This window comes from Melozone crissalis, unplaced genomic scaffold, assembly GCF_028551555.1.
Source record: "Melozone crissalis strain CALT ecotype California unplaced genomic scaffold, PUWL_Pcris_2 ptg000016l_1, whole genome shotgun sequence".
In the NCBI taxonomy this organism is placed as follows: domain Eukaryota; kingdom Metazoa; phylum Chordata; class Aves; order Passeriformes; family Passerellidae; genus Melozone; species Melozone crissalis.
This window is the reverse complement of record NW_026535794.1, coordinates 32,549,016-32,681,545: the sequence shown is the minus strand read 5'-3', so window position 1 is coordinate 32,681,545 and position 132,530 is coordinate 32,549,016. Positions and strand designations below refer to the sequence as shown.

The window sequence follows — 132,530 nt, the reverse complement described above, 5'->3', positions numbered from 1 at the left end:
CAAAGCAGGGTTTTAGGGTGAGTTTGCTGTTTGTGCATTCGTGTGATGTTCCGAATTTTAATTCCACAGATAACAAGGCGTTATAACAAGTCAGCTTAATGTCATGACTTGAAGGGAGAGAGATTCCTGGAAAAATAAGATGAGGCTCTTTTATTAATAAAAGGAATGAGCCACTTTGTTCGTGATATCATGTCCCATATGGTAAGATTTAAAAAAATAGACTTTGATATTCTGTGGTTCTGCCATCTAACAATTACTACTACATGGAAGCTGTAAGAATTTTAATGCATTTGACCTTTGCTTTGTTGAAATAAACAAAACTGACACAGCTATCACTTGACTTTCCAGATTTTATCATGTAACAGTAAAAAAAAAAAAAAAGAAAACTAAGAATGTACTTCTGGCCATTTTCAGATTTCACAGTTTACATATACTTTACATATACATATGTGAACTCTTTAAAAAGAGTTTACATATAGAGTTTTAATTTCATCTTGAAGGCAATCGTAAGATGTCTGCTTTATCCATGGGATGCACAGAAATAGCTGTGCTGGGAGGATAAATATCTGTGCACTGCCATGTTCAGGAAGGTCAGCTGGCCTGGTTAAGGAGTTCAGCTTGTTGCTCCCAAGGTCGGGCCCTTTGCTGACACGAGCTGCCGTGAGGAAAGATAAAATCAGAGGTCTGCCCCTCCTTTCCCTGGGGAAGAAGCACAGAATTTACTGCTGTTTCCTTTTCCACTGAGAAACAGCACTTGAGCCCTTCCAGGCCCTGCCAGCACTCGGTGTGGCAGCTCCCTTTGTACTGCTCTGTGCATCTTTGAGGGATGGCAGAAAATACAGGGACAGTAATCTCAGGGACAGAAATCTCTTACTCAAAATTTTGAGGTAAGGACTGGAAAGAAGAGCTAGCTTCTTGTGAATGCTGAGAAATTAAATTGAAATAATCCAAATGATTAGGAAGTTTGTAACAGATTTAATACAAATGTAAATGTTGTAATGTACCGTGTCTTTTCTAAGCACATTGGTATTCCCAATGTACCCTACAAACACTAATAGTTTAATGGTATTTTATCCCTCAATTCACAAACTGAAGTTAAAATCAAAACCAGAAAAGGATTATCCTCTAATGCTCATGATAGGAAAACCATTGGCCTGACACAAACAATAACATATCCATTGTGGTTTCAAAAACATATCAAATTACATTTAAAGCCATCAACTAATGCTGCTAAACAGACTGATGCAAGATAGATAGATATCCTGAAATGTTTAGTAAACATTGCTTGTTTAATCTAATAGTCTCTAATACATGCTTGTGGTGGAGATCTTTCCATCCAGAAGCTGAAGTAATAAACATATTGTACTGAAAGGGGAAGATTAGCAAGTCTTGACTTTGCAGTACAGATCCAGAATGACACAGGGTAACATGTTCAGCTCTTTATGCTAGCCTGGGAATGAAAGGATATTTACAGCATCCTTTTCTCTCAGGGGTGCTTGTGCTTCTTTGGGCAGGAGGAAGGCTACTCAGTTACTTTGGCATTAATAATCTGTTATATACTATTTATAAATAGTAACAGTTCACCTGTGCCTTGGTTTTTTCAGATTCACAAAGACAAGATGTAGAAGTTGTGAATGTGAGTATATGAGATATCTTATAATGTCACCAAAATAAGTTCTTTCACCCATTGTGCAAGAGGCCAGTCCATACAGAGAGACAATTTATTGACAGTTCTGTGCAGAAAGGGATGCTGGGTGGGAAATCCCCAAAGCCATCACTGGGACTAGAAAACTTTTAGCTATTTATACATTTTAGCAAATGAAGGAATTAGCATTCATGCTACAAGTTAACTCATTCTTTTATTAATTAGTTCCTTCTTTTATGGTTAAGAATTCCCTCACTTCTCATGCTAATTAGTCTGCATGCCCAGTTTTCCTTTTCTGTTGGTTTGTGGGTTTCTTGGGTCAGTGGTGGCAGATCTCCTCCTGCTGAAATGACCTTTTACCCAATCAGAGCTGGTTTCAGCACAGTTGCTGAGTTGGTTTTGTTAGTTTGTCCCTTATCTTGGGGATTCTGACAAATGTCCTAGTGGCCTGTAAATTCTGCATTCTTTGTGCCCATTATCAGTGGTACATCCTTCTCCCTCAGGCTTTGTTAACCTCCCCATAGGTCTGAGATCATTAAAGCATCTCAAGCTCTAGCATCCTTTAACAAGGAAATTCTACCCACAAGTAATTTATCTTTCTGACACCTGGACATCAATTATGTCACAGTGATACAGACTTTGTATGGAATCTGCAGGCACACTATGAATTCATCTGTCATTGTTGCAGTTTTGTGTCTTCTCCCTCGGGCCTGTGGCTAGTAACCCATCTCCACATGACTTTTCTTCATTCAGATGAAGCAGCACTGCTTGCAAGGCCTCTCCTTTCCTTTCCTTTCCTTTCCTTTCCTTTCCTTTCCTTTCCTTTCCTTTCCTTTCCTTTCCTTTCCTTTCCTTTCCTTTCCTTTCCTTTCCTTTCCTTTCCTTTCCTTTCCTTTCCTTTCCTTTCCTTTCCTTTCCTTTCCTTTCCTTTCCTTTCCTTTCCTTTCCTTTCCTTTCCTTTCCCATTGTCTGGCCTGTAGTGCCTCTGCCTTTTGTGGGCAAAGTGTATGTGTTTGAGAAGATGGGGAAGATGAGGAAATTTGTGGGTCCTAGTAGGAATGTGAGTGAGGATGGGAGGGTTGTGCTGCATAGAGAGAACATCTCATATCAACCTGCAGTGCCACTTTTGCCCTGGAAGGAAAGCTGCCAAGAGAACCCTGCACTCCTCTCACAGAGATCAGGAGAACTCCCTCTTTCCATGCCAAGTCACCTAGCTTCAGAAAGCACAGTGGTGCTTTCTGAGAGATCTCATTCTAGTGTGACACTTAGCAGTGCTGTGATCTTATTTGTGGCAGTAGTGACAGACTCAGATGGCTTTGGCCAGCTCTGGCGGCAGGTTGGGTGCCCTCTGCTCCCCTGGCATGGCTTGGTACTGACAGGTACAGGCAGTGCTGCTGTCACGGGCACAGCCAGCAGCCCCGGTGAAATCAAACTGAAACCTGGGACTTGGGATGGGAAACAGGCTTCATTCAGTGCATGAAGAGCAGCTGGCACATGTGGCATGAAAGAAAGATTGCCCAGATGAGGCCTGAATTATTCATTTAGCAGACACTGCTTTTAAAACCAGTTCTTTTCAGTTTGGCATAGATTTGTATTCAGTGGATTAGAGAAATACAAACTAACTTGTCACAGCAGAGAGCAAAAATATCAATGACAAATGCTCAGATGAGACTTTACTGGATTAGTAGAAATAGGACATCAAAGAAGAAAATAGACACTTGATAGAGACAGTATTAAATTAGGGATTGTCAGAAGGTTTAACTTTTTGAAGTGAACTGCATGAGGGTCTCAGGTATATTTCTAACACAGTGGCAAGGTACTTCCCAAATTGCAATGTTTCTTATTCTTTTAATCTTAGCCCATCCCAGATACTTATTTTTTTTCACAAAAGCAACCTCAGGGCTGTTCTCTTTTTATTCCAGAGCAGGTTTTTTTTTTGTTGTTTTTTTCCATCCAGCTACATAAAGGAATTTAAACTGTGTTATGCCAGAAGGAGTGCCAGGACAAGTCTTAGCTTTGATGCTTACAAGAGACATAAACTTCAAGAAGAAAATGAGCTTATCACCACATTAGCCAGGGTGCCTCTCTGTGTACATTAAGAAGATCAAAGGTTTATTTCCTTGTACTCCCATGAGCAATGGGAGACTTTCGACTGCCTGAAATCAATATTCCAGTTCTGACCAGCTCATTCTTAACTGCTGGTCCTCCCAGGAGCTTGGTCTTACTGGGTGCCAGTGGCCCCTATTGAGCAAGGATGTCTTGTCCCACCAAGCTGTGCCAGAGCATGAGGGGAATTTGGTCTGAACAGTTTCTTCATGTTTGAAGTATTTCCAGGATACTCTTTCATCTACAGTTTACAAGAGGTCATGATTTCTTTCCTTGGAGAGATGTTTTAATGTTTTGAATGGAGGCTTTCTCACTGCTTGTTTCTAGAACCCAAGTACCCTTTTCACATGGCTTTATTTCTCTTCTTTTTAAATAAAATTCTTCCCTTTTTTCTTTCTCTCAAGTTTTAAACTTGTGCCTTCAGTGCTAATGAACGGAAAACTCTTGTTTTCTTACCATGATGTGAACTGTGGCTTACAATAATGCCTGGCATCCCAAATTTCCTGTTCTGACAGATGCATCAGTTGCATTAAACTTTACAGGCAAAGACAAGAGAGACTAAAATGGATTTATAGTTTATTTGTTCATTCATGATGTAAGGTAAGTGTGGGGGGGTTTTTTTCCCTTTTTGCATTAAAGATTAAGGTCTTAAAATTAAGATTAATTTGAAAACTTGGACCATGAAATGATTTACAATTGAAGCCACAACTGGCACTTTTCACTCTGTGTAGCTGCTGTGTGTTCTGTGTAATTTTTGCTGCTTGTTCATCCAAGCAAGTAATGCTTATCTGAAAGCAGCACATTTGTGCCAGGGAGCAGGAAGAGCAGGGCTGCCCCAGGAGGCAGCCATCAGTGGAGGAGACCCCATCCTGACATCCCTCCCTGGGCAGGGTGCCTTTCCCCACATCCAACAGAGCCAGGGCTGCGACAGGAGCAGCCCATGATGCTGAGGCCATCAGAGGAGCTGTGGGTGCCAGTCTGCTCAGGGAGAGAGAAATGGCAATTGTTTCTCACTGTGGCTTGTGAGAATTAGAGGGAGTTGTAGGAATGTGATAACTTTTTAGTACAAACAATCTGCAGGTGGCATTTTCCCACCTTCTTTTCCTGTTCTTCTCAAGGACGTGTGTGAGAAAAATGTTTTTTATTAACTAGCTAATCAAGTGATCAAGTGGAATGTATTAATATAAACTGAAGAATCTTTTGTAACAAAGCCTTCTTTTCTCCTCTTGCATTTGAGTCTCTTGTCTGTTCTGGTGCCATTCTTGGCTCCAGGGTGACCAGGAGCTGAGGTGACAAAGACCTGCAGTCCCTGGGCAGCCAGCAGCAGTCCTGGGCCAGGGTGGTCAGGCCTCTGAGGCCTGCCTGGGTCCTCACAGCTCCAACAGCTTGGATGAGGGAAGTTCTTCCAGTGAGACCTGTTTGGTTTTGAAAGTGTGCCTCCTGGATTCTCCCAGCTGAACTGAATGCTGTTTAATTGCACAGTTGTTGTAATAGAGCTGCTCTGTGCTTCACAGGTCAGGCTGGGGACGTGCTGGGCTGCTTTGGCCTGGCAGCCAGGAGGGGACGTGCCTTCTGTCAGGCAGCTGTCCTTTTCCATGCCAGCATTTCCATTTTAGATTGTTGTGGGATGATTTATCGCCAGAGCCAGCCAAAGGCAGTAACTGTGACAAATGAAAACTCTGGAAACAATCTCCTTTCAGGAAGAGATAAAGTAAACAAGGCACAGAAAGCAGAGGATTCCCTGAATTGCTGTTTGTCTGACCCCAGCCAGTGGGTAATTCTGCCACAAGAGGTGTTGCACAAAGTCATTAACATCTCCTGGAAATAAATGTATTTCCTGGGCTTTGGTGTCACTTGGAACCAAATTCCAGACCTTTTCCTTCATTTAGATTTTCTGCTCTGAAGAACAATAAATACTTAGGCTGTTTGCAATGCTTCTAAGCTAGCCCACTTCTTTGTCTCTTTGTCAAGGGAAAAAACAATATTTGATGTGTCCTAAAGCCAGTTCAGTAACTACTGTAGCATGGGTTCTACCAACACAGCAGTAGAGCAGCTGAACATAGCAAGCCCTCTTGTGAAGTCTAAGGATTTGGGGTTGGTTTTTCTGTCTCTTTGTAGCACAGACTCCTGCCCTCTGTGATGCATGGGAGCTTGCCAGGGGCTGGGACTGCAGAGGCTGAACCTGCTGACACGTTTTTGGATGCTGCAAAATGGCCTAGACTCCTTGCCCATGAGAGGGAAAAGCAAGCAACCTTAGCAAGGGAGATTTTTGTAGCAAGGTCACAAAAAGCATAGGGAAAAAAAACCCCTAAATGTACAGGGGAATAAATTTTTAAGGAGTGACCTTCTCAATTTTATTGCTTTAAGTTCTTGGGCATCAATTTGATGAACACTGAAACATGCATTCTTTTTAGTGAGTTTAAAATACCAGAACCTCAAAAAGACAACATAAAATAGGATATTGCCTTGTCTTCTTCCAGCATGTTCTGCCCTTCAGCATGTTCCAACAACCCCAGTCTCTATCAAGAGTTGTGCTGTCCTTTTGAGAGCTAGTCTTTTCTTCGGAGAAACCGAGCAGGAAAGATTATTTACACCTAAATAGCTGCTCTTGGGGATGGCTCTCAGTGTTAATAATCCTCTTGCTAAGTAGGGGAATTCAGGCAGTATGTGCTTAAGTGTCTGAACTTGCCTGAGCTCTTAGTAGGTTAACCTCCATGCTGGAAACTGGATCAGACAGTGGTGGAACTGTTTGTGCAAAAGTCCAAAGCCATGGGTGAAACTGCTGTCTTGTGTCACAGAGAACACCAGTCGTCCACAACGAGGGTTCCATCAGTTCACAGATCTATTTTCAGCCAAATAATAAACATCATCTGACCTTCCAGTAAAAATCTGTAAATGAATTTTTTGAGTGTGTCTATTTGCAACATAAATTTATAACTTAGTATCTCTTTTTTTTTCTATAGGAACATACAGGGCAATGTAGGAAGAGTGACACCAGGACTGGTTTTACCTGAGATTGTCTCTGTGAGCTTTACTCACAGCTAAACTGAGGTACAGAAAAGGAGTGTAACACTAACAATTGAGCAAAGTTTACGCCATCTCACCTACCAAGGAATGGCTGCAAAACAGAAAAGCTGGTGTTGGCAGTCCTGATTCACAACTTTTTTCCACATTTCCCAGGGTGAACAAGGGGTATTCCTCAGGCCCTTCTACTTGAATAAGTCAATTAACTACTTCTTGTTCACAGACCAAAAAAAAAGGAGAAGAAAAGATTGGTCTCATTAAGGAAAGCTCTTAGCAGGGCACAAATGTAAATTTCTTAATAGCAACAAAAGAGGAAATGACAAAACTGCCTTCATAGTCATGTTGAATTCTACCGTTGTTTAAACGACCTCACAGCCTCTATGCCCCAACAATAGTTGTACATATTATAAACACAAATATAAATGATATAAATATATATTATATAAATGATAGTTGTGTATATATATTTTTAAACAAATCATATTTTTCCACTCCAAATGCTGTCTGGAAGAGGATGCCTTCAAGGAAACAATGTGTGAGTCATCCTCAGGAGACCTACAACTAAGGCACCTCCTTTGGAACAAGGCCATGTACATCCATCTAAAATATCCAATTATAAACAGTACTATGTTACTCACATAATTGCCCAACGGCCTTAGAAACAATCTGGTTTTTTTATGACAGTAAGAATTAATGTTGAGTTGTTGATGTTAAAAGCTAGAATAACATCACATGAAGATTAAAATGCCATTTCAGTGATAGTTTATTCTGGATTATGTTAAAAAGTGTTAGCCTGTGATCATTTAAGACTCATAAATTTTTTACTCTTTGTTAAAAACTTATTTGAATGTCTGGATGTAAAAAATACTTTCTGAGCGTTAATGTGGGAACCTTAGGGCAGATGAAGAACTCATCTGTGGACTTGGCAGGTAAGATAACACTCACGAAGTTGTGCAGATTGTTCTTTTTTTTTCTGTGTACATTTCTGTATTATGAAAATACTATTATAAAATAGATTTTCACAAATTCTCAGTGATACATGGGCTTAATGCTTGCTGTCTGTCTCAAACCCTTGGCTCTAGTTATGAATTTTCCCACTCTGAATGGTATGGGAGAAGTAAAGCAAGAGAAGAAAGCTTTGAGAAGAGGTAAGTATATGCTAGAGCCTGTTAGCTGCAGGTGAGGGATAGAGGGTCTTACAAAATAGAAACAAGGTACACCTTGCTCACAAGGAGAAAGACCCTTTTGTGTGACCTGATGTATCAGCTGAAGGAGTGTGGAACCCATCCAGCAGTCGGCAGGACCCTGTACAGTGGTAAAGCTTTGTTGCTATTCCTGTTGTTCCATCCTACTGCTGGAGTAGGTCCTGTTGGTCTCACATTCCTGGGCTAACAGGCCTGTGCCATATGGGGCTAGCACAAGAGTGAGCTGAACTTCATCCACTCTCCTGGGAATTGACAGTTCCCAGGGTGCATAAGGGCTCTAGAAGGAAACCAGAAAACACTGGTTAGTTAGCAAAGTGAAGGCACTACACAGGCAATGACAGTTCTGTCATTTCAGCATTTACCTGAAGAAAATGAAATACCTGGCCCCTCCAACTCTTCTCTCTCCAGTCACTCATCAGGCTGAGGTTTTTGGAGGTTTTCCATAGGACAGAGGTGAGGGACCTTGAGAGCCTGGGAATAGCCTGGATGCTGAATGACTGCTGGAGGAGTAGGGATCATTGGTGTTGATAATGCATGTGCTAGTGGGAGAAACTAGCTTTGAGAAATCATAACAACACTGATGTATTTGTCATGCTCATTTGACTGCACATTTGTTTTGTGGGTAGGAAGAAGCTGGTTTTGAAAGAAACAATTAATGGTGATTAAAAGAAGCTGCTCTGCAGTCAGTTGCTTTCTGGAGCAATCACGAGGGTGGCTAGATTGCCATGTTTCTCTGAGTCCTCCAGTGACAGTGGTACCTCTGTATTTCCCTGCCTGTAATATTTTATGCCTTTCCTTTTTAGTCTTCTTCTTGGATTTTCTTGGACTTCTTAATTACCCCTATTCAGCACCTCTACCTGTAACTTTCCTTTCCTTTTGCCTGAACTGTCTTACAGCTTTTGTTCACAACTCTCTCACAATTCTCTCAAAAGTACAAGCCAAGGTTATGCAGCTAGGACATGCTGGACCTGATCCTTGGCACAGATAGCTGGGGGCTGACAGGAGGTGACCAAGAGAGGGCTGAAATACTCACTAGACAGGAGGTTACAGGATGCAGTAATCTGTCTGTATCCAAGCCCAGATGGTGCTGAGTACGTGCTGCATGGATGATGGGAATGGTATGCCTGCTTTCAGCAGAGTGTTATCCCTTTATAAAATCATCTGAAATTCAAGGAAATTAATAAAAGTCTTTATGAGTATGTAAAAGTCAGTGCCTGATACACACTGACCTACACTATCTCCCTTATTCAGTTGTGGCAGTGTGTTAGTGTCTCCCCGGTGCTACTGGGATATAATAGAGGCTTTACTGGTTTCCAGCAGGCAGTGAGCAGGGCTGTGACACAATCACTGACCCAGTTTTATCTGAAACAAACAACCCTTCTCTCTCCTCCCTGAAAACAATAAGATTGTTAGATCCAAGGCCAAATTCATGTTGTTGTGAACAGCTGCAAATCCACTGACGTCAGCAGAGCTGTATCCACTTAGCAAAACAGAGTCCAGCTCACGGTGGGTCTTTGGATGAATTTCAATTTAATTTCTATCTATCAAAAATTCTCCTCAGTTTTTCTTTAGATGGATATATTTTTTCCTGTTCTGTGTAGTGCAGGAGTGTGCTGTCAAGCAGCTGCTCCTGTAAGTGATTCTTGCATTTCTCTACAAAGCAGATTGGAGTCTGGCTGGACGAACTGGCTACATCATGGACAAGCATGAGATTGTAAGAGAAGAAATAACACTTCTGATCTCAATAGCCTAATAAACATGATATCCCAGAGCAGGATCTATGGAGCATAACAGACAAGTGCAGGCACTGCATGGCCAGTAAGAAGCATGACTGTAATGTTCAAAGGGCTGCTCAAAATGGCCTAATTTTACAAGTGGCAGTCACTGTGGCTTGGTCTTGCCAAGTGTCTAAAACATTAGCCTCACTGACCCTGAGCTGCACTAATCTAGAGTGAAGCAGGGAACCAGCACTGCAGGAGTTGGAGCTTCAAAGCAGTCACTGCTCATTGCAAGGACTAATTTTTTCTGTTTTCTTCAGAAGAAGGGAAACTCCAAATGGGAATGGAGAAAGTGCTGGAAGGGCATAATGATCTCCACTGGTTTCTGCACCAGCTTCCAGAACAACACTGCTGTGTCTGAATCACAGTGGAGCAAGTGGTTTGACCTTTGGGACAAGAAATTACTTCCAATAGGCTGTGTCTACATTAGGTTAGATTGGATTGTGCTGATCCCATTCCATAATCAGGGCAGCTGCATGGGAGTTGCACTCCAGTTCTTCCCACTGAACTTTCATCTTTCTCAGGAATTTGTATTCTCAGTGTTGAAATGACAGATAAGTAAACAGAATTTTTCACGGGAAATGAAAACATGGCTGCTTATAATTTAGTCAAAATGAGTTTCTGTATGGACTTCTATACAAGTAAGGGACTCTGGCAATGCAAGAATGCTCACAGTTCTAACCTTCATTTAAGTGAAGTATTTCTAGATTACTCAGGAGGACTCTCTTCTGCTGACATGTGCATAATGCAACATCAGCAACGAGGGTCCATTGATGATACTCTTTGTGCAGAGTCACATTTAGGCTGACCTTTGATCCAAGCAGTGTGAATGACAGCAGTTTGGGATGCTTACAATGGGTTACTGAAAAAAATTGAGGGTATGTAATAAAATTATTAGCACTGACATGCAGTGATGTGGTGGAAGATCCAGATCTGAATCACCGAGGGAAAACACTGCATGTACAGGATGGATTCTGAGTGTCCCATCTTCATCTTACTTAGCCTGAGGCTGTGGGAAGAGCAAACAAAGAACATGTAATTGCTCCCACACAAGAACTGACAAGCCTACATTGAAAAGATAATGATAAAACTAGCAGGATTCAGGGACATGGCACGCAATCTCCAAGGAGAAACAAACTTCAGTCTGAGACCTTGAATATCAAAAGGAGTTGAAAGACTTATAAACCCTTTGAGAAGACACAGAAGGGGAAGATAACCTTTCAGAAATTCCCTGTGGAAGCAAACTGAAGGAGAGAGATTGCAAAGAGAATTTATATATCCAACTGTTGAGAGATGTTAGTTGTTTAGATTAAATAAGTAAGTTTTAAATAGAATGAGTCAATTAGAGCTACAATGTTGTATGATTTAGTGTGCTATTTGCTGAGTTTTACTTTCATAGCATGAGTAACTGGATTTGCTCAAGCCTTAGGCCACAAGCTGCGAACTTTCACTGACATCTATGCTTTTGGCTGGAATAAATTTGTTTTCCTACTAATTTTCCTAGTAGTTTGTACAGTGCTGTGTTTGGGACTCAGTATGAGAATAATATTGATATCACACTGCTGATTTCATTTTTGGTGAGCAGGCGCACAAGAGGCACAAACCAGAAGAGAAAGAGAATACAGTTGGCAGCAGAAGATGCAACTGCAGGAAGTAAGAACAGTTAATGGCCTGCCTGTGTGGAGATGAAGAAAGAATCCCATATGGTGTTAGAACACCCCAGCCCACAAATCACCATTGAACTGAAAAGTCCTGTGCAGGGCCCATGCGGCACGGGCGCATAAATCATAAGGGTGTGATTGCCCAGGGATGCCTTTGTTTGCAGAACCTCTCTGGAGACACCCAGATTGAGCTGACTCTGCTGCTGTATCACTCTAATAAATTTTTTATTCTTAAAAAGTCCAAAGCCAAAACTCTGCTGCAGGAAACCTAGGGTTGAGACTGAAGGAGAAGGAAACACAACCCCAGAATGAGTGTGTGTGCACAAGGAGTCAAAAGGGATCATCCATTGGCTCACTGGAGCTGCCCTCTGTAAAGGAGCTCCAGTCCTGTCAGTTGAAGTGTTGGGTCCTGTGTGTGCAGCTCCTTGAATGGTGTGAGAATGCTCAGGCATTGTCCCTCAACACAGCCTCCCTGGCCAGGAGAACAGCAAGCCTGCCTGTGGTATTTTCAGGGTCCCCCATGGCAGGAAGGAAATTATGAATCTGACTCCATGTTCTTAGAAGGCTAATTTATTATTTTATGATATTATATTAAGTTAAAGAATGCTATACTAAAACTATGCTAAAGAATAGAGAAAGGATATTACAGAGGAGGCTTAACAAGACACTAACGAAAAACCTGTGGCTCTCTCCAGAGTCCTGACACAGCTGGACCGTGATTGGTCATTGAGTAAAAACAATTCATATGTTGGATGAACAATCTCCAACCATATTCCAAAGCAGGAAAACACAGGAGATGCAAATGAGATTGTATTCTTTTCCTTTTTCTCTGAGTCTTCTCAGCTTCCCAGGAGAGAAATCCTGGCAAAGGGATTTTTCAGAAAATATGATGGTGACACCTGCCAGTTGTACATGTGGACAGTTTCACAGTTTTGGAGATATTTTTATCTTTCATATGTCAGTAATAGACCTGGATTTAAGTTGGGCATTCATTGCCTCTGTCATTGGCACTGGAGAAAACAGAAGCACAGTCATGTGTGAAGGACTAAGACAGTTGTAACTGATAGTCTGGAAGTGCAGACAGGACCCCAGCAGGAAGAAGAAGCATCATGATAATGCATCACACACATGAAAAAAGATGATAACTAAAGGCTTGGGATGTGGGAAGGAGCCTGCTCAGACTGGGGTCAGAGGTATTAATAGCAATGATAAGAAGAAGGAAGTGGTGGAAGGAAGGAAGGAAGGAAGGAAGGAAGGAAGGAAGGAAGGAAGGAAGGAAGGAAGGGAGGGAGGGAGGGAGGGAGGAAGGAAGGGAGGAAGGAAGGGAGGAAGGGAGGAAGGGAAAGAAAGAAAGAAAGAAAGAAAGAAAGAAAGAAAGAAAGAAAGAAAGAAAGAAAGAAAGAAAGAAAGAAAGAAAGAAAGAAAGAAAGAAAGAAAAAGAAAAAGATCTACATTCTTCCCTTTATGTCTTTTTCCTACTCCATATTTGTGATTTTACCTTTTGCCGTCTTCTCCTTTTTGATATGTATAATCCTCCTAAGGGTAGCATTTTATGAATGAGCCTGTTAGATAGTTGCATGTACTAGTAGTTCTTGTAACTATCCTCCAGCTGTGTGGGTGATATCCTTCAAAGAAAATGCACTAGTGTTTCCTAGAAGTGTGATTTAACATCATTGCCCGTTAAGTGGAGTAGTTTGAAAAAGCCTTTTGTAAAATCTTTAGAAGTATCTTATATTTTTGGTAGAGGTATAGTATTTACTGGGGTTTTTTTCAGCTTGTGACAGGTTCGTAAGCTGCCAGGCACTGACAGCACATTCCCAGCCTGCCAACCCTAATACCTTTGGCAGTACATGGCTGCTTTTAGCAGCAGTCGTCCGCTGCCAAATTACTTTGCCAATGTGTTTCTGATTTCCAGACAAGTTGAAGTGCAGGACAGGCGTGCTCAGGAAGTTCGATAGAGGGCACATCAGGATTCCTACCCATTTGTAGACCAAGCAACTGCTCAGCACATATCATACATGGTGCTGTCCCTTGCTGGCCTGCTGGTCACAGACTGCTTCAACCCAGTTTATCCTGCATTATCTCACACTGCTGTCACTACCAAGATCTAGTTTTGCCACTTGAAGCTTTCAGTGCCTCTTTAAGTATTGCCAAGCTTAAGAATCAGGGCCTTGCTGTCAAAGACTCTTGTGATACTCTCGTCTCATTTTTTCTCTTCTTGCTTCCAGAAAAACAATTCCTTTGTGTAATTCTTCTGTCCTCACCTCTGATTGCTTAATGTTATTCTTCTGTCCTCACTTCCCACCATTATTTCAGTGATTTTTCTTCATGTGGAAAAAATATTCTCATTTTGTATGTAGCGATTTTTCTAAAGAAAAATCATTCATTTCAGACTACCCCCTCATCTGCAGGCACCCATTACTGTTTCTCTTCCTGCACAAACAAAGCAATGGGAGCTCCAGGAGGCAAACTCTTTTGTTAATTAAAGATCTCTTTTACAGTGAATCTGTGTTGGTGCAGACTGATTTGCAAGTTTATTTAATCAGGAAGACCTGGGTTATTTATTTGCAAATTTATTTGATCAGGAATAGTTTTGTTTGCTTTGGTTTCACGGCAAAATCTGGCCCGTTGTGTGCACTCCTTTCCTGGGAAATTACTCCATAAACCTACTCAGAAGCAAGAGCCAGAATCCACACACAGCCTCTCCATTCCAGACAGGTTGAGCCTGCAGACACCACCTGCTCTCACACAGCATTTGCCCCACATCATTATTCTCTGCTCCTGTCCATGGAAAAGGAACAGAACAGAGTGAATAAAAGGACAACAGAATGACTTGGCACAGGCCACCCCTCTTGCAGGTGGTGGACCTCTGGAGGCTGGAAGGAGGCAGCCAAGGTGCAGCCATAGTCTGGCAGTGACATGGGCTTAAAGGAAAATAAGTGTGCTTCCCTGCAAAATTTTATTTTGAGAAAACATCTACAATGACTAGTGACTTCAGTTTCATTCAAACAAATTGCAGAAACTCATTTCCAACAAAAGAAGTTAGACATGATGCTTCAGAAAACATATTCATTCTCCTTTTCAGTTATTCTCCTGAGTAACTCCTTTTCAGTTATTGTGAAGATCTATTTGCATTTGCAAATATGAAGTGAAAATGTAGCAAGAATATACACTATTTTTTCTAGCCAACATCTGGTATTTTTATTGTGGAGAAAACAAAAAACCTCATATGCAAAGCATTGCATATCTTTTCTTTTTAATTTATACTGTTTTGCATAACTGCTTTTTAATATCTTCTTTGTTTTAACAAACCTGTGCTTTAGGTTAGCATATCTTTGGAGTGCACAATAATACATATTATTTTACAGTTAATGCATATTTGAATCTTTCAAGAGATATTTAAGAAATTTCTTTTCATATTTTAATTTAAAATTATTTGGATGGGCCAGTTTTATTTACTCGTATTAGATGAGGCTTGAATTGTTTCTTCTAATCCTTTTTCCTCATGTGTCTCTTGAGGGAGCTGCAATTTAAAATACCTGGAACACAAACATTGTCATGTTGCTCTTCACACGTTTCAATACTGTAGCAGTTCCCAGTGAGTGAAATTACACCAACCCTGCTGATGTTAGAAGCCTTCACACAGGGACAGCAAAATCCTTGTTCAGCCCTATCCCCTCCAGTAGATGTCATCGTGGCAATGGAGAATAATGCCGGGGATACTGGGAACGAGATCCGCTTTGCCAAGGCAGCAAGAAAGCTTTGCAGTAATAGACGTTGTTTCTGTCAAAACAAGGTAATTCTCTCAAAGCTTTGCATTTATGGAGAGCTTTTCCTTTCTATAAAGAAAACCATGTTCAGTAGTAAAACTCCAGGCCGTGGTCCATGACAGTGGTGTCTATATGCTCTGAAGATGGTTGTAGGTACAGATGTATATGGGAAGAAATGCACGTGCAATACTCAGTTTGTCGATTCTTTGATTTTTGTTTTTTTCCCCACTACTATACAGTTTTCTTGTGTGCATACAGTGACCTGTCCTGCTCAAAGCCATCATATCCTTTCTGTTCTACTTCCCCCCTCCCTGCCCTAATCCTCTGGAAATAATTTCTCCAAAGGAAAACCCAGACCCTCCTATTTAATTTTTACCCCGGTTGAATCTCTCCACACCCATCACCACCTGAGCTGCTGGGTGCCCAGCCAGCTGTAAGGTTTGTAGCTGCCTCAGTGGGTCGTTGAGCAGGGAGTAAATCCACAACCCTGTATTATTACCAGGTATAATTTTAATCTCTCCAACAGAGAACAAATCCCCAGAAAAGCCAAGAGACAATTCAGTCACTGGTGGTTTTACCTGCACAAGGGCTGCAAGGCTCCAACAAACACATCTATATAATTTGAAAAACATATTGAACACATATGGAATGATTGAAAATATGTTAACTATTGTTCAATAGCTGATCTGATTTTCTCACAAAGGTCATGAAGTTCAGGATTAGAAAAAAATATCAGACCCCTTTCTCCCCCTTGGAAGTCCCAACAGTTTTGTTTGAATGTGTGATATGTGTTTAATGATGTTGTCCCTTTCTAATTTTAGCCACTGCTACGTCTGTGTTATTCATGACAGACTGACAATATGTAAGATGTCATCAGATAAAATAGAGCGCAAGCTGAGCTGAGTGAAACAAGCTGCTGAGCTGAAATGTGACTTTCTAAAAATCAACAGGGTGCAGCTATATCAAATAATAAGTACATAACTTGAATGTTCTCTTTTGTCTAGATAATAGCCCTATGAATAATGAGGTTTTAGTTTGTAAAATGGCAGGCTTTGGGGAAGCAGAAAGCAAGAAAACAGAGCACTAAAGGCCTGATTAACTTAAGAGTCTGCTTCTCCTCCTTACTCCAATCTTTGAGACTGAAGCAAGTCTCTGTGACTAACATAAATTCAAGGGGAAATGGCCAGATAACTAAAACAAATTTGTGACCTCTCAACACTAAGAGGAAAGCAATTCTTATTGGCAAGATTTTTGTCATTGTTCACATTCTTAAAAAAAATGTTGGCTGGAATTTTGTCCTTGACCAAGTGGAAAGGCTCTCTGCTGGCAGGAGAACAATGTATTTAATAAAAACAAAGCAACTGATGCTTTTGACAGAACAAGAACAGACATCTGTCTGGCTGTTCTGAGTAAGCAAAAATAGCAGAAAAGCCTTATAAGGGTCTATTAAAATAAATGGGGTAATGAAAGGGTAGCAAAGATTGCACTTGTTTATAAGTTATCACCTCATCTGGGCACTGTCAAAGAACATGGGAAAAAAAAGTATCTCTTTTATCCTCAGGAAATGTAGGATGTTATATTATCAAAGTTAACAGTGAAAGCAAACTGTGAAAAACCCCTACAGTAACATTTTAAGAACTGTGAAGATATAGCTATTAACTATAAAAGCAGGAGACAAACTTAGCTATAATGTGTCAGAAAAGGCAACAAAAATAATGACCTAGCTCATGTTCACTTTGGATTTTGCTTCAAATATTTGAGATACTTTTTAGATATATTGTCCTATTTAAGAATATTTATGTTCCCATTAGCAGTGTTCTCATACATTTTCTAAAAGCATTTTATAGCGCTGTAATTTAATTTCACTTAAATCTTAAAATATTCAGTCTCTAACTCACTGCTTTGAGAGGAGAGAATAAGCATCACAGATAAAAACCCAGAAGCTCTGAAAGGTAATCATAAAGAGACATCACTCAATTCTCTGAATCTCTCTCTGAGCAGGGTCAAATATGCCCAAACTCTTCTTAAAAACCTGAGCTGATGGTAATTCCACATTTTCCTTCAGGGATCAGCAGCTGCAGTGCTATCAGTACAGTTAGAGCAGGAGTATAAGAAATATGGAGACAAACTTTTTACTAAGGGCTGTAGTGATAGGGCAAAGCATTATGGTTTACAGTAAAAGAGTGTGATTGAGACTAGATGTAAGGAAGAAATTTCTTACAGTGAGAGTGGTTAAGCGCTGGAACTGATTGCCCGGAGAGGTGGTGGACATCCCATCCCTGGAGACATTCAGGGTCAGGTTGGATGGAACTATGAGCACCCCGATCTAGCTGCAGATGTCCCTGCTGGCTGCAGGGCTGTTGGACAAGATGACCTTTAAAGGTCCCTTCCAATCCAAACTGTTCTATGATTCGATGATTTCCTAATTCCAGCCTTCTGTCTCCCTCGCAGCTTAGCCTGCAATTTGTCATCCTATCTGCTTTAAAATAAACATTAATCTCTCTCAGGATTATGAAACTTAGTAATGTAATTGAAGCCTTAACTTTTCTGGGGGGAATTGCTTGAAATGCAAGTCTCTAAGCCAGGGCTGGTTCTTGTACACTGGGAGAGCTACAGCTGACAGTAGGATGTGGCCATGGCCGTGGCCACGGGTCAGACCAAAAACATGCTTCTGTGCAGACACACTGATGCTGCTTTTCAGGGCTGCTTTCACAGTTCTGTGTGGAGCCAACCACAGTACATGGCCTGAGGACTTCCTAACACTGGCTGTGTGTCAGGGTGTCCAGGCTGCTCCTCTGGATTTGCAGAGGACCCATGAACTCTGCAGGCTTGGCTCTAGCACCCTAACTTTGGGGCTAACGGGCTTACAACAGAAAGGAGAGCTTCCTACATAAAAACGTGTGCGTGTATTTCCAACTCTTGAGATTCAAAGGCACAGCTGACAAGCGTGACCCAAGAGGAAGCAGTGAGATGTCAGCTGGTAGCTCGGAGCACAGCCGCAGCCCCTGCATGAGCTCAGCAGGGCAGGAGGAAGTGGCGAGCGCGGCCGGGCAGCCTCGCACAGCGCCGGCATGGCCCGGGGCACGGCCGGGCCCGCTCCCTGCCCACACCCCACGGCTGCAAGGCTCTCTCGAAGGAACATGCCGCTCCTGCCTGCCTGGCCAGGGTGTCTGACCGCCCTTGTGAACCGAGCTGCAAATTTTCTGTAGTCCAGCAGCAAGATAATAAATACACGCATTCAGAGTACTGCCAACGTGCCCAGGCACACGGGGCGGGAGAGGAATTTTCTGTAGGAGTAACAATTAGCAAGCATCTGAAGAACCATGAGAACTCAAACATCCCTGAGTTGCTCTGCAGCATTTTTGCTCATGTCTCTCACGGCATCCTCACCAGCCCTCCCTGTTCCTCCTTGTGTGTACAGCGAGGAGCAGAGCCCAGTCAGGCTCGACAAACAGTTGTGGTTTGGGAGAGGAAAGCCAGCTGAGCCGTGATAATTAGGATAACTGTGATACTTTAATTGAGCTGCTAATTCCAAGGCAGAGGTGTTGCATAGAAGACCTGTGGGTAGCAGCTTTTCTCTCAGTCCTTTGCTGAGCAGGAAGGACTGCGGTGCTGAGTGCGTGGGCAGTGTGCCACAGGACTCACCGGAGGTGCTCTGCTGCAGTGGATCCTTATCTCTCCCTTCTAGCTTCCCCCTCCCAAAGACAGCCTCTCCTGCTGTCAGTTCTCTCTGTGTTTGACTGTACTTCTCATAACAGCAATCTCCACACTGCTCCTCTCTTCCCTTCCCTTACCTTGAGGGCTCATTTCTAAAATTTTGGACCTCGCAGGCTTTGATGCAGTGCTTGTGCCTTTCCACTCAAACAATTAGTCTTGTGAACTGCTGTGCTTAAAAACCTACATACATGCTTTAAACCTCTGCTTTTTAAGTGTGAGGAAGAAAAAGTAATGGATATCCTAGCTCTGGTGTAGTGAGGATAGCCTATATATTATTTATGTTTATGTTGATTTGGTTGCTATGTTTTTAAATATTGCCTTATGTTACTGGTATAGTAAGAAAAAGCTTTTTCTGTTATCAAATCCTTTTAGTATTTTCTTCTCAAAATTTAATAAAAATCAGAATTTATCATGTTGCATTTTCAGGTATTGAAAGTATCATCTCAGTGCAAAATATTGATATGGAACATACTGTTTAGATAACTGACCTTCAACAGCAAATCAGATGCAGTTTTAAATTTGAGTTACGTGAATTTAAACTTTTGGAAAGCTTTTGCAAAGTACAATAAATTAACTCTTTTGGTTTTGATTCTACTGTAGTGGTTTTGTGATAAATATTTATTTGCAATATTAGCAAATCAAGCCATAGTAGTGATGTGCCTGTGTGTAAGCTTTGTCATGAAAACTGAAGTAAGGAGGACTCCAAGCTAGTAAGAAGTGTCAGATAAAAGCTATCTTTATTTAGAATGCATAAAACTTACCACAAATTATAGGTTCAGGATACCTCTTTATAGTTCTATGCTACTGTGTGATTTTTATTTTTAATTTGAAGTTCTAATAAAAGGACTTTATTCAAAAAATTGACCAACAAAATGGTTATATAATCCTTCCTTCTCAAACAGTTTCCTTTAAAATGCTTTGTGATAAAAGGAAAAATCTGCGACTGTGAGATATTCAGTGTTTCAGAGTCAAAGAAATGTTAGCTAGTGATTTTTCACTTTCTGGAAAGATCTGGTAAAGAGCTTTCTGCTAGAGCAATTTTCTGTCAAAACATGGATTTGATAAAATGTAACATTTTGTAGGAAGATATTGATTTCTTTTATGCTTTCAAGAGAAAGCTATAGAAATATTTTATTTATGGTTGAAACAAGAGTAAAAAGAAGAAAACCATAAGTCAAAACTGAACATCTGACTTTGTCAAAATATCATAGCCAGTGGTTTCAGAGGCCCTAAAATAAAAACTTCAGAATTTGTGGGGATTTTTTACAAAAAGTGCTGTCATCCTATTTCTATTAGAAGGGGAAATTCAGAGTATCTGTTTTTACTTCCTAGTTCAGCATGATTTTCTTACTTTTTTTCTCCCTGACTTTTTACATGCTTTGGTTACTGAAACTGTTTTCATGAAGAATGCCAGACCAGGAATCTCCAGAGCCTTCTGCATTTGATACAAAGCTCTTGGACCTCTGCTGATGTGAAGAATGACTCGATGCTTCCTCGTAGAACCCAATTAGGGGATTTAATCAAAGGCTCTGTAGGAGTGCAGTGTGAGTTCTGGGCATCCTTGAAAATCTTAGCTGAATTTCTAATCAGGAGCGCTGACTGCTCTGAATTCTGCAGCGAGTGTTGCTCCATCCTAACCACAACAGAAGGGTTGCTTCACATCCATGGAGCAGCCTGTGCTGTTACTGTGGTCACAGCCAGCCTGGCCTAGGCTGCCACTGGGACACAGGACCAAGCAATTGTCCCTTCTGGAATTCTGCCTCTCTCCCTAAACATGCCCTTCTTGGTGTCCCATAGGCTACAGATCTGATCTGAGATCAGATGAGTGGAAATCACTGATTTTTTATTCCCAGGGTCCAGATGCATTATGCTTTAAAAATGGTCTCTGTGTTGAATTGAGCTTTAAGAACATGGTCATATGACAGAGATTAAGGTTGTTAAGTATTTATTTATCAAGGATTTCTATTTTTAAAGAAGCTTACAACTCCATTATATATCTAAATATAAGAACTTGTAATGAATAGGCAGAGATTGAAAATTATGAAACAGGCAGAAGCTCTGGGTTCCAAATTATATTTCTGAGAAATGAGAATGTTTTATGAAATCTGAAGACATCTTCTTCCTGGAAATACTGTTTGTGAAAGAGCACAGAGCAGTCCTGACTTCTGTGAAAGTGGAACAAAACTTCTGATTCTACGTGGCCTTCCTCTGAGAGGGCAGTTTGAAATGGATTGCTAATGGCAAAAACTCTGCCCTAAACATCAGACTAAACTGCAATAAGTGATGTGTACATCTCTGCACAAAAATCTAAACACATTAAACCCAAAATTTATTGCATAATTTTTGTGCATCTAGAATATTTAAGGCTAATGTGCTAAGAATGACTGAAAGACTAAAATAATTTGGGAGTTAAAAAAATAAAATCTGTTGAAGCAATATAAGCTGAACTATTTTCTTTTGCTAATGTGACCTGACCTTGAAGGACAGTTATCTAGTTATCTGCTGCATGAAAATAATTTGCCTGCCTTTTGTTTGCAGATGATTCATTACTTTTGATAATCTTTAGTGGTATAACACATTAATAACAGTAAAATTAATAACTAATGATAGTGTGATCTCAGTTCTTCTGTTTGCAATTATCAGGGTCACTTAGTATGTCACAAGCCACATCAGTAGGCAGTCTCCCTCCTGATACTGGGTCTGGGCATGCAGGCTGATAAACTCCTCCTGCACTGCTGCATCTCTGCTTCTACTGCTTGTTCTTTGGTCCTCTCAGAACTGCAGGACCAGCAGTAACCCAGCTCAGGGGACAGAATTGTGTTTGAAAATACTTGGATTTTTCTACTTGGTTCTCTTCTCTTGGCCTTTTTTTGTAGCTATGGGTCCCAAAACCCAGAAGGGTTTCAGGAATAGCTGCAGGCAGCAGGTGGGAAAGGCACTGTGATGGAGGCTGTGTATGCCTGCAGTGCTGTTGGCAGAAAGAGTGATGGGAGTGCAGAGAAAGTCAGCCAGGTAAAGAGCCTTTAAAAACCAAAACCCCCAAACTGTTAAGTATTCTGACTGTGACACAGATGTGTATTATTTCAAAGGTAGAAGTTTATTACCTCCCTTTAAAAGTTCCATTTGGTTGTTCCTAAGATCATGGCATTTAACTGTCTCTCTTCATCTTAGCGAAATAATAAAGCTTTTATAAACCTTTGTTGGAATTAATATCTATCTTGTCAGGAAAGCAGACCTATTTTATCCAGTGTCATAGAAACTGATGACAGAATGAATTTAGACCATAACACAGTGGGAGTATTCTAAAGACAAATGCCTTAGTAAGACATTTATATTCTAAAAGCAATTTGTATGTATTATGTTTTATATTATTCAAGGTCCTTGAAAATAACACATATTTTATCGTCAACAAATTAGTGTAGTGTATACCTATGGAAATGAATGGTACAATAGCACAAGTCTAGAAACAGCTCAGACAGACTGGTACTGATGTATGTCCCTATGCAGGATGGCCAAGAAAGAAGAAGTGCATTGAACCTGGTATTTTCTCAGGTTCAAGGCTCCAGAGAAGTCAATAAACTTGTGAGAGAGCACATTATCTACCTCTACAGGGTAATTGACGAAATTAACATGTGCCAGACATAGAAGATCATGGCTTTTAAATGAGTAATCATATGGGACAGCACTTTGTGACAGTGTTGGTGGTGTTAATTCAGGCTCTGCCATTATATGATATTTGACACAGATCAAATCACAGCCTCCTTGCCTTGATTTCACCACACAGCAATTAGATTACTGATTAACTTTATCTTTATTAATCCAGAGGTTTACCAGAAGTGCGTGCTTCTGAGGAATAAAACTTACATCCTGAAAGTATACTTAAAAAGAAACTCTGGTGGTAACAAAAAATGTAAAAATAAAAATTAGCTATTTGTGAGACATGCAGTTTTATTTCAAGATTGTTCTTCAGAGCAGTCCAAGGATGTCAGTAGAAAAAAAAAGGGGGAAAAAAAAAGTACTTGTATTTGGAAAGGCCTTGGAGTGCTGTGGAATGAGAATTGCCCACAATTGCTTCACTTGGGGAGGGCTGGTAAGAATCCAGTATCTAAATAATGATTAAGACACGCCTGATGAAAATTAAGAGGCATTCAGCTCCGCGTCATTCCCATCGGGGTGCCTGTAAGCATCTCCGGCCGAGGTACCTTTGTTGGGCTGGGGCACTGCCAGACCTGCCTGCCTCCGGGTCCGTCTTTATTTCCAAGTGACAGGCCGGGGGACGTGTGACTCGGGACAGGGGCAGAGCACTCGCAGCTCCGGTGCTGCTCTCTCGAGCTCGTCCCAAGCGCTGCCGCCCGTCTTGTCCCGAGCCCCGTTGCCACCGGCGCTCGCGGGGCAGTTTCGGGAGCGGGCGCTGCCCCGAAGGGCGCATCTCCCCGCGGGGCACGACCCTGCCCGGCGATCCGGACTCCGTCTGAGCTTCCCCCAGGGCCAGGCTCCCGGCCCGGCCGCGGCACGGAGCCCGCGACTGGTCCGGTTTCCGTGCCCGCCCCGGGGCGCCCTCACAGCGCGCCCCCCGCTCCCGCCCGGCCTCGGAGCGGGCCGGCCCCGCCCCTCGGGGAGCGGGGCGCGCGCACGGCCCGCTCTGCCGCGCCATTGGCTGGCGTGACCGCGCTGCGCGCTCCGGTTGGCTGCGGCCGCCGCCAGGCAGCGGCGGGGCCGGGCGGGGTCCGCCCGCCGCTGCCGCTCCCGGCGGGAGGGTGAGTTTGAGTCGCGGCCGCGGCGGAGCCGCCGGGCGGGAGGGTGAGTTCGCTTCCCGGTCGCCCCCGCGGGGACAACTTTTTTTCCCGCGCGGGGCTGGCGCATCCCGACGGGGCGGCCGCGGCCGTCGGGCAACTCGCGGCCGCCCGAGCGGAGCCCCCCCAGGCTGCGGGTCCCGTGCCCCACCCTGGGGCAGCCGGCGGCGCGCGGCTGGGGCGGCCGTGTCTCGCCGGGGGGTGAAGGGCGCGGGGAGGAGGCCGGGAGGGGGCGGCGGAGTTGCCGGGGGCAGGGCCGGTGCCCGGGGGCGACGGACGGGCAGGGCGGCACCCTGCCCCCGGTGCGGGGCTGCGGGGCGGCGCTCCGGGCACCGGCTGCGGCTTCCTCCGGTCCCGCGGGTCCTACCGGCGCCCCGCCGGCATCCCGGCCGCGTCTGGCCGCCCGCTCGCCGCGCACCGCCCGCACCCGGTCCGGCCGCGGCGGGGCACGGCGGGCATCGCCTGGGCGTCTGGGGGCCGGCGGGGCAGCGGCGCCTGGTGCCGCCGGGAGAAGGCGGCGGGGGCTGCGGGAGAGACAAAGGAGCTGCTCCCGCCGCGTCCCCGGAGCGGGGCGGGCAGCGCGGTGCCTGGCAGCGGGCTCGGTGCCGCCGCGGACCCTCGGGGGGAGGCTGGGGCAGAGTTGGGCGGCGTGCTGAGGAACAGCTCCGTGCTGCGGACCCGTCCCGGGCTGCGTTCGGCGGTGCCGCCGCGGGGATGCGGGAGGCGGCAGCAACAGTTCGAGCCGCGGAGTTGGGAACCCGGGCGGGCAGCGCCGCGGCTGCAGGGCTGGTGCCTCCGCGGGCTTCGTGCTTCCATTGGAGCACGTCCGATTGAAGTGGCCTTCCGTGTGCTTGGTGTGTCAGAGGTAAGGATGGAAGCAGAGATAGTGCCCCTGGATTTGTCTTGTCCCATGTAATCCCGACAGCCATCACGTTTGTTTCCCGTCCAATTGAATTCTAGCTCCCTGCCGAAAAAGCTCCCCAGCCTTAGGTTCGCAAGGAGCGGATTTGTGTACTTGAAGATTATCAAGTCCTGCTGGGATGGACCTTTCAGGAGTTTTAACATGCACTGCCAGTGTGTGAGGAAATGACTGTAGATGAGCCAAATATTAAAACTTCTACTACAGGGTTGGTGTTAGGTCCTTAGCTGCAAATTCAGATTTAGTGGCATTTTTTTAAGGCAAGCTGAGCAAATTGCACTGCAGAGAGGCAAGAAGCAGTGTTATGGAGCAAAGCATAGAGTGACATTGGTGACTGCATTTTGTGGTATCTGAAAGGCCTCTCTGCAGTTTTCCCCTCCAGTGATGGACTTACATGCTACAGTGGTTTTTCAGAAGTTTGTGCTTTCCACAATATCATTGAAATGTTGGGGTTAGAAGGGACCTTAAAGATCATATAGTTTCATGCCTCTAATGGCGTCTTGCTTTTGTTCTCTCCACCTTTCAGCAAGTTCTTTTATGTTGCAAAAACTAAGTAATGTTGTATAATGTGGTCAAATTAATTTACAATCTGTTGTAGTTTCATCAGTGAAATAGTTTTGGTAAAAGTAGTATACTTTGAAGTTGAATTTTAGATCCTTCTGGCAGTGTTTTTGGATGTATTGTTTTCCTCCAGAGTTGGAAAAAAGTATAAACCCACTAATTCTGAAATACAAAACCTGTCTGCTTCTCTTCTGTGATAATCTCTTTGTGAGGCAAGGCACTTGTAATAGGGCTTTTATCAGAGGGATGATAATTTTGAGGAAGTTCAGTACTACTTGGGATGATTTATTAACTGTAACAATTCACTTCCTTGCAGCAGTGAGCTGTTTTAAAGGGACATGTCATGTTTAATCAGAAAGCTTCTTCCAAGGAAAAAGGCTGTCAGGGGCAGGATCACGTTGGAATTCTGCTGGGTGGGTTTGCTTTCACTTGAGAGAGGCCATGGGAGACGTGTTCCCAGGCATAGCTGGGTAGTTAAGTCACTTGGATTCTAATTTTGTGAGGACTTGTATCACAAGCATGTGTGTGAGATACTGTAGGGCTGGGCACTACAAGTGGTGTGTGTCATCTGTGTTTCACTTAGCACAGTGGGGCTGGCTCTAGGCTGGGAGACAAGCCTGTTTCCTGATGCATGTGACTGGGTCAAACCTAATAGTAAGTCACTGTGTTAAAGTCTCATTCATAGTACACATTCCTCTAAAACTCAATATCTTGAACCTTCCTCATGTTCATGTCAGGAAATTGATTTTTCATTAAAGCCTACCTTAAGGTACATATTAGGTTGGCGTCTTAACCTGTCACTGACTTTAATGCATGCAATGTTAAAATCACCTTGTTCATTCTGGAGGTTTAAATTATTAGTTATAAAGTGTTGGCTGATGTCTGGTTATTTTAATTAGAAAATAAATGGTCTGATGTGACACTGAGTCTTTTTCAGCTTGTATGGAGAATGCATGGTTTGCAGAATGATTTCTTAGAGAAAAGTCACAGTTCCCAGGTTTCCCTTTGGGACTAAGAGCTTGTGGAGTATCTGAGGCTTTAGGATGAAACTTTCATGAGGAATAAATGTTTATGTTGATGAGAATGTTAAAATGCAGTAGCTCTTGGGCTCTTAACAAAGATCACCTGTGCACTCAGCAAACATACAGAGCCTCCGTGGGGAAGAGCTTAGGCTTAAATCGGTTAGGTGAATTGCCAGGTCAGGTTTCATTGCCAGCCCTTCCCTTTGACAGATGTGCTCTCTGCATAACCCAGCACGCTTCCTCTCTCACAAATGGAAGGCTGGGTGCAAAGCTGACCTGTCCTTAGGTCTCCCATAGGGCTGTGTGGGCAGCTCTGTTAGCAGAAGTGGAAGTTACACCTGTGAATCACTGCACTCACGTGTGTTATGTCCAGTGTTAGCAAGCAGTCAGTCTTCCAAGAGCAAGGTGCATGAAATTCAGGCAGGAGATCTGATCTTGCTGTGTAGGAAATGAGCAGCCTGACAGTCTGACCTTCCCTGCATGCATACTCTGTTTTCTTTGAAGAGAACTAGAGACCAAATCTTGTACACTTCAGAAGAACTGAAGCCTGCCCATCTGTAATTATATTCTGAGGTTAAATAGTTTGACTGGAGTGACCCTGTCTAATCTCTGAGACTTCCATGGGATTATGGAACTACAGCATGCTTAAAACCTGCAGTTTATATGCAGTGTCTTTCACTGTGTTGGCTTGTACTTGGTAGGATGTAGTTGAGAGAGGTTGTTGATTTACTGGAATCTTCCCTGCTGAGGAGAATTATAGCTTTTGGTTTGTTAATGCTGTTCTGTTTAATTATGCAAGTATATATATGTAAAAAAGACCTCTTAAATTAGAATTTTAGGCCTGAGATCTTTTCTTTAAATCTGTGTTTTCTTTCTGTTCCAGGAAAAAAATCCCTTTTGGTATTTGCTGTACTCAGTTGCTAGAATTGAAATGGTGACGTATGAAATGCACATTTGGAAGTGGAGAATGTGTTGGAATTAAAGTATTTTTTATTAGCATCAGTTATTTAGAAACTTAAATTGGATTAGTTTACTTGAAATGCTTTGTGAGATAATCTTGGAAGGCAGCAACAAGGTGTCAGAATAAGGACAGAAATCTGTGTCAGTGTTGTTGAAGGCAAGGAGTACTAAAGTATGAAAATGTTTCTAATGTGTAGCAACTGCATATTACTGCTAGGCTGTGTTTAAAGCTGCTGCTCCAGCTCTGCATGCCATTAAAATGTTTATTCCTGCAATGGCCAGACTCTTTCCTCTATGATGTGTAAGTGTATGCCCACACCTTTTAGATGAAGTACTTCTGCATGAACTTGAGATTTTCTCTAAACTGACACTTGAATTACTTAAAGTTATTTGAAAACATTTAAAAAGTTTTGCACAAGGCTGACAGGTGAAATGCTTCTGCATTTGTTCTTTCTGGAAATCAGATTTCTATCAGAATTTGTGTTAGAACTTTTCTAGCATGAAAACTCAAGTACTCTTGTATTAGATAGAAAGAAAAAAATCCGAAACACCAAAACAAACATCTGAAAGATCTAATAAACTGTAATAGTTTTCAGCTGATAGCATTTCTAAATGGATATGAAGTATTTTCTTCTACTTGTGGTGAAACTGTTTTGAAGCCTTTGCCCTAATCAGGACCACGTTCAAGAGGAGCAGAATAAAAATAGCATCTTGGCCGAGTCTGTGAGGGCAGCTGTTATTTATGGCAATTTCTTTGGTCACATCCCCACATGAACTTGCATGCTTTGCTAACAACTGGAAAGACTGTGAGTGCAAGCAGTCCAACTTACAGCCAAGTGAGTCCTGAAATTGTCTGAATGTGACCCTGTTTTGTCTTGTAGTGCCAGAAAGGGGAGGATGTTGGTGTAGGTGTTCGTGTGATGAATTAAGGGTTCTAAGGCTTCAGTTTAACTTCTAAATGGTGTGCAAATGTAAAATAGATGGGTTCAATCAACTGCGGTTGTTGGTAGCATTATTTATTAGAACTGGAATCAATAAAGGACATGGAATTTGGACAGATATTTAATTATCATCACTCTTGTATATGGAGAATGCCATGGAAAGTGTGGATGTGCATGAAATGTTTCTTAATTTATAAATAACTGGCAATGCTGAAGAATCATCTGAGTGTTGAGATTAAGACTTAGAAATGGGTTATCTCTTCCAAACAGATGTATGTTTTTGTTTTTCCATCTCTGACCTCTGATGATATGAAATGCTGTGTAGCAACTGAAGCATAGCAAAGAAATGTAGGTGAAAGTAATACTAGTAAAACATGCTTATTGCTGATGCAAAAGTTGCTAAGTGTCTGTATTCCATCCTGATTGGCACAAGAGCTCTCATTCTAAACTTTGTGACAAAAAAAGGTATACTTGGGGCACTTTTGACAGCTAATAAAGACAGCTTTCTTAGGCTATCTTATCTCATACCTTTACATTTTGTTACTTTTGTCTATTTGGATTCTAACCTTTATTTAAAAATAGCATAGCATGCTCTGAAGTTGCACTGGGTACTAATTAATACACTTCAGTGCTTAAAGCCATGCTGTCTCCTAAGGTTTCCTGCTGTTTGCACTGGATAAATATTTATGCTTCCGCAAGGCATTAATTTCAACCTGACGAACAGTGCATACAACTTTAATATTTTGCTAATGCTAAACACCATGATTCACTCCTTTTGCTATATTTTATTGTGGTTCTTTTTTTTTTTTAGGAACGGAGGAAAAAAATCCCATTACACTTTAAATATGTGGTAGGGAATCATATCTAATACTCAACAATTAACCTGTCTAGTAGTCTGAGTATTGTACAATAGCTAGTGCTGGATAATATAAGGTCTCCATGAGCACCTGGTTAATGGACAAGACTGTACTATGTAGTGGTTTGTAAAAGTAATTGTTATCTATTAATTTTTTTTCAATCCTTTAATACTATTTACTGTATTAAAGGAGACGACTGGAAAATATGTAAAAGCATTAAGTTGACCTAGTAAATTTTTAAAAATTACATTTGACAAGTTTTTAACACCAGCTACCTTCTCTGTCAGGATACTGTGAATATTTTCAGTGTACTGTGTAAAACATGTCAGGTATGCTAAAGTCACATCTCTTCCTGTGGTAGCAGACTCAAGGATCTTCAGGTATAAAAATGATTCTTTATTTTCCCTTTTTTTTACTCCTTTGCAGTATTTGCTGGCTCAAGGAAATTGTGTTTCTTCCAGATTGGAAACAGGTAGACTGCAGCATCATGTATTTGGTGTTAGGCTCATGAAGGGGAGAACAGTGTGATCAAAGTAGGGGAAGGAGCAGGGTTGAGGAGTTCCTTAGCTATTGGTACTTGGTGCTAAAGCAACAATTTTATGTTCCTTACAGCTAATTTAGACTCATTTTGCCAGTGAAATGCTGAGTATTATCCTACAGTTTGTGGTTAATAGCACATCTGGTTAAACCAATTACTATACACTCAGTTAAAAGAATATATTTCTTATTGACTTCCTTTAGGCTGTGCCAAAACACCTGCCTGCTTCATGTCTGTCACATGCTGCAGCTGTGCTACTGTTTTTACTCAGTTACAGCTTTTAGGCTCAATGAGCTGCAGTCTTTCCACTCACATCTCTTACGTTCCTAATTGTATTGACTCCGTATGTCAGGTGTAGAAAGACTAATAGGCTCCTGCATTTTTTTCCCTGCTTTGAACTAAATTCCCAGTGCAGCAGCCAGAGGAGCAGCTGAGAGGCTTGTGACAGTAATTCTGCACATCTGCTTACACGTGCATCTGCAGCTTTGTGAGTGCTGGTATAATATTTACCAATTTCTGCCTGTCTTAAGAGAGTGTGATTTATATTTAATTGTAAAGCTGAGCAAAAAACTTTGAGTTTCTTTACCCCTCTCCCTGTTTTCTCAGCAGCATTATGTGTTGGCACTGTAAATAAGGGGCATTTTCACAACAGTCTTGTTGTGATGAGACATTTCAGACAATCAAATTTGTTCTGTTACTCAGTGAAACACAAAAAAGGAAACATCTGTTTTGCTTAGTCTGTAATGATACAGCTTGGAGTAACAGAATTCTGTTGCCTCAGCTGGAATTGGTTGAAGTTTTGTTGACTTTTCAGTGATGTGTACAAATATAGCAGAACTACTCTTCCAGCATTTCTGCATCATGCTGGGGATTGGCTGAGTAAATTTGCAGTCTCTGCCACTTTTAATTCTTTTGCTGCCTTGCTTTAGTTTGGTATATGTATTTTCAATATCATTCTTTTTGTTCTTAGACTGAAATTTAAGAATATCTGAAGCATATGCATTTGCATTGGTTACCAAGGGTTTTTACTGGAATGGAATGGTTATTTGTGCAGTGATATTTTCTCCCAGACTGTTACTAGCAAACTGTAGCTGCACAGGGAAGGATGATAATGATTTTCCACCTAAAACAACATAATCAGAGGAGATCTCTAAACTGTGCCATTCCCTTGTATACATAGTGCACACATTCATTCATTCATTCATTCCTTAAGGAAGTAATGGAAATCTTTGGTTCATTGCTATTTTAGTGGTATTCAGAAGTGGCTTAGGTTTTGTCCTGTTTTGGTAAAGAAGTGGATGCTAGTTCACCTGTGCTCACAAAGTGCTCCAGTCCTGTGAAACAGTGGCAGGAGTTGCCTTAACCATTTACAGTTGCTTCTTGGTGTGGTAGAATAAAAGTCCTGTATAAATTCAGTAGGTGGAGCAGGATGTGGACGCATTGGGTGTCAAGGGAAGAAGGAGCACCTAGATGAAGGTCCTGCTTGTACAGTAAATAGAGGAACTGACAAAAGTGGGATTAGAAAGTTAACTGAGTGATGAAACAGGAACCAAACTATGCCACACCCTTGAAGAAGTTCCTTAAATGTGTCTATAGATGTTAAATCAGAGGTGTATGATCTTTTTGTTTTGTGTGATTAACTCTCAAATGTCATATCATTTGAAAAGTGCTCATTCACTTTGATTATATTTGGGTTTTTTTAATCCAGTGTGATGGAGGTTGCTTTGCTCTCGGTTCATTGCAACACTTCTTTCACGTGCTTATGACAGTTTTTACAAGCAGAACATGTTGTGTCCAAGGGTTGTTAGGCTGTATTGATGTCCTTTGGCTCTGGTTCATCCAGTCCGCTACGCCCCAAGTATATGTGCAATCAATGACCAGTTTCCATGTATTGTCACAACTGTGCCTGCCATTCAAGTGACTTCTCAGACACTGCTTGTAAGCACAGTACTCTAAAACAAGTTCTCAAGTTCACAGACCTGAGATTATTATAGAAATAAATTTTGACCACTTTGTAGTTAAGCTACAGAAATATTTGCCTGGCTCTAAATCATCAAATCTGTGCTCTAAGCCAGTACTCTGAAATAATGACTGATTATAAAAGCACCACTCACTTCTTCTAGGACTACTAGATATGTAGGATATGTAATAATGCCCTTAGAAGTCAGGCCTGTCTTGAGCAGAAGACATTGTGTGATTTAATGAGAATGCAAGTAGTAGAAAGAGAAAAAGAAAATGAATATATGCTCTGTTATTTTAAGTCATAAACTGTTTTCTGCTACTAAAGTGGTAACAATAAATTCTGTAGAAGCTTTCTGTTGTTGTGACTTTGGAATAATGGCAGATTACTTGATAATACCAATTAACTTGGAAATCTGAACTCAAATAAAGAGTCCTTCCAGAACCTGTATAATTTGAGTTTTATTAGCTTTCTATTTCTTAGAGTAATTAATATTCTGACCTTTAGGTGCTTTCATGAAATGGGAACTTTTATTTTAAAAGCTTTTTCATCTAACTTGAATTCAATCTAAATTAATACATCTCTTAACATAAGAGAATTATTATCCTTTTCTGCTTTGACAGTGTTATGCTTTTGGGATTTGGCTTTAAAAAAAAATTACAATGCAGAGCAAGACATACAGGGTAGTGAATTCTCTTGAGACTTTGAGTTGCATATATTTTGTCTGTACTACAGCATTTATATGTGACAGTAGAGCATTTAATGTATTGGATGTATCTTCTGAATGAGACAGAAGCGTGGGTCCTGCCTCTAAAAATTTTAGTTGAGAAGTCATGTTCTTCTGTAGCTTGTAAAGTATGTAAAAACCCACAAAATTGTTCTTAGTTGCTCTGAAATGTTTTTCAGATGAATGTGTCTAGTCTTGTGAGTGTATGTGGATGGGCTGTTGTGGGGGTGGGAGAATGTGGAGGGATGAGGAAGAATGAGAGAACTGTCATGAAGAGATAAAGCATGTTTCTCCTGAAACTGTTTAACACAGCTATATACATGCATTGCATGCATATATTGATAATTTTAATTCTGTAATTTAACAGGGAGCAGTTATCAACCACTAAAACTAAGTCCTAAGGTTATCTGCAGTATTGATGTACCCCTCTTCTGGAAAATGTACCTTTGTATAGTTTTTTTGGGTTTTTCCCTCTGTGAAAATGAGCTACTAAAGCACCTGTCAGTAGACTATAATAAACCTCTTTTTGCTATAAAATCTGGGGTGTATTCCTGATAGCAAGGTTCCTGCTTTTCTTTCATGATCTTTAGGATATGGTAGAATGGTGCACTGGAGATAATATTTTGCAGATGGAAAGCCATCAGGAATGCTGATGCTGCTGCATTGGTAGGCTTAGGGTGATGGGATGTATCATAGCACTTATTTCAAATAAAGGTTCTGGAGTCAAAATGAAACCTTTCCATTGCAGCTGTACTTGATCATGTCTGATATTATGCTATGTTATAGATCTGCCCTGGGTAGCCCAGTGTGGTGACACAGCTGATGTGGAGAAGTCAGTGGGAGCCCCGGGGAGAATTTCCTTTTCTTTGTGAAGGGCTGGGTGCCCTGGAATGGGTTTGGCCTGAAAGAGAGACCTGTACTTTACCAGATAAGGCTGTCCTGGCACAGGAATAGTGTTCCCCAATTTAATGTTCCCACTGAAACCTTCCAAACCACAACTACTCACTCAGTCTCCTTTTCCCCCCTCCCCTGCAGTAGGGATGGAGAAGAAAATTAGAGGCACAAAAAGTAAAGATTATAGATTGAGATAAGAACAATTCACTGGAAACAGAAATTGAATAAGAAAGTGAAAAGTAACAGCTACACTATCAATAACAAACTGTACAAAATAGGCAAATAATTCACACATGATTGCTCACCATGCAGAACTGGCTACCCAGAGTGCTTCCCCTGGCAATGATGAGAAACTAGCATCTGGATTCTCACTATGCCCTTCCTTGCTGCTGCAAAACTTAACCCTGTCCTGGCCTGATCCTGTCATAAGTCACTTCTGAAGCACCTGGGACTTTTGCTGCCCAATTCTCAGTTCGTGGAGCTCCTTACATTTTATGGAGGCAGAAAGACAATTGAGTTGAAATGAAGTCCCAAGAGCTGCTACAAAATTTCTTCCTCATGTGGCTTGTGAAGTATCTTCTAAAGTTAGTGTCTGGCTTGCAGGTTGTCATGGTTTTAGAGGTAGACATCTCTGTTTTCCAAATTGAATGAGGTGCAGATACCTAGAGTAGGGTTGGAAATAGACAGTCTCCTAAAATCTCATTCTTAGCCAGCAGAATTGGGAAGTTTTGGTCAAAAGTCTTGCATTCTAAATGTTGCTGCTAAAAAGTAGGTGAAGAGTCTCTCAAACCTCTGTCCTGCTTTGTGAACTGCATCTTTTTCCTTCTGGTAGGTCACTGCTAAACTACTTGCCAGATGAATGCTTCTGGATTTGTACTACCTGAAACTATGTGCTGTAATGGTAGAAGGTGTTAAAATTGTGTCTTTTACAGTCAATGCTCAGAGATGAAGTTCAGGCCCTGCTCAGTTCTCCACATGCTTTTTAGTCATACTCAAGCTATTGTGCAGCATCTGCCTGTGCATGCTTTACACTGAGAGCCTTTCAGCAGCTGGATTACCCAACACCTTTCTTTTCATATGGCTGAATGTACTGAACAAACTCTAACATGAAATGACTTGCAATTTTCACTTAGAAAACAAAACTTGGTTTTTAAAATTAGCTTGCAGCAAGTTGACTTCACAAATAGATTAAGTGTATAACTGCCTGTAAAGATAATACTGTGGTAGTATTGAAGGTTGAGGAGGCAAGGAACTGCATGTCACGGCACTGCTACCAAAATAATGCTTGTGAGAAGACCACTGGTAAGCTCAAGGCTTAAATGCAATACTAACATTAAAGTTGCAACACAATTATTCTCTCTATAGTTTATTATATTTCACTGTTTTAAATTTGCCTTTGAGTGGCTTCATAGGGATGTAGTGTACTTTGGGCTTAGGGAACTAAGGTGTAAAAGAACAGCATGATTGGGGTTCTGTATAGAGTGTTTCTTGTATGGGGGGAACTTGTGCAGCACTGCTTTCTCTTGCAGAAGTGATAAGAGCACTGTGTCATGTACTGTGGAATTAATTGCCAGTTCACTGATGTTCTCAACACGAGTTATGTAAGTCTTGATACACAGAAAACAGACAAGATTTCTAAAGCTTTCTAATTCATTTATTTGGTTAAGCTTATGCTTGTACTCATTTTAATGTGACTTAATTTGAATTCTATTTCTGTATGATACATATAGTTATTATCTTGATTTTTCTTTGTATGTGTTGGAACAGTTGACTATATTAATCCAGAAAACATAAGGACAGTTAGGACAAGATTTTTCAATTATGCGTGTTTTATTCTGTCTAAGATTATGCTGTTTATATATCTGTTCTTTCTTAGAGTCAGCAAGATGTAAACAGTAATGTTTGCATGAAATAAAAGTGGAAGCAAGTATATTTTAGCTGCTAAAAAATGCTTTGAAAGTAATTAATCTTACTTTATTTCCCTATAATGAAACTATTGATGAATTCCAGATGATAGCAAAGCTAATGTTTGAGGATATACTCCAGATGAAATAGCTTGAAAGAGTAGGGATTCTGCATGCCAGAGAATGGGGTGTAACTGGAGTAAGTTGACTTTAAGGTGGTCAGTTTTGGCTGACTGTGGTTTTCAGCATGGCAGATGTACTTAGAGTGTGCATTTGTGCAGTAGGCTACAGGGAAGAAATAGTAAAGCAGGATTTAAAAAGGTAGCTAGGAAGAAGTAGTAGAGGACAATGAGAAAATAAAATTCAAGCTGTGGAAGTTATTTCCTCTTACTTCATTTTGGCGCTGTACTGTTAGGGCTGCTTTTGTCCTGCTCAGACAATATAGATCTGATTTACTATGGCTTGTATAAATTCAAGTGAATATATCAGTGCTTGTAGTCTCTTATCTCTGTCCTAGTGACTTGTTTGACTGGCATGAGTAATTTGGTTGTTCTGGAAGACAATTCCCCTTGGTAGTAAAGGGTGAATACAAGGTTAGTTGAGTACAAATGTGGTTTGTAATTGATTGCTAATCTGAAATTGAGCAAATAAATTTGCCAGGAGTCAAAGATAGGGATTAAAATCTTCCAAAGCCTGTGCTATTAGGAGTCTTACCTTCTGCTTGAGGCCTTTTAGAAATCTTTAATCATGAATGTTTTGGGTCATGTGTGCCTATGCGACTGTTTACCAGCAATGTAAATGGCCTTGTGGTTTCATGACCTCAACCACAGGTTTGTTGGTTTTTGTTTGGTTTTTTTCCCCTCTTGACAGAATTGAAAGGTTGTAAAAGACTGAGGTACAGTTTGATACATCAAGTATTTGATGCTTTACAGCCCAGAAACCTCCAAACAGTGTTCTGTGGTACTGGATACTTTGCACAAGAAACAACTGCATTTAAGATAGTTACTTATCGTTTCTGTATGGTCTAGCTGATGTAGACTATGGTCTAGTTGCTTTCTGTAGACTGTTTTTCTCCTTAATTGCTGGCACCAAAACTGAATTGAGGTCTGTCATCTGTGGCTGAATGTAAATTTTTAAAAATTGTAATGGGTATCGTTCAGGAGGGCTTTTCCATTTGGTGGGCAAATATCTATCACTTTGTCATATTCCAAGTGTTAAGTTGTTAGAGAAGCATATGTGCTCAGGATCTGGAAGTCTTTTTCAGATCTGTATCATGGAAGAGTCCACTGACTCCTGACTGTTTAAGGCTGATGTTCCACATTGTGATACAAAGTGTAAGCTCTGGATAAGAGTGTCTACCTATGGTTGCTTCTATCGCTGACAGAGGGGAGGGGAAAACTGAATAATGCCTTTGGCAAGATAAAATTAAAATTGCCTGCAGTTTCACTTCCTAAGGTTCAGTAATCTTTACAAACCACTGGAAACAAATGTTCAGAACAGTTGTTTTTGTGTGTTCGCTACTTTATTGTGCAGAAGACTACAGAGTGATCATAGTGAACCAGATGAGAATTTCTGAAACCTTATTGTCTAGCAGTGGCTGTTAATAGAGGCCAAGAAAGGAACTGAGAGAAAACTAGGAGAGTGTGCTGGGGGAGCAACCTTTGACTCCAGCTTTCTGAACTAGAAGTGTTTATATATTTAGTGGCTCTGGGTAGATTTTTCCATGCATATGTCCCAGTGGGGTTTTTTTCTATGCATTTATGTAAAGTTCATGTACCTGGACCTTAATGCATTCTTCCTTCCTACATTGTTTTTGGTAATTCTTGTTTGTTTTGAGCCTTCCACGTCTAGTGTCACCTACAACTTGCTATTTCTCTTGTTAGAAGATGCTGAATAACCATCTGTCATTTTAGGAATTTGTCTGAGCCTAAGTCAGTGATGCTTGGTGCACCATAGCTGTCCTGTTTTAAGCTGAAGATGGCAATTATCAGAGAATATTTGATACAGAGCCTTTGAACACTGTTTGCAGTTGTATATTTGAATAGAACATGTGACTATTTCAGGCTTAGCACAATGGGGTGTTTGTTTCTTTGTGAAAGTTTGAAAAAATCAAGAAGTCAGACCTGACCTTTGTGGTTTCTGAAACCTGTTAGAGTGGCTTTTGGAGTCCACAGTGGCATCTGTTTCTTTTCTCAGGAGACTTCAAGTGTTTTGATGCCCATTATTGCTCTTACAAGTGTCTGAACAGAACAGCTTGGCCATATTCAAAATTGTATAGAAGATGAACAGATCACTGTGTCACTAAAATGGGTTGTGCATTAGCATCAGGAAAATACATTCTGTTCTTTGGCAATTGAATCAAGAATACACTTGCCTGAGTGTTCTTTACTGTTCTGTGGCTTACCAAGGATTGTGTCTTTGTCTCTGAAGTGAGGGAGAAGAAAGGGTTCAGCAATGTGAATTTTACATGTAGACTGTAGTCTTTTAAATGAGCTTGATGAATCGAGTAAGACCTGACTAAGAGGTTTTTAATATTTCTTGTATCACTTCAAAAGGGAAGAAAAGTTGAGTCCTAATTGGCCCATCCCTACTTGTGTGTGCAAACTACTATAGAACAGAAGATGAACATTTACTAGGGGCTTGATTTCTTATGGGCCTGATGCATCCTAATGGAATGCTCACAAGTTTACTTTGTTCCTATTCTGGGGTGAGTTGACAGATTTGGCTGATGGTTCATAAACAGCTTAACTTTCTGCTCCATGTTTCCCTTTTAAGCTTTTTTAAATTTTATTTTATTTTTTAGCAAATAATACAGACTTCCAAGCAGATACTTTACAGATTAGGTAAAGATGAAGTATATGCTTATTCTCCTCTTCCAGCAATTCCCAGAGGATGAGGCTTGAGCAGTTTTTGGCCCCTGTTTTTGTTTTTTCCATCTCTGACTTTCCCTAGCAAATATCTAATACTGTGGTTTCAGAAGGTCAGTTCTGCAGAACTCAAGCATTCGTTCTTTATCCAAGTCCAGCCTCCTTGTACTTAATCCAAATTGCATTTACACACGTGCATTCTGTGGATGAATTCCACCAATGCTGGGTAGCTGTAAAGAGCAAGAAAGCCATCTATTGGGAGAATTTCTTTTTAAGGAAAACCTCTGCACGTGTTGTCTGTGATTTCATTCAAAAACATAATTTGATATTATTATATTAAAGTCTTGTGTGACAAGTATGGAAATCCAAAGCCATTTAAGTACATGGATGCATTAGTAAGTTTGCCAGAGAATATGTCTTAATTTGTCTTGGCTGGCCCTCCACCAACTCGGTGCATGTAACTTTTTCTCCCTCCTCTATTAAAAACAGGAAATTCAGTAAGTTCCTCATGTGTTTGTGCTGTAAAGGGTGAGGAAGGGAAAATTACCTATTTAGGAACTTTGTAGAAGTCTATTCTAAATGAGACTTGCTTTTGTCCGATAAACTTCTTTGATATCTTATTCAAGTTACACTACTCACCTGAAACAAAAGAAAAATTGGTATCTCCAAAGGAAGGAGACTTACATTATTGCATTAGAATAGAGCAAGACCAATTAACAGCTGTCAGAGGCTGCTTAGGACTTGGGAACTTGTTAATTATTATTTATTATAAATCCTGTCTTTGGCTGCTAATCCAAATTGAGGGTCTTGTGGAAAATACTCCAAAGTGCTTTTAACTCCCAAGGCATGAGAATTCAGGCTATATTAGCCATATCAATATAGACAATTAGCCATGTCTTAGCTAGTCTGCATAACCTATGCCTGCTTTCATGTGGCAAATGTGAAGATTAGACCTGCAATGCAAGAGTATTACCTAAAGTGGCTTTACTTCATGTGTCAGATAAACAAAGATTACATATATTGTCTGATAAAAATTCAGCAGTCCTGAGCCACCTGGCTGTTACTGAGCTCCATCACAAGTAGCTTTGTGGTATTTAATTAATTGAGACTTCCCTTTCCTATAAAAATCTTCATCAGGACATCCAGATGAACAAGGACCATGGGGACATTTGAAGCTGCTTTTCACATTTAATCAAAGTATTGTTTGGTTTGTGGTGACAAAAGTTGTTTTTAAAGAAATTCTCAAACTCCACTCATTTGAAGTCTTTGCAGGGAGTTAGTAGGAAGAGACCAAGAAAAATAATAATTTAAAGAGAATTACATGCTGATGTACCTTAAGACTTTTTTGGGAAAAATGCTTTGTAGTGTTTGTTGTATTATTTGAACTTCCATTACAGTTTTGATATTTATAAAGTACATTCTTAATGCAATTTTGCACTTTTTTTCCCCTCTTTTTTTTTTTTAATTCTCAGAGTAGCAGGTATTTACTGCTACTCCTCATGCTGGGACTTCTCATGCTTCCAGTGCCCTATATCTTGCAGTTGTATCCTCTGAAACAAAGCTGTAATTAAGGCATGCTTTTTTAATCCTCTGGGTCTTTTTTTTTTTTCTGTAGAAGTTTAACAGATGGTATAAATTAAGCCTTATTTTGGTGCACTTAGTGTTAAAAATCCCATTTTAGAGTTACCTTTTAAAAACTTTTTGTGGGCTTCAGGAAAAAATTGTGTTGTTAACTGAAACTTGTTAATCCTTCTTTCAGAACAGTCTTGGGTTTTCCAACTCTGTCCAAATATTGTGCCAGTCCAACTTGATCAGTTATGTAACTGGAACAAAATGAGGCAATCCTCAGTAAAGCAGTAGGTTGTCTGCCTGTTTAAATAGATCCCACACAGCTGATATATGGAATTAAAGCTTTTTTTTCCTCCTGGGGGACATCAATTGAACGCATAATCCATGTCTTCAAGGAAAATAATTGTAAAGTTAAGAGTTCTTATTTGTGATACTCAAATGTGTATTGTTGTGGTTTAAGCAGATATATATGAATTTTTTAAAGTATAAGGTAAAATAAGGACATTCTATTCCCTGTATGTTTCTACTGCCTTAACTCTGAGTGGAATGTCTCTGCTACTTTAAAAATAAATATAATAGATCTGATCAGCAAAAACTTTGTCCTATTTCTTTTCTACAAATGTCATTTCAAAAGTTCATGCTGTTGCAAAAAAAAAAAAAAGAGTCATCTTTAAATACTGAGTCATAAAATTAGTCATAAAAACTTAAAGTATTTTTCCAATGGCTAATGCCAGCCAAGGATGCTCTTACTTTTTTTTACTGGTCAAATGAAACCTCTGTTCTTTGGGAACTTTTAATCTGAAAATAATGCTTGATGGATCACTAGAGAAGGGTGAGAAAAAATTTAATCTTTTGGAAATGTGTGTCAGCTATGGTGTATGCAGGACTCCTTGGCTCTCTTAAATAATGAACTTTTGCTCTGAGCAATATTAGGACAGGTATTTGTGCTATTAGTGGGGCTCAGTAGGGGATAGTTACTATTGTCAGCAGTGCTGAAGCATTGGACTCTGCAAAAGCCTTTATCCACCTTCATAGGAATGCAAGTAGGGCTGGGAGGTTGTGGGATTCTGTAGGAACTGGCAGGGTGGTTGCTTCAGTAATTGTAGTGGAACTAGTCTTGGTGTTTGTTAGCACATGGTGTTACCCTTCAAAGCCTCACTTCACAGCAGGGTCTCACACACAACCTATGCTGAGCAGTCAGGGGCTGCTCCTCTGTGTTTTCATTGTTACACCTTCAGGGACTGTCAGTGCTCATCAGAATGATTTGGTATTTAGCTATAAATTAATATACATGGCAGTCCTTCCCATTTCTTTGTTGATACAGGATGAAAGAATGGATGAGGTTTAAATGGATCTTTGGTGATCATGAAGTCCAGCCTCCTTTGCTCAAAGTAGTGAAAATTGGAACAGGTAGTCTGTCTGGCTGCTCAAGATCTTATCAGACTGTGTTTTCACTGTCTCTGATTGGAGACTCCTCAGCCACTCTGGCACTTGAGGCAATTTTCTGTGCTCTGACATCCAGGGTTCCTGGGGGATGCTCTTGCTGGTAACAGCAGAAGTGAAGGTGACAGTGAGTACCTTGGCCTTTCCTGTATCTTCTGTCAGCAGATCCCCTGCTGATTCAGTCATGGATCCCTAGCTTTCCTGTTGCTATTTTTGCAAAAGCCCATGAACCATTCTAGACCATTCTTGATCCTCCTTCTTGCTTTGATCCTTCTTACTGGGATCCTGTGATCTACTTTGTCACAGTCACTGCAGCTGTGTCTGCCCTGACCTTGACACCACTAGCCACTTTTTCCATGTTTGTAGTTTCCCATGTTTAGCAGAGGGCTTGCCTTTGGCTCCCCAGTCTCCTGTTTCAGGAGGTAATAATCAATGCACTTGCTCCCTCTTCTGTTTCCCCTCCAAGAGATAAGAGGGTTGTTCATGTTCCAAGTGAGGACCAGATGCCTGTAATGTGAGGCTTCTTCTGCTGTGTATAAAGAGGAATTCCTGTGTTTTGTCTTGCTCAGGTGATGAGTAGCGAACACCTACAGTAGTGGTCACCCATGTTGTTCTGCCCTCTCATATGTGACCCATAAGCTCCCAGCTGTCCCATTGTCCGCAGCAGGGCCAAGCTCCATGTGTCCCTGCTGCTCTCCCAACAAAGGGCAGCTTTCCTCCCCCACAGGCCTTGAGGAGCCCATATCCAGCCATGGCAGTGGAATGGTCTCCAAAAATTAAATGCTTACACTTCCTTGGCCCTTCCCTGTTGTCCTTTCATCCTCCAAAGGCAGTGTTTTCTAAGCTTTGTGCAGACTTGTGTGCCTTTGTAGGGTTGGGAGAGGACATTGCCGCAGCTGCTGCCCTGGGATTTCACCTGTCCCAGTCCATTATTCGATGATCATGCAAGTGAGGAGAAGGGGCACAGAAGTCTCTCGTTGCCTTATGTTATTATTGTGTATTACAATGAAATGAAATGAAAATGAAATTGCTGGACAGCCTGTTCTATTTTATTCCTTTTACCATTCATGTCTGAATAGTAATTTCCTCACAACCCTATCTGTATCCTGGTCACTACTCAAAGCCTTATTTAACTTTGAGATTTCTCCATTCCCCCTGCTTTGGAGGGTTATAGTAAGCTCTTGCTATTATCATGTCTGGTTCTTCTCCCTTGAGGCTTCTTAAAATATACTGTATATAGTCTGTATATGCTCTAGTACAGTCTGGATTTCAGAATAAAATACCTGTATTTGTGTTATAAAAGGAAATTTTTACCTCCATCTTTTCCTTCCTTGTCTTTCCCGGACAAGCCCATACTTGGATATCAATACTTCAAAATTAATTTTAAACTGGCAAAGTAAAACTTGGTGGCATATCTCCCATGACTGAACATTTCAGTAATTTTTTCCTCAGATGAGTATTTAATTTTGTCACTGGTTGAAATCCATGGGCACAATTTGGATAAGCTAACAGCATGCTCTTTTAACTTCTAGTACTTTTGTATCTTAATGATATATTGGTCTTTTGTGTCAGAATAAGCTGCTCCAAGGGACAGTTGTTTTTAAGTGGTTTCTCAAAATTGAGGAGAAATCAGGAATTTATTTAGTAGCCATTCTGCATCTCTTGTGTTCAAGTCCTGTTGCTGATGATCTCTCTCTGTCTGGGACTGGGCAGGATGTTGGGCTGGGGAGTCTGCCTGAGGCTCCATGCAGAGGCAGCAGGCTCATTGTCCTGCAGTTGCCATGGTGGGGAAGGACTGAAAGGTTTTCCATCCACCTTTATTTCAGTGACCTTTTCCAAGCTGGGAATTGCAGTTGACTTGGAAAAACCTAAACAGTCATTTCTCTTCAGTGAATCCATACAGTTTCCTCTTGAGTCTTGTAAGCTGAAAAATAAATTGAAATTGAGGAGGGTAATATTTTCTGTTTTCAGAATGCCATTTCTGAAAATCTTAGACTTGTTTCCCACGCAATACATGGTTGGAATTTATTAAACTGCTGTATGTGAAGACTCCTGTGCTTAATGCTTCCAGCAGCATGCATAAGTGAGGTACAATAAAAGTTCAAAGTAATGTCAGCATGTAAAAATGTTAACAAGTAAAAGCATGATTAGATTCTTTAAATATTCACAGAGACCTAATTTTCATCATCTACTTAATGTAGTGACGAGTATTCACAAACTGTGTTTGCTTATTCTTTCAGGCTGAAGGTTTTGAAGCAGATGTTGGAAGATGTTAGCTGTGGATACTGGGGTTGTGGAGGAGTGGTTATCAGAGTTCAAGGTAATACATTCTCCAATATGTAGCCAGAAGTGTTGAATCACTGCTGGTGAAGTGTGCAGGAGTGCTTGCATCCTCTAGAAAAAGAAAGATAATAACCTTGGGTTTTGCTGAGATCATGTGATAAATACAAATGTCTCCATGAAAGGGTTTTTTTCCTTGCCTCTTTGGGGCTACATACTTCCTGACAGAGAGCAGTGAAAATGTATATCATAGATGAATGATTGTATTGGTTTGAGTACCAGACATGACTGTAGGTTTTGCTCCTGCTCTGCTTAGATACACTGGAAATATGTTTTCCTGTCTGTGGAGTGGAGTCCTTTCAAGGGCTGGAGATAAGAATTACTGTAAGACTTGCACACATTTAAACATACATCTTCTAGAAGAGTTGTTAAAAACATTAGATTTTTACCTTCTTAAGTATTGGCAGAAAATATGTTTAGTGTTAGAGAAGAGTTGGAATTTGCATTAACTGGAATTTGTGCTGTTCCACAGTAATTCTGTATCTCGTAATAATGTTCACTACCTGTGTAGAGTTGGTCTTGAAAACTCCTTGAAGTATGGATCTGAAAACTGTAAAAGTTTCACAGGACTGACATCTCACGGTGAAATTTCAGTGGCTGTTTCATTTTTGTAACTTTTTAAAAATCAATGTCCTGTCTGCTGTTGTTACATTCCGTATGAAATTGCAAAGTGACAGAGTGCAGTGTATCTTCTGGCAACACTCTGAAAATGTGAGGATTTCTTTGTGAAACAAAGTTTAGTTTGTAGTAAACTCTGATAAACAGTTTACTATAAACTCTGATAAACAGTGACTTGTAATGGAAAATTGTTGAAATAGCTGTTATATTTAATGATAGAAATTGCTTATAATATTTTTTATTTCAGACACTGCCAGAAGCATCCATATCCAGCTATGCTACCAGCTTGAAAGACAAGACTGCTTTGATTTCATCTCTTTACAAAGTAATTCAGGAGCCACAGAGTGAAGTGAGTATTTTGGATCTCTCACCCAAAATGTCTGACATAACACTGGCAGAATGAAACCAAGACCTTGCATGCTAGGTAATTGATGAAAAGTCTCCTTCAAAAAGTTGTTCTTAGCCATGACATACTATCATGGAAAAAAAATTGTAAGTTTTGTAACCTACTGATCATAGGTTAAGCTTGTAGGTCACATTCATGGGCTTCAGGACTTGGATGTAGAATTGAGAAATGCATTAAGGAATTGAAAAGATGTTTATGTCTGACAGAATTCTTTCTGTAATTAAAACTTGAATGTGAATCTCTTGGTGTCACAAGCTTGTCTATATAATGCAAGAGAACAAGTTAGGTTAGCCATCTTTTTTAAATTGTTGCTTAGGTTTTTTAAGGTTTTTTTTGTTGTTTGAAGTGCATATGATATAAAGACATGGATTTATACAGTGAATGTACCCATACAGAAATGAGGGGAAAATGTGAAAAAAATTGTGGGAAAGGAGGGGCAGGTTTTCTCAGTACCTGTACTAAGAAGGTTCTGTATCCCATGACTGCCCTTGTTTCAAAATGTCCAGGTATGTTCAGAACATCCTGATCTGGGTTTAATTGTGTGTTGTTAACTGCCTTGTACCATCTGGAAATCGTTTTGTGCATTATTTTAATACTGCACCAAATCCTTAATTCTTCTGAAAAGACCCAGAAATAAGGCAGCTTCCCAAAGTTTGAGATTATGGCAGTACTAAAGGTCAGAAGATAAAAAGCTTTTATATATATGCTTTTAGAGAGAATGCTGGTGGTGAAACTCCTAGGTTGTCCAGCAAAGAACAAACGTACTTTTAATTTGCTGCTCAGAAAGGCATTGTGAGTCATTCCAACTACTGAGTCAAGCCTGTCTGGTCTTCAGAATTCGTATCAAAATGTAAATTAATCTGATGAGTCTCCCTGTTGATAGCCTAATTAATACTTTCATAAGTTCTTTGATTTCTTACTACTTCTGACTATCACAAGGTTTCTCAGGGGCCTTAGTAGCAGGGTGCTGCTGCAACTTCTGCTTGAAAAGGTTGTTGGGATAATTCCAGGGGCAAGGTATTGAAGATTTCCCTGTTAGTGAGACTTTGAATTGAAATGAAAAGCTAATGCTGACACTGAGTGTTGTGCTGCCTTGAGAAAAAGTCCTAAAACCTTTTTTGGACTGTTCTCCAAGTAGCCATTGCTTTGTGGGAGAGGCCACTTGGAGCTTTCAACATTGTGAAAATAGTTACAAGCCAGCAGTTAGAAAGAAAAGTAATATCTGCAAACTGCTGTTTGAGATCTGTTGGCTGCATTGTGTAATACCAGCTTGCTGAGGGTGGAGGGTATGTGCTGTCCTCTCTTATCTCAAGGGTGTCATGCAAAGGGGAAGCATTAATGCATGAACACTACAAATACTGCACAGTTTAAAATGGACAAACAACCCCATCTGTACACCTTTGAATGTATGCACTTATAATAATTATGAGTACCATAAAATTGTGATTAATCTTATTTTGCAGGATGGATGAGGGGTTTTTTTTAAGCATTTGAAAAGTAATCATGGGTATGGGCGTCTGTAACTGCATTTTCCTGCTGGTTCATGTTTGCTTTTTATATGGGTTGTTTTGGTTTAGTTTTCCAAAAAATTAATTAGCCATTTGTAAGATAAATGGACTGCTTGTTTAACATCCACTTCATACTGGCTGTGTTAGTAAAGACTTTGTTAGTTTTGAGGTTCCTGGGCCACTTGCTAGGTAAAAAATGTAGTTCAGTGAAAGGGAAGTCCAGAAGATGTGTAGATTTAAAGGACTTAAAATTCACTAAAGACTTTCAGTGGTCAAAAATAATTAAATGAATATGTGATGGGGTTTTTTTTAAAGATGGAAGTTCTATTGCTTTTTACTTAACACACTCTTGCTGTCTTTTTAGATAGGAGCCAAACAGGCTTTTGCTTTAGGAAATAGCAAGTGTTTGGAGTGTCTAACACACTTGGGTGCAGCTTAAAAGGAGCAGGGATGAAATTGCTTGAACATTGTTCTGTTCCAGCATTAAGAAACATCTCAGTCTAGTTCTTTTAGAACTGCTTAGTTCAAAATGATATCTTGAAACAGCAACAGTCATTAGTGCGTTTTGATATTAGGTTGTAGCATCTGGTGGCATTTTGAGGAAGAAAATCTGTTTTGTACTGATTATGCATCTCAATGTGCTGATACAAAGCTGTCTGAAGTGAGATAACGATGTAAACATGGATACCTGTCACAGCTATTTATGGGCCTTTTAAAGTTCAAACACATCATTCAGAACTGGTACTTCATTATGGGAAGGATGTGAATTGTCTAAAAAAATATAAGCTGAATATGGAGCACAGTTCTGCTGGTAAGGTTTTCTAGAAGGATCTTTGCTGTACTGCTCTTAAAACTGATGACTAGTTTAGCTTGGCATGGCTTTTTTGCTTTTACTGTAGAATTTTCAGGGATGATATTTCCAGAGTGAAGCTATATCTCTCAGAAGCTAAAAGTTCCTCTTTTTTAGAATGGATCAGATTGTCCCAGATTACTTCTTAAAAAAGAACTCAAATCTGCTAAGATCTTTCAGTTTCAGAAGTAGCTTTGGGAGGTAAGAAATGTTGACTTGACTTTTTCCATGTTCAGGAGGAAAAACTTAGGAAAGCAAGCAGGTATTTTTCTAGCGTGGTCTCCCTGGTGATTTTGCCTCCTTTGCTTCAATGAAGGGAAGAATATAGAATTGCCTTTCTTATTTTTCTGAAAATTTACTCTACTAAAACTAAAGTTGTGATCTAGACAAATAGCAGGACTGAATTTAGTAGTTCAGCTTGCTTTGAAAGTGCCTGCTGTTTTTGACAATATTTTGTAATTGGAGAAAATTAGGAAATCTCCCTAATTTCCATACATTGACAGGTGGTGCTTAACAGTGTTTCATCTTTATATCAGAGGTAGGTGGTAGCAAAAGAAGGAACATTAAATCCAGGAACACAGGCAGGCTGATAACTTCATTGTTTTAAGGTCTTTTTTTAACTTGATCTAGCTCAGTGTATTACTTCCAGTTCAGTGTTTTACATCCATTTGTATCAACTTAACAAATTTGGTTCTAAAATTACTCCTGAGGCTTCCAATTTCTGTCTTAAGTGTATAAATACATTGAAGCTTCTAGAAGCTTATAATGAGAGTGAGGAAATAAACTTATTCTATTGTGTACTAAGTTTTTGTAATACTTGGAATATAAGTGTCATACAGCTCTTCTCACTAGGTGGGTAAAGCCTCTAGCTTCATTTTGTGTATGCTTTTGGAGTTGTAGGATAACAAGACCTTTTGTTTAGGTAGTTTGCCTGTATATTAGAGATACTGAGAAGTATGAGGGATGTGATAACTATCCTCTATTTTTTGCCTTTGAGGCTGGAGGAAGTGAGCCAAAACCAAGGCAAAGCAGCCATTGGAATTTTTTATTAATGTAGGATGAATGACTCTACTTTCATCATACAAAAGTATGTTATAGGCATGAAAGGTGACTTGAGCAGTTACTGTATCAGTCATGCCCTGATAACTAAAATGCCATTTTTATCAGTTTACAGTTTTGGCTAAAGGGTTGTTCCTGACAAAGTTGCAGATTTTTGTAATGTTTTATTCATTGATGATTGTGCCTTGTATTTCAGCTTCTGGAGCCAGTTTGCCACCAGCTCTTTGAGTTCTACCGCAGCGGTGAGGAGCAATTGCTGCGCTTTACGCTGCAGTTCCTGCCAGAATTGATGTGGTGCTATCTTGCTGTCTCAGCCAGCAGGGATTTGCAGAGCAGTGGATGCATAGAGGCTCTTCTCCTAGGAGTTTATAACTTGGTTTGTATTTCAGCATTTTGTTTTGGAATTAAAATGAAGTGATTATTTCAGTCCCAACTCTTCAAATCGGTGTCTGTCAGAAATTACAACATGAACTTTCATTCTTTGGTCAATATTTTCTCTGCTCTTTCTGTGGTTCTTGAATTTTTTGTTACTTATTTCTTGTGATTGAACTCACATTCTGCTTGAGGACTTTTCGAGGCACTGCTTTTTGTTGCCTGTATTTTGACTATCTGGACTAAAACCACAAAAAAAAAATTACTTTCAACTATTACTTGACTGTTGCTCTATTTGTGCTTTGAAGAACAGAATTAATAAGGAACCCTTAAAAGCACCGTATTTTAATCTTTTTATGGCTATTTTGAAATACTTAGTGGTTTTTTATATCGGTTGGGATTCTTGTCTGTGTAGTTTGTTCTGGTTGTTTTAGGAAGGCTTTTTGTAAAGCAGAATAGTGATGTCAAGTCTCTTCATCTGAAAATCTGGAGAAGGCAGCTGGTATCCATCTCCTAGAAATAATCATAGGTGTCTTCACCAAGCAAATGGAAATATCTTTTTCACCCAAGAGTCTAATTTAAGAGACCTGAGCCCTTATGTTCCACTCCTCCTGAGGCAGAGTACAAGCTTCCTGCCTTTTCTAAATGCTTAGCTGTATCTGACAAGAAGAACATTCCTGAAAAGCATTTGCTCTTATCTTCTGCCTTAAGGCAATTCACTCCTTTCTCTCCATGATGAAGTAATTTAGGGTGGTTCATGGATGTGGCTGTAATCACTTGTTTTTCTCCCAGAAGAGATTACATTTAAGTTAAGCTTGAAACCAGTCTGGTAACATCCTCTCTTAGCTGTGAAGAGTTTCTTTCTCAATTAGTAACTTGGCTTTCCATCTCCAGCTGCCTGGGGTCATAAGAATTTCACAGCAAGCTTCTCTAGGGAGCTGTAGATCAACATGACTTGTGGGAACTTTTTTCCCTGTTTTGCTTCAAGACATAAGGAATGCTTATGGTAAAGCAGTGCCTTGTACTCATGCTGACTTCTTCCCTGCTGCTGCATAAAATTTATAACTGGAACAATCAAGATGGTATTGTTCTTTAGTGTACAGGTTAAAAAGGTAGTAGGTGACCTGCTTAGATACTTACTTTCTCTTTAACCAACGACTTTGTGTATTTAAAACCAAGAGGAAATATGAAGCCTAATATAAAAGTAATTCCAATGTAAATATGTAGAGTGGACTCTTGGAAACTTAACATGTTCAGTAGGAGTCCTGCAGTTTCTTACTGAAGGAAAATGAAAAATGAAAAATTTTGCTCAGAATAATTTTAAATTGGCTACATTGTGAGGGGTGTGTAATTACTGTGGCTGAACCTTGAGATCATGAACTGGATTGTTCTACATTCAGCTTAGGGATGTACAGTGGTAGTGCATGCAGTTGAAATTTTTTGCTTTCCTAACTATAGTTATCAGAGTGTTTTTGTAATACTTCATATATTTTAATACACATCATACACTACAAATACATCTTGAAATGTACTCCTGAAACTTAATTTAAAATCTGATTATAATGAAGAATACAAGTATTAATATTTTTAGAATTTAGAAGTTTGGATGTAGCCATTTTCTTTGCCTTTCTCCTAAATATTGAGGAACATGTTTTCCACATTTATCCAGGAGCAATATTAAAAATTAAAGTATCAGTGGTTTATTGGAGAGTGGAGAAGCTGTGCAGCTTTTCAGAAGGAGCAGCTCTGTGTGCCCTTTTGATCCTTTTCAGTCTTCCTTTACTGCTTTGTTTATTATTTTAAGACAAGAGTTTTAATAATTACTATGTGAAGTTAGACCTTCAGCCTTCCAACACATGGGTGTTAGGAGACACTGAAACTTGTCTCTAATTATTACTTCTGGGTATATGAAATCGGCTGCTGAAATTTTGAAAAGAGGGAAGTAAAATCTAGTGTGTGGTGTTTGTTTTGGTCAAGTCTGCTTTGGATTTTTAACATTTTTTATTTGAAGTACTCCAGTGCTCTTCTGTGGTACGAAACCACATCTTGTTTTGCCTTACCCATTAGTCTTCTGTTAGCTTACAGGAGCAAGAAGTCTGCCAGCTACTGCTGTGGTGGTATCTTTTGGGAAAGTAGCTTCTCTAAAGCTTTGCATCCATCTTCTTTTAATTCCATATAGTGAATTATCAGACTTGGGCTTTTGCAAGTGCTGTGGTCTGCTGCTGTCAAACCTTATGAGGCTGCAGTCATTCCAGAGCTGTAATGTTTCCAAAACAAATTACTTGTTGAGTGCTTACTTGATGGTTAATAGTTTTCAGAACAGAATTATTGATTGTTAACCTTCACAATTAGCAAACAGTGTATAATTAAAAAAAGATAATGTTGTTTTAAACATGATGTTTCCTCTTAGTGTTTTTAATGTGGGTTATGTATGCAAATGGATGTGCCCTTGGCTAAGTTATTTAAAGAGTTTTCATAAACAAACAAAATGTGCTGTGATAGAAAGCAAATAGAGAGATAATTTCTAGCTTGCAGCTTGGATTGTTATAGTATCCCTTTGAGTCCCTATAATAAATAGTATTTAACACTTTAGGATGTCTATTTTCTGTAGTACAATGTAACCAGTGATATCTTCTGTCTTTTTCAGGAGATAGTTGACAAAGAGGGACATAACAAAGTGCTGAGTTTCACAATTCCTTCTTTGTCCAAACCTTCTGTCTATCATGAAGTAAGTGACAGCTACAAAGTGAAATTCTTGATCGAAAAGGGCAGTGTTACCATGATTGTCAGGGGTCTTGGCCAATCCAGTATTTCCCAAGGCTGCAGGCATCTCAGTGGCCAGAACCTGGAGGGGCATGGAGTTCAAACCAAAGAGAGCACGCAGACTGGGACTTTCAAATGCCCAGATGCTTTGGGGGCCTGTTTGTTAAGAACAAAAGTGAAAAGCAGTTTTAACATGTTGTATGATGACGTAGGAACATACTTCTGAGATTTCAGAGTACTCTGAGGCCTTTTGAAGTTGGAATAGTCATGATTGCATAATACCCATGCAGCAACTATGTATTTTTTTTTTCTTTTCTGAAGCTATATGCTTTATTTTGTGCAAAATGAACAGATAACATCTAAACAGTCAAATAACATTAAGCCTGTTGAAAATTCTTATATAAATATGGTGATGTTTATTGTTGTCTATTTCCACTTGCATTGTAGCAAGATTTGAGGTGGACATGCTCTGAATGACCCTTTTTTCCTTCAGCCTTCTAGCATTGGCTCCATGGCTCTCACTGAAGGAGCTTTGTCACAGCATGGTTTGTCCAGGGTTGTGTACAGTGGACCTCATCCTCAGAGGGAGATGCTGACAGCCCAGAACAGGTGAAATTGTATCATGGGATTTTGCTTGAGAGTCCCTAATAGATCTGAGCTTCTAGTTTTTAGTATAGTTGCAGACTGAAGGAGGATAGGTATATGTTGTGTTTTGTCATGTGGTTTTTTTGTTTTTGAACATGTGTAAATGTAGATGCAGAAAGATCAGCAGGGCATATTACTACCTGGAGGGGAAAAGCTTGCTCAGCTGTTGATTAAATTGAAATACAATGCCAAATCTGTTCAAATAACTCTTAAAAATTTCCCTGTAAATTTGTTTTCTTTTAAAAAACAAAGTTGGTAATGGAATTGCAATGTTTCTTTCAAATCCTAGGTTTGAAGTGCTGACTTTCCTTCTGCTCTGTTACAATGCTGCCTTAAGCTACATGCCTGCAATGTCTCTCCAGTCATTGTGTCAAATTTCTTCAAGGTAATTTCTGTAGCTGTTTACTCTTGAAATGCCATTACTAAATTGAAGTGCAGTCAGTTTGGACTTTTTTCACAAAAACAAGCTTTGGGTTCCCAAAGGTTGCTTTTAAACTTGACTTCTTCTCGTAGCTGTTTACAGCTGCAATATTTGCTTTTAATTTATCTTTTATATAACTTTGGGTTGAGATCTCAAAATGGGAAACAATAACCTGGCTTATATGCAGGTTAAGCTTCTCTTTTAAGAGGAGAAGTCGAAGGGAACTGTTTGTTTTTAATAACAGTACCTGTAGTTGTGTTAACTAAAGAAAAACCAGAAGTGTCTTTTAGAAGTGTGGTGTATTTTGCATTGCAGGTTTACTAAATAAATTCAGGGCCTGTGCAGGTTTAAACTTGTAATTATAGTAGGTTGAAACTAGGCATACATTCATTTTTATGGATACATTGAGCATTTCCAAAACCAGCTGTTGCTTCAAAAAACCAAAATAACAATGCCAACATGCCCCTCCTGACCTCAAAACAAAACAAAGCCTACCTCAGCTTTAATTATAGTGTTTATTTTTTTATCAATATCTTTTTTTGAAAGAAGAGAAATGGATAGTAAACGTTTGTCTCTGGATTTTCAAAAGTGGGCTGTATGTTTAGGGAAAAATTAGAATGCTCTCCTTAACCCAGGAAACCCAAGAGACCAAGAAGTCACCCTCAGCAGCTTTTGTCTAGCCTAGTTCCTAAGCTTCTCTCACAACTAAAGCATGATAATGGATGCTGTAAGATTTCCTTCTCTTCAAAGGAGGCAGGAGACTTTGGAGTTTGAAGCACTTGGCAATATTTACCAGAGTAATTACAAGATCTGTGTTAGATAAACTGCTTTAATATATGAGGTAAAAATACTTAGAAGCTCAGGATTGTGGAAAGGAGACTGATGTTGCTTATTCTGCTTGATTAGGTTCTGATTGTATGTGGAATAAATAATTTTTAAAGCATCCAAAAAAACCCCAAGCAAGTTACCAGTGGGTACAAACACGTCTTTCTACTCTAAAATGTTCAGTGTCTGGATCCTGAATTATTTAATGCTATACAATTTAACTTCTTCATTTTTCTTCATTCCTGACTGGTTTTGTCATTCATCTGCTTACTGAAAATCTTACCCTGACAGCAACTTAGAATAGACAGCATGTTAGAGTACTGGGAGTATTTGTCAGAAGCCCTGAATATCTTTCAGTGTCCTGTTTGGATGTGGTGGAATCTATATTCTGCTATTTGGAGATATAGAATAACTCCTTTAATTGGTTTGAGCAATGGGGAATTTAGGGAGTTTTCTTTAGGATCTACAATAAATGTGTTTTCTTCTAGTAAGTCTAATTCAATTTTTATCACTTTCTTAAATTACAAATATGGATTGTAAATATGAAAATTACAGCTCAAAATATTTTGTGTTGATCTCAAGTTGTAAATCCAGATTTTTTGCATCTGGGCAGTTACTAAGTCTCTCTTCATAAGAATGTTACCTTACTCAGATGTCATTCTTGCATTTTTAGAAGAAATAACTCAAGGCTTCTAAAAACTGATCAGTACTGGTGAAGTATTGCAAGTCTATAACCTACAAGGGTGGTTCCCCATTATTTACCAATGACAAATGTATGATTTCTTCAGAATTTGTGTCTGTGGATATCCTCGCCAACAAGTGAGAAAGTACAAGGGAGTCAACAGTAGGATTCCAGTTTCATCTGAATTCATGGTCCAAATGCTAACAGGGATCTATTATGCCTTGTAAGTTGTTTTTTTTCTAATATGCAAACAAAATGCCAGCCTAATTTGTGTACTTGTTCAGACACACTACCTTGGAGGGATTTCATTTTCTATGAGCACATGTTATGTGAAGCAATAAGGGCTCCTTGGGAAGAGGCAGTTATCCAAGTAGTTGGATGAAGTTACCTGTGCCATAGTAGGGAAAGATGAGTGGAGCAGGACTTGGTAGGTGTAACTGCTGATGGGAAGAAAATACTGTAAAAACTCTTTTCCAGCCATTGTCTGCTGTTCACATTTTTGCATGGTTAGTTTGACCTCAGTCTAGTTAAGAAAAAGAGGTTATATTTTTTGTCTGAAATGCTGGTGTCATCTACCATTGGAAAGTCATGTTAATGTGTGAAGCTTAGTAACTGAAATAATTGGAGACTGGTAATACGGGAATACTCAAAAGATGGAGTAATATTAAAAAATCTTGATTGTGTTTCGGAATGTTTTGTGACTAGTTGATCAACAGCTAATGATACAATTTTTAAACTGCTTGGGGTGGCCAATGAAAATAAAACTTTGTCTCCATAGATGCTACTTCAAAGTTCTCTAATTAGCAGGCTTACTGCTAACAAACAAAAGTAGTTCCAATTTTCTAAACTGAACTCTCAAGAAACACCAGAGCTGTGAAGGTTAGGTGACCAAGAAGGTTCATCTTTTGACATGATGCTTATTATTCCATATACTTTTACCTTTGCAGTTATAATGGAGAATGGGATCTGGCTCGAAAAGCAATGGATGATGTTTTGTATAGAGCACAGCTTGAGCTGTATCCAGAACCTCTGCTGGTAGGTATTTTATTTTCTGCTCAATACTTTGTTGAGTAGGATTTTTAGCCTGGGAAATCCTTGCTGTGAGCATGCATGATACCAGATGATAGCAGAACCTGAAGCTGAGTGTGTGCTTGTGCAAACAGCTCAGTCTGTAGGTGCACACACTACACAGGGCTTTCACTGCCCTTAGTCGTGGTGTCACGTTTCCTTGTGACCAAGCTGTTTTCAGCAGAACACTTCTGAGTCTTCAGAACTAAGCTAATGGTGCAGCAGAAGGAATAGCCTCATCTTGAAACTGGAAACTTTAAGAAAGTGGCAAGTAGAAGTTCTGAGAGCTAATTGCAGCCAGCATTCTTTATAGGCCATGCAGAAAGGTGGTGTGCTTTTTGACCAGAAATTGGAATTGTACACAGTATTCTTCTTGAAATAGGAAGAATCCCTGACAGAATTCTTCTAAAATTTATATCTTTGTGATAAGAACTTAAGTGCATCTCTTCTGTTCTAGGTTGCTAATGCAATAAAAGCTTCATTGCCTCAGGGTGCCATGAAATCTAGTAAAGAAGGTACAAGATGCATTCAGGTTGAGATAACACCTACTTCATCCAGAATATCAAGGAATGCTGTGACTAGCATGTCTATAAGAGGGCATAGATGGAAAAGGCGTGGTAAGAAACACATTTTGCAATGAATTCTTAGCTTTTTCCATGTTTTAAAAATAATATTGAGAATTTTATTATTTCACATATTTATTGCTTATAGGCAAGCAGCAATTTGGAGGTTATTATTTTCTTGAGTGGTGAATGAGAATCTCAACACAGTTCAGATGAAGTATATTATTTATTTCCTTAACCATGTTTTTAAAAAAACGCACCACACACAAACCCTTTTTTTTAAAGGGAGGTGTACACAGTTAGTGCTTCCTCTGAAAATTATGTTCCTGCTTTCTTCTGAAAACTAATTTCTAGTACCTGAAGCAAAAGAAATATTTAAGGACTTTACCACAGAACCTCATCTGTCCTAAAGTACTTAAATAAAAATTGGATTTAAGGATAGAGGGGTAAACTGCTATGTTTTGGTGTTCTGGTTTAAGCCCACACAACAAGTAAGCCCCATACAGCTGCTTACACACTCCCTACAGTGGGATGGAGGAGAGAACTGGAAGAGTAAAAGTGAGAAATCTTGTTGAAATAAAGCCAGTTAATGAGATACAGCCAAAGCTGTGCCTGCAAGCAAAGCAGGGAATTCATTCAGCACTTCCCATGGGCAGGCAGGAGTTCAGCCATGCCCAGGAAAGCAGAGCTCCGTCATATCTAACAGTTATTTGGGAGGGCAGACAGCAAATAACTCCCCCTGTTCCTCCTCCTTCTCCCAGCTGTGTGTACTGAGTGTGATGTTACATGGTCTGGGATAGCCTCTGTCCCAGCTGTGTCCCCTCCCAGCTGTTTGTGCACCCCCAGCCTGCTCGCTGGTGGGGTGGGCTGAGGAGCAGAAAAGGCCTTGGCTCTGTGCAAGCAGTGCTCAGCAGTAACAAAAATACCCCTGTATCTACAAAATACCGACATCATTTCCACCCCAAATCCAAAACATAGCCCCATGCCAGCTGTTGTGAAGAAAATTGTCTCTGTTCCAGCCAAAGCCTGTAGATTTGGGCAGACTAGTTTAAGGGTTTCCACAAAGCAGAACACAAGTCTGGGATGAAAAGTAGGAGAAATTGATGCCAAGTGTACTGCAGAAGTAGCAGTACCAGCAAGGGATTCTGTGAGTCTAAATGTTATATTCCTTCACCTTTGCCATGTTCAGATGAGGGAAGAGCCACTGGACCAGCAATCAGAATTGGCAATTTTTCTGTTGGGATTGTAATCCTGGCTGTAAACAGGCTAAGAGCAGGAGTGTAGGGTAGAGTGCTTTTCTGATAGGTTCACTGAAGATTTTGTAGTACCATTAAAATTTCTGTAGGATGTTACTAAGTGAGTTTTTGTAGTACATGGACAGTTAGAAAAATTTTGCTAAGTTACTTGTCATAAATTGGCCAAGAGGTAATTCAGGTAAGTGTTGAGAAACACTTGGTGGTAGAACACATTTGTGGTTCTAGTACCAATAGTGAGCTGCCAGAGAGGGTGAAGGACAGAGAAGAAAGGTGAAACAACCAAATTTCATTTCAGTTGATTAAAAACTACTTAAAACCATCAGACAAACCCGAGGAGCAAAACATTAGTGTCTTTAGTGAAATGGAGTAGCAAGTCATTACTGACATCTCAAGGCTGCTTTCTTTCTTCAGCCTTAAAGTTATTAAGCATGGATTATTGACCAGATGCAAGAAAACTGTATTATATCTTAGCTTTTAAATGGACAAAAACCCTCTGAAGCCTGGCAGTTTTGTTAGCTATTATTTTTGAGTGGTTTTGATGCTTGTTCAAATGGAGAGTGGAGAGTAATATAGATCAAGGATACTTAGTGCTAGGTCATCTAGAGAAATTGATAGTGTATTAAAATAAACATTCCCTTTGTGTTTACAGGACACTACAAGCGTCCAAAATGAGTATTGGATATATCCTTATAAGAATGCAAAGTTTTCAGCAAATACAGAAATAGAGAAGTTTCTACAGTTATTGCCTCCTTGCAGGGAGTCTGGCTTGGTGAAGTTCAAGGAAAAAAGTGTGTGACAGGTGTGCCCTGCAGCAGATAACAGTAAGGTGAAAGGGAAATGAAAATACCAGTTGAACTCAGAAGTGGAGTGGAATGCTATGTTTTATGAGAGTCTTATAAAGTAGGACAAATTGAGAGAAACAGCAATAATCTAGTGAGTGCAATCCAAGCAAGGAGTGAGTAGTCAGTATTCAGAGATAAAGACTGAAAAATTAAGGACTTTTTCAAAACAGCTCATGCCAACATTTTGTTTGGGTTTCTGTGAAAATGTTGGATTTGTCTCAACAGTACAGGATTTAATGAAGAGGAAGAAAATCACACAGTGTAAGGTGGGTTGGAGTGAAATACATGGCAGGTTGTGGGAGTAATTGTAAATTTGAAGGCTATGCAAAGACTAGGCTGATTAAGAGTCCAAAGCTGAACCTGTGGTATCTAGCTAAGTGACTGCCAATTGTGTTATTTTAAATGGTAAATATTCCATACATAAATCACTTTGGCTAATCTCCTCAAAATTCTCATTATAAAACCCTAACGAACCTTTTGTATGTGACTTGGACAGCCTTTTTAAAGCGGGAGTGGGTGGTCTCCCATTTTCAAAATTCTTACTAAACTAATTCAGTGCCACACAGTTCCTGAGGACAGAAAGATATGAAATACCTCTTCACAATTGGCATGCAGAAAGAATAACAAGTTTTGTGCTTAGACATGCTTGTTCAAATTAAAATGAATATTGGAATTGGTAGAAATTAGATGATAAACCTCGTACTTCTTGACCATTATTCTCTCTCTCTCTCTCTCTCTCTCTCTCTCACATAGTGTAAGAGGAAAAATAGTATTTTGGGGGTTATTTTTATTTTCATTATAATAAAAATTAGTGTAAATGGATATGGAAGTCAGAGGAGACAGCTGAGAGGTATTTGATGTTATACATTACATAGACTGATGAAGCAAATTATCTCTTGGGGAAGCAAAGGCAGCAACTTTCAATCACTACTTATGTGTGTAAAATAGAAGAACCCCAGTGAATCACATATCCAGCTGAGAAGCATGGGCTTTATTTTCTTTATGTTTTAAACAATTCATTTTACTATAGAAGTTTTCAGACATTAGATCTTGCTAGCCTTTGCTCGAACTCTAGATTGAAGTCAGTTTTGAATAAAGGTTGACTAAACATTGAATCTTCTTGTAATTTGTTCATTAGGAGCAGTTACTTAGAAGGACTTTTAAAATTCAATTAGTAATTCAGTTAGTGAATTCAATTAGTAATCTGTGAATTTGGACTTCACAGATAGGTATTTTAGAGGTTCTAAATATGAGGTTGGTTTGCAAAACAGATCCATCTAATCACAAATTGGTATTGTTTATTGAGTGAGCTGATACTAGTTACTACTTAGCAATTAATTATTTAGTGCTGTTGGATTAGATTGCCTGCATATTATCACACCTGGAGGGGAGCATTAGCTCGTGTGTGTAGAGGTGTGTGTAATCAAAAATACTCTGATGTAACAGACTGAGAAGAGCTGACCAGATGTTGGTGAGACACGTAACACAAGAAAAAAGACATCAACTAGCAAGGAGGGACAGAAAGTGACTTTTTTCTTTGCTGCAAAAATTGCCTTTTATGTAGTACACAAGGTTTAGAAGTACTAGTCTTTGAATTTTCTTACTTTTTTAACAGTATTAATTCCTGAAATAATTGTAACTTACAAGAATCTGAAGTTAATGCTAATCTTAGGGTATAAGCCTGGTCCTTTTATGACTAATTAAATATGCTAACACAGTTGTGCAGGACATGCAGCTTGAGCTTGTGGGGGTTAAAATTGAATTGCATTTGGAATGGTCAGTTTGCCTGTGCGGTCTGAGGTAAATTGTCTAGGCAACTGTAATAAGGTAGACTATAATTTTGAATTAAGTTTTAGCAATTAGTAAACATGAAATGCATTTGTCAGAGTTGGTTGTACTACTCAAAGCATTCAGAAATGTGACACCAAATACATTTTCCTTCAACTGCTGTGGGTATATCTATGTTAACAATCAAACTGATGTAATTATTCATTTTCATCAGTTCTACACTGCTCAGCAGTGTCCTTGGTTTTCTCTTTTGTTGCATTACCTGGTGCACTGGGCATTAATAGCTCTCTCTCAAAGGCTAGACCCCCAGAGCTGTCCAGCTTGAAAGCAGTATTATCTTCACCATCAAGCACCATGAAGCTGAAGGTTTGGGTGTCCTTAAAAGCTGTAAAATAAGGAGGGTGTGCTGCTATGGAGGGTGTGGATTATGTACTCTTATCCCTGCCCCAAGCCTGTAGCTGCTATGGTCGGCCGTGCTAATGGGAGTTGAGAGAGCCCATATCACATTTTTTCCATTAGTTTCCCACTGTAGTCAGTTAAATTCAGAGAAAGGTATATTTCCTTTAGACATAATTATAATGAGTAAAGCTCTTAAATTTTTGGGGTTTTTTTTCCTCAGTTCATTGTAGTAATGGTTACTCAGCTGTGGGAATACAGCAGTATTGGGTGAAATGCTGATATCACAGCTGGGTGTTACATTTAGAAGTGCTCACCACCAAATAACCATAATTGGGTAATGCTTTTGTACAGAATCTTTTACCCCAAAAAAAGAAATCTTCCCATTTTTCTGATTTCTGCTCTGTACTTTGAGTCTTCTTTCTTTGGAGTTGGATAATTAGTGCTTTCTGACAGTTAAGCTCTGTTCTGTCCTTTTCTCTCTCTGGGGCAGCAGGAGGGAGTTTCAGATTGCCATTGGAGAGGCACAAGTTCCTCACTCCAGTGAAATTAGAGCACTGAGGCCAGTCAGAGCATTGGTCTTCTTTCTGTTTCTGTGTTTTTAGGAAAAAAAAGGGCTATATTTGGTGGTGCTTTCATTATCACAATTGTTTATTTATTGATATTACTTTTCCAGCTCATGGAGCTTTTTGCCACCTTTGCTACTGGAAATAGAAGACTTTTGCAGAAAGTGCTGTTATAAGTCAATGGTTCTGAGTTTTGTCCAAATATCAGGAATTCAGTGAGGAATAGCACCAGTTATTAATGCCATTTCCTTTGGGTGGTGCAACCTGTTAAATAGATACTTTGGTCATTGATTAGTTAGAAAGACTTACAATTATTAGAATTTTCCGGTAAAATAAGGGATAGCTGATATACTAGGGGACACTGATGTCCCTCCCTGCCAGAATAACCTTCTGGCTCAGCTGTGATCAGTGCAGACAGCACAAATGGTAGAGAAAAGATCAGTGCTGGAGCCACCTGACCTAGAAGTACACAGTGCCTGCATGAGAGTCTTCAGGGAGGGGACAGAAGGAAGAGGGGATCCCCTTGAATTAAAGAGCATTAGAGCTGCCACTGTGAGAAGTCATCTCATTGTAAATTCCTCTGGTTTTGGACTTCATACTGTCAGTTCAGAGTGCTGCCAGCTCTGTCATGTGCAGCAGCAGACTGGCAGTATGGTCTGAGTGGTCCTTACTTAATCCTCTGTGTTTGTAATGGAATTTGTAATGGAAAAGCTGCATTACAAATAAAATAGGGACTCACTTGAGATTTATTCTGAGCTGTGCTTTTAGTGCATTTTTGGTCTTGTCAAGTTTCTGTGCCACAGTGCTCTTCTCCACTAGTTTTTCTGGGGTATCCAGAAATACCTTTCCAGTCGAAAATAGTTTTTTGAAATGAAGGAAGGGAATGGATATCCAAGTGTGCTTGAGTTGACTTTGTTGTTTCACTCTTAGCTTTCAGGCTGACCAAGGTGCAGCATCGTGACATTGTATGTGAAGATTTTCTAGTCTTGAATGATAATATATGAAGTTGATATGCCATTTCCTTGTAAAAGTAACTTTCACTGTAGCATGGTGATACAGAGAATACAGTCGTAAAAGGGAATTATGAACTGTTCTTTTGTTTCTGATAATGTGTTTCATGATCCTCAGAAATTTCAGTCTTGAAAGATCAAGCATGGGCCTTTCCAGTATGTGACTCAGGCCAATAACTGGAAGATTGAAGACTGCCATTTTAGAAATAAAGCAAAATTCCATACCTGCTAATGTTGCTAATTAACAAGAGGTTAATATGTGTACATCTGCTTTAATTTATAATGCTTAAGTCATCTGTATCTATTGGCTTTTGTTTCATGTTTTGTTTCAGACATTTTTTGTTTGTTTTTTTTTTTCTTATCCATCTTTAATTCTAGAACAACCAGAGAATGGTAGTGATGCTACTGAATTGGGCAACTTTATCATACCTGAGATTAGTGTCACAAGTGTGGCTGGAGAGAGGACCGGGAATGGGGAAAAGAGCAGAGCTCTAGCAGAGAATGATGTTCAGCATTTACAGGGTGTACAGGAAACAGCTACAGAACCTAAAACTGACAGCAAAGGCCTGCCAGAAATCAGGAGGCAAAAATCTGTAAGAAAAATGATGGAGGATGGAATAAACTCATCTGGCAGAGTGCAGTTTTAGCAGAGCACTTGTAGCTGCACTGTAAGGTACCGCTGTTGATTGAAAGGGTCACTGCTGCATGTTTCAAGAATTAAAGTATGCAGTTAATATATTTGCATGTGTAATAACACAGTTGCATGTATTGCACACAGCTTTGTCTGTGCCCACATACAATGATGACATACTTAAAAGTAGATCTGGAGATCTACTAGTTAATCTGGAGAAAATACACCGAGACTCAACATACCTTTGAGTTCATTAAGCATATTTATGAGAGTTTACAAAATCCAGTGATCAATGGTATGAAAAATCCATCAAAATGGATGTTAAAAGTATCTTGCTCTGGAACTCATACTTCCCAAATTCTGCCTTTCACGGTATATCGCATATCTCATGTTGTGCTTGAGTTTCCAACTCTTACCACCAGACCTGTGATGCAGAAAGTGACCTTTCAGTCCTAAAGCATTCCTGGGTTGCTAAACATGCAGGTGCCATAGGGTGTCCTGGGGCATTGATCACATACCTCTGTAATTGACAAGCTTTGCCAAATCCTGTAGTGGATCAATTGCTCAAAATAAGATTTACACTTCTGTTTTGTTCTGTATGGTACTTTCTAATCTCTAAGTTTCTAATTTCTTGCATGAATTAACAAGACTGCATTTTTTTTCCTTCAAAATCACAACAAAATGAGATTGGGGGCATGCCTTTTGATGTAATGTGACATTACTTGCTGTAACTCTATGTCCTAATGAACCTTAATTCCAAAATGTCATGGAATAGGTAAGCATTGTCTTCTCTGTTCTACGGCTTTATGGCTTCATGCTTATAAATATCAAAATTAAACAATATATAGAATCAATGAATGTGAGACAGTCAGTTGCTAATTTTTTATTTCTGTTTCTATCATGCAGATAATTCTGACTTAGCAATTGAAGAAGAACTGATAGAAGTATCTGAAACCGATGAAGGGTTTTACTCTAGGGCTACTTCTGGAACAAGTCAGTCTGCCCTGTCTAACAGCAGCACCATGAGCAGCAAGAGCCTCTTAGGGAAGAGCCTACGAAGGTCTGGAGGAAGCAAATCTGGAGGAAAAGAAAAAGAAGGGGAAACCTGCAGAGAGCATTTGTCACGGAAACAAACTCAGAGAGCCATGAGTGAGAATCTAGAGCTTGTCTCTCTGAAGAGACTGACACTGACAACCAGTCAGTCCCTGCCTAAGCCTGGCAGCCACAGCCTGGCCAGAACGACCACCACTGTGTTTAGTAAATCCTTTGAACAGGTCAGTGGTGTCCCAGTTCCAAATAATCGTGGTGGTGTCTCTGGTACAGAGGCAAACAGGTATTCAGCTTGCAGTCTTCAGGAGGAAAAATTGATATATGGAACAGAAAGGACAGATCTTCCTATTTTAAGCAAACAACCTAATCAGCAGCGACCTCCCAGTATTAGCATAACTTTGTCAACAGATTGACATTAAATTGGCCAGTATAAAAGAGAAATTACTGAGACTTTATCCTGATATTGGTACATTAAGGTCTTAACATGCCTTACGTTACTTCCTTAAGTCTCAAATCCAAGTAAATTCTTACTTGGCTCATGTTTGACAGTAATAGTGAATAGAAAACAGTTATAATTATTTTGAGTCAGCTTCTGATATCTTTACAACTTCATGGAAAGTTTATACCTTCACCAGCTGAACAAGTGTTAATTGGTTGGGTGTCACTTGCCAAGGTGTGTGGATTCTTACAGATGTACAATGTGGGAACAAATAGAGTGTCTCTCCCAGATTCTGCTTTTTGTCTTCCACTTGGCATAGGCAAAACTACAAGTACTTAGGGATTTTTTAGAAGGAGTCTTGCAGTATTGTCATGCAATTTTGGAAGAGCATTGTAAGAACAGACATTTTCTTACATGTGAGCTGTGCTTACATGTAAATATAAACTAGAAGCATCACTTCATTGTTTGGTGTTCTGGTGGCTTTTGCATTGGTAGTTAGTACATGTAGCAATGTTCATACTTCTTTATGCCTGTATAAGTCCAATTTTAGATGCATTTTGGTTTATCTGTATGTCTTGAAACTGGGCCTAAAGTAATACAGTAGCAGAGCTTGTGGCTGGGAATTATTATCAATTGCTGTAGTAGTCACTCCTAAAAATTATGTGACAGATGCTTTCTTTAGGATTCTTAAATATCAGTTCCAAAACTACTCACTGAAAAGCCAGTCATCAGTATTTTTATTGTCTGTGGGGAAGAGATGTGCTTGTGTACCAATGTTATGTAGAAAGATGAGCCCTTTGCACTGCTGCAAGCAAATCAGGAGTGTGAATGTGCTTAACAGGAATCTCGTGCTTGAGAATAAGAGAATACTACCAAAGGATGTGTACTTTCAGTAACTTGCAAGCACAAATGGGAACTATAATGTAAATATTAGTAGCACTGTAATTCCTAAGGTTTTTTATAGCTATTATTTTTCTAGTTTGACATTCTAAACCAGCAACCTATTCAAGGTTTTACCTAACCTTTAGCCTTCAGTGAGTTTGACAACAACTTTTATAATGTTAAGATTTTAATTAAAAATGGATATTAAAACTTCTTATGCAGAAATCTGAAGAAGCAGCTGCTGACAAAGCCACTCCAGTAGCAGTTATTAGCTGATGAACAGACAATTTATTATAATGAGTGGAGAAGTAGGATGAAGATCTAAGGCATAGTTGCTCCCAACTGTCCAGATTTCTGCAGCTCTTAATCCATTATTGTCAAGACCATTGTAAAAAAACAAACACTAAAATTCTGGTAGACTTACCCATTTGCTTGGAGAGAAGTATAGATACTTTTGACTTAAACTGAAGCACAAGTAACTTTTAAACAGCTAATGTTATTCAGGTTTATAGCAATTAATAAGTTTATTAATTAATGAAAAGAGTAAGTTTTATAATTGTACTAATAAGACAACAGACTGGATTTGTACATTCCTGAGAATGCACCAAAGTATGCAGAATAGCCCCATCAGTCTGTAGGTGTTCATATTTACCCAAGAGCCTGAATTTAAAGGAGTATGCCACAATTTCTCATTCTTCATTTTGTTTTGTGACACCATTCTATTCTAGTAATGCAGTACTTCACCTTTTTACAGTGAAGTGTTTTCCTAATTTTACATAAAAACTTATATTCCTAATGGATCATCTACAAATTTGCCCTGTTTATTTTTTAATACTGACTAGTGAGAAAAACTGGTTCTTTGAGATTGTTTTTGTAAATACTTTCTACAGCAGAAAATTTAGCCTCTTTTTTATAGGCTTTTCTGCAATACATATTAGGACATTTGTTACACATTGACTAATGCATGTGGCTGCTGGACATGCATAACCACCAGCAGCAGCAGGGTGTTAGCAGCTGATAGTTGGCATTGGTTGTGTTTACACACAGTGAATGTAGAGCTCTTCCTTCCCTTGAAATTTGATCTACATGTTGCAGAGAAATAACCTGCAAAACTTACAGCAGTTTCCTAATCCACTTTTGCAGTGTAGGATCTAAAGAACGCAGTAGTGCAGTAATTTAAATTGACATAAAACTAGAATAGATAAAATTGTAGTAGACAAATATTTGTTGTTATGGTATTAGTTGCGAGGTAGTGTTGAGGGGCTAGAATTTTTGAGAGTTCTGCTGGTTTTGCTTTGTTTCATTTAATTAATAATTGTTTGTTACCTCCGTGGTAGACACTCTTTCAAGCTGGGTGTTGGTATAAAAAATATTGGGAAGATTTAGCTCTAAATAATTAGGACTTCAAATTAGGATCTAAAATGACATAAGTTGTAGATATGTAACCAAATGTTTCCAGTACTCTTGGCTACAAGCCAAATGGTGGTGAAATGAGGTTTGTTTATCCTTTTATTTTATCCAGCTGGTCTGGCTTGAACCCAAGACCTAGGCTCTTATTGGTACAACTGAAATAACATAAATCTTCATACTTTTTTGAGACAATGATAAAAGGAAAGGTTCTGGTACTAAAGACTGTTCTGTCCATAGATATGTAGTGTCTTATAAACACATTTGTATTGGTCTCTGGAGTCACCCACCCAGTGAGGAGTGTGTTTTTGTGAGCTGACATCTCACCTTCATACTGATTGAGTCTAAAGAATTTCTTTCCTGAGTACCAAAACTTTGAGTTGTGCTTCTTTAGTTTCTTAAAAATTGAAAGGTTAAAAAAAAAAAAAGCACAAGGGAGAGTGAGGCAGAATTATTTGTTGACCAAATATCCATGGTGCAGGATTAGGAGAGGGGTGGGAAGAGCGATGACGGAGGTAGGGCAGGAAGCAAATATTTCTATAATTGTCAAACTCTGGGGGTTTGAGCATTATCCAATCACTTCAGACTGTCAGATGGAAAATCTTTGTTAAAGTAGATGTCTTCTAACGGTGTAAAGGAAACCCATTAAGACACCACATATTACAGTCTGCCCAGGAGTGGGTAGTTCTGATGAATACCTTCCAAACATGCACAGCTGCACCATTCTGCAGGGAAAATGTTATGTAGGAGTGAATCATCTCACATTGTAAAAGAGAAGTTGTTTCACTGCTGACGTTTATAACTGACCTTACTGTTCCAAATCAGAGGCCACTGTTTCCAAGGATGGCTTTGAACAGCAACACTTGCAGAACTCATTGAAGCCGAGAAGAATTATTTTTGTTGTGAGAATATGTACCATTTGTGCAAGAAGTGTATGGCCTCTAACCACTTGCTGTAGCACTGCAGTGACTTTTTTGAATGGATTTAAATGTCTTGAATTGCCTTGATTACCTAAAAAATAGAGCTATTTTAGCCACACTTCTCTCTAAGGAGGTTTCCTATGAGAAATTCTAGAAATTTCTAATGTAATTGTCCAGTACCTTTTGTTGGTCTTTGAGACTTACTGTGCTGTATATAGATGTATAATATATTGCCTTTTGTATTTGTACAATTCTACTTCTAAGACTAGATGTGCACATTTGATATTCCCTGAAGTCTGTGGAACATCTGCATCAGTCTATGGATGTATGTCTTTCACATGAGAACCTGAATTTAAGCAACTGCCACACTTCCATTCACTTTCTTCAGCTCATTATGTGACACTGTTTTAGAAACACAGTTTTTCACCTTTTTTGCAGTGAAGTGTTCTGTTGATTGTACATGAAAACTTACATTCCTAATGTATAGGCTACAAAATTGTCTTTTTAGTGTTTAATAATTTTGGCAGTAAAATAAATTTGTTTTTTTTGAAGTTGTATGCTTTTGTAAATACTTTGTACAGCAGAAGATTTTGCCTCTTTACAGACTTTGTTGAAATACACATTACATAGCTACATATTTGATCAGTTTTCATTCTACACATCCAGAAGTCATAGTAAGGTTGACTGATTACTTTAAATATGCTGAATATCTATTTTATACAACACAGGGTCTGCAAATGCAGCCCTGTCAGGAGGGACACCATGGCTGAGAAACGCTGATGGGTGAAGGGCGAATCCAAGCAGAGGAGTTGCAAATTGGCAGAAGCAGATGGTGATCCTGTCAGTGAAGCAGCATTACTTTGGCAGATTGGTGCTTTTGGTGGTGTGAATATTAACAGTGCTTTGATACACAGCATTATCTGCACTGTGCCCAGGGTAGCTCTGGGGGCTGTTCTTGCTGGTAACAGCAGAAGCAAAGGTGGCAGTCAGTACCTTGGCATTTTTTGTCAGCAGCTCCTCTGCCCCTCTCAGCTGCAGTGCCTTTTTTCCCCCTAGTCCTTCTGTTGCTGATGATCTCTCTGCTAAATCTTTTTTTCCCTTGCCTTCCACCTTCCATATTCCACTTCATTTGGGCTTTGTCTTTCCTGACCCCACCTGTGCATGCTTGGATGGTGCATCTCCCCAGGTTGCCTGCTCTTGCTTCCACCTCTTGTATGCTGCTTTTTCATGTCCAGTCAGGAGCTCCTGCTTCATGCTTCCATGCCTTCTGCCACCTCTGCTTGCTTTTCTGTGTGTAGCCATAGACCATTCATTAACCTGGAAGAGATGGTTCTTGAACATCCTCCAGCTCTCCTGGGCCTCTCTCTCTAGGATGGTCTCCCATGGCCATCTGCAGAGAAATTCCTGTGCAAGGCAAGTTCTGTTCTGTAGCTCCAGGGTTGTGATCCTACATTTAATTCAGGGGTTTTTTCCTTTGCCCTTACAAATGTAGTCTCTGGTGCAATGCTGCAGAGAAACCTGGATGAAGGAAAGAGCTACAGCTGGAGGGCAGCAGTGGGAGATCTCACTGCATGGTTTCCTATTTTTCAGATGTCAGTGTTTAACCGTGTCTTTTGAAAGGACAAAACTCCATTTCCCATCCTTTAAATGGGTGAGAAGGGAAATCTGATTCCAAGCATTGGAGTAGGTGAAAGTTTTCCTTTGCAAAAGATACAAATTCGACTTGGTGCTGTGATCGTCCTGTAAGTGTGTAGGATTTGCAATTTCAGTTACAGTGAGTGAAAAGCAGTGCTTAAAATGGGCTCTTATGTCGTTTCAGGGTCGAATAGCTATTGATTAGTGAAAAACAACAAGAAATTCAACACCTTTTCTTTTCCCAAAATGTGGTACTCCAAAATACTGCCTGAATTTGCATGATGAGAACATAGCTGAGAGCCTGCTGGACAATTCACAGGGAAAGGGGTTTATGAAGGTATTACAGGCAATTAGTAACAAGTTACAGAAATTATATTTGTTCCTACAGATTTCACAGCTGGTTGCCTGCCCTGAGCTTGTAATAGTTGTTTTTCATGTTTTATGTTAATCAGGCTCTGTATGAAAGATGACTTCAGTATGGGGGTTTTCTCCCAGCCCACAGCTGCCAGGTAATAAATACACCTGCTAATTCCAGGTAGTGGGAAGAATGTCACTGTGAAACTCCAGCAGCCTTTGTGAAACAAGCCCTCACATCACAGAGTGCTTGCTTGTTTAGCTTGATTCCCAAAATAAGGTGGTGTTGAGTCATCTGTTACTCTGCATGTGCAGGGACAATGCAGAAATGTAACGGTGCGGAAGGACTCTGGAAGTCGCTCTGAGTCACGCAGCACTTCTGACAAGCTGCCTGCTTGTTGTTCTCATCACTAGTGCTGACTAATCCTGGCAGTCCCCCACACACACTTGCTTGGTCTGGAGTCTGAGGGTAGGCTTTGTGCTGTGAGAGGGCACGTTTCAGAGGGGGTAAGAAATGTCAGCTTCTGCCTCCACAGCACACAACAAAGCAAATGGAGGTGTGTCACGTATTGGTGGAAGAAGTCCTTGGTGTGGATGGCACTTCTGCACTACAAATTGTCAACCAGAATAATGAATGTTCAGTGCTTTCTCTGCAAAGACACTTTATTCGTGCATGAAATAATGGAATCACAAATTGGTTTGGGTTGGAAAGAACCTTAAAGATCATCTGGTTTCTGTTCCCTTGCCATGGCCAGGGATGCCACTCATGAGACCAGGTTGCTCAGAGCTCCATCTAACCTGGCCTTGAACACTTCCAGGGATGAGGCATCTGCAGCTTATTGGGGTAACCTGTTCCAGTTCCTCACCACTCTCACAGTAAAGAATTTTTTCCTAATGTAAACTTACTCTCAGTTTGAATCCATTACCCCTTGTCATGTCACTACAATCTCTTGCACATCATCTTTGATTCCAGTGAATCACTAATTTAAAAATCACATATAAAACATATGTGTGTGTGTGTGTGTGTGTTTTACACGTTGTTTTCCTCTTCAGCTATCAAGGTGTGGAGATTGTAGTACTGCCATGGAGACTGCTGGAGGTGGCAAAACCTTGGACCAGCACTGATGTCAGTGATGTAGGATACCACCTAAAGCAGATGTAGCTAGGCAGTGAAAGGTTGTATTGTCACTCAAGTATTTTCCTTGTGGTTTTATCTGCCAGTGGTAAATTGATTTGAGTATAAATTGTAAAGGCTCTTGAAGTTACTCCTAAAAGATGCTTTCTTTTTTAAGAATCACAATACTCCTATTTTTTCCTTTTGCTTTTTTAGTTGATAAAATGCATTGTGTTTTCATTATTGTTAACAACCTGCATTTCAGACTTCATTAATAACTGGGAGGGAATCAGGATAGTATTATATATGATAACATTTTGTGAACCAACTGTCATACCAAATGTCATCTTTCAGCAGACTGTCTTGCCCCTCTAATGCTGGTGTGTAAGAAATGTGTTACAATAAATCAGTAGAACTGCTTTCACAAGGTAACATTGATATTTAGTTTACTCATTTACTTGTCAGTTCATTGGGATTTATATTCCTCGTTTCAGCCATTAGAAATTACCAATCCAACTGCTCTTTAGCAAAACTACTGATTTCATCTCTCCCTATATTGACTTGAGAAAGATACAGGCACTGTCAAACCGATTCAGGACATCCTGAGCTAGGAAAATCCTTTCTGACACCCACAAGGTGTTTATCCCATGTCTTCCTCCCTTTTCACCCTGAACAACTGGCTTAGCATTGCTGCTTTCCTTCTGATTCTGACTGAATTGAATCCCTACATTCCCTTTCTTGCTGAATTAAGCCCAAAGAAGCTTTAGCACAGGATCAGTGTCTTCAGCAGAGCTCTGAATGTCAGCAGCTGTCCCTTTTGCTAAAGGCCTTACAAGCAGGCAGATGTCTAGGAAGAATAGATCTGCTTTGGTGGTTCTCTGGCCACACTGTGAAGATCAGCTTGAAATAATGTGGACAGGTGCTGGGATTTAAGATTCAAACTGCATCTGTTCAGATTATATGACTAATCACGAAGCAGTTGCATTTTCTACCATTTTCAAAAGTCTAAAGTAGCGAAGGAGGAAAGAAATAGAACACAAATCTCTGTCATTCTCATTTCTTTATTTCATTCTCATTTCTCATAAAGCTATTGCTTTATGATCTCACTTAGAACTATGCAATACCTTTACCAGCTTTTGAATTTTAAGGTGGAATAGCAGCAAGGCTGTTAAAGCTTCCTTGTAAGTGGATGATACATGTTCAGCTCTAGCTGAGTCCTCTGACAAATCTTCATTCTAACCTCTTTCAGTTGGGAAAGAGTTCCTTGACTGTCTTGCATAGTGTATCAAATTCATATCTTTAAGCTTCCTTGGTTATCTGTGAGTATTTGATTTTTCCTGCTGCCAGCATAGGAAACCATGCTACAAAAACACTGAACAATTCCTGCTAGTTCCCTGCTTTGGCATCATTGCACAAAATAAAAAGTGCTTATGGACGAATAAGGAATTGCTGAGCAATGGATTTCTCCAAAATCCAGGCTGTATGAGCTGCCTTTTTCATAAAGCCTGGCACGTGTGATACAGACTGCAGCACAACATGTGTGCCCCATTCCCCATGAGTGACAGGGTGTTACTGTACCTGAGGAGTCATACTGGATGAGAAATGGTGATGTTGGGGAGCACAAAGGGTTTTGATGCATTCTGGTAATGGTGAGATGAGTAACTTCTTAAATACACCAACAAAATTAGTTACTAGGTAGATCTACTTATAAGGTACTCGATGGTGTAATTCAATTTCAGGCAGAAAAGAAGCCCCTTGGAAGAATCTTGATTTGCTCCTGAGATACTGAACAGTTTTAATATGCCTTGACATTCAGTACCACGTTCATAATCCCTGTACTTATTCCTTCCTACTCCAACAAGAGTAGGCAGTGTACAGCACAGGGGCTGAGGGACAGTTCTGTTTCATGCTTGAAAGGAGGAACGTGTCATACAAAGCACACTTTGTACTGAGCTGTGGGAAAAGAGGTGAATGGGAGGAAAAACCAGAAGCTTTAAGAGCAGCTCAAAATGTCACTTCCTCTCTGTCTGTTTCTGGGGGCACTTTTGTATGAATGAAGAAGCTGCACAAAATGAGACACACATAAAGCTGAGAGCTCTTGGAAGAAACCTCTTCTCCCCTGACTCCCAGCTGACTGCAAGGGCAGGCATCTTCCCATGAGGCAGAGCTTGTGCCATGGCATTCTGCCCCTTCCCTGCCTCTGCTTCCTTCTTGGAGAGGGAGCAAAGTGCTGGAACTACCACAGCAACAAATACAGGGAACTTACTCCTGAAACAACCTACCACGGGACTAGAAAATGTGTGGGCAGCAGTGGTGGCTGCACTCTTCTACATAAGTTTAAGTGCTGCTGATTTTCTTGCCATGCTTTGCTGTCAAGAAATGCTGGTACCTTTTGAAAAGCACAAAATGAAATGTGCTTTCAAATCAAAAAAGATTTGGTCAAAGATAGAGTCTCTGGCATTTGCCACCTTAAGAATGAGAGGGTAATTGTGTGGAAAGTTGGCATTTAACATAAAATTAACTTAAGGAATACACTTGAGCCTTCTTCATTCATCTGCAAGGATGAAGAAGGAGCAGAAGAGAATGTCTAGCCTAGTGGGATCACAAAGTCTTTGTGGTGAACTATTGCTAGAAGAAAAAGCAGAATTCAGCTTCTGCAAGGAAATGAAAATTTAGGTACAGCTTCCTTCACTATAAAAAGAGAACAAGGGAAAAAACAAAGGGGGAGGAGCAGGAAGCAAGTGCAAGAAAGTATTTTCTAGAAGATTGACATTGCCACCCCATGGCCAGTCAGTACAAGGACAGAGTGACGCACATCTAAAGGCAAAGGTGTTCTGTGGTTGGTGTCACTCACGCTGCTCCTCCTGCTGGAAATGCCAGCGGGAGTTTGGGCACCCAGGGCAGCGCCCAGCCTGAGCTGGGCACCATTCCCTGCACAGGCACAGCCTGAGCTGGGCATCATTCTCTGGTCAGACCATTGGGCACCCTGTGCAGGCACAGCCTGAGCTGGGCATCGTTCCCTGGTCAGACCATTGGGCACCTTGTGCAGGCACAGCCTGAGCTGGGCATCGTTCCCTGGTCAGACCATTGGGCACCCTGTGCAGGCACAGCCTGAGCTGGCCATCATTGCCTGGTGACCCCACAGCTGCCCTTGTGTGGCACCCTTTGAACAGAGGGGACTTGCCAGCAGGAACAACCCGGTGACTCACAAGGTCAGTGCCTGATCTGCTGTCAGTTATCACAGCAGATCACATTTCCTTGAGGACTGTGGGACTGTGCTATACAAAGTACTGGCATTAACCTTTTTCTTTGTGCCTTTCCTTGCCTGAATGGATGACATGAAGCTCAGCAGGGTTGCCGTCCTGAAGGCAACTTTGTGGGTCCTTTTGTCAGAAGTGTGATCTGGCTTGACAACTTTTGCTCGAATTTCTCAATATCTGCTCAGTGGGCAGGTTATTAGCCAGCATAAACTCCTCTCAGTCTTGCCAGTCATTTCTTCTAACCACTACCCCATTCTGACAGGCAAATCAAAATGTCAAGTCAAATAAAACATCAAGACCCTATTAGGGAATATGAGCAGGCCACCATATGGAAAACAGAAGAAAGTAAAAAAGGAGGTTCGGGGTGCCTTGGCAGCTTTTCCCTATGGACTAATATACAGTCCAAAAGAAAGGAAACAGCATGAAAGAAAATACCAACTCATTTAACAGCAAATGTGAGACACCTGGATCATTTTTCACACAGGTACACAGATGTACCTCTTTGTAGATGTGCATGTGACTGTCATCAACTGATGACAACTCCAATCATATCTCTTGGGAAAATTTTCTGTAGAGTTATCTAGAAGTTGACTGAATTATCTGAAAAACTACATGGAATTCTATGAGAGTTTGTGTTAGAAGAGAAATACTGGTTAGTTAATTAATAAAACAGATAAAACCTAACTTTTTCTAAGCTACTGCATTGTATAGATGAAATGAGAGTTTTGCTGTCATACGTGATCAGTGCTAATTACTGCAATTATAATACTTGCAGAGAAGAAAATTTGCAAAAAGTATATTAAATGTTCAGCACTCAGCTGCTTGTCAGCTGAAAGGAAGTCAAGTTAATTGAATGTAACAGTCAATCCTCTTTCTGTTGTTAATCAGTGGTTAATTATAATGTGCAGCTACATGGTCATATGTCACTTGCTGTGGCATGAGTAACGTGTCTCTGCTATTGATCACTGCACTGGAGGAGCTGGTGCTGCTCTACCCCTGTGCTAAATGCCTTACAGAGAGATGACTGCTTTCAGTGTTGCATAAAATTAATCTTCATTCAAAGTGTAGGAATTAAAATTAGGCTATATATCCAACCAGAATCTAACACATGTATGGTACATCATATTAATCTGATTTTTGAATGGAGAATAGATGTAAAAAAAATCAAAAAATCATTGAGGTCAGAAAGAATCTTTCAGATCATTGAATCCAAACCCTAACCTAACACTGCCAAGCCCACCACCAAACCACATTCCCAGGTGCCACATCTATATATCTTTTAAGTAATTCCAGGGATGGTGACTCCACCACTTCCCTGTGCAGCCTGTTCCAATGCTTGACAGCCCTTTCAGGGAAGAATTTTTTTTCTAACACCCTATCCACACCTCCCCTGACACAGCCTGAGGCCATTTCCTCTTGTCCTCTCACTTGTCACCTGGGAGAAGGGACTGGCCCCCACCTTCACTCTGGAGGGCAATAAGGTCCCCTCTGAGCTTCATTTTCTCCAGGGTAAAAACCCCCATCTCCCTCAGCTCCTCCTTGTGAGATTTGTGTCCTAGACCTCTTACCAGCTTCACTGCCCTTCTTTGGACCGAAAACCAAAATAAAATAGGTGAAGCGGCAGAAGGATCTCCTAGGACCAGGCACAGAATTACTGAGAAGGGTGCTATTGCCAAGAGCAATTTTTCTGTAGACTCCTTGAAACTAAGCAAAGCTGCCCAAAACTGATTTAAGGTTCCTGGGTATCTGGAAATTTACTACTTTTAATCTATAACAGCTTTGGTTGTCCACTAAAAAACAGAGAGTTGTCTAAAAGACTGTTTTTCTCAAAAGTTTATTGTCCATTTGATAGTTTACTTGTGCCTGCTCTAAAACACTGCTTAGAAACCAAGCATGGTTTTCAAATTAGTGTCCCATAGAAATTGATCCTCTCTCTCTCCTGTCCTGATGGATTTTCAGGCTTGAGGATTGGCCTGTGTAGACACAGATACTAAAAATGACTGTGGGAATGAAGACAAAGCCTTAAACCTCAGAGGCTGAGTGTTGGGTACAGTAGAGCCCAAACCTGTAACCTGCAGCCCCTGGAACTGGAGATGATGATACAATTATCACAATTTTAAAAAGGTAATAAGCAATATGCACTACAATGCATTGCCAAATATTCCTCAAAGTTTCCCCTGAGTAAGCACTCTTCATCTGTGAGGATCAGGCAGGATCTGACAATGTGTGTGAGGTAAGAAGGGCAATTCAGCATGGTAGAAAAGGTGGCTTAATGAAGCTGGTCTGGCCAACAGTGAAAGGGAGGCACTTTCCAACACAGATCAATTATCTCTTCCATTCTGCTTCAGGAAAAAATGGGATGGAAAAATATCATCTTCTCTGATGGCAGGAAAACTATTATTAGTCCAGTTTATTAGACTGTGCATTAGCCAGTGTGTTTAATCATTTTTCTTCCCTAATAACATTAAAAAAAAAAAGTGAGAAACGTGTTGAAAAAGGGAGCTGAGTCTTTACAACATTTAGCTGTTTGAAGGTGAGAAAGTATCCAGTACCCTCACCTATGGGAGAAAGCATGCTACTTAAACCTTCATTTATTCACCTGTGTCTGGAAAACAGGGAATTGGGTATCTGCCTGAATATCTGCATGCGCTTACACTGGGGACTCCAAAGCATGGATAAAGAGTTAAAGGAAGATTAGAGGGTAATGAATGCTTTGCCCACTTAGACTAGAGCCTTTGATGTCACCTCCTCCTCGTGACAGCTGAAGCCAGAAAGGTTTGCTCCAAAAGAAGAGCACAGCATTGATCTGATTTCAGTAGATCAGCTACAGTACTGCTTTCTTCTGTCACTATTCACAGCACCTCATGGGAGGCTCCAGCATCCTTTCAAAATATTTCCACTTGCCTGGAATGAGGGTGGATGTTCTGTATTCTAGCAGCAAACGTCTTGACTTTTGAATTCAGTAAGAGTGGCAGTGTTGATGCCTGTGGGAGAGGAATGCCCTCCTTCATCTTAGACTGTGCTTTTATTGCACCTACCTTAAACCTTCTTTTTCAGGTCCACAGTTTCCTAGAAGAACCCAGAACCCATCACTTGCATGCAGATTGCTACTTGAAAGTCAATGGCTTTCAAATTTGTTTTTCCAGGCCAACACTGAGATACCTCAGGGAACCAGAGCTTTCAACACACAAGCTCTGAGCTTCTGTGGTGGCTTGCTCTGTTTGGTCTCAGGTCTTTAGTGCTGAGGTGGTGGTTTTGGAGCATCTCTGGAGGTCATCTTTCAGTCATACATGTGGTGTCTGCTCAAAAGGTGTATCAGCCATGTGTGCATCTGTGGCATAAGAGCCCTCTCTAATTTGAGCAAACCTTGGGTTTCTCCCTCTCACCTTGGCCCTCTTATGAGCAGAGAAGCAAGTGGGTGTCATTCTGGGTCTCTCTGCTCCAAAGGGCCAAGATGAATGGCATTTCTGAGAGGCACTTTTACTTCTCAAAGTGCAGAAATGTATTCAAGAGCTGGTGTCTACTCAAACACCAGACTGTTTGGGGCAGCATGCCCAGAAATGTTGGCATTTGAGTTGAAAATGTAAGTGTTTATACATCCCACTTCCTGCAGTTGTCTGTGTAGTTATGGTATGGATCTGCTTTTTCAGGCAGAAACAAAAATACCATTCCATCTTCTCCCTTTTACTCAAAGGGTGTTTTGCAGTGTAAGAAACAAGGAGTCCTTCTGCATAAGGAACAGCTACCATTTCTGATTCCTGTGAAGGAGGAAAATGGAATATCTCCATCAAAAAGTCAAAAAAGACCCGACAGCACTGATACCACTGGCAGCCTAGACAGACAGCAAAGTGTTACATCCTGAGGTAAATGGAATTTGTCCTCCTTGCAGGATGGACTGCATGTTTTCAGATAAGATGGTCTTCTAACACTGTTTATCAGACTTTTCACCTTTCCTCTGTGTTAACAGAAACTCAGCTACCCTGAGGTGAGTGAGAACAAACCAGAGTTTCTGACAGTAGTGCAAACCCGCCTCTAGAGGAAGGGAACCTATCCCACTGTTTAAAGGTATCCTATAGTTTAGGTGTCAAGGCATTTATTCCATAATTTCAGTGTCTTCTCACTGCACTGGTCAGGGCAGACAGAGTTGCTTGTTGAACAGCAGTGTGGTTTTTCTAATGTTTTGTATTTCATTTGCTAGACCTAATAATGACTTTGCAATCAGAGAAACATTTGCCATCTACACAAGGCTGGGAGGAAACATGAGATTTTCTTACATAGAAATGCCAGCATTTTAGAATGCTCTGTTCTTAAATGGGGCTTCTACAAGGAAAGCATGTCAGAAGCACTAGTATGTGTCTTTTTCATTGTTTGTCTATGTGTTGCATATAAAATACATAGTATTTTAGGAAATAATTAGGAAATAATCTCAGTGAGGGTGGATGGGACTTTGAGGAGCCTGGTCTAGTGGAAGGCATCCCTGCCTATAGCAGAGAAGTTGGAACTAGGAAATCTATAAGGTTCCTTCCAAACCAAACTGTTCTATGATTATATGATCCTATTCCATCTCCTGCCCACTCCTGATGGCCTCCAAAGACTGTGCATGCAGCTGAATTCTGCCCTCATGGTCAAAGAGCTGCCCATGACAGTTTTTGTATCACTGTCACATAAACTCTAGAAGACAACTGTCAGAGGTGCCAGCCTTTCAGTCAGCTCCCCTCAGATTTCTCTCTTGCAGTTAATTAAAACCATAGCAGCATTTACCATGTACCGACCAGCAGATGAGAGAGCACCCTGTCCCTCTGTAGCCAGAGCAACACACCAAACCTCTTCCTCAGCACGTGCCTCATCTTCTTGGAGATTGGATGGTCTGAGCTTCATTTGCAAGAGGTGCCTTGGCCAGCCTCTTTACATTGTGCTTCTATGAGGCAGGTTCAGGAGGCTTTTTTTCTTTTTAGGGTTTTCCAATGAACTTCTTTATATTTTAATGAAAATGCTTATGTAATGCCCTCAAAACAGCTGTTATCAGCTGAATGAGAGCTCATTGTATTTTGGCAGTGGCTCATGTACCTCTTTTTTCAATCTCCTGGTTATTGCCTTGCTGCCTACTATGGAGCTGCAGCAGAACTGGGACTGAGTGCTTGTGGCATGGCTGAATTACTGTCAGTACCAGTGCCTGGCTGCTTTCACAGAATAATTAAATTTCAGCAGTGTAATTTCGAAGCTCTGTAATTTAATAATGCCCAAATTAAGCCTCTTTATCCTTGAAGATGATCTAGCAAGTGGATTACTCATTGTGCTGGGCTCTGGTGACCTGTCTTGCCTGACAAGTCAGAAGTTGATGTTAGCTATGAGCATGGAAGTCCTGGGTACCCCCAGTGAGGCAGCTTTCGTTGTCACCACAGGCTAGGATGGACATCTTCCAGTCAGGTCATCTCCTTCCTCCAGCAGGTCATGGTAGTCAACTGAGACTATCCCTCAGGTCACCTACCCTGGTCCAGCTGTGTGAGGGAGCAAATTGAGTTTAAACTTATTTTTGTACATCCCTTTTTTCACCCGTGAAATACATAGTTTATTGTGTGGCAGACACAGTTCTTAGCAACCAGGCTTTCTCTCTCCCCAGAGCTAATTTTTTTATTTGAGTGCCAAATATGGATGAAGGCAGAAGCTTGGCAAGCTTCTAGGATGGATTTTAAGAGAAGAAATACAGAGAGAATTTCTGCTCTTGGGCTCTATAGATCTAGAGGCACTCCAGACAGGACAATTATGAGACTGCTGGATTTAAGACCTTTTACTTGGGTAGAAAATCCTGTTTGTGATGTCAATAATGATAAAACATTTGAATGTTTGGACACAAACTTAGTGTCTCAAAGATTTCACACTTACAGGTTAGCATTGCCAGGCATTGATCTCTAAGTAGCATCAATTCCTTACAGCACCTGCCCTCTTTCCCTCCAGCTCCTGTGAGGGAGCAGCTCTTTCATGCAGCCCTGAGCATGTCACCAGTCCTTGCTAAATTAGCAGCTGGAACATTCTCAATACATTTAGAAGGACCAGCTCAAGGTTACAGCAGGCCTGCCTGGTGAGCTACCAGTACACTTTCTACTCTCTGCAAAAGAAATTTGCAACAATAAATATATAATTGAGTCAGAACAAACATGATACATGTCTAAGATCAAAACCAGCCAGTTCCCAGGTAACATCTGATTAGTTCTCTGGGAAAAGGCTTTTGCAGTACTTAACACAAGGAATTTGAGCCTCACTGACAACTGGCTGACAAGGTAAATGGACACACATATTGTAGCTTATTTTAGTGTTACTATGGTGAGGGAGAAGGCCAAAGATATTTATTTCTCCATGAGGTTTTTACTGGGAGCTGCAAAGGGTCATGCAGTCTGCTGCCCTAATCTCATTGTTTACAGAAGTTGATATGTGAACCCTATCAAAGCTTGTGAAAGAAAACAAATCCTAATCTCCCTTTCTGCATGCTACAGCCCAGCCTTGTTGTAACTGAGCCCTTCTAGCAGTCTCCTTTTCTGGCACTACAGATCCAGAGTAGTGTGGGGTGTTGGAAGGCATTATTCACATGTCCTACCAGCTTTGAGTAATACTGTGACTCTGGCTAAGTCCATATTGTCCTTGTATCAAGCCAACACATTATTTCCTCATTTTTATTGTTTCAGGTCTTACAGCACACTTTTTCAGCCTTCCTCCTTCACTTTCTTTCCAACCCTGTGTTTTTCATGTGGCTTTCCATGGAGTAATTTGTTTTTTATCAATAACTACTCAGCTATGATTCAATGATTATTTTACTCCAGTAGTGCATGGGTTTCCACAAAGAAGCTTAAATTCCATGTCATTAAAATGCTGTACAAAATCCATCTGTGTTGGACAAACCAACCTTCTGGAAAAGCTCTAAGAGGAAATGATCATCTATGTACTTGTAGATAAATTGCCACAGAATTTGTTACTATGCCACATCTAGGAAGGAATGCAAGAATTAGAGCAACTCATGAGCAACTCTGTCCCTCTGTCTGTAGGGGAATTGTGATATGGTCCTCAGCAAGCATGACTTTATTTGTGTAGCAGTGGGAAATTGCTGTAACACAGGAATCACAGTGAGAAAGTTCAGTGTGAGATCTTATGAAAGGTATTTATTTGCAAATCTTTAGGCAAGTTGATTTTAGACACTCACACTCATTCTGCTGTAGAGTTAATTCTCTGACACTCTGATACTCATATATTCTTGATCCCCCACTCAGAGAGTCCCAGTGGCCTGGCCAGGATCCCTTGAGCTTGACACAAAGGAATGGGGGTGCTGCTGCCATGCCCTCACTACAAGGCCTTGACTAGGGACAACAAAGTGATTTCTGGACAGATCTGTCATTTCCCTTAGGAGGCATCCGCTGATATCTTTTACCTCAGAATCCTGTTTACTTTGTTCTGCACAAATGATAGGCCAGGATGCTGCCCATTGCCTGTTTTTCTCTGTTTTCAACACGTGTGTGTTCCAGGCAGGATAACAGGAAAGGCAAGGGGTGTCTGACACTGCAGCCTTGGTACCATCCTCCTGGGATCAGGATCCTGGGTTTTTTGCTGACAGGTCATCTGTGTTGTGGCTGTTTTCAAATGCAGGTCCTTGGCCTTGACATAAACAGAGCAATTCCTTAACTTTTCTGCTGGGCATGGTTTTCTGTGTCATCAAGTGTCCATCCTTTTAACCCTCTGTTCTGCTGCTGCTTTCACACCTTTTCATTCATTCTTAACTCCCATCTTCCTTTGCTTTGCTGTTACAGATCACTCCAACTGCTGTAGACAGTCCTGATGCCCTTTTATTAGAATTCATATTCTCTCTAAAATATCTAATTTAATGCCCCCCCTAGCCTTTGACAGCACACAGATGAATGCTCTGTTGAAGTGTAAATGAAGCTTGTAAATGTAATCTATCATACTTGGTGAAAGAACTTCTAAATTTTGGGACACACACACTCTATCCCCTATATCTGCTGAAGCACAGACTTCTTGAAATGCCAAAATATGTGTGAAATAATGAAAACACTGAGGTGGCCAATATCAACAGCTTTAAAAATAACAAAATTACGCCTGCCAAAATAGGAATGGAAAATTGATAGTCTATATTTCCCATGACGTGGTGGAAGATTTGAACAGACTGCTCCCACTGATGTCATGAAGTTACTGCTCTAAATTTACTGTTAGTAGGTGAAACCCAAACCATTCCTGGTTTAATATCTTTTTGATTGTTCCCAGCAATAGAAGTTATAGATTATTGCTGACAGGAGGCAAAATGCTGACTCTACCTTAACCTTGAAGCTGAGGTTTGCTAGTGCTGACCAGTGCTGACCAGTGCTGGGTATGAAGTCGAGTTAGCAGTCTGTGTTAAGTGTGCAGCTACATGACAGCAATTAGACACTGAAATGTAGAATAGCACACTGAAGTCACTAATTAGTCTTTTGTAGGTAGCTATTAAAAGCTGATCAACTGAAAACTGACCAGTAGGAGCTTGCATGCTCCTGGCTTTAGGATTTTTTAGCTACTCACTATTATTTGAAAGTGGAATTCTTAAAACCTGTTCTTTTAGTAACCTTATTCTTCTTTCTGCAACTCAATTAATTTGTGACACTGAGGCTAAAATGTGTTTCTGATGTCAGTGACTTGTGACACATATGCAGTTAAATGGGATAGTCTGAAACTCCAGCTGCATTAAGGGGAGAACAAAATTGCAAATGCATGATGCAGTACCTTAGAGAGAACAGAACTTTACTGATCCAGCAGTTTACCCTGTGAGTTCTAATGCAGAGGAATGTTTTCTAGGGACAAGTATTTGGACCCGAGAGGACAGGAAGTTGCAAGGCTGGATTTATTAGAGCTGGAAATAAATTTTGCACAAGGTAGAACTTGCATTTTTTTCCCCCTAACATTGAGATCTAATAAAAATGGAAGTTAAATGGGGTCAAGATGCCACAGAAGACTACAGTGAGAGATGCCACACACTGTCCTATGTACATCTTAATGCAGAATCCTTGATCATGATCTAGCATGCAAACATAGAGCTGTGGTCTGTGACTATTTTTGTAACCATACCCTTTTTGTCTTTTCAGAGCTTGGACTGGACTCTGGTACAGCATTCACCACAACTGTACAGAAATGCATGAAAACATTAAAAAAAAAATTGGTGGAAATTTGAGTCAGAAAAATCAGGACCACCTGTTCCTGCCTGTACCACAGAACTCCTATGTATCAACCTAATTACTCCAATCAAAGTGCTCCTAATTTTCTAATGTCAAATATTTGCATAGGTACTTCTAGGTAGCTGAAACACTGAGGACTTCAAAGCTGCAGTTGAAGTTTGCTATACATGTCTATACATATATCCTCAGAAATGGTGCTGGTATTGATATCCAAGCTGGCTCATTTTCAATTAATTCTGATAAACCTGCAGTTCCGTGTACATTTATATACATATAATGCAGAAGTTTCTATACACAGGTACATAGAATCATAGAATTGCCTGGGTAGGAAGGGACCTTAAAGACCATCTTGTTCCAAGCCCCCTGCCATGGGCAGACACTTTTCACTAGACCAGGTTGCTCAGAACCCCACCCAACCTGGTCTTAAACACTTCCAGGGAGGGGGCATCCACAACTTATCTGGGCAAACTGTTCCAGTGCCTCACCATCCTCACAGCAAAGAATTTTTTCCTAATATCTAATGTAAGCCTCCTCTGTCAGTTTGAATCCATTGCCCCTTGTCCTGTCACTACAGACTCCCTTCAGGAGCTGAAAGGCCACAATTAGGCCACCCTGAAGCCTTCTCTTCTCTAGGCTGAACAATCCCAATTCTCTCAATCTTTCCTTGTAGGAGATGTGTTCTATCCCTCTAATTATCTTAGTGGCCAATCCAACAGATTCATGTCCTTCCTGCACTGAGGACCCCAGAGCTGGATGCTGTACATGTATGTGTATGAGCTGCAGGTTTTTGAGAATGAAGACAAGCTAGTTTGGGTACCAGTAGCATTCCTGTGGTAAACACAATCTTCCCTGTCAGTTATAAACCAATTTCTTCATGACAGGGACGCTGGAACTCGCGAGGTATCTGGTGAGAAATGTTGGTGCCTTAGTGTTTTCTTCAGCCTTCGGAAGTGCTGGTTAATCTGCAAGTCTTGAAGGCTTTCTCTGTCAACTGAGAATGCCCTACTGAGAGAGAAGAACACAGCCTTATCAGAAAATTGATTAAATGTACTTGCTTGAGACTTCCATGTTACAGTAAGGTGCCCATGAAATGACCATGGAGAAATAGTTTTATTCAGTGCACTTAAAGTGAAACAAAGAGTACCTCAGAAAAGGCATTGTAACCACTTGTGCATTACACAGTGAACATGGCAAGTACTGAATTTACTATAAAAGTATCCACCAACCAGACAAGCAGAAAGAAAAAAATATTACTCCTCCCTTCCCCCCCACCCCAGTGTGAACAAGGTTAAGAAGCATTTGTGCAAATGGATATATTTCTGGCTTGGAGCCAGCTGGGGAGAGAAAGCAATTGCTATAGATAGAACCCCAGAAGGTCTAACAGAAGTTGTAGCAGGCTGTTGGAGGCTGAAGTATGTCAAGAATGAGGTTAGCAATTAGTAGTTCCAGAGACTTTATTTAAGTGGAGTCTGCTCACAGGTAGCAGACTCCACAGAATTCTAAACATGGAAGCAGTTGCTAGTGTTCTTTCTACTACTTGAGACAGCAAGTATAAACATTTCTGATTTACTAAGAGTAGGAGACTTCAACACACATTTAAGGGTCCTGGCCACTTGACAGCAGCAGGCTTAAACTTCCACAGATGTAAAAGTATTTTTTCCCTGTCATTAAAACCCTCACCTCTGAAGGAACATTACCAGAACTGATCTTGATCAAATATGTATTTTATACATGGCATATTACAATTTTTTTAAATCCAAAACTAAGTTTATTTTTCCAATAAAATACTATTGTATTAATTTTGGCACAGGCACACAACATCATCATGCTCTCTATTCAGACAGTACATACATGTATCCTTTATTTTCCATGTAAAGAAATTCAGGGACAAGCCTTTGGCCAACCTGCTCTAATACAGTTATTTTGCCTTATTTGTAACTCAGCTGGGCCTGCTCAGCACAACAAACACAACTGTATGTAACAATGATGTGTTTCTGAGGCAGTAATATCTTAACTGCTCTTAAATCACTAATGTTTTGAACATTTCACACATATTTACAAATAAAAGGAAAGCTGGGTACAAAAAAAATGCACACCAACTAGGATTAGTGAAAGAAAAGATTGTTATGGAGGTGGATGTGTAAACCTGTGAAGCTTACAACAGGCAAAACCAGCCATATCCCCAAACCTCAGACTTATCTGCCCCTAATAATGGTTAACAGTTTTCAGCAATGTATAATTAGGGATAAATAAAATAACTTTGAGACTGGAAACTACATTTCTCAAAGCAGCAGTTTTCATTAATTGAATTGTTATCTTTCTTGCTGCTTCTTGAGCTGAGGCATCCAGTGGTTTACTATAAAATGAGCCTGTGTACAAATGCATTCAATGAGTGGTTATTTCAAGGAGAGTTTATGTTCTGCAGAAGAGTAAATGAATCTTTTCCCTTTTGAGATAATTGCATTTTCAGGCCTCTGTGAGTTATGGAAAGTGATGACAATTTGGAGGTGACAACTCTTTGTGAGGTACAATTGCACAAGGTACAAGGAGAAATGACCAAGAAGCTCCAAGTGGCCTCTTTTATAATATATTCTTACAGACCTTCACACAGCACTTAAAAATGTTTGAAGCCACAACACATTATACATAACAAGAGCCAGACACAGGCTATCATAAAGGTTTTTGGAAAGACTACAACCTAACCTAATGAATAACAAATATGCCTTAAAATGCAAAGTACTTGTTTTAAAAACAAAATACTACTTTAAAGTGGATCTTTAGGACTTTGATCTGACTGCCACCCATCTTCTTGAGAAGAATATTCTTCTTAAGATCTACAACCTGGCTGTCAGGCTGCCTGCTATTTCAACAGTTTAAGCTCCTCAGTCTCCACAATTTGGGCTTCTAGCAATAATTTCCATAATGTTTTCAAGAGTTAAAATACTTTATGTTGCAAAGCACTGGATTAGATCTCAAAAACTGGACTTTATTCTTGTTTCTGTAGGTCACCCAGATGGGTAATCTGTAAGGTTACCACTCTATTCTTCAGTTTCTTCACCTGTAAAATGGGGATAATTATATTCACTAGCTTTTAACAAACATTTCAAGATATACATGGTTAAGGATTAAGCAGTGTGGATAATCCCTGATGAGTAACACACAGCTGCTAACACACTGATTTATTCACTTTCATATTAGCATCTTTATTTAAACATTCACAAAACATTCATTTTGTCAAACAGGAACTGCAAAGAGGCTTTTATCCAGCACAGGTGTAATTAGAATAGTAGAGAAGTGATGAGACTTTGAGCTCAAGACATGATATATCTGGTATTTTAACTTCAAGTAACTGCAGTAGCAAAAAGAGTTTCCAATTCAAGTCTGCCCTCTGCTGGCTCTAGCAGAACACTGCTAATAAATTTTGGATCAATAGTATCTTTCTGTAATGAGGAGAAGGAAATAAATTAATAGACGCTGATATATTTATTAATTTACACCTTTATTCAGCATTTATAAAAATTTTGTAATAATAGCTAAATTATTTGTAGTATTTTTTAAAGTCCCATCTAGGCTCCCTGTCACATTTATGTTTTTCAGGATTTCAAAAGCCCATCAAGGTATCATCCATATTAAAGTCGCTGGAACTAAAGTATAACATGGGAGGTATCATTCTGCATGTGGCTTTAAAGAAATTTAATAGAAAAACTACAGCAAAATATTTTGCTTGATACAATTAATGACTCTAATAGATAGTGCTGTATGTATTAGTCAAGTACTAAAACAGACCAGGATAAATTTAGTCTAGTACTCTGACACTAGAAGCGGGCTGTCACCTTAAAATATGAGAGGAAAAAAGAAGACCATTTATTACTGTGTTTATTTTAGAAAGAATTTTCCATCACAAATACCACACACAAATAACTCATCCCTAAACTCAGGACGACTCATTTTCCTTTCTATTTTTAAAGTAAGAAAGTAACTGGGGTGTGGGGAACTATCTTATTTATACTTACACCAATTCATCTAGAATGATTTCAACCCCAAGGTGACATTGGTGTCTGAAATACAAAATCTGTATAATTATGTGCTGGATGATGTGATCAAGCTGAAAAGCCTCTGGTTCATATATCTTGTCATCTTCATGCTTCGTTACACATAGCAGCATTTAATCTCTTGTGACTGCTACCTACATCTAAAATAAAGGAGTACAATATTGTTTATTCAGATGTGTACTTTATATACACTTGAAAAAAAGGGAAAATCTAAAAGTATTACAGAAATGGCATTTTATTTGGCCTGTTTAAATGCTTGGAAATCAGTGTCAGATTCACAGCTTGTGCCAAATGTGCCTAATAGACTTTATAAAGCAGAACAAAAGGAATTTTCACAAGTTCCTTGAATGGCCTCTGCATCTGCTAAAATTCTTGCTGAAATGGTTCTCATTCAAAACTGAAACCTTTAGGAGTCCATTAACATTTTACAAGAAGCAGTGAAAAGCACACAACTAATCTGCCGTTATGGGTTTGGGGTTGGATTTTTTTGTTTGTTTGTAGATTTGTTTTGTTTTTTGGCTCTAGGCAGGAAGCTATGGAAAAGCTACTGAAATCTCATTAATCACTGTAGTGACTACTGCTACACATCACCCTCTTAAACTGGACTCCAGCATCTAAAACGACTAAAATGCAGCTGTTCTGCACTTCTAGGAGAATGAAGTTTGAGATTTTTAATAATCCTGACTGAAAAACAGCAGCAGTGATTGAAACACTGATAGGGATTTCCCTGAAAGTTCATTTGTTTTCTGTGCAACAGTGGAAAGAGTCTTAGATGAACTTACAGGCATGTGAATCAGGCTGACAGTATATAGAGAAAACAACCTACTGTGTCTACTTGACAATGTTTTGAAATTAGTAAACTCTAAAAAAGTTTGTCTGGGCTAAATATGGCATATGACTCCACTAAAATAGACAAAGTATGGACAGAAATTGTGTATGAAAGGCAAAAGGGAAGTATTTTAAGAGACTAAATTTTATTTTAGTAGAAGAGTAAAAACTTCATTAACCATGAGTCGCGCTTCATTTAATCTTGATAGCACCAGATGAGACTTGGAAAGAAAGAAAAGAGCTTTCCTTGATTGCCTTCTGGTATCTAGGAAAGGCCTTAATTACTCTTCATTATGATACTAAATTACTGATTCTAATCTTCCATGTGCTGAAGATCTCAAAGAATTTGTAGTGAAATCTGAACTACTGAAATGCAAAAACTAAAGACAGACATAAACCTTGATACTTTCATCTGCACTGCTGAATTTCCAAATTCTGAAAGGCAGCTCTTGCTGAGGCTCAGCTTCAGCAGGAAGCTCAGGCAGCACACACTGATGGAGACTCTGCCAGGGGATGTGACTGCTCCTCACCTTGCTGGTCATGGTTAAGCCCTGTTGAATTAGGAATATGACAATAGGTTTGTCCTTAAATTTCTGAAGTCAATTCACCCAAAGTGAACAATGAAGATAAATTAATACCTATGTTCAGTTTAAATAATTAGTCCAACTTTTAGATTTATTACAAATTATTCCATTTATTCATGTACATGACACATTTCCTTTGTTGACTGGGCAGTCTTATTCAAGATCTGAAAACACACATATTTTTACCTTTCCTTTTATGATCTGGATTCTGTAATTTGCATTACAAGTTGTTAAAACTATAATAATGACAGCACTAAAACCTAGATTGTGCTATGCTTTTAATTCTATTGAAATTAAAGCTGCACTGAATTAAACTTTAATTTATACTTTATACTAGTTTCAACAAATTTATAGTTTATACTAGTTTCAACAAACACCCTTCTTGTTTTGGAAGTTACAACAAAAAATTATACTTAAGGATATATACAGTAACTGAAATTATATGTCATTTGTTTTACTGGGACTTAAGACAAAACCCACAACAAACTGGCAAAAAAACCACACCAACCTGTTTCAGGTCTACCTGGCATATTTCAACTCAGAGTTCTCCTTTTTGCTTTACTACATGTTTTCCCTTAGCTTATAACCAGAGTTAATTAGTAGCTTGTTGTATACCTTTAGCCTGCAAAATCTGAGCATGCATATGAAAGCTCTATTGTAAATCAGTGAGGCGAGTTCTGTGCATCAATCAGTTACATTTCCAAATATTTCACTGTCAGAAAAAGTTGTTTTAGCAGCACTTTTTTGTAGTTGGATGCTAAGAAAGACTATTAACGCTCATTGAAGAGAGAAAGCAGAACATGACTTATAGTTAGAATTATTATTTTTCAAATGCTGTAATTCTATGTCCTGTATCAGAGACAAATATTTCATTTTTCTCTGCAAAGACTTATGTTATCAGTTTCATGGTTGTTCCACCACTTTACAATTTACTAAGGTTGGAATTGGTATAAAGGCAAGTATACAAGTAAAGACTTTGGAAAATCAGAATATATTATTTGTTTTCCTCACCTTGTTTAAATCATAGTAAAAATTTGCCTAAAATTAGCATATTTTAAGTCCTTTAAAATCTTTATATATATGTGCTGTTAAAACAACATATTCTTCAGCAACAAAAATCTATTTGAGATCTGTCTACAAAGAAAATGTTTACATTAATAAAATATCTTTAGAGGAAAATCCTCCTAGAGTTACCAAAACCTTTGCTGCTCAGCTGCTTAAAAAAGAGCTTAATTAAAAAACAATTAAAAAAAATATGGGTATTAGTTTTGGCCTCAGAAAATCCTTTTATCCATCAGATTTTTGCGTATCACCAAATGTATATAAGGAATCAGATTACTGTTTTCATCCTTGGCCAAATATTGCAATTATAAAAACATGCATTGAAGAACTGTTGCACTTTTAGAAAAACGATCTACGGTAAAAGGTAGCAGCATGTCTAAGTGTAACATTTAATTTTCAGTATTAAGCAAAGATGTGCAGAATGGGAAAGTCATGCTTCAAAGAACGCTACAGTTGTGAAGCAGGTAATATTCAATTTTGAAGCACATCAACAGTTCTTCTCAGAGGTCTCTAAAAGCTTTTGAGGAGGTTCTTTCAATGCTGTCTCACCTCAGACTGCTGTTTCTCCTTCCCTGGCCTCAGGAGCTGTAATGAAAAACAATGAGATTGTAACTCCATGTCACCACTCAGTTTTTGTTTGTTTTTCAGTAAATAAATTGTACAATTACTGTATTAAATATAAAAAATTACTACAATTTGCTGTTTGTTCCTGCCACTCTGATCATTCTACTAATTGTCAGCAATTTTCAGCCAGCAGCAAAGCCCCACACAGCCACCTGCTCACTATGCCTCACAAACACTGGGACCAGAGAGAAAATCAGAAAGGTGAAAGCCAGAAAGCTCATGTGTTGAGATAAAGACAGTTTAACAGGGAAAGCAAAAGCTGTGCCCACAAGCAAAGCAAAACAAGGAATTAATTCATTGCTGCCCATGGGCAGGCAGGAGTTCAGCCATCCCCAGGAGAGCAGGGCCCCATCACATCTAATAGTTACTTGAGAAGACAAACACCATCACCCCAAATGTCTCCCCCTCCTCCTTCTTCCCCCCACTTTATATACAGAGCAGGACGTTCCATGGTCTGGAATATCCCTTGGGTCTGTTGGGGTCACCGGTCCTGGCTGTGTCTCCCCTCAGCCTCTCATGAATTCCCAGCCTTACCAGCACAGCAGTACAAAAGGCAGAAAAGCCTTGGCTCTGTGTAAGCCCTGCTCAGCAGTACCAAAACTTCTCTATATTATCAACCCTGTGTTCAACACAAGTATAAAATACAGCCCTTACCAGCCACCATGAAGAAAATTAACTTCACCCCAGCTGAAACCCACACAGTGACTGGCAATATCACTTTTCTTGGAAATATTTCATATCAGGCAGTGACCACAGTATATCCAACAAGTATCATACAGAAATAAGTATGAAGATTTTAATTTGGACAGAAATTTTTTATATGCATTACAGCTCTGCATTTCAACTATGCCAAATGTAAGAACTCAAATACACTCACCCCAAACTAATCTAGGTCTCAATAACATTCAGAAGACAGTTTAGAATTCTAGTTACTTTGCACATGACCTAATTAGACAGCCTAAGTCTTTGCTCGTTTGACCATAGTACTTTCCATTTCCCTTTGTCTCTGTCCTTTCTTGTCTTTGTGAAATGAAAAGGAACATTTCTCAGATCAGTGGTACTGCAGAGAAGCAGGGATTTATTAGACTAAATGAATAGGAATACTAAAATGGAATAGAAGGAACATCATTATTAGGGCACAATAAAAATAGGAAGTTTAGTTGTAACAATGAAGTGAAATAGAATGTCTAGTCATAATATTCTACTATTTTTACTGACATCATAAAGATTCAGCCTGCAGTGGAAATCTGTTGAAGAGCTCTTCCTTATGTTCTCGTGCTATTTATACTGATTTATGGTATAATCCTGAAGCAAGAAACATCCATCATTGCGTTTTTGAAATCTAAGTTCCTCCTAAATAGGGTCAAACTCAAACTTTCCCAAGTAGATGAATTTAATGCAGCTTTTTGTCAGTAAATTGGGGAAATCTCAAAAGTGAGATTGCTAAGTGCACAATGGAGGCCTGCAGGGATTTCCTACAAAGTTTACAGTGATTTTTCACAGACTTCAATGTGTCACTGAACTTTGTCTCCTTCACCAGCATCTGAGTTACATGTACTGTTGCATGGCTTTACTTTGTGGTTTGCTGAGATAAATGTTTTAGAGGTCTGGAATTCTTTAACCCGAAAGGTACACTTTGCACTCAAAAAGATGAGTGATCAAGTGATATTATTTCATGAATCTGACACTTCAGCAATTCAGTCATGTCTATAAGAATCTCAATTCTCTCATTTACCAATAAAAATGGAAATATTTGGCCATTTTACCATGAGTACTAGTGATATTTGCTGTGAAAACACTTGTGGAATTACTGCTAATTGAGTCAATAAAACGATAGGTATTCATATTCTTGTTGTCCAGTTGAAACCTCTGCAATTTTGTTTCTGATTTTATTGTTATTGCTGACCACATGAAGCTACAAGGCACAAGAAATTCAAAGACATTTATTTTTTTTGCAACTAAAGGCTTTCCACATCTATGGTATCACTAATTTTCCTTTGTCACTCCAGCAGCTGGGGGCTCTTATTCTCCTTAGTTAATGGATACAGCATTCCAAGCAGTTTTGTCTTCATTATCAGCCATAAGAAAAAAAAAATCAAAATCCTTCATAGGAGTGTTACCACAATAACTTACAAACATGAATACTCACAGCACACCCAAAAAATCCTGTTTCCATCTTCTCCAGGCAGAGTCATCTCCACCCATTTTTTTGGGTATTAGGTTTTCTCCCTACAAAACAGCTCATTGTTTCATGCCCCATCACAGGCACATTTGCTTTTAGAGGCTAATTGCCTACATTTATGTGACTAGTGCTGTCCCATGAACTTGCAGGGAGGATGACTGCTGCTCTCCTTCCCCCTTTGTCTGAGTCAGCAGATCACCAAAGGACTGCTGAGCTCTTAGACCCTGTAACATCCTAGGTGGCACAGGAGCCAAACAAAGGCATGGAAAACCTCTGGAGTCAGCACAACCATTTATTGGTTTTTGCTGTTCTTGTGGAGGTTGTGTGGGTTTGTTGGTTGGTTGGCTGGCTAGATGAGGTCTTTTAGGGCAAATATGATATGTTGGACAGTTGGAGACTATGAATATGTGTTATGATGAAATAAGTGCTCTTCTCCAGTCACAATTCTTAGTTTACAGACATCCTTTCACAGCTCCAGTATGCAAGATTATGTAGATCTCGAGCAGTAACTATACAGAATCAACACTGGTTTATCTGCATACCAACACACACCCTTGTGCTCTTCTAGCACTGATTTTGTTTGTGAGAAAACTGGCAAAGTAATACTAACTTTCTTGCTATTAATTTCCTGGCTTCTGTAGTTAAATTAATGAAATAACCTGCAAGCTTTTAGTCAAACATTCAAATTAACAGACATGAGAAATGAAGGCTAACATGTTTCTGTGCTCTGAAAATTACTCCTTGACTCAATGTGTGAAGGGAAGAAAAGAAGATCTGGTACATGTGTCACCTTTGGTGAGTACCCTTTCTCAAGAACACCCACAATAACATTATATGCACTGTGTCACATGTGATACTGTTAAACCAATTCTCAAAGGAGACAGAGCAACTGTTCAACCCTTCCTATCAGGTGATCTGTACTTTCGACCTTCTGAATCCCACTTGCACTAAATTTACAGGAAGGAAAAATACCTTTTGGATTTCATTCCACCACAGTGGGTCATATTTTATTGCCATATTTTGTAAGAGATTATTAACAAGCTGTGTGCTGTAATGAACAGTTGGTTTTGTATGTTTAGAAAGAACAAGCTGTAACAGTAACCACAGTGTGAAAACAGATCTTACTTGGCCTCATCTACAAAGGAAAACCAATTTAGTACAAACTGCTGAAAAACAGGTTCCTGTAAGTCAAAAAAGAGATTCAATGGTTTGAGTTCTCTTTTGAGTGTGATAATCCATTACTGATTAATGAATGTGCCTCTTGCACTACACTGGCTCACAAGAAGAGTAAATTTGTAATTTTGAATGTTGGTACAATTCTACTTATGCGTTCTAATTTGAAACATTTGACAAGTGATATACCAAAAGAACTGAAATCCAACACAAACCTATGGATAGAAAGACTTGTTCTCTCAATTTTCAGATAGAATTCCCAGTATTTCACCCCCAAAGGCATATTCTTTTGGGAAAGGTGTAGACTAATAGTCATGTTAACTTCATACTGATGTTCATGAATAAATACATAGAGAGCACTGGTGCCTAACCTTTCCATAGGGATAAGCTACTCAGTTTATAAAGGAGACAAACTCTATGCCTCTACTTTATTTGTCAGGTATCATTAAATGTGTGTCAGTGCTATGACTAGAAATGCTGGTGTATCCCATGTTTAATGTGTATGAAAGCACAGGGCACTGGGACTGGTGTAGAGCAGGAAAGGCATGTGCATCCTGTAACATGACTGCACATCTGTGCCATGACCTCACCAAAATATTCTTTCATAATTCACACACCATGGCAAAAGCAAGCCATGAACTGCCAGAACCTCTTATGTTGCCTGCAGTTTGCTACCTGCCTGTACCTGGAGAGCAAGTAGCGAGCTAAAAGCTTCTGTTTTTATCATCTTGAAATGGCAGAGCAGGGATTCATACACTGGACAGGCATTCATATACTGGAGGAGTAAATGGTATATCTGAATAAGTAAGATTTATTATAACCCTGGATTCTTTCTTGTCTCTAAAAAGCACTGACTTGCTGTTTTTCTTAATGTGACAAGATGGCTACAGAAGTTCAAGTAACTGCTGTAGGCAAACCAATATATAACATGCAGAGCTTTGCTATCCGTAGCAGACATGATACAGCCTGATGGTGTTAACTGCTGCAGCTGCATCAGTAATAGCAGAACCTGAAGACTTGCATCTGGCTTCTATCTGGCATTACAGCAAAAGGCAGGAGGCTACCTGAGAAAGAATGAAAACATGGTAAAAACACGATATAAATGATTGATTCAAAGGCATAGACACTACACAGCAAGATGTCATGTAAGTTGTGTCAAATAAAGAGCAGCTTGGTGGTTAGGGCACTGCAAGGACAAAGGCCACTCATTTATTAGTTAAAAACCAAAATGCCTCAGTGCTTATCCGGGCTCTGAGGTTTTTAAGGACAACAAAATCCAAGTGCTGTACTACCAGTTTCACTCCATCAACTCCTTGTTTCCGTAGACTGGATACATCACACAGCCTCGTATTATGAGCTGGAAAGGACCCACAAGGGTCATCTCCTGGCCCTGCACAGCACATGCCAAGAGTCACACCATGTGCCTGAGAGCATTGTCCAAACACTTCTTGAGCTCTGTCAGGTTGGTGCTGTGACCACCTCCCTGGGGAACCTGTTCCAGCGCCCAACCACCCCCTGGGTGAATAGTTTTTTCATATTATTTTCCATTTAATATCAAGCCTAAACCTCCCTTGACACAGCGTCATGGAGCCGCATTTCCAGTTTCCTCCAGGAACACTTTTCCTTATCACTCCATCTCTACCCTTCACTTACCAAAGGCACTTCCTACCCTGCAGAGGCGGCGTGTGAGCAACACCTCGAGAGCTCCGGGGAAGAACAAGCACAGGAGTGCGGCAGTTCAGGAGCCAAGGTGGGCAGGGAAACCCACAGCGCTCGCAGCCCCCGCACCCCCTCACAGCCGCCAGCCCCGCTGGGCCCATCCCGATCCCGGGGCCGATCCCTCAGCCTGCGGTGCTGGAGGGCGGCCGGGACAAGCCCGCCGGGATTGTAGCAGGCAGAGAACACTCAGGGGGCAGAGAACACCTGGCGGGCAGAGGCCACCCGAGGGACGGAGCACACCTGGCGGACGGAAGGCACCCCGGCGCCGCCATTTCCTCGGCCGCCCGAGGTCCGGCCCCGCTCCCCGCCCCGCAGCCAGGCGATGGGTCCCGCCCAGCGCACGGCGCTGTTACGAGAGCGGCTGCGCTCCTCCTCCTTCTCCTCCTCTTCCTCCTCCTTCTCTCTGCCCCGCCGCCGGGATGCCGAAGCTTAGCAAGGAGGCCAAGCAGCGGCTACAGCAGCTCTTCAAGGGCGGCCAGTTCGCCATCCGCTGGGGCTTCATCCCCGTAGTGCTCTATCTCGGTCAGTGCCGGGCGGGGGACGCGCGGGGGCCCTCGGCGGCCATTGCCGAGGCCGGGTCTGGGGCGGCCGGCTCCGATGGCCGCTCTCCGCCCCCCGACCCCTCCGGACGCTGCCGGGGAGCGGCGGGGCCGAGGGAAGGGCCCGAGGGGGGGGCCCAGGGCCGCCCCGCCGCGCTGCCCCCGCCGCCCGCGGCCATGGCCGCGCATGTGCGATGGGGAGGGCGGGGTTGCCCTTGGCAGAACTGAGACGGGGAGGCTTTCTGTTATAGTTGGGTCTTTTTGTTTGTATGTTTGTATGGTTTTTGTTTGTTTCCCCCCCTTTTTTTGTAAAGAAGAAGTATGTGATCTTCCCACTCTACTCGGCCCTAGCGAGGCCACATGTGGAGTGCTGTATCGAGTTCTGGGGTCCTCAGTACGGGAAGGACGAGGAGCTGCTGGAGACGGTCCAGCACAAGGCCGCGAAGATGATTAAAGGGACTGAAGCATCTCTCTTATGAGCAGAGATTAGGCTAGTGCTGGGCCAGTTAAGTCCAGAGAAGAGAAGACTGGGAGGAGATCTCCTTAAAGTATACAAATGTCTTAAAGGCAAGGTCTAAGATATTGGACCCAGACTCTTTAGTAGTGCCCGGGTACAGGATGGGGAGTAACGGCCATAAACTAGAACACAAGAAGTTTCACCTCAACATGAGGAAGAAATTCTTGTCGTTGAGGGTGGCAAAGCCCTGGAACAGGCTGCGCAGGGAGGTCATGGAGTCTCCCTCTGTGAAGACATTCAAAACCCAGCTGGACACATTCCTGTGTCACTTGCTCTAGGTGACCCTGCCTTGTCAGGGAATGGACTAGGGGATGTCTAGAGGTCCCTTCCAAGCCTGACAATCCTGTGGTTCTGTAATAAAGAGGTTTTTGCCCCTTTTTCTCCCTGGAGGCTAATCCTGTGTGAGGGCCCCTCTGGGGAGTGGGCAGAGCACTGAAGCTGCCGAACAGCAAATGGGGCTGAGATTTAACCCTGTGTCAGTGACTGCCTGCTATAATAGTCAGGGCTGTGCTTTGTGCTCCTGGGAGTCTGGTGAGCAGAACGCTGGGAGCCCTGCTTCATGGCACTGGGGACATTGCCAGCCTCTGGCTGAGATTAAATTTCCAGCAACAGGCATACAGGTTACAGTCTCTCTCCCACCAAACATGGTGTGGTTCCTGTTTCCAAGCTGCAGTGGAATGTTAAGGGCATGCCTTGCTATAGTCTATAGTGCCTGGTGCCCTGGATATATTTTGCTTGCTCCTGTCATCAGGCTAGCCAGGCATAACTACCACACAATATTTCTCCTGCTGAGTTACAGCTGTATGCCATCAGCTGCCCTTGTTTAAGAGAAGCTGGACACTTTTATTCACTTCTTTTATAACAGAGAGGCCCCAGGAAGGCTGATCCCTGCAATTCATTTGGCTTACTTTCTGTGCAAAATGTTGGGTTTTTTGGGAAAAGCACCTAAGTCAGACAGGCATCTTTGCATTGAATGCAAACATGAAGGAGGGCTGGGAGCTTGATGTGTTTCCAGTCAAATCTGAGAGGTTGTTTTGATTAATTGAAGGGAGTGCGCTGCCTGGTTTGAAGGGCTTTGATTGTTTATAGATAACAACCAGGAAAACCTTGTTCTTGTCAGCTGTTACAGAAGTGCTTTAACAACTGCAAGCAAAAGAAATCACTTCAAAAACTATGGAAAAAATAATTACCGTTATTAGGTCTGCTTTTCCATTGCATTTCCATTTTTACTTTATAAATTCTTTTAAATGAATAAGTTTTGGGTGGGAATTTCAACAGTGATTTGTAACCTAATTTGTTGTTGAAGTTTTGTTTAGATTTTGCTTCCCTGACAGTGTCTATGGATGTCAGAAAGATGGTCTTTCTTCTTAGTGACATCAGAGTGTCACATTAGTGACAGTAATAAGTTACATTGGTGACATTAAATAGGTTACTTCAAATTGTATAAAGCCACCTTACTGTATTTACAGTTGCACTAGCATCGGGGTGTGTAGTATATTTTTTGTTATGTAGCAGTGAGAAATTTAAGTTGTAGTAGTTTAGGTTCATATCTCCAGAAAATAAGTGTGTTGTACCACATCTACATTGCCTTCTTATAAGTTTATCTGCAGTAATGAAAGTATAAGCAGATGAGAAGGGGAAGAGCAGATGCCGCCTTGATTGCCATAGACATTTGGAGGTGGCATGTACCCAAAGTCTGCAGGATTGGAAGAACCTCTTCTCTACTAGGATTACTTTTGACTCTGGGACGGAAGGTGTGACCCCATAGGTATCAAATACATGCTGAACTAAAAATAGGCAAGGAAATGATCAGCAAATCTGAGCCTGTAGCTTTCTCTGTAAGGCTTTCTATCTCAGGGCATGTATGAGGAGCCTAGTATGAGAATGTGCAGTTACAGGTCATTGGTGGGGTTTTGTTGTATTATTTTAAACTTTCTTTAAAGTGGCTGCCCTGGTTTTAAGTCAGTAAATTAGACCAATGCAGTTTTGTTAAACCTGATTTGCTTATTTAAAAATCTGGGGGTGAGGGAAGGAGGCAGAAACATCCACACACACAGTGTGGCTGCAATTCATGAATTTTTAAGCTGTGTTGCTGAACAGTATGGCAGCCAAAAACTTGGGTCAGGATATCTGATAGTCTCAAATCATCCAACATTAACTTCAAAGAGCTTTTCCAGTGCCTGTGAAGTTAATGGAAGTTTTTCCATTAACCTTTGTGGCCTGTGTTTCAGGCAACATGACATTAATTATTTATTTTCTGTAAACGAGGGAAATAATATAATTTTCATGAAACCTTCACTTCTAGATAGCCAGTGAAGTATTGAACAGTGCCTGAATTTTTCTGCATGATTCTGTTTCAAGACTTTTATATTACAGTCCAGAGAACAAAGATACTTCATATTCCAAACCTTCAGCTGCTTCCCTAGTATACATATACTTTAATCAGTTGGTGTATTTGAATTTTTGGGGGCTGGGGATGAACTCTTTGTAGTTAACTGTCATTTCATTTTCCTGGGTATTAGAGAACAGCTTGTTGGTTTGCAAGCTTTAGTAGTGTGTAACTTTCTGCAAAAAATGCCAATCAGAATAGAAGATTTGAGGGTAAATTGATTTAACATTTAGCATTCTGTCATGCTAAATTGAGTGAACTGTTACTGAAATACTGCTTTTAAGGTGTGTGTCAGATGTCATTGGAGAATTGCCTGTTAGGCTTCAAGGTGCTTACTCTACACCAGTTTTAGGTGTCTTTGTTGGTAGAGCGCTGCTAGGTTGCTTTCTGGACAACATTTAACATCTGTGGGTTTGTGTGTGTAAAAGTATGAATGTCTTGATCTCTGGCATAGATGTCTTCCTTCATCTCACACAGTTAGTTGATCCTGAATTTTAGGTCAGGTAAAGATGCAGGTAAGACTTTTTAAAAAAAGAAAAGTTTACATTGGTATTTATTTTCTTTCTTTCTAACCCTTGTAAGAATGTGCAGTTTTTATTCAGGTTAGTGCACAGCTTCATGAATCACAATTCTGTGTTCAGTAGTTTTCATTTTTATTGCTATTTAACGGGCTGGAATAACTTCACAGAGATTTAACTGTGTAGCAATCTCTACATACTTGTTTATTTTTATATATGTATGTAATGTATGTTTCACTTCAGGTTTTAAAAGAGGTGCAGATCCTGGAATGCCCGAGCCAACTATCTGGAGGTATGTATTGGTTCCATTTGTATGTACAAACCCAGTGCAGATAGTTACTGGTTATTTCTGGCCAGCAACAGTTGTGAATGATGCTTCCATCCCTTGTTTTTAATTGTTGTGGTTCTTGTTTCTTTGGAAATTCACATGACAAGTCAGTAAAGTTCTAGTTCTTGGGAAGACCTTTCTCTTAATCTTGCATAGTTTTTAAGATATGGAACTTCCTGTGTATTTTCCATGACAGCTGCCCTTCTAATCTGTTGTAGAGCTAGTTTGTGCAAGTTTCTGCACTGAACAATAACTTCTCAGATTTCTAGCACAAATTGAAACCAAAATCCAGTCTCCTTCTGCCTTGGCAAATGTGGGAGTAACACTGCATAATAAAAGGTGCATGAAATAAAGGGCTGTCTCCTTCAGTATTAGTCACTGTCATGAAGCAAAGTGGATTTGGCTCATGTTGCCTCTTTCTTGTGGGACTCTTTATTATGCTGCAATGTTATGGCATTAGTAATGCTTACATTCTAGTGACATTTAAGTTTTATTGAAGGGCTTCCTTAGGGCTAACTAATTAAAGTTTTGGAGAAAGGATGGTTCTCCTGTTTTTCAGGAAATGCCTTTGATTACTGTGCAGGAGCAGGTATTCCTAAAACAAATAATTGATGGACTGTATTGTTTGCAAAGTCATAGATTAACTCTTCTTGATTTACAGAGTTGCAGTGTATAGACATCCAATTTTTAGGATTCAGTGATTCAGTAGAAACGGTAGAAAATATGGGAAAATAGTAGTAAGATCATATTACAATTTCAGTGGAATTTAGTGTTGTCTTAATAACCAAGTTGCTGCAGTTGTTTGCTTACTGACAGTGTTTCTATGTTTAGCTTCACTGGTGGTTTGAGACTTCTTTTTTGGGTGTGCATCTGTACAGTGTAAAAGATGTGTTTTGTACCAGAATATATATACATAGATACAATGAACAGATGTTTTGTCTAATCTGAGGCTTACAGATGCTCATTTTTGTGAGCACATGTTGGTGCTCTCTAGCCTTAAGTTTTACTTTAAAGGTGGCATTATTTCAGTATTTTGGGGGCTAGTGGTTATTCTGTACATTTGTAGGGCTACTTCTCCAGACTTGTGTTTTACAAATATAGATTTTAAAGACAAGTACCTGCTGCAAATCTGACTTTGATTTCCTCCCCCCTCCCCTTTCAGTCTACTTTGGGGCTGAAGGCTGTGGTGGTCCTGTTGTAGAGGCAGCCGATGGACAGAGTGTCAGAAGATGCGTACATTCCAGAGGATGAGGCCGACACTTAGACCAGCTGGCTCAATCAGCTTGCTAATGCCATAGGTTGTACATACAACAAAATGGAATTTATATGGACCTAACTTATTTGCATTACGGTGTAATTAAATAAATACTGTTTGAATGGATGCACATTGTTTTTAAGTCTTTACATAATATAATGTAGTGGTTTATTTGTTACAGAAAGCCGTGGTGGGGGTTTTGTTGTGGTTTTTCCCAAAATATGGTGATATTTAACTCCCGTACTTATCCCTGTCAACGATTGCCTTTTGGGTCAGGATTTGTCTTTATCTTCACAGTAACCAAAAAGTTGAGCTAATGTTTTAAATACTTCAGTATTCCTCTAAAGTTCCTCACCCAAATGTTGGTAAGCCTATGTGGATTGTTACTCTGCTGATCCACTTCAGGTTTTTTATCTTCTACTAGATTATTTTATCTGTGGATACTGTAAGGATTGAGGGATATGTATGTTTGTATTTTCTAGCACAGTCAGATAACTAAAAAAAGTATACTTTCCTGCTAAACTTACCTTTAAATGATCTCTATGTTTTCTGGGATTCAGGATGGGGTGGGAGGACACAACAGTTGAGTGCTCTGTGTGTATGTGTATAAATTGCTCTTACTGTAAGAGAAAGTTACTAATGTATAACTGAAGGAAGAAAACAAGTACACTAAACAAGGTATGTGCTTCATTTTTATGCTAAAGTCTTAGTCTTTGGACCATGGTTGTTTTGGTTTCAATTAGTTTTCTCCTTTTTAACACTGAAGTTCAAGCACTTAAATGGTGACTATTTGGTTTTTGTTAAATAGAAGCTGTTTTGGGTAGATTGCTCTCCCTGCCAGAACTGTGTAGGGTAGTTTGTATCTCTGCAGTGATTTTTTAAAAATAATGTTTATTTTCTCCAAATTATCATTGCAACAAAGGTATTCTAGATTTTGGCATGGCTTTTTTTTTTTAATCCCATGGATTTTTCAGGCTTTTTTTACATTAATTAAATGTTTAAGAATAGGAGATTCCTCAGTTTTTAATCTACCGTTACAATTCACAGTAAAATGTTACTGTGTTTAAGGGCTCTGATTGAAGAAACAGAGAAATGAGCCAAGTGAAAAAACTTAAAATGAAGGACAAGAATTGGAAAGAAAAAAGTGAAAATGTTTATGAGAACTAGAGCAAACCAGCATGTTCTTTAAAATTCCATTAATCATGATAACTCAGTCAAATGCCATGAAATACTGGCATGGCTAATGGGGATAGACTGCTGACAGTGGAACAGTGCAAGGGCTGAATGCAGAACAGTGTCTTGTGACCGTGTATCCTTCTGCTAGTGCAGCCTTCCTAGTGCCTTTTCTCTTACAGTAACTTGAGATCAATCTAACTGCTCACAGTCTCAAATTATTAAAGAAATTAAATTTTTGATTATTTTTCTTGACTAATCCTAATGGTAATAGTAGTGAAATAATCTGTTGGTACTTGGTAGTGGCTTTAATCACAATTACGAACATTTTTCTTCTGTTGAATTTTGTGCAGTAACCTGAGATGTTCAATACTAAGAGGTACGGTGTTTGGTGTGAAGTAATTCCTGTTTCTCAATCAGATTTTACATTTCACAGGGGTGTACAATACCCAAAATGCAGCAGTGGGTGGATGGACCCAAACACCTGCAGAAGTGTATTTCATGTGCCTTGTGTGTCTGACATTTGGGGATGTGGTTTGTGGGTGGTAACCGCCACATGGTTGCTCTGGCTGCTTTCCAAAAATTTTAGTATTTGGCAAGAGGTAGAGAAATAGGGAAGTGTTTCCTCTTTCATTAAAAGTTTTACAAAGGCATGCATATGTCAAGCACAGGCCAGATTCTGTGATGTGTCCATGCTGAAAGTTTGTCTTAAAAATAGTTTCGTTTCAGATTTTTTGCAACTTGGAATTCCTGGATAAATATTGCTTATGAAATTCTTACTTTGAGCACATTAGATAGGAAATTTTTGGTAATTCACTGCTTCTGAAGTATGTTTCAGGAAAGTTATTAGCATAGAATTCTTGGGTTTTCAGATTGAGGAGGGGAAAATGTCTTTTATAGTACCTTCAATTCAGGTTACATTGAATGCCAGTATGTAGTATAATGTTTTTTGTTTATGTGTCCAGACTTTCATTCCAAATAGTGTTCTTACTGTAATTAAAAGGTGAGTGAAACTTCTCCTTAAGTGAACATTTATATCCTTCCCTGGTGGAAAAAAAAAAGAAAAGAACAAGTATTAATCATTAAATCTTGGTAATTAATTGTATGGTAGCAAAAAAAAAAGGAGGTACTTTTCTTCAAGTTTGAAAATGAAGAAATCTTTGGTATGGATGTTGTGAAGTTACTTTGCAGTTTTTGTCATTTTCACAAAATTTTGATGTGTTTGTCAGAGCAGATTATTGGTTTGGGAAGTTTTACATTAAAGAGATTCCTGTGAAGAATCTTAATTCCCTTAAGAAAGGTCAGAAATATGCTTGTTTCAGCAAGACTGGGGTTTTTTGGTGGTGCTAGGGAGAAGAGAGCCAGCTCTATGGAGTGAGGTGGAAGAACTCTCACGTTGGTCAAGGCTGGGGACTTTAATTAGGTGTTACTAATTTCAAGTGTTCTAAGCTGATTTTTTCCTTTCTGTTTTTCTTCCAATAGAACTTGAGAAAATTTTATTTTGCTGTCACATAGGAGACACCTAGAATAGAACAAGTTTTCCTGCTTGACTGTATTGATCTCTGTCACTGAATCAGTGCCTTCTGCAGCCAGGTGTAGATTATTTTCTGTGATGGGGTTTGTGGTGGAGTCCTGTGAACTCTTAGTGTTGGAATAAGGCCGGTGAGCCAAGTTTACTGAAAAATGGGCTCTGGCTGCCACAGCTGAGCTCAGGGCTGCAGTGTAGATATGTGAAATAAAAATCATTGATGCCTTCCTGAGTTTGGTGGAGATTGTACTGACTTTGAGGTATCATGTTGATCATAGCCTGGAGATAGGGATTGTTTGGGTTTTTACTTTGTGCCTTCTAAGTGAGGGATGTGCAGTGTGCTTGTGGGAAATGCCACCTGTCACTGGAGCCTGTTGTACCTGGTGACAAGCAATTGTGCAAGGGACAGAGAGGGATTCTTGTGAGTTTGATGGTTTTCTTGGTCTTGGTACATGGACTGTGGACATCCTGCTTAGGAGAGTAGAAAAAGGATGGTCAGTTTAGTGTCATCAGTAAAGGGGGGAAAAAAAAATCTGGCTTTCAGTATAATTTTATTCTTAATAATTTAATCTTCAAAGGAACTTGTGTACTCCATAAACTTTTCAAGGCCTGGCCAGTTGTGAGGCAAAATCAAGGTGATGGGGAATTTGTAACAGGTTTTTAATTTTGCTACAAATTCCTGGTGTAGACACAACTGGTACAAAGTAACTGTGCTGTATCTCACATATGAAATATAGAGCCTGTGTGGTTTTTTTCCTTGATTGAATTCACCAGCAAAGCTCCTGTTAGCTGAACTATAACACTTAAACACATGAAGTGTGCAGACTGAATCAATGTTCAGAATTTTGTCACAACAGGCCCATTTTGGTGACATATAAAACTTGTCTTTTGCTACTTTGTACGGCTGTCGTCCAAAATGGGTATAGATGACAAAGAACTGCTGAAGATCTCATCTTCTGGCATTGTGTGGTAAATGAAACACACATCTAACATAATGGTTTTTATCAGGAGAATTGCTAAATCAAACTGTATATACCCTGGATGCTTTTGGAAATATTTTCTTACAGTCTTGGAATTTAAGCTATGATGGTACTGATGATATGTGGAAATTAAAGCTCATTACATCTGTTTTCACCACAGGAGGAGAGACCACATCCTGTTAAATGTCATATGACTTATTTATTTTTTATAAATAGTGACTTAATTGCAATTTCTAAGTACTTTTCCATGATGGTGTGTGATGTAATAGCCATTTCTTGGTTAAGCTTGTGGGTTACATACATTGTTTCTTGGTCATAATTATGTTAATTCAGGATTAGAGGATGGGTTAGATGGAGGGAATGTTTATCTGCTGTGTGGAAAAGAATATGGCAGGGCAAATCAAATCTCACTGTTTTGATTCTGATAGTGAATGTTTGTTTGTTTTTTTAAACATTTTCTCAGGAATTACTTTCTCAGGAAAGGCAGTCTTAGATTCTGGTCACTAAATAGAAATCCAGATTGCAAAATTTCTGTAGAGTATTTTCTGCTGACTGCCAAAATCAGTCTTGAAAATATAGGAGGATTTGGTTTAATCTGATTAGTTACAGAAATTGGTTGATTTTGCTAGTAATTCATGGAGGTATTACTTCAAGGATGAAGCCTACAGAGGTTGCGTTTTTTTTGAGAGTAAGGGAGTAGGTGGGTTTTGGTTTTCCCCTTATCAAGAAGAGGAAAGAAATTCATTGAGAGAGATCAGAAATTGTTATCTAAACATTTGACTTGAAAAGCAAGGGCTTAATCACAAGGTTTCTAGTTTTATGTGTGTGTATATATATATATATATATATGGGTTGGGTTTTTTTTGCTAATACCTTCACCATGAGGACTTTGATGTATACTACTGCATACTTACCTTTCCATCATTTAATCTTTGAAATGGAAATTGGAAAATACTATTAGTTACAAATAACAATGGCAAACATAGGGGGAAGTTTGTCATCAAGCTAAGCCGACCTATTGACTCATTACTGCTGAAAAGGGATGCTGCTGCTAAGCTTAACTGATGGTGTAACTCTTCCATCTCTTGTAGCTTCAGCCTGGTTTAGCTAATCTCACCATCAGCTGTTGATAAAATCTGTGGAGGCACTAGAGATGCATGCAGTCTCATTCAAGTAGTTGTTCTCTCTGCCAAAATGTAGTATTTACACCAATAGCAGGTATTGCTATTGGTGTAAACAATAGCAAGGGAATGGTAGTGCAGCCTGGGAGGCTGGTCAGGCTGAAATGTTTTCTTCCTTTTTTTTTTCCTTAGAAGTTTCTTATACAGTAAAGTATGGTTAAAAAATTGAAAAATGGTACTTCAGAGACTATCTCTTACCCCCACCCCCCCAGTTTTCTATTGCAGATGACTTTAATTTTAGGTTGCATTCTGTCATTTTGGTTTTTTGGGGGCTGTTTTGGTTTTTTTCTCTCTTGTCCAGCATTCTGGTGTTACAGCAGCTCCTCTTAGGGATATTTTGTTTCTCATCTTAAACAGTGTTTCTGAATACTGTGGGTTTTTCTTGCATACTGTATAATGTATGCATGCTTTTCAACACAGCTTTACCTTCTTCCTTCTTTGGGAATTTAAAATCAGGATGAAGGGAACTGGTCATCTGTGAAGCATTCCAGAATCTCAGTGTGAGGTTAACGACTAAGGATGAATGGAAATGTGGGGAAAGGCTAGCTGGGATGTGCAGGGCGAGGCTGGTCCTGTACAGCAGCAGCCAAAATGCTGCTTTGGTGGGTAATTTCCTATTTTTCTAGGTCATTATTAGCAGGTCTTTTTTTATTTGGGTTGTGTTAGTGGGAGGGTTTTTTGTTGTTTTTCTTTGCTCAATGAGTTGGCTGTCAGGATGAGTTCTCTTCAATAGAAGTGTTGAGGCATTGTTGCCAAGTGTAGTTAGGATTGCTCACTTTTTACTATTGTTCTAGGTTTTTTATGTGTTTGTGCTGGTCTGCCAACTAAAATAAATGCCTTTGTGTGTTTTACTGATGTAAAATAATATCTACACAGCAAACTGGAAAAAGAATGATAAGTTGGTTCATTTGAGAGGCGCTGTAGCATGCTCAGCAGTGTTTAGGTCTTCTCTGATTTCATCTCAGTTCCCTACTGGAAATATTTGTGTGTCAAAAGCACCAGTGAGTGTTGGTTTCAGCAAGTGGTGCTGATCCTGGGAGCAGCCCCTGAAGTTGCCCCTGTGACAGGAGGTTGATGGCCAGCAAGGCAGCTGCTGCACTGAAGGGCCCTGAGAGCTGTGGAGGAGCCACAGGTGAAACAATGGCAGCTCAGTGACACCATCAGGGATAACGCTGCTCCAGGAAGGATTTGAAAGTTGACCTCCTCACCCAACAAGTGGTAATCTTTGCTCATCTTCTGCACCCTAAAACGTGGCAGCATTTACATATTCACTGGAATTGCTGACGGCCTGGGTAGCCATCAGCTGCAGGGTGCGGGTGGAAGTGTGGGCGCTTGTCTGTCAGTTGCAAGGGGTTTCAGCTCCAATTCTTACACGAGTTTTGGTGTTTCAGGAGATCAGTGTGAGTGTGTTTATATGGAGTGTATATAGTAACTAATGGTGATCTCAGGAAGCCACTCTCTGCTGGGAGAAATGAAACTAGGAGATGGTTTCCCTTTTTTTTTTTACCCCTCCTCTGTTCTTACTTGTTAGGTCCAGTGTGGGATCCACTTTGGGTCTTTTAGCTGTTATTGGCATAGTAAAGGCCAGAAAAGTCTCTGAACAAATGGTCACTAAAAGCAAATTCCTGTGAATATAAGCAGTGAAAAGGCCAAGCCACGCTTTCCTATGTTTCCTGAGCATGTGCCAGGACAGTTAAAGTAGGATCTTACATGTTGTTAGAAAACCCATCCACCACAGGCATCTTTCAAGATCTCCTTGAGATCTCCTCATTCCTTCTCCAGATGTTGCTCAACTTGAGATGACAGTTTTACCATATTGGGCAAAGCAGTGGTTTGTTTTGTTTTGAGCATCTGAGATGTGAGCAGTGGGTGGACTTGTCACTGTTTTGGCATCCCCAGTGGTGGAATGCATATGTGGACAATCAGATCACTCAGAGGAAGAGGAGAGTTTGCTGACATCCTTATCCACATTCCAAGGCATGCCTTTCATCTGTGCATCTTCACCACTGTGCCAGAAGGAAAAGTGAGGGTAATTCATAATCTACCATTTGTAGGGGCAAAGCTTGAGGGACTTCTGCTGCCTGCATCCCCTGTGTGGTCTGTGAATTCCTCTGAGTTGGGGTATATGAGGTGCCTGCACAGCTACAGTGCTGCAGATGATGCAGCCAAGGAAAGTTTCAGTGGTTTGGTACTCAGGCTAAGTCCTGTTCTGTTTTGTTGGATTTTTTTTCCCGCACAAGAATATGCATTCATGGTATGTGGCTTGTCCATACTAGTGAAATATAAATGATAAAAGACAAATGCATGTTGCTGCATTGCTCAGCAGCAATATGTTGATTTATATTGCTTAAGGAAATAACCTAAATTTCTTTTTTTCTGCTTCTTGCAGTAGGGGCCAGAAATGTTTAACCAAACTTGGAAAATTCCCCTGAATGACAGCAATAAAACTAATCAGAGGATAGTATTCATGTCAAAGTGGTTAATGTGGTTGTCTCACCACTTTATTTAAAAGAGACTATTTGACTTGTAAGAAGATCCTTACAAACAATTTTATTGGGTGTTCTTATTAAATATAAAGCACTTGTCCATTTGTTTCTCAGGAGCATTGATGGTTTATCCTGTTCATTCTTAAGTGCCCTTTTCAGTGCATCTGGTTCCTTTATATCCCATTTTAAGAGTTGTATGGGAATCAAGTTGTCTATGTGTGTACATATGTGCTATGTAGAGAACTGGCCTAATCACACAGGGATGTTCTTGAAAGTGGTTATTCTGATAATTGCAGGTATTAGAAGCTGGATATATTAGAGTTCTTTAGTCTTATTTAAAGTTCACAGGGATTATACAAGCTTTTTCTTAAAAATCGGCTTTTATTTGTCTTAAAAAGGTAAAAAAGTCATAAATATCATCTCTCAAATGTATAAAAAACATAAGTTATACAAAACTTTTTCTGGGTTCTGAAAATGTTTTTTTTTTAATACATATTAAATAAGTTTATATCTGAATAGTACCATTAGACAGGAAATAAAATACATAATTTGTTTAAATTATTTCTAAATATTGAAAATATAAATAAGAAATATTAAAAACTAATAAATATCTTAAATACAATAAATAAGTTCCTAAAAGGAAATGGGAATGTATATAGATCCAACCATTGTTACTATTTCTAGTTCTTAAAACAGAACAACACTGTTATCTGCCACCTGACAGATCTGTAACCAAAGGATTGTGCCTGAACTAAAACATTCAAGCACTGAAACTCCTGGTGTTTTTCAAATAGCGCACGGCCCTCACTGTCTTCTCCATAAATGAAGTAAAGTCTCGGAGGATGAGATGGATGGTGATTTTCTCTGTCCAGGCCTTAGTGGACTTCAGCTTTGTGTGGAGGGATTCCTGGGTAGCTGCATCTGGGATGGTCACTTCTTCGGGATTGATCACCTGTGAGAAAGACAATATTGGGAGGCCTTGGTTAAAGCACTGTCACTGAGCCTGGTAGAGAGCATCCATTTGTGTTTTCCCAACCTGCTGCTTATCCACTTTACTGCAGTCAACAACACTTCCTGGGACTGTGCTTTCCCCCAGCCCTGTTTCTGTGCAGAGGTGTGAAGAATGCTGGTGCCTGCTATGACTGCTGTGTGGGAATCTGGGCTGTAGTGTTAGGGTTTGAATGCAACCTGTGGCATCGTGGTCCAACAGGCTCTGGGCAGATCAATACACTCCTGTTCTTTGCCAGTGACATGGCTGGTTAGGTAGGGAGGTGCTGATCGTGGTTTGTTCTGACCTGCACTGCTCCATCCTGAGTCATAAGTTAATCGGCTGACATTGGAGTACTCTCACATTTTGTAGCAGATTAACAAGTTTCCAAAGATGTCAGACTTGTTTAGCTGCTTAATTCTTACTTTCCAGGCATTTAGTCACATATGAGACTTCTTAGTGCCACCAACTTTCACTGATATGTGGGACCGTAACTACAAGATGAGTAAAAGTTATTTATCTAATGAGTTATTTATCTAATGCTGACTCACAGCATTGTGCACCCAGTACCTAAAGGCCTTTGAAGAACTTGTCCCAAGAAGTGGGACTTCTGAAAACAGGAGTTACATACCCAAATCATGGAGCTGTTTTAGGTGATTTGGAGTCCAAAGTTCTAGCAAGTATCTGCTTAATCCTGTGTTTAGGATCTCTCCTACCTTTTAACAAGTGGCAAAAAGATGCAACCTCCTTCTGGAATATCTTTTTTGTGAAATATAAGAGAGAAATATTCTTCCTATCCAGACTACTTGAGAGTGTGTTCTGATCACACCCACTTTTCCTGGTATGCCCAGCTGCTTGTGCTCTGTTAAAGTTTGTATCTGGATATCCAGACAGGTATCATGCTGGTGGATCTGTTTAACCACAAGTGATGGATTCTGGCTTTGCTGTCCTTAAACAGCAGATTTTTCTCTCACAAAGAAAAATTTCCAACCTGAAGTTCAAGGCCTTTTCTCAAAAACTCCACAGTTTCTACAAGTGCAGGTTTTGGTTTTGGTCACTGTGTTTAATTCTGCCTGTTTTGATTACCTTGGTTAAAAAAAAAAAAAAATCTAAAGCCCTAAACCCAACAAACCTAGTCTCTCTCAGTTATGAAACAAACTTTCTACAAACTCTTGTATCAAGCTGGAAGCCAGTAATCAGTTGCTGTCTTATGACAGGACTATTATTCTTAGCTAGCACAGTGTGAAAAAAGCAGTTCAGCTTCCTTTCACATAAAGAATGATGGGCATAAGTAAATATGTTAGGAAAGGTATGGCAAACCACAATGCACAATAGGCTTTTCACATGCTGAAAATTGCGTGGAAGGAAATAATGCCCCAAGACTTCTGCAGTCCTTACCTGGCCGATTTTTAATCAGGCAAATGCTTTCACCAAAGACAAAGGGACGTGTTCATATTAAGGATTATTAAAATGAGCAAGAACTACATGAATTAAGTAAAGTTTTGAAATGTGATCTTTCAAAGCTCTCCAAAACATGAAAAATGTCTGTCAGAAATTAATAGCATTTTAGTTTACCAGATCAAGAGAGAAATTGGTATTTTTCTGAAAGATCATTTGCAAGCAAAATATGTGTTTTTCAGTAGGGAGCTATCTGATATACTGACAGCAATATCTCAATATACCATACAGCTTGGCTTAGAAGTTTGGTTTGGAGAGTTTTAAAGAGAAATAACATTGTAAAAATATACTTGGCTTTTTCTTTTTTTTTTTTTTTTTTTTTTTTTAATGTGGGCTTTAAAAAAATGTTGCTGACTTCTACTTCTCAGTGAGTTCCAACATTAGTACAGGCTGAATTGCAGTTCTGCAATTATAAACAAGCTCTCTGAGAAATCTTACTTCCATCAGCCAGTTTAGTATATTTGTTCTTAAAACAATGATGCATTTAGGTGGTTTGGAAATTACAACTACCAATAGAAAGTAGGAAGAAGAGTTGTTTCTGTAAGAAAAGAAAGCAAAACTTGGTAAACCCTCCAAGTCTTTAACATAAGATCTGACCATAAGGAACTGTCACCTGTTTTTTCAAGGAACTGAAACATAGCATCCTCTGTTTCACATAGCATCTTCTATTTCTGACTTCACATCAGTATTAAGCCACAAAAATAATCAGAGGGAATTTAAAACCAACTCACCATCTGTTTTATGATTTGTGCCAGGTGCTCTGTATTATAGGATAGCGATTCAACATTTTGGTTTTCACTAATAAAAGTTTCTTGTATGTACTTGAGGTATGTCTGAAATGTATAAAGCCCGCTGGAGATTTTTCTCAGGCATTTATCCTGAAATGAGAGAAAGGTGAGAAAGTCAATTTAGAGTTCAAAGTGCCTTGATCGCAATGCTGTGTGCAGGTTAGCAGATGATGCTTCTATAGCGTGGAGGTCTGGCCAAAGCCAGCTAGAGCCGGCACAAATCTTTAGGTCAACTTCCACTGTTCTTTGGAGCAGGTAGAACCTGCCCCAGGTATAGAGGGTTAGATGGGGAAGGAGAGCTGTTCCTTGCCTCATTAAAGCCGGCGAGCAGACACCCATCTTCCTCCGTCACCTTGGGGAGGTTGAGGTTGTTGTGGAGGAGCATTTCCATGCTGTTCTGGCAGACGGTAAACTTCTCGCACATCTGGGGAGAGACACGGAGAGGTTTGCTCGCACCTTGTCAGGCCGGCCGTGTCAGCGAGCGAGCGAGTGCTTGCCCGCGGTGCGGCCGTACCCACCTCGTTCTGCAGCTGTGTCGCCCGGTCGTGCAGCAGCCGCGCCAGCTTCAGGCTGTTGGGCAGCGCCGCCCGCCGATCCGCCGCCTCCTCCAGCTCTGCCTCCCCCGAGGAGTCCGCGTTGGGCAGCGGGGCGGCGGCGGCCCGCGGCACCAGCAGCAGCAGCAGCGGCGGCAGCAGCAGCGCGGCGCGGAGGGCGGGCGGCCGGCGGCGGCCGGCGCGGGCACGGTCGCAGCCACAGTCCCGGGGAAACTTCATGGTGCGGCTTCTTCTCGGCTCCGGCCCTGGCCCCTTGTCGTCGGCGAGGCTGGAGGGTTGAATGAGCTCCGGGCATCTCTGAACGTGTATTTATTGAGGGGGCTTCGAGATTATTCATGGCCTTGGGAAAACCCGGCAATGAAGCACACACACGAGGGGTGTGTGCTCTCGCAGCGCGCTGGGCTTGACAGGGCTGCTCGAGAGCCGGGATTGTGAAACGGGCCGGGGGGGCGGCCGAAAGCGGCCGGTGGGAACATGAAGTAATCGTCCTTGTAACTCCTTGAGGCCCGGGCTGCTCCCCGCATCCGCCGCCGGCTCACCTGCCCCGCAGGGTCCCGGCCGGGGCTGCAGCCCCCGGTCCGGCTTTCCTCGGAGCCTGCCAGCTCCAGCCCCACAAAACCTCCTGGAAATTATACATGCGTACCCGCCTATATACACACATACTTTATATATGCGATACACTTCCGTATGGTTTAATATTTTAACGTGGTTTAATGTTTTACGGATTTCGTATGATGTCTATCTATATACATCATACAAAAAAAAATAGCTAAAATATCCCTATATTTTAGCTATTTTTATTATTTGTATATGTGAAACTAAACGCCCCTGTTTAGGTGCTGGGTAGTACAAGTTGCAAGTTGCCTCTCTGAGTGAACTACATGTGGGTAGGATTAAATACATCAAATGCTTTGAATGGACCAAAGCCAGCTCCTGCGGGAGGCTGGCTGCAGGAAATGCCACGAAGTTCCCTGTTATCTGCTGCCTTATCTCTTTCTGCCTACCTGTAGCTGTTGCAGGAATTTTAATCTTTCAGGGGGACTCTTCACCCAGGGCAAGAGTTCCTGTTGGGATCAATCTTGTAGCATGCAGGCTGAGTCAAACTGTTTAAGGCATGCTGACATTGAACTTGTGGAATGTCTTGAACTGATTTTGGCCAAACTCCCTTTTTTTTTCTTTTTCTTTCTTTAGTATGAACTTGGTTATGTTTTCTCGCTTTAGAAAGATCAGAGGCTGCATTGGGAACTCCTAACAGGAGAGTACAGAGTTGGGAGAACAGAACATGGGGCATAAGAGAAGTGTTAGAGACAACACAGAAACTGAAAAATATCCCAGATACTTAATTTTCTATGCACAGCCTGAAAAGAGAGCCTCGGGAAAGAAGCAGAGTACTACTGGTTTTTATTTAATGTCTTTTTCTGTCAGTAGCAGAAAAGCAGCTGTGATAATTTTGCCCAGTGGAGAGATATTAGAGCTGGAACACAAGTGTGAGAGAGCAGTTTTCAACAGCAGCAATCCATCTCTGCCCAGATCCCTGAGTGCAGCAGGGGGATATTGCCAGAACAGTATTTGCTGTAATGTCAGATCTGTGGCATTAGGCATAGAAGAAAGGATGCCACTAGCAGTATGTTTGACTATTATCAATGAAAAGATCCAACTGAAATGTGCTAAAAGATTGAAACAGCCAGGCCAGATGAGCTCCAATCCTGGTATTTGCTTTTGCATAACCATCAGAGGCAGATACATCAGGGAGGGAGCTCCTGCCTACCTCTTTTTCCACTTGCAATAGCACATGGATGTACGTCTCAGGGATTTCCTTCCGCTGCCAGACGACTCATAGGCTGTTCCCTGCAGACTGTCAAACATTTCCTTTACCTAACCTAAGTGAAAGTACTATTCTTAAAATGAGGAAAACTTGGTAGATGGCTGTGTTTCCTTAATATCTTTTCAGCAAGCATTCTGTAATTTAGTCTTCTCTGTAGCTCTGTAATTCTTAATTTTGTAAACTTATTTTATGCATACCTCATTGTATTGTGAAAGTCTCTATTCCTTAGAAATTTTCAGAGAACATTTTTGTGCTGATCACTGTTATACAGTCTTGCTGATGTATGTAGTTGCATCTGCAGAGTCAAATAAAAGCAAGTTTCCACTGTTCCTCATCTAAAAGTCTCTAAGCCTTCAGTTACTGTTTTCTCATTTTGGGGTTTTGTTTACTTTTTTTAATATGAATGTCCATGTGACTTTTCAGAAGTACAAAGTATACTTACATGCTCCAGTGAAAGGTGCTCATTAATGGCTTAGGAACTCCATTTGATAATCTAGGACAAAGCATAGTATTCAAAGGAGGAAGGAACTGGAATTTACACAATAGCATTAGAATACTTTTATTGCTTTGGACAGTTTCTTATGGAAAATCACTTATTTAATTGGTGCTGTACATAGAAGAAATACTTTTGCACTGATCTCTCTGTAATAATGGTTAAATTTTGGGAAGGGTTTAAAGGAGATCTGCACTGTATTATTAATTAGTTGGCACTGTACTGCACTGAATTACACTGATTCATCAGTAGTCACGTTGTTCAAAATTTATTAAGCCCTGAACAAACAGCACATGCTCATGAGTTACCTACAGATCAGGAGATCCTGGTACTTAAAATGTAGGAGTATTATAACTGGAGGCATAGTTTCTAGAGACATGGAGACATGGAGGCATAGTTTCTAGATGCCAAGGAATTTCTTTCCTGCATAGCATCTTTATAGTACTGTAGATCACTATTCTTGCATCCTTTTATTTCTATTGCACTATATTTCACTGTACAATTTTTTTCTTTTTCTTTTCATTTATACTGTCAACAAGATGGCTGCATCCTGGGATCTAAAACTTCCTAAGGTGGGATTTCAGAAATTCTCAGTGTTTACCCAGCTTTTTCTTCTGTCTGACAAATGAGCACTACTACTGCATGTTTCTGAATGTTGTAAAAAATCTCTCCTCTCTGATTGTTGCACATGAAAATTGTTCCAGGTTCCAGTCAAGTTATAGCCAATCCAGGGTCATCCCATGTGTGTTTTCTAGGATCAGTGTGCAACTCACTGACCCATTCTGGAAAAGGTTCTTTTTCTTCTAGATTTGGTCTGCCTGGGAGCAAGCCTGTGCCACTTTTGATCTTGGTAACCTGGGAGATTTGGAGAAAGGAGCCTGTTTTCAGGAGAGGTGGATGACACCAACATGGAAATGTTATTACCACTGAAGAATTCAACAAACTGCCAAAGCTGTCATGGTCAAAGCTTGTCTTCCCTCTTGTCAGCCGTCAGGCACATGTCTACAAGGAGCCCTGCTATGTGCAAGGGCAAAACCCAGTGCCATTGGCAGCAGCAGGAGACCTTGCTTCCTGAGTGTTGTGAGTCAAACATAAATGGCATTCCTACATGGAAAAATAAGGTCTTTCAATGAATTAGAATTACTAGGGTGCAGTAAGTTCCACTCCAATCTGCGTGTTTGATTTGACTGTCTTTTTCTTTCTAATAATCTCCACTATTTTACAGTAGTAAGAAAACCAGTAATGTTTATTTGGGGATTATGACTTAAAATAGTAGTGTTGGTAGTAAGAGAAGAAATACAACTGAAAATGTGGTGTTCTTCTATAGAAGTATTAGATTGTGTATGGAAAAAAATGCCAATTGTCAGAACTGCAATCATAACGATCACTAAGCAAATAACTTCCAAATATTTTGAATGAGGAGGAAAGCTGATGTCTGATTCCCCTGACATATTTTTGGTTGAATTCCTCAAAGCTTGTTAACAAGAGAACTCGAAGCCTTACAGATCTTGTAAAGAGTGTCAGAGTTCTTTGTAATGTCAAACCAGGCTGCCCTGTGCTGTATTTGAAGTGAACAGGTTGAACAGGTCAGTAATACCCTCTGTTCTTGTTTCTTATGAGCAAACATTGCTTTGACAAGCTGCATGTCACCAAGGAGCGCTGGTGCACTTGCCTAATGGCCTGTTGGCTTTTGTGGCTTGGCAAGTTCTTTCCTTCTCTGTTGGTGTTTTGCCAAGTAACTTCAAAGTTTTTTTGGGATTTTTTGGTGAAAAGCTTTGGGGATTACTCGTTTTTCTTTCTTAAAGGAAGACTTGCATCATTATTTAAAAAGGCTAAGAAGTGTGGTAAGACTTGAATTTTTTTTTTGAATGCATCATATGCAAGTACCATGAATTTCCTTGCCTTAAGCTAGATCAGAGGTTTAGAGGGAAAATTTTCACTTACTTTTAAATTATGTCCTGGTTTTCAGCTTATCTGCTTAATTTCAAGAAGATAAATAATGCTATGGTCTTCTCTAGCCAACTTCCAGCAGACAACAACTTCCAGCCATGCAGTCCTAGATGAAAGAGGTCCTAGATATAATGTTTCTTGGGGAATATCTGAATGCTGCAAGACATATCTAATGGTACATGTCCTTCAAGTCAAAATGATTGCAGGGATTTTAATGCTGGAATGAGAATGTTGTGGCACCTGACTGTGAAACTTGATTTTCACTAGGAGCACTTTGCTTCTGTGTCTGCACTGTTAAATGGCATCAGGAAGCAATTTGATAAACTTTTCTCATGGAAGGAAGGCAGCTGTTCTTTCTCTCTGTCATAGCACAGTGTGCCTGGTGGGGTGGATGGTGTCCCTTTTAGGCCTGCTTGAGACACCAGAGCAGAGAGCTGGTCAAGTTAGAAATACTGATGGGCTTGGGTCTTTCACAAGCAGCATGCTGTTATCTGGCTTGTTTTGTGAGCATCACTCACGAGGACAACACACTGTTTTGACAGGGATCCCATTTTGTCAGCACTGTGTATTGTAGGGTTGTACTTCTGAAAGAAATGTCTCTCTGTTTTTAAAAATTAATTGACTGTAAGTTCCACTTGTGTTTAAGGAACTTCTTAATTCCCATTGAGCTTGCTTTCTAAGCATGAAAGATGAAAATTCAAGGAAGTTATATGATGAAGAAGAGTGAGATATTTCAGTCGCCAGAGAAGATGACAGAGCTGAAAAGAGAACACTGAGGAGCCTGAGTGTATGGGAGGCACTGAAATGATGTAAGTATTTATCTTTATTGTTTACCATTTTTAACATGGCACATTAGATGTAGATTGTGTTTTACAGAGCATTCAAAAGTGGGGTTTTCCCTCCAAGGAACTTGCTCAATGCCAAGGGAAATTCAAGGGTGTCAATGTTTATAATCCCACTCATGAATGCATACCAATGCTAGCTCACCTCAGTAAAGAGGATCTATTTAACTCTTAAATAAAAGCTCATGCATTGTTCCATGAGACATCTGTAAATCTAACTGTGTTTACCCTTGTCCATGCCCAATGATTTTGTGCCCATAATCTCATTATCAGATTATCGTCTCACGTGGGTTGACATTTAGTTGTGCATTCTCTTGTGTTCTCATTCTGCCTTTCCTGGTGATTGCATTTGTGACTTTGTAAATTACCTACACATAAGCCAAGTCACTTAATGAAAATTTTATGTTTTTTCCTGGAAAGCAGTGGTTTCTCCCTGTAGTGAGAACAGAAACTGGATAGTATCAGTGGTAAAAGTATTGTAACTTCATTGTCAGAATGAGATGCAAGGCTTCAGTACATTCCTTTTGGGAGATAACTTTTCAATAGCACTTTACATGTGTTGGAAATTTCTCTTAGCAGATGAGTTACTGGAAAACCAAAATGCAGAGTGCACCTTCAAGTAGTGTTGTGTGCTTTCATAAAGGTTTTCTAGCTCAAGGATCCTGTAGTGACACAGTGAAGCTGCTGTGGAGTTTTCCACTTTGGTCATACCATTTTGTTGAGAAAACTGAGTATCCCTACTCAGAAAGTGGTGCCTTGCACGTTGGGGTACTTGAGTCTTTCTTCCTTTCTGGGTGACTTCTAGCAAACTTCTTAATTTTTCTAAACTGAATTTGTGAAAGGGAGCCTACTTACCTCAGCAGGAGCCCTTTCTAGTTGCATGCTAGCACACTATAAGAGGGTTAATAGATTGTGCTGAATCTGTAATAGTCACTCTTCCCACACTGCTGTTCCTGAAGCAAAAGTGTCCTGGGGGCCAGGTTAGCTATAAAGACTTTGGTCCCATCACCAGAGGATCTGAGTGGTCTAGGTCCAACTAATTTTTTCCTTCAGATGGCCAGTTAGATGGTCTGGTGCTTTTTTGTTTAGATTACTCAACCAGGATGTGGGAGATGTTGAATCATATCCCTTCCTTATTTAAATGGATTATGAACCCAGTTTTACTCCTTTACAGGAAAGTCTCCCAACTCCCAAGAAGAATATTGGCCAAGATGTTTTTCTATTGCTCCTCTTAAAGTGAACCTTTTTATTTTTGTCAGAAAGAGAAGATCAGGAGCCTGTGTGCCACCTTAGTGGATTCCAAGGGAAGTTTGCTCAAATATGTAGGACAAAAAATTCAGACCTTGGGCAGAAATAGAAAGTGATTTCCAGGGACACTCTGACCCCAGAGCTGTTGAGTAAGCCTGGGCAGAAGTGAAGGCCTCACTTCCTCTATGGGCTGCTTTTTGGAAGGAATAGCTGGTTCCTGTGGTGAAATTGAGGAGGATTGTGTGGCAGGTCCTCCCTGGTAAAGGGTCCTGGCTATCTGGGAGTCACACTTGCTTCCTGAGGGGAAAAAGCTCTTCTCCCTGGAGTTTCTTTTGTACTGGTGCAAGAGCTTCTCAAGAGCAACACACCAGCTCTCACATACCCCTTCCTTGGCAGGGGCTCTGTACATGCCTGGCAGGGGAACACCACAGCTCTGCCTGCTCTCTTGGGTCAGGTGCTCCTCGCTGTGAAGTCCCCTGGTATCGCCTGTCGAAAATGCAGAATGTATTCAGTTTCCCCTGCTGATGTTAAAATTACATGTAGACCAGAAGTTAAAAATAAAAACCAGAAGCAGTCAAACTGAACTGCTCTGATAGGAAGCCATCCCCTTCCCCCCAGCCCTTCCCTACAGCTGCAGCTACTGTGACAATGGCAGTTTTGGTGTGGAGAGGGAACTTGTTAAAAATTTCCCTTTATACTTTAGCTCAGCATCATCCACCATCACTCCCTGCTGCTCTTACTTAGATTTTCATTGTTACTCACAAATGCTCAAATATTGAAATTTCTATCGTGTACTTTTTTCCTCATACTCCTTGTCTGGACTTGTCAGTATTTTGAAGGTGCCTAGACTTTCAAAAGATGCTGATGTGAAGGCATCAAGGAGTATTGTCTTTATTCCCTACGAATAAAGGAACAATTGGCAAACATGAACAGAGAGCAAAGGCCTTGGTCAGAATTACAGGCATTTTAAAGGAAGATTAAATTAAACTTTTGTGTTTCATTTCATACTATTTTCATTATCCTTTTGCAATAGTCTATGCAATTTTTCTTGTGGGAAGTTGCATACTTTATACATTTTGCAAAATAACTACATTCTAAAATGTGATATTCTTTTTTTTTTTTTAAGTCATATAGAAGATATAGAAGACTCCATGGAGACTCCTATGCTGTTACCAACTGCACGTTAAATCTCCCATTTAGCCTGGGCAGCACACAACTATGAAATGAAATCTGCTGCTTTCTGCGTAACATTTAGCATGTAGTTCTACAACTGTTATAAGCTAATATAGAAACATAGAATAATACATTAATGTGCTGCCCCCAGGCTTATTTATTATTAGAATTTAGTTTAACGCCCTTTCAATGAGCCCTGCTAATTCCTGGGAAGTGGGGACATGCTATCAAATGGATACACATGAGGGGAGGATGCTACCAAAAAGGAGTATTGCTGCCAGTCTGTAGTCTGATTTCTGCCACGAGTCACCTTTTCTCACCACTTCCCATGTGTGTCAGCACTGGTGTTTGAGCCATTATGTCAGACTGGGAGGGAGGATCTAGCTGGAAAATAAGACACCAAAGGAATTTTATTGGTTTTCATTAGGTTTCAGTCTGTGATCTGAGTGACTCTGCCTGTCTGCCGGAACACTTGTGTCAGTATGATGGAGCAAGCTGCAATGTCTGACTCCTGGGAGAGTATCAACAACAAATTAATTAAAATCACTGTGTTCTTTTGTTGAGCGTGAAAAATGTTATGCCTTATCTCAAAATAAATATCACCTCTCATACCTCCAAAGCAGTGCACGCTCAGTGCAACAGATTAAAAAAGGAGAAAGTTTTAAGACATTGATGTGAGCATCATTTTTTATTAACAAACAAAGCTAGTAGCTAAAGTCAATTTAAATTCATGAGGACTTTTGTCTCCTCACCTGCTTTCAACTCCAGACAATACTTAGGACAAATTGTTGTTGTTTACTATTATTATTATTAGTTGTTATTATTATTAATAATAATAACTAATAATAACTGATAATAGTAACTAATAATAATGATAATAATAATAATCCCTGACTGGTCTTTTTGGTCAGCTCTACGCTCTTGTCCACAGAAAGCTATTGCACATGTTTTAAGCTGTTATAACAACATTGATTTTGATAGAACTTCACTTGCCTGATGAAAGAGCAAAGAGAGTCATGCAGCCACATGACCATTGTCAGTGCATGCTTTGCCATCTGGATGGGTAAGTCCACAGCTGTCAACTTTTGCTGCTAAGCAATGTGATGTGGTTGCAAGACCCTTCAGACAGCAAATTTCAAGAGCTGATAACCCCTGGAAACACAGCTTTTGAAAGGAGCATTGATATGTGGACATATGGTTTAACCAGAGCTCTCCATGCTCTTGGGTCTAGGGAGAACATCTGCAGAATAAAAAGTCTGCAAACAGTCAGGAAAACAAAGCTGACTTTCCTGACTTATGATGAAGATGAAAAAAATGGTTGGAAGGCTCCTTTAACATTTCTAGAATTCCATTACTTTTTGTTCCACATTTTGTATCTTCCCAATTGTGTCCCTATTGAGAAATTTTTTGTAAATAATTTCAGGGGGTTGGTCACAGGGGTAATGAAAATATTTGCTTCTCAGAAGAGTAAGATCAGTGTCACAGAGAGGAAAAATTGTTTTAAAACTTTCTCAAAGACAATGTAAAATTACTGCAAGAGGGTGAACTCAATGGCAACATTTCTATTGAATTCATTATGAAACTGGCACTCTTATATGTAAAAGGAAAAACAAAGTGGGAAGTTGCTCCTACCTTCCCTCCTAAAATCTGTATAATTTGTTCACTCTCTTCTGAGCCTGAGCTCCTTCTCAGCAAACTTTGAGGAAACTCTTCTAAAAGCAGCACCATCAAACCCAAGGCTAGCATAGTAAAAAATACACTAATTTTTTTGAGATAACACAAGAAGGAAAATAAGTCAGATGATATCAGAAAAGGAGGAATTACTAGTTGCAAATATTAGATAACATCTGTTTGAAATCCCTTGCTTGCCATTGACGCAGGACACTTCTTTGCCAGATGACAAAGTCACTCTGCCTGTTCTACCACTTGTCCCTTCAAGTTGGTCCCTTAAGCACTAGTAATCTTGATGTAGCCTGGAGTAACTCCTTCTTAGAGTGTGAAGATTAAATGTTTCAAAATACATGATGGGATCATGACATATCATAATTCCAAAATGAAGTCGCAGGTTTTCTGTAGTAACAAGCTTTATTTTGAAATAGATTTTCTGTGGCCACTTGCCAGAAGTGATACTTATTGTTAAAAATTTTGAAATAGATTACTTTTTTTTTAAATTTGAAAAAGACGTTGTAACACTTCTAATTTGTTCAGTAAAGGCCTTTCCCTGAATAGCTCCCCCTGACATCTGTAGGAATCTGTAATCCCACAGTCCTTTGATACTTCTGAAGTTTGCTCTTAGTTCCCTACTGATATGTACATTTTTTGTATCCTCAACCCCCTTTCCTGCACCTAGGTTAAGCTTCACCAAATGTGTTTTCCCCAAAATCTCCGTTTGCCTAGGATGTTCCTTTTTGTGGTATTGCATATGATAGACTTCCTTTCAGTCTTAAACAGCATCACACTACAAAGTATAGACAATTTTAGGCTTTGACCTGGACTGAAAAAGCCATGGAATATAATTTCCTCAGATACCTCAGACAATATTTATTTTCCTGATAAAAAACCAGTGAAGTCCTTTGGAGCAGCTCGTGCACATATTTAGTCTACTTTCTGCTCTTTCCTGTTGTGTTTTTCACTTTTGCTTCTTGCTTCAGCATTTGCAGCCTGTCATTCTCACCAAGAATTTATCCTGAAGAACAAGGTCACATGAAAAGCATCTTTACACTACTGCAAGCCAAGGCTACTCTACAGCCTTGCAAAGGAAATATCAGCAAGAGTTTTCATCGCCTTCATCTTTTTCCTCTCAGTAATCTGGAACACTTCTAGTAAATCATGTGTTATTTACATGAAACAGAAAATATTTCTTTTTATCTGTGGATGACCTAAAAAATCAGGAATGGCTCCTGGCATGTCCAAATTGTGGGAAAGCTGTGATAGCTGTTCAGATTTTTTATCTTGACCACAAAGTGAATTAGGAATGAGAATCTAGAATGGGGTTTTTTGGTGCTAAAATGGGAAATATTTAATGAGGTGGCTAATTACAAATTGAATGGGTATTCAGTGACGTGTAAGTGATCCCTACAGGGGACCACTGGCTCATGATGTCCCTTGCTCTGGAGCTCAGTGATGATGTTACACCTCAAACACAAATGTCTGTGGAAGGGACTGCCAGCATTGCCACAGGGCCTGGTTGGCACCAAGTGCTGCCACAAAGCAGATGATTCAGAAGCCACAAGAACAGACTTTCTGAACCACAGCTCCTGACGTGTGCAATGTCGTCCTCAGTGACAGAGCTGTCCTCTTCCTGATGTAAAAAAGGAACATGATTTCTTCAGCTCTGTCCGATCCCCCCTCTGTGGGCAGCGTTGTGCTGCACTGTGGTATAGTGAGATGTACTGTATGCCAGCTATAATGAGTAACATAGGTGTTTCCTCCTCTGGGAGGGGAGAGCCTTCCCACTCCTTGGGTTCCAGCTTCCTTCACTGATTTACAGTGAAGTTGCTATAAATGCCATGTGGTGTTTTACAGACTCAAACCGAGAGGAAGCTGCTCCTCTCCCTGCTATGGGACTGAGAGCACAGCGATCACACTCCTCTCTGCAGTGGGGAAGCTCTGGCAGAGGGATGGGGTATCCAAGCTGAGTTTTAGTGTTGGCTCTGAAAGGAGCCAGAGCAGCCATATGCTCCTCACGGGGCCTGGAATTGTTCCTGACTGTTGAAGTGTCCCTGTTTGCAGATTGATTTCCCCAGCTCCTTTCACAGGGTAATCCTAGGTGTGGAGGAACAACTGCAAACAAGTGCTTAGACCCATGTCTCTGAGCCAGCCTAAAGAGGTGCTTAGGCCATGTCTCTGAGCCAGCCCAAAGAGGTGCTTAGGCCTGTGTCTCTGAGCCAACCTGAAGAGGTGCTTAGCCCATGTCTCTGAGCCAGCCTAATGAGGTTCTTAGGCCTGTGTCTCTGAGCCAGTCAGAGGTATTTAGGCCATGTCTCTGAGCCTGCCCAAAGAGGTGCTCAGGCCCATGTCTCTGAGCCCGTCCAAAGAGGTGCTTAGGCCATGTCTCTGGACCAGCCTAAAGAGATGTTTAGGCCATGTCTCTGAGCCAGTCCAAAAAGGTGCTTAGCCTGTGTCTCTGAACCAGCCTAAAGAGGTGCTTAGGCCATGTCTCTGAGCCAGTCAGAGGTGTTTAGGCCCATGTCTCTGAGCCAGCCTGTGTGCTGCTGGCTATGAATTCGCACAGCAGTGGGAGAGGTGAGCATGGCTGCTGGGCCTCTGTCCTCCAACAAAGCTTTTTTAAGGAATGCTGTTTGGAGCCTTTAACTTCAGCACACAAGGAGATGGTGGATCTAATTGCCTTCCTTGCCAATTTTGTGCAACATGGCAGGAATATGTTAAATGTTTCCTGAAAACGAATGAAAACTTCAGAAGACTAAGCAATAGAGCACCAGGAGAAAAAACCATGCAATATTTTGGCACATAACAACATGTTTAGGCATAGCAAATAATCTGTTTTACATAAATGATGTCATTAATTCCCATTTCAAAGAACCACTCACATATGAATGGTTTGTGTAATTTCTCTCTGCTGACGTAAGACTTTCCAGTTTTTTGCATTTTATTTATTACTGTTAGTTTACAGTACTGATAGATTTAATTTTTGACAATTCATGCGATATAGATACAGTTTTTTTCCTAAACAAATAGCAGTACGCACAAAATTTAGCTTTTAAGCTGTGTTGTTACCGTTGAGCTGCAACAGAAGTTGAGGTTGTTGTTGTTGGCAGTTTTTTCTCATGTGATGTTTTAGGCATTTTTTTAATAAAGATTTTGTAAAGGACTAAACAGATGAAAGAGTTGGGTCTGGTTTAAATTACTAGGATGAAATTTCAGAATTAGGATGCTCTTAGTATGTTTTGAGCAGAGGATCAGGGATTTCATTCACAACTCTATTTGAACTTAGTAAGTGAAACTATTTAAATGTAGAATATCACATTATATCTTCTTTTAAAATGTATTTCTACATGGAGATTCTTTAAATATTACAGGATAGAGTTTTGCCACTTCAAGAAGTGCTCAATAAAACTGAAGGGATGCCAACAAAATGCATATTGTTGACATTCTCCATATTGCAAAACTATTTTAGTTACGGGTATTGTAAAAGCAGTGCTGGTAATTATATTGCTGGGAATTATGACTGAAAAGGATAATAAAACAGGGATAATCATGTCTCAGCAAAGAAAGGGATTAGAAGGAAATTGAAATCTCTCCTACTGGTGCTTAACTCCTCATTCATGATTTTGCCTCTTCCCATTATTTTTTGCCTCTTCTCATTATTTTTCCAGCTGGTAACTCAAAATGAAACTGCAGAGTTATCGCAACATTTTGCATCTCCATAACCTAACAGATAAGCTCTAAGTTGAAGAAATTCCTGCCTTCACAGCTATGGACATAGTGCCAGCTATTGCACAATTTCTGTCTTGTAGCATGTTTTTGGATTAATCATAAGTAAATTTGGATCTCAATCATTTCATTATCAGTTGCAGCCAGCACAGCTTCACGAGAGGAAAGTCCTTCTTATCAAACCCAATTTCCTTTATGACAAGGTAACCCACCTGGTTGATCAAAGGGAGCCAGTTGATGTAATTCTTTCGGAATTCAGTAAATATTTCCATACTGTTTCTCACAGGATCCTTCTGGACAGAATGTCCAGCACACAGCTGGATAAATACGTCATGCGATGGGTGAGCAACTGGCTCATGGGTCGGGCACAGAGGGTTGTGGGGAATGGGGTGACATCAGACCAGGGACCTGTCACTAGTGGTGTTCCACTGGGCCCCATCCTCAGCCCTGTGCTCTTCAACATCTTCATTCATCACCTGGATGCAGGACTGGAAGTTCACAGCTAATACAAAACTGGGAGGAGCTTCAAAGGCAGGGAGGCCCTCCAGAGAGACCTCAACAAATGAGAGGCCTGGGCAATCACCAACCACATGAAGTGCAGCAAGGGAAGTGCTGGATTGCTGGACTCTGCCCCTTGGATGGGGCTGTCCTGGATGTAAGTACAGTCTGGGGAATGAGAAGCTGGAGAGCAGTGTCATGGAAAGGGACCTGGGGGTCCTGGTAGATGGCAAGTTAAACGTGACTCAGCAGTGCCCTGGCAGCCACGAGGGCCAACCCTGTCCTGGGGTGCACGAGACACAGAATCCTGAGCTGGGCAAGGGAGGGGATTGTCCCACTCTGCTCTGAGCTGGGGCAGCCTCACCTCGAGTGCTGGGGGTAGTTTTGGGCCCACAATGTAAGAAAGACATTGAACTGTTAGGGAGGCAAAGGAGGGCAGCAAAGTTTTGAAGGGCCTTGAGGGGAAGCTGTGTGAGGAGCAGCTGAGGACACTTGGGCTGATCAGCCTGGGCAAGAGGAGACTGAGGGGAGACCTCACTGCAGTTACAACTTCCTTGTGAGGGGAGAGGGGGACAGATCCTGATCTCTTTTCTGTAGTGACCAGCAACAAGAAATGGCCTGAAGCTGACTCAGGGGAGGGTTAGGAGGAATATTAGGAAAAGGTTCTTTACCCAGAGAGTGTTTGGCCACTGGAATGGGCTCCCCAGGGAAGTGTTCACAGCAACAATGTGACAGAGTTCAAGAAGTATTTGAACAATACTCATGGGCACCTGGTGTGATTCTTGAGGATGGTGCTGTGCAGGGCCAGGATTTAAACTCACTGAGGCCTGTGGGTCCCTTCCAACTCAGCTGATTCTGAGATTCTGTGGTTATCTTTCTGGCACTTCTGTTCAAGATGCAGCAAATGTATAATTTTTTTCCCCAGAAAACTCCTGGATTATTGTGAGACAAAGTGTGATCTGAATTTGGCAGGGACTGGACATGAAAGCACAGCTCTGGTGGCAAATATTCCTAGTTTCAGACCTCTTATATAAGGACAGTAACACACATATGAAGAAAAGCAAACCTGGGCCCTTTAGTCAAAAGTGTGGGGAGAGGAGGAGACCGAGGCAGCCTTAAGTGGTTGGCTGCAATAGTATGTAAAGCTCTCAGGAAAATTTTGAATGAAAGGCAAATAGAGGTTGGGAGGTAGATAAGATTAAACACGGCTTTGCAATGTTGGATTGTGTCAACCCAATAGACTCACTGAGAAACTATTTCCTACACAAAGGAAACATGGAGCATGGAGCTGGCTGAAAGGGAGAGAGCGCTGCTGAGTGTTAATAAGCAGATGGTGAGGAAGGAATAATGAGCTGATTGTTCTAATGGCAGCAAGTATGCTTTATGGAAATAACTGTGGAAGGGAAGGATGCTATGGCAGGTGTGCTGCTAAGGTGATCTTAGAGCAGTCTGGTGAGGTATACCCAGCAGAAAAGGGAGAATCTTACTGCTCTAATTCAAAGACATTTGTGAGATTTCACTTCAATTTTGCATATGCTTCTGATTGCTCTATGTCAAACATAGAGCAATGAACTTTCAAACATGAACTATAACTGAAGGATGCCAATAGTGGTCAGAGGGATGGAGGGCTTTGTGCTGGAAAGGAAGTGGGAAATGGATACTGTGTTTAGTCTAGTGAAAGAAGGCCTCAGAGAGGACCAAGACTGCTTCTTATTAGCAGTGTAAGTACCAGAGGGGATGCCAACAAACTGAGGGGACTAATCTAGCCTTGAACAGAAATGTGTCTTTTTCAAGTAGGAAAGTGCTTCCTAGTCATGGAACAAATTTTCTAACCAGAAAATGTTATACAGTGGGACTGCTCAAGCACTGGCAAAGGTGCCCAGAGGCTGCTGAACCTCCATCCTTGGTGTGTGAAACTTGACTGGATAAGGCATTTAGCATCTTGATCCTACTTCAAAACAGATATTTCAGTAATGTAATGGCCTAGCTGGCCTCCAGGGGTGCCTCCTGCCTGAATGATCCCATGCTCCATTAGAACAAAAAAGTTCCCAGATACCTTCCACAGCACATGAGGAAGAAGCAAAAGGCCCCAATATAGGTTCCACAAAATTCATAATATTTTACCAGAGAGCAGAGAATGGCCAATTAATGAAAAAAAAGAGGTGATGAGAGCTGAAAAGGTCTGCAAAATTGAATTTGCTTGGCAAGTTCAATAGTTCAGCCTCTCCTAAATCATTTAGAAAGTGAAATGAAGTGGGGAAGGAGATTGGCCTGGTCTTTATTTTGTGTTGTGGAATTACAGAGCTTGTAAAAGATGGGGCTGTAGCCTAGACAGAGATAGCAACAACATTTTTACTCAGCCCTCTCTCCCTGACTTCTCATCTTCCCCAGTAAGGCTATATGAGCTGGTAGGACCATCTCTAGAAGAAAGAGGTAATTGTTTCTTCAGGTCCATCCATCCCTGAGGCCAGCAGGAAAAATCCATTTCTTGTTTGTAACTCATTTTTCTACCAATGTCATTCCACTGAAATAAATGCAGGCAATTTGGCTTTTAGTCCATTAGACATGCCACTAACACAGGAGGACATGTACAGGGACTGGGCTGATACTTTTCTGAACTAAATGAAAATATTATAATTTGAGGCCCAGGAAAATTTTTTTAATGACTTTCCTTTTTTTAACATTGAAGTATCAGACAAAAAATAAACATACAAGGAGAAACCTGAGTAATTTAAAAGATATTTTTATGTGAAAGGCTATCTTATTCACTGCATTTTTTTGAATCTGAAAGGAAAAATTTCATATGCTTTTGGTAATTGTATTAAGCTACTGTAAAGAGGTACTAAGGCTCAGCTTAATCTAAACTCTGGACCCAAAATATAAGTATAAACCTTTATTAATTCCTGATGCAATTCTCCTTGTACGGGCAAGCAAGTCTTGGCCTCTATGAGGTGCAGGACAGCTGTACATGCAAGATATATATGGTTCTACATCCTCTCCCCAGCTTTTTCTGATTTTGCATTGTTTCAGCCTTGCACCGAGAGTCAGGGCACAGCTCTCTATCTGGGGGCGCCCTGCAGTGTGCTGCCTCTCAGTGCCCATCCTGGGGGCCCGGTGGCTCAGCAGGTTGCTGGCAGCACACACACCAGTACTGCTGCTCTCAGCCTCCCCTGGGAGTTCTGCACACATCTCCTGCTCTGTGTGAGCATGAACAAGGGCTGCTTGCTGAGGTGGCAGATGCCCTGCTCTCCCAGCACAGCATGGGCAGGGACACGGTTCTGAGAATTGAAACAGAAACCTCCCCAGGGAAAAAAAGAACGTTTCTGATTGTTTGGAAGTGTTCTGTATTCATTGCCCAGAGGCAGACAAGAGTGGATGGACAGGTTTTTCCCCAGTGACTCAAGGATTTCGTGGCTCATTTGCAGAAGGAAGATGTGTCATGCTGGGGAAAGCATCACTTCATTCTGGTGAAAACATTACCCACTTTTGAATGTATTGCCTGGCACCCAAGGATGTGATGACAGAGAAATGTGGTGGCTTGGCAAGAGAGGCCAAGTGAAAACTGAAATGCGTCTGTGCTTGTATGAAAGAGGGATTCTCAGACATTTTCTTTCACTTCTCTTATGCTCAGGTTTCCCTTTTCCATTATAGTCATAGAGGAGTAACTGTCTCAAAAGCAATTACCTCAATCAGCTGCAGATTTGTGCCTCTGACAATGTCTTTATATTGCATGTTTCCTGTCAGGACACACTGTCTTTGTCACCACAGCTATAGTGAGTAGGATTGATACTCTGAATGGCTGAAAATTTGATTTGCAGCCTCTTCTAAACTTTCTGGTCTGTGAAAATCACCTCTTGAATACATTCTTGCTACTATGCCTTCTAATATCACCTTTCAGCTTTAGGAGCACTCAGTCACTCAGTTGTTTGGCTCTATCTCCTGCAGTGTGGTTTCTGTGCGTATCTCCTGCTTTGGATCCCAAAGACTTTCTGTTATCTGATCCACCTTTTTTGGTGGACAATCTGTCAGTGGCTTGTCTGTCTTGGTGGAGGATGCCATGTCACTTGAAGGCAGTGCTACTGCAGCACATCCAAAAAACAGCGAAAAGAAAGCTGTGCTATGTCCAGGACATCAAGGACTCCTCTGCAGGAACTTGAATCCAGTGCTGGACCTGACTTCCAGTGCCTGCAAAGACCAGTGCCACCTCAGGAGGTAAGGGTCATGGCTGGTGCACTACAGAGATGAAGACAGAGGGAGGTGTTTGAACTTAGTGTGTATGGAGGCAGCAAAGGATGGGAAGTGACTGTGGAGCTGTTTGGAAGAGAGGTCACAGGAACAGGGAGAGATTTTGTTCAAGAACTATATGAAGAATCAGTCATTGGCAACACCACCAGCCTCTTGTGGACTGCATGGTGGATGGATCTCAGGGACCTCAGGCACATCTGACAAGAAAGGATATTTTCTACAGATGGCAGTTGTATTCCTGATGTTCACTTACTATAAGGAGAGGCCAATATTGCTCAGGAGAAGGAGAGATTTAAATACTGAGGGAAAGAAAATGAATGGAATGAATCAATGATGGGCTGTATCTCTACTGGTGAAGGTGCTGGGGTATCCCTGGACGAGGACACTCTGAACTCTGTGTTACCAGAATACACGTGTCCCCACTTCAGGTTAAGACAAATATCACTTTCCAAAACAGTTTTTGGGCATGGTTTGGGGGTCAAGATCAATCCATGGCCACTCCTAAGAGGTAGTTTGTGAGCACCCAATCTAGTTTGGAAGGTGAGAGGCTTTAATAATGTGAATATAAGCTTCAGTGCCTGAGAATGGTTTTAGTCACAATTCACTAGCAATGCTGAGGCATTAGACATTTAGTAAAGTTTCTGACACATAAATCAGAGCAAGAAAATCCTGGCCAAACTGCCTAAGAAATAGGAAATCCTGGGCATGAAGTTCTTACAGGCTGGGGACAGAGTGGTTGGAAAGTGTCCCAGCAGAAAAGGACCTTGGGGTGCTGGTTGACAGAAGCTGAACAGGTGGCCAGGAAGGCCAATGGCATCCTGGCGTGTGTCAGCAACAGAGTGGCCAGCAGGACCAGGACAGTGATTGTCCCTCTGTACTCGGCACTGGTGAGGCCACACCTCGAGTCCTGTGTTCAGTTCTGAGCCCTTCAACTCAAGAAGGACATTGAGGGGCTCCAGCTTGTCCAGAAAAGGGCAACGAAGCTGGTGAGGGGTCTGGAACACAAGTCCTGTGAGGAGCAACTGAGGGAGCTGGGATTGTTTAGCCTGGAGAAAAGGAAACTCAGGGGAGATCTCATCACTCTCTACAAGTGCCTGAAAGGTGATTGTAGCCAGATGGGGATTGGCCTCTTCTCCCAGGCAACCAGCGACAGGAGGAGAGGATACAGTCTTAAACTGCACTAGGGGAGGTTTGGAAATTAGGAAGAATTTCTTCCCAGAAAGAGTGATTGAGCATTGGAGTGGGTTGCTCGGGGAAGAGGTGGAGTTACCATCCCTGGAGGTGTTTAAGGAAAGACTGGATGTGGCATTTAGTGTCATGGTCTAGTTGACACGGTAGTGTTTGGTCGTAGGCTGAACTTGATGATGTCAAGGTCTTTTCCAACTTAATTAATTCCATAATTCTCTAATTCTATTGAGCCAATTTACTCCACTGAGTGATGACTTCTCTGGATCCTACCCAGTAATTACCCAGAGCCAGATCTCTATTTACCTCCTTTGCCATGCACTGCCACAGCCTTTCTTTGTTTTTCTGACCAGTTGTGCCAAATACAGCTGGTACTCACAGCTTTCCAAGGTCACAGTAGCCCAGGCACACCACTGGAATACACAGCCTGTGCTTGGAGCACAGTGCTGTGACCTGCCCTTCTTATGCACCCCAGCAGAGACACGGTTACATCACCCCAAGTGCCAGATGAATCCTCCATTGTGTCACTTCATGCTTCTGATGTGTTGCCTCATGCTTACATTGGAGAAATTGAAGTCTTTATTAGCACTGTTGGAAAAACACCAGTGGTGTCTGGCATGTTGGTCCTTTCTTTTGCCTTGGAAAGAGAAACACTTCTCAGGGGAAGCACGGTCATCCAGGAAGGATGCAGGACACTCTTCCTGCACAGGAAGGCAGGGGACAGAGTAGATCTTGGAGCTTGGCTGCACGGGGCCTTTTCAGGACTGTCAGATCTGAGATGGCACAGAGCAAAGGAGCTCTTTACCAAATGCCCTTGTAAAAGGGGGCCAGTTGAGCATGCCATTGCCAGATGAGGAAGTTTAAATGAGTGTTCAAGCTGCTTGGTCAGCTTTGCTGCCTTGATTTCTGGTTGACAGGTGTTATAGTAGTAGCACCAGTCGCTTCAATGTAGTTACCTGGGTTGGAAGCATAGGCCTAAGGTCAGGGAAACTTCCACTTCAAGACAGCAATTAAATACACACAGTAGGTGAAATATATGCCTAAAATGCATTGAAATTGTATTTATGCTTTAAATGATTCTTTGATACTGCTTAATCCAGTCACCATTTCATTTATTACCTCATGAAATCCTTTTCTCTGGATTCAGCTGGAATCTCAGCCCTGTAATTTAAGGTCCAAACTTCACACCTGAATGTCTAAAAATATCAAATTAGCTATTATAAACCCAAGTTAAACTACTTGGCTTTGCACTGCTGCTGCACGCAGTGAAGGAGCAGGAGGAAATAAAAAAGAAAGAAAAATTATGAGGAGATATGTTTGCCCTCCAGCTGGACTATATTCTTGTAAAAGCGATAATCTGCGTCAAAGTGATCTAAACAGAGCAAAGGAAATTAAAACTGCCATTCTTTGACACAGGATACTTCTTGATAAGAATGCAAAACAGCTGTAAACTAAATGAGCCACATAATACTGCATTTTTCATGGTGTCCTTTATACAGACTCCTCAATAATGTTACCAGCCTATGGCTCTTGTCTGGCAATTAATGATTTGTGCTGGTGACTTACTTTTACCATTTAAAAATGTATTCTTCATATTTTGTTTAAAGAAAAACAAAACAGGACAAGTTGTAAGTTATAACTGCTTTTGGAATGTGAATTGCTTTCTAAGTCTTCTGACAAAAGAAAACACAGTTTCCAGGCCTAAATGCTAAAAAGCAGAAAAGTGAAACAGATTTATTATTTTTTTTAATGAATGGTTTTAGAGAACAAGTTTTGCTTATTTTATATATATATAGATATATATATATATATACATATATAAACATTAAATATAAGTTGGTACATATTTTTTAAAATGAAATTTAAAGAAAAGATAAAACTCTGTTGAACAATTCAGTCAAACTCTATTCTCATTTTGTCCCGGCTGTTTACATAATTTTAGAAAAGATCTTGGCATGTGGAGAAGCTAAAGCTTTCCCATTTTAAAATGGGAAAAAAAAAAGCTTTCCCTGCTTTATCTTTCATCCATTTTCAGCCATTTCAGGCAGGTTTACTGGAACCATTTCCTAGGATTTCTTTGAGTTGCGAAAACACATCCCTCTGACCCTCACTCTGCACAAAGAACCCACTTCAGGCCCTGTACTGAATTGGTCTTACCTTGAAAAAGAATTTCATTGCCTTCTCCTTTGGACTTGAAGATGCAAATAACATTCAGGAGCTACCTTGCAAATTAAATAAAGAAATGTTCTTTTTACTACTGCTCCAAGATGGGAAGAAAATTCCCAGCCCTGCCTTAGGAGAGAAGGGCAGTGGAAGCGCCGGCTGTGGCACCAGCCTGGGTGCCGGGCTGTGCGGAGCTACCAGAGGGGCTGTCGGGGGTGAGTCTGCTAGAGGTGGGAAAAGCTAGAGGATCCTCACCTCTGTTCTTCCCTTTCCACTGGAGCCTCCTAATGGCAAACTCACCACCTTTCTGCTTTATTTCCCAGCCTCTGGAAGAAGGGAACTCAATCAGCTCATCCCATTTGCCTACTTCTGTTGTGTCTTGCAGGTGATTTCACAGCCTGAGCCTTATCAGGAAGATACAATAGCACTATTGCCACTCTCACACCATGCATTAAACAAACATCCCAAGGAGCAAGGACACTAAATATATAATATGGTTTTCATTTCCTATATTTGCTTTTATGAACACAAGGCTTACAATTGCTTCTTTATTACAATTATCAGTAGTATTACTATTAGTGAAAGTCCAGTCCGCTTTAAGGACTCCAAAGATGTTGGAGTCCTTAAAGATAGCTCCAAGACAGCTTTAATAACACGTGTTGGAACCCTCAATAAAGTTGTGAGACGTCATGAGGCTCTAAAATGAGTGAGACTGAAAATAAATGTTTGCCCTCAGTGTGTTTTAGTCATTTTCCCTGAAGATAAATTGCCTAAGGAGGAAAACATAAGGCAGTTAACACTGCTGGTTTATTTCAGAATAAAATTACAGGGACCATTACTGTCAAAGCAAAGTTAAACATCCTGTCAAGCT

At 40.5% G+C, this 132,530-nt stretch overlaps 3 protein-coding genes, 1 long non-coding RNA gene, 1 other non-coding gene and 1 pseudogene across 5 annotated transcripts; 3 read left to right on the top strand and 3 right to left on the bottom strand.

Moving 5' to 3' along the window:
• The first annotated feature begins 23,676 nt into the window (after positions 1–23,676).
• HYCC1 (hyccin PI4KA lipid kinase complex subunit 1) lies at positions 23,677–65,209 on the top strand. Its single transcript, XM_054274151.1, has 11 exons — positions 23,677–23,706; positions 43,102–43,181; positions 44,067–44,168; positions 47,839–48,018; positions 50,662–50,742; positions 51,271–51,386; positions 51,712–51,807; positions 53,457–53,573; positions 54,298–54,385; positions 54,876–55,035; positions 62,377–65,209. The coding sequence occupies exons 2-11, from the start codon at positions 43,131–43,133 to the stop codon at positions 62,931–62,933; spliced, it is 1,548 nt and encodes a 515-aa protein (XP_054130126.1). The 5' UTR covers positions 23,677–23,706; positions 43,102–43,130; the 3' UTR covers positions 62,934–65,209.
• Positions 65,210–83,842: 18,633 nt separating this feature from the next.
• On the bottom strand, positions 83,843–94,066 carry LOC128935448 (uncharacterized). The gene is made up of 4 exons (XR_008482949.1): positions 93,896–94,066; positions 88,813–88,848; positions 87,148–87,168; positions 83,843–85,929 (listed from the first exon to the last, which is right to left on the bottom strand). It is a non-coding gene; the product is annotated as an uncharacterized LOC128935448 (long non-coding RNA).
• On the bottom strand, positions 88,471–88,558 carry LOC128935791 (small nucleolar RNA SNORD93). Its single transcript, XR_008482963.1, has one exon. It is a non-coding gene; the product is annotated as a small nucleolar RNA SNORD93 (small nucleolar RNA).
• Positions 94,067–94,325: 259 nt separating the features above from the next.
• On the top strand, positions 94,326–99,633 carry TOMM7 (translocase of outer mitochondrial membrane 7). Its single transcript, XM_054273817.1, has 3 exons — positions 94,326–94,483; positions 98,168–98,216; positions 99,415–99,633. The coding sequence occupies exons 1-3, from the start codon at positions 94,381–94,383 to the stop codon at positions 99,428–99,430; spliced, it is 168 nt and encodes a 55-aa protein (XP_054129792.1). The 5' UTR covers positions 94,326–94,380; the 3' UTR covers positions 99,431–99,633.
• A 7,763-nt stretch (positions 99,634–107,396) lies between these two features.
• On the bottom strand, positions 107,397–110,862 carry IL6 (interleukin 6). Its single transcript, XM_054274052.1, has 4 exons — positions 110,608–110,862; positions 110,400–110,513; positions 110,033–110,179; positions 107,397–107,807 (listed from the first exon to the last, which is right to left on the bottom strand). Exons 1-4 carry the CDS (start codon positions 110,860–110,862, stop codon positions 107,616–107,618), a joined length of 708 nt encoding a protein of 235 aa, XP_054130027.1. The 3' UTR covers positions 107,397–107,615.
• Positions 110,863–125,348: 14,486 nt separating this feature from the next.
• Positions 125,349–129,637, top strand: LOC128935600 (uncharacterized; annotated as a pseudogene).
• The last annotated feature ends 2,893 nt before the right edge of the window (positions 129,638–132,530 follow it).

What these genes read in the sequence shown, in the direction of transcription:
- TOMM7 (XM_054273817.1), top strand. Translation starts at nt 94,381, where the DNA reads ATGCCGAAGCTTAGCAAGGAGGCCAAGCAGCGGCTACAGCAGCTCTTC. An exon ending in CCCCGTAGTGCTCTATCTCG is followed by an intron (nt 94,484 to 98,167) that starts GTCAGTGCCGGG and finishes GTTTCACTTCAG; the next exon opens with GTTTTAAAAGAGGTGCAGAT.
- IL6 (XM_054274052.1), bottom strand. Translation starts at nt 110,862, where the DNA reads ATGAAGTTTCCCCGGGACTGTGGCTGCGACCGTGCCCGCGCCGGCCGC. An exon ending in TGCTCGCCGGCTTTAATGAG is followed by an intron (nt 110,180 to 110,399) that starts GCAAGGAACAGC and finishes CTCTCATTTCAG; the next exon opens with GATAAATGCCTGAGAAAAAT. An exon ending in CACAAATCATAAAACAGATG is followed by an intron (nt 107,808 to 110,032) that starts GTGAGTTGGTTT and finishes TCTTTCTCACAG; the next exon opens with GTGATCAATCCCGAAGAAGT.
- HYCC1 (XM_054274151.1), top strand. Translation starts at nt 43,131, where the DNA reads ATGTTAGCTGTGGATACTGGGGTTGTGGAGGAGTGGTTATCAGAGTTC. An exon ending in TCCTAGGAGTTTATAACTTG is followed by an intron (nt 48,019 to 50,661) that starts GTTTGTATTTCA and finishes TGTCTTTTTCAG; the next exon opens with GAGATAGTTGACAAAGAGGG. An exon ending in TTGTGTCAAATTTCTTCAAG is followed by an intron (nt 51,808 to 53,456) that starts GTAATTTCTGTA and finishes TGATTTCTTCAG; the next exon opens with AATTTGTGTCTGTGGATATC.